The sequence below is a fragment of the Scomber scombrus genome, chromosome 3 (genome assembly GCF_963691925.1).
Source record: "Scomber scombrus chromosome 3, fScoSco1.1, whole genome shotgun sequence".
Taxonomy (NCBI): Eukaryota; Metazoa; Chordata; class Actinopteri; order Scombriformes; family Scombridae; genus Scomber; species Scomber scombrus.
In genome coordinates this window covers 18039007-18152190 of record NC_084972.1, presented here as the reverse complement: position 1 = coordinate 18152190, position 113184 = coordinate 18039007, and the positions used below count along the sequence as shown (strand labels likewise).

Genomic DNA, 113184 nt, shown 5'->3' with positions numbered 1-113184 from the left:
ACTCACATTACCTTTGTGTCCTTTTGGAGCACCTTTAACTGTGCAGGTCATATTGACTGCACAGCAGATCACAGGGAGAGACATATTTAGATTAAGCTCTGTCTCCCGGCAGAAATATTAGAGTTTAAGATGGATTGTCACCTGTTTGTTGGGCATTAATCAAGCATCAAGTGATATCATTTGCTCTGACAATGTTTTGTAGTGCAAAATGAACTAGTGACAACTCTTCTCACCTTCTCTTTCAGAGGCAAATTATGCCAGCAGCACCAGAGTCGCTTCCCCTGGTGACTTGCCAGCTCATTGGTCAGACTACTCTGCCCTCCTCTAGCTTCCCTGTCTACCCTGGCAGATCCATGCTGCTGGATGCTCCTCACAGAGCCACACCCGCACCATGAGCGCCAACGGGCCCGCCCCAGACCCGGCCCCCGTGGCCCCAGAAGCCCCTCCTGCCTCAGTCCCTGCCCCTGCTCCGGCACCAGCTCCAGCTCCTGCGGCACCACCCGCTCCTCCTGCCCAGCCTGCCCCAACGTCCTCTACCATCCCGGTAGGTGCGTTGGCACAGAAGAAGCGGCAGCAATATGCCAAAAGCAAGAAACAGGGCAGTAACGCCAACAGCAGGCCACCGAGGGCTCTGTTCTGCCTCAACCTCAACAACCCAATACGCAGGGCCTGCATCAGCCTGGTGGAGTGGAAGTATCCTTTATAGTGACTACATGTGCGGTTTGGTGCATGTCTGAGTTTTGAGATAAACTTGTGTGTATTTCTTTGTTGAATCTTAGCTGTAATAATTATTAGAGACTGCCACATCAAATGATTTCATATACTGTTTTTTTAAAGTAACCAGACTCAGTCCACATAAAAGTGATGTAGACAGTTCCCGTCTGTTTTTATTCCACCTCTTTTTCCTGCGTTAAATCTGTTAGTCAGTTGATTTGTAGCTGTATTATATGTGGGCTATAGCATGATGTAAAAAAAGAAAAAAGAAAAGTAAAACCATATGTTGCTGTTGTAATGCTGGGAAGAAAAAATATTCATTTGAGTGAAGTGCAGTCAAAATACTTTCATGTGAGTCTCAGTTGGAAAACATTGTCAAATTGAGTTGTGGATTTCTTCCACTGAACACAAAATGATATCAGTGATGCTGATGTCCTGAATCCTAAAATACTGGTTGGGGTATGTAGAGTGACGCAACACTGGCACAATACTGGCTGTGTGACAGTCTGGTGGGTTTGTCGCTTAAGCAGATGCAGCCATTACAAAAGCCATTAGATGATATAAAAAATAATTAATGAATGAATCACAACAATACATTTCATAATTCACTTTTGTGTGTTTTTCTGTAAAACAAGTCACTGTGGGTTTACTATCAGTTTATAAGGAGTCCCAGCTGGTGCATGTTTGTTTCAAACAGTTGCAATTATAATTTGATGATTAATTATACAAATTAACTGAATTTACAACTTTTGTTTCAATTTCTGCCTTACAATATTTGAATAATGCTATAAACTATCTTTTAATTTCTGTAACTGTGATGTTAATATACGTGAGATAGATGGTTGTTTTCATGAAACAACCCAGTGAGTGTTTTCCTGTTGAAAAGACATTTAAATTGGCTATGGTCACCAGTGAAAAGATTACTTTCAAAAAATGAAAGTCCAACTTTTTGAAGAAACTGTTCCGATACACATTATATTTCACTGGGATTTGCAATATTGGCTTTTAACTGAGAAATTTGGGTTTTTTAGCCAGGCTCCAAAATGATGATAGCCTATTATTTACACATTTTAGAGGATTAAAAATGTTACTGTTATAAATCCTGCTGAAAATTAGTTGTGGGTTTCCACTCCGGGTGTCAAACCCTGCTTTCCCAGACCATAGATGGCTGCACTAAACACTCAACCAAAGCTCAGCTATTTGTTTATGCACAAACAAATAATTAAAAAAATATTTGTACAAAATAGACATTCATAAAAACCCACTATTTATGATTTTCCAAATACTGTTTTCGGATTTGGTTTCACCCATACTATATAGTTCCATATTTCTGAGATTTTATAAGAAACAGTGCATTTGTTGAAATTACGTCTTTGTGTAGACCAGTGCAATATGACTTTGGAGAAGAACCTTCACACTAATAAATATTGTCTCTCTTTCAAGCTACAACTGAACAAATTAACGAATTTGTGTTTTGTGACACGTTGGTATTGTAACTGGATTTTAGTTGGTTGAAAAGATGTTAAAAAGAATACTTATCACCCAGTTTTCAACTAGAAATCAATGTCAATCAGTTGAAGTCCTGGTTCATGCTTACAGGGAATTTCTAGTCTTGAAATTGTTAACAGTTCAATATTCAACTATTTTCAGTATAACTTAAAATATGTTATTTAATCTTTGAGATAGCATTAGTTTCTTAGTTTTCGGAGTTAAACCTGTGGATAAAATCCTGGAAATCTAAGAAAATCTGGATTGAGGAAATAATCACTTTCATAAGAAGAGCTCAGTTCTGTAAATAAAGAATGACATCAAACTAATGTAACTATTACAGAAGATTTGGCAAGCCATTTTTAATATTATTATTTCCTCATGCTTTGTTATGCCATTAAATCCTCTGCATTTTCCTTAACTTCTCCTTTCAGGCCATTTGATATCTTTATATTAATTGCTATTTTTGCCAACTGTATGGCCTTAGCTGTCTATGTCCCCTTCCCTGAAGATGATTCCAACTCCATAAACCATGACCTGGTGAGTAGTCTTGTATATGTAATTATAATCCATTTATACACTGTATACCTGTTGTATCAATGCTGGTTACTTGGACTTATACACAGTAGTTGCAATCTAAGATGGGCTTTTATTTCTGGTTTGAACTAATGAATGGGGAATGGATAAATTCATTGTTAAGACTGTGAAAGTGCTCTCTCTGTGCATTATACATAATGTTACTCCATAATCTTGTTTTGGTTGATAAAGTTTGATTGTATCACCTTTTTCAGATGTAGATATAGTCATAGGTGTCTCAGTGGTTACACAATGCATGCAGGCTCTGTCTTCAGTATATTGCTTTATCATGCAGATTTGAGGTATCTGCTGTGCCCACACAGAGGAACAGGTTGACAACTATCCTCATTGGTGCTTTATCATGCCATAGTTTTTCTGTACAGAGGTTTTATACTGCTTTCTATTTTTAGAATTTCTCGTCACTGCACCACTCCGTGCACCTTGTGCATTTATGTCTGTGTGATGAATTATGGGTGATGTAGTGTTGTAAGCATTGTTCCACAGCTGAGGATGAGTGCACTCTCTCCACAGCCAGACAAACACGCAAGAGTGTGGTCCTTACATGAGCAGAATTTAACTGAAGTGTTCAATGATTCATGAGCAGCTTATATAGTGCGTCTGCAGACATTTGAATGTTCTTGAAAGCTTTGTCTGAGAGCAGGAACATGTTAGACAAAGTTTACCAGTTTGCTTTAAAAGAACAGAGGGAATGTTCTTCTGTCTGTTATGCAGCTGAAGCCGCTGTGCAAGGGAAGCTACAGCTTTGGTCTACTTTAAAGAAGTAAGGTGTACTGCTTCCCTGTTTGACCTCCTGGAGGGTGACCTCAGGGTGTTTGTTTACACAGCAGTGTTGCATCAGAGGAAAGTGGGCCATCTGAGACATTACAGTGTTTCATACAGTATTACCTACAGTATGTTGTCAGGTTTAGTTTGGGAGTGAAGTTAGAAAGACGTGGGTTGTCCTAACAGTCTCAGTGTAGGTGACACTACAGTGGATTTAACTTGGTGACGGCTGGAAGGACATGTTCACATGTGCATATGAAATATAGAATGGGAATTTGGCAACAATGATGCTGTTTTGACTCTGAAACAAAAAAGGGAATTTAGGAGCATCCTGATTGAGTTGATATAAAATATTTGACTCTGTTTTTGGTTCAGTGTAAAGTTTTTTATGTGACAAGGTCTTGTGAACTACTAAATGTTTGTTGTACTACAGAGCATAGATGTGAGCTTTATATGAGTGTTCAGAGTAGCTTTTTGCAGCTGAATGGCAGCTCCATAGTATTTTAGATGACTTGAGCTAAACAGCTCTCAGTGATAGACGCTGCTCACTAATGTGTGGCCAGCTTCAGACTTATAATGGACTCTACATACAGGTTTGACAAGTGCTTATTTATTTTCCGTAACTTTTTGCTTAGTCTCTGAACCTCAGGTCTTTTTTTTTTTTTTTTAACAGATTTGCATCCCAAACATAATGGAGCCAAACTGCCTGTGTTAATACATTCAGAGCGTTGTGAGAATTTACGTTCATATGTTTAGTTTCACCTTCTCATTCGTTCAGATTACATCCAAGGGTGTCTTGGCAGAGAGGAAGGTCTGGGAGCATTTTAATATTGACTCTAGTAATGCCCAAATGGCATCAAACTCAATAAATTGCTTGTGAGGGAGGAAGCTACATTCCAGTGCACACTTGATAATAGTCTACATCTCATCACAGCCTTCATAATACAAACCAAAGAGCTGTAGGTGTAAGTGTAATGTGATGGATAGTTTCACAGGCTTTAAAAATGCCTTCATAGTGTCTGTTGTCTGAACTTGTCGGGAATGTCAGATTAAATGTATGTATGCACCCAGTAAGAACTAATAAGAAAAGCCTCATTTTTGGGATTTTTTCCAAGACTGAACAGCATCATTAATGCGACTTTCTTGCCTCTTAAGCAAAATAGCTAAAGATCTCTTCAAAACATTTTTTAAGACACATGATGGCTTTGAGTAATAATTTTTTGTGTGATATGTGTTTTCTTTGTGTTTTTTTTTTACAAATTATATCATTCATCTAGGTATACATTTTTACAGGCATCTCCTTGTTCTCCCTCATTGAAAAATCTATAATCTATGAATATGCAATTATTTTTCTTGGCAAAACTTTAATCGTTGGATACAATATGAGTTCTCCAGTGAAAAGTCCATTCTCAGTGTGTACTAGAGACTTCAAGTTTTCACATCACACTTATAAGTTGCATATTGGACCAGGGTGGAAGGAGCTATTTTGGGCGCCCCTGGTTCCAGATGTAAAAATCCCATTCATTTTTCACATAGACAACTTCACGTGACTCACAGTTTGACTCACAGTTTGACTCACAGTTTGACTCACTTCTACGGCTTGGATTGGCATGAAGCTCTCCCGGTTTAATCATCACAAAAACATAAACAACTGTGTTAAAAAAATCTGGTTCGGTGATAAAAAAAAACAAAGGCTGTGTGCTGTGGCAAGAAACAGCCAATCGTGGAGTTAAAAATTTGGTCACGTGTGTCACTAATGGCAGGCGAAAGCTAAAGATTATAGTGTTGAGAAAACTGGCTTTACAATGTGCAGTGTGAATTTGTTCATTTGTGCCTATGACTGGCTTCTTCTCCACAGCAACAGCTCAGGGGTTTTGAAGTATTATTAGCTGTCTGCTATATCAAAATCCCTGTCAAAACATGATTCACAGAAGCAAAGTTGAAATCGTTGAACTTGGTGGATTTTACATTATCCAGGAAAGTCCTGTGTTTCTATTTTCATACTGAGGATATTGTTTAAAGTAAAACCAGAAATGGGACTACAGAGAACACTTGTGGAAGCAGCATCCCCTCTAACTTTGCAACTGTGTTTGCACCTAAACTGTTTATGTCACAAATTATGACCGTTCGTCCATGTGTTACACTGATTTTTAAGGAGAGAACATAGAAAAACATTGCTCCTTCAGCAGATGAATGTGAAAACACCCTTCTAGTGTAAAACTGCACATACTGTACATCATTTTGCTCAGTGAAGCTCAAACATTCAAGTAAAGTAAAAAGCAAAATATATTTTTGAGTGGAGGTGGACTTAAACCAGTGATGAGAGAGACATGCTGATGATTAGATATAAAATATAATTTATATAGTGACCTTTCAGTAATCTGTAAAGTCAGGACAAAGCCTAAGTTCCCTAAAATGTATAACTGCCTCCTATTAAATGGAGTCTTCTTTTATCGCACTATAAATGCGGTTATGTCTGTTGCTACAGTAAGCTTTACATTGCTTGCACAGGACTTCAGGTTTAATTCTGCGGTGTCAACATTAAAGCAGATACCAGGGAAAATAATGCAATCTTTCCCTTTTCAGCAGAGGTTGAACAATAGAATATTTTGTAGGGCAGGTGTGCCAGCTTGGCCCTAGTTGTTCTACCTCATGCTGTAGTCACAGGAGGAGCGCTAGAGAGAGAAATGCTGAGCTAGTTTTGCTATAGCGGCCAGCAGGTAAGGCTGCAGTGAGGATTGCCATTTCACACTGCTCTGCTCTGCAGCCTCACAGGTGGACTGAGGACTGCTATGAAACCTGAGGTGGAGTGCTGAGTGGCCTGATGTGTAAAGCAAGGATCAAATTATACTGCAAGGCTGCTAAACCATGTAGGTTTTTACTCATTGATACATTCAAATGTGGTATAAATTTCAACACACAGCAATTTAGCATATCATCAATTAACTTACACATATATTGTGGAAGGGAAATAGCTGGATGAAATTTGACCTTGATTACTCAAAATGTTAAAGGCAGAATGAAGAGGATTTTCCTAAAAAAACTAAAACAATATACAGACTCAAACAAAAATAATCCCTCTCATTTTTGATCCACTAGAAGTGTATGGCAGTGACTGTATCTGCAGAGACCCTGCCATCCACTTCTATTTTTTGTTATTTGGCTGCATTCAAGATGTTTCTGGGCGTCAAACTTTGGGCAGTGGGTGTGTTGCCCACAGCCAGTAACAGGGTGTGAGGGTGGTACTCTAAACAAATGTGGTGACATAGCGCTGCACTGCAGCTTAGCGCTTCTGGTGTCGTTGAGCTGGGGAGGAGGGGCCAACTTTAAATGTTGTGTTTACTAACTGCAGCCGACAAATCCTACTCATTCTGCCTTTAACTCCTGAAAGGTAAAAATCTGTTCATTTACGTGTACTACTGTGTTTACACAGTGCCTGCAGAGCTGCTGGGAGTTAGAACAGTGCAATGCTGCAAAGTCATAAAGGCCTTAATAGGATGAGTTTGCTAGTGAGGCTTGGTTAAATGCAGCAGCTCATTATAAATAGAAAGCAATTTCCTCCTCAGGCAGAACACAGGGCAAAAGATCATGGTCCTGCTACCACCAGGAGGCACAAGTGAGTAACAGGCTGTAATGGTTCCACACATGTATACATGGAAGTGTGCAATGAGACAACAAACCCCGTCAGGAACTCATTTCTTCAATCCTCTTTTGCTTGGCCCTCTCCTTTATTGCTCTCTTTGTTTAGTCATTTCACTGTAATAGTAAGAAGTGAACACACTACCCATCCTGCATGTGACTGTGTCTCCTCTGCACCCACCTTGTCCAGGGGACAGACAAATAGTCTGCAACCCTCCTGCCTTTGCTTTAAGGTCATTTCTGACTTATCTATCTGAGACTCAACACCCCAGGCAGCTCCTGCTGAAGGTAGCTGGGCAAAACAATGACCTTTTCATGGTGAATATGATTCATACAGCTCATCCTTCATAAGGCAACATGTAGCGAATCGCGTCTGGTATCATGTAGTGTTTGCCCGTATCACTGTTATTGCATAACTCTGGAGCCGCAGAGCTTTTTATTTTATTGGGGACAAAAGGACACAAACATGTAAAGACTGAAATATCTGCAAACAAAACCAATATAGAAGTCATTTGGATGCCAGCAAAAAGAAGCAAACTCGCAGTTTGACTCACAGTCAAACTCAGGGTTTTACTTTTGGAGACTGTTACAATTGAGGATGTTAGTATTTTTAAAAAAATCTAATTTTCTTGAATTTAATGTCGACACACTAAGAAAAAATATGCATAAAGAGGGGAAAGGGGTGTGAGATGACAACTGTCCTCCTTGTTTAACATTAACCAAGATTAAATAAGCAAAGCTTGCCTACAGTAATGACAGTCACATGCGCGTCATCTCCCAGTAATGTAATGTAATGTTACTGTGTTTAAAACTATTACACGCAAGCAGACAGCACAGATCATTTGGAAACATCCTTATCAAGATAACAGACTTTGTAGAAATATGTTTACTTTTAATTTAATCAAGTTACATTTTGCAAATATTTTGTTCTGACTATTAATCAAGTCAGTCCTATTAATCAATCAAAGTTCTACATGGACGTTATCTTGACTAAGATAACTCACAAAAAGGACAAACTATTACCCTCAAAAGTCATGTGCCATATATTTGTCTTGCCATAACAACCGTCATAGTGCACTGTGAAAGTTATTCTTGCGTAAACGACACATTTAAAAATCATAATGTATAAAATTGGGCTTATTTTTGATCACATATTACTGTTTCTCAACTTTACTGGCCATATAGTTCATCATCAACACCAACTGCAGGACAACAGACGGTAGACGTTCCTGCCACAGGTTCAAATACTCAGCAGATTAACTAATCACACAGATCAATCATCAGTGTCACCTAAAGCTTACGTTGACAGTCCATTCAGACATGCACAATTTAACTCGATTTAAGACTTCAGTTAACCCGCTGCACAACAGCATGCAACAGCACAAGATGCATTTGCATGCAACCCTGTTCTTGGCGTGAAATGCGCATACTGTGTACCACAAAATGAGCAACAGCAAACAAAGGAGAAGTCACTTCTGATGTAAATACATACCAACAACCATCGTAGTGCCATACTTGTGACTTGCGGCGAATGCCTGTTGACTGATCACAGTTACCAAGTGCCTCAGTGTGACAACCAGCCACTGAGAGGCATCCACCAGATTGCTTTGGTTCTTGTCATGGATAATCAGACATGATACAGTGAAGTTTTTTCTGTTTTGGGAGCTTACATCTGGTAATATTTTTAATGCCTCACCAGGAACAAAGTAAGAAAATAAATCCTCCATCTTGCTTCAGCCTATTTTAAGGATGCAGGTGCCATCATCTTTCAAACATAAGCTTTTAACTTGAGGAATCTGTAAATGAACATACTCCACTACATAGTAATTTTTACTAGAACCATTCTGTCTAGGTTTGCGGTCTGCTTGGTAGTAGTTTTCCCTTTGGCGATGAGTTATTAACAATCCACGGTAGTATGCAGCTCAAGGAAGCTTGTTGATGTGCATGTACATGAACAATGTAAAACAAAAATATATGATCAAACAACTATTAGGTTTTTATGAATTATTTACAGACAAAGCTTTAAGGATAAAAAGCAGAACAAGGCAGCGCTTATATAATTCTAGTGTAGGAGATAGAAACGAAGTAGGTTTTCAGTCTCATTGGTGTTTTTCTCTTTGATCGGGGGAAGAATTCCACAGCAGTGAAGCGTGGTAAAAAAAAACAAAAAAACACTCTTGCTTATGTCTCTTTAGAATAATGGGACAGCCTTAAAGTGGGTTAAATGAACTGTGTCAGCTTTACAGTTACTCATAGACAAACCAAGACCATTAAAACAGTAAAACACAAATTATGTGTATCATCAACTGTACTGCCTCACTGTCAATTTACTAAACCAAACCTGACTGGATGATTTAAAAATTTTGGGCCAAAATGCACAATTAACATTCTCATAATCATCCTTACTTTCTTTTTCTGTAACTGTTCTGTTATTCTTATTCTGTTCTGTGTACGTAGGTTGAGTTGATAACATATATTTTCATATGAGGAGTGCTGCTGAGGTTCTTGTGTCAGTGTTTTGGCTGTGCACTGCATTATAGAAGAGTGTACATAAGAATGTGTACATGCGTGTGACGGATGAAGCGGTTGGCTGCATGTGTGTAATGGCTGGCATGAGCAGCAAATGTCTGGACTGTGGGCTCCAATAGAGATAATGGTAGAAGTATGTGTTTAGTCACTTAATTTAACTGCTCATTTGTGGCTCACAATAGCACTGTTCCTGCTTGTTATCTTGTGTGTGTGTGTGTGTGTGTGTGTGTGTGTGTGTGTGTGTGTGTGTGTGTGTGTGTGTGAGAGAGAGAGAGGGAAAGCAAGAGCAAGCGAGAAAAAGAGAGTCAGAGCTGTGCTGGTTTTGTGTGTATACTGTGTGAAAGTGCAGCCATGATAATGTACAACAGCAGAGCATGTGCATACTGTAGAGTGTGAGTCAAACAGGCCTTCTTAAAGGGGAACAATCTTTTTTTCCACTAGGTTCAGTATGTTACATGTATGATTTCTTATGTATAATATGCGAGAAAAACACGACAGTGTGACAGCAAAATATTTAATAATTCCCATGCTTCCCTGTTGTATAATTTTGTTATGCTTCCCTGTTTTGTTTTATTGATACCCTCAATATATCTGCAATTTGGCGTCAGTGTAAACAAGAAATAATTCTCATGTCTTGTAACATTACTTTTTAAATGAATGGTACACCTATGATGAAAATCTTCCTGCAGGTCCATGAACAGACACGTGTGCTCTCCATTGTCTGATGTTTTATTGCCTTTGGTTTTTACAGATTGGTTAGGTTATATCATGTCATGAAAACATATACTGGAACCATTACCTGTCTTTCTTAGTTGTCTACTCAGTAGCGTATGCTTAACATTCTTAACATTTGGGTCAGACCCTAAATAATCCAAGTAATGGCAAACCGCTGATGAGTGAGAGCACTTGTCAACTATGTCATCACCTTAACTTGAACGTGCACTTGTTGTTTGACGTCTCCTCACTCTCTGAATTGGCCATCACACTCTTTCATTATGACTTCCTGTTCTCATCTATTCTAGTTTGGATTGTTTATCCTGGAAGGGTGTGAACTTCTTTTTCAAATACACACACACACACACGCACACTCACACGCACACACACACACACAAACACACACACACACACACACACACACACACACACACACACACACACACACACACACACACACACACACACACACACACACACACACACCATTCACTGCTTTAAGAAGATTAAAACCAAGCAGTTTATTTGGATTTTATAAGGTTCCACCAATTCCGCAGTGTATGGACTTCATTTTATTTTCTTTCTGAGGAAAAGTTTTACTGTACTTGTCTCTCTCTGCTTGTGTTTCCAGTCTTGCTGCACTTTTGACGATCACATGAAGGCAAAACATTAAAAACATTTTACTTGACTGCCTTTACCAAATACTGCTTAATGACAGTAATGGATAACAATAATTGGTAAATAATCCTTAGATCAACATCTATGATGGATATACATATCTATGTGTGTGTTTGCATATCTGGGCTTGTGTGTGTGAGGGAGACTGAACTCGACAGAGGGAGAGAGATGAATTTAACATGCGAGCCGTGATAACTTAAGTTGACACCAAATCACAAACAGAGACAGAGCGGTGGAGAGAGAAAGACACCTGAAAATGTTAGTTTCCTTGATAGTTCGTGCCAATATTGCAGTCATTTCATATCAGTACAGACGTGTTGTGCATGGATTCAGTAAGGTAATACTTTTTTGTCCAAATATTTGACTGACTGAGCCAAAAACTACAAAAGAGAATTTTCAATAAAACTACAGCACAAAGCTGATTGGTTGACATACCGGTTGGAGCCAAAGTCTGGCTTTTGGGATTTTACTTTAATTTCCTGATATCAGCTGCTGTGTGCCATATGTACTTCCTTGCATGGACACACAAATGCAGGCTGGAATGTGTGTTCTTATTGTAACTGATCACTAAAAGTCAGCGGTACATTTAAAAAATAATGTAACAAGAAGAAACGTACATACTCACCGTGATTGAGCGGTCTACTCAGGAAAAAACATAGTAGGAAGAGGAGAGGGGATCATACGTTTTTTCATTGGTAATGTGTACGTGTCGACATTTTGAAAGAGCGAGGTTCTGTGGGCTTGGCTGAAATGAAAATACACAAGATTGCTTTATTCCATGTGTTGCAGTGTTAAGGTAGCAGATTCAGCATTTGCCTCTTTCTCAGTTAGATGCATACTGTATGACTTTTGCCAAACTCTCTGCTCCCACTGCGGCAGTGCTTCGCAAACTGACAAAATGACTACATCTCAATTCAATGACATTGCTGTTCAACTGTGTGTCAATCATGTAATTTTAGGGCAGAAGCAAGTAATACATCCCCAACCTTATGCAACAAATATTCAATGTGATGTTGTTTTTTTTCTTCATTTTGAAGTGTGGGGGTATACTAAAGATGACCTGCACTTGTAGAGTTTTCCTTGGCAGATTGACATCCACATCCTTACACAACTCCTGCCCGCCCCCACAGTTCCTCACACACACACACACACACACACACTTGTATGTATACAGTTTATGTGTACACATGAAAAACATGGGCGATAAAGAGTATTACATAAGAGCAGATGTTCAGTGCATTATGTTGTATTTTGTAGAGTAGTTGATGGATTCCATTTATGGAGTAGAGAAACATTTTGTCACTTCTATTATTGTTTTATATAAATCTCATTTGAAAAATAATATCAATTTAAAGAGAATGAATGAAGAGAGAGGAATTTCTGCTAAAACATTCTACTCCTGCCTGAGAAATAACAGGTCATGATACAAAGGTACGTAAGATCAAGGATCAACTGGTGTTGTAAAAGGTCTTAATAGTGTAAACAATGTACAAGATAAACACAAACACCATGCTTAACACCCCCCCCCCCCCCCCCCCCCCCCCCCCGGCTTGGCGGGATGGCACTGACTGATCTGTACAGACAGGGGAAGGAAAGAGAGTTAGCGAGCGATGGAAGGGAGCATGGGGGAGGGAGATTTAGCAGGAGAGTGATGTCGGAAGTCCTATAGAATATATGTCTGCTCGTTGTATGCACAATCAGATCCAGAAAGACATCACAACGTTTCTGTGGCGCTCAGGAGATATCTGCTCTCAAACTGTCCCACAGCCTGATAACTGCAGAGCACATTGATTGGTTTAGATTCATGCATTGGCTGCTGTGTTTTGAGATTATATACATTCAGTGTGTGTGTACTGTCTACTGTGCTACATATGGCGTGCTTTGACATTGGTATTATTGCTTGCAGTTTGTTGTGTTTGCTCTTCTTGTAAGCGTTCTGGTCACACACAGACATCAAACATGCATGATGTCACTCTGACTCATGTGGGTGCAGGCTCGCTGCCACACGCTCAGATGTGGCTTTTCATGCACGCATATGTAGTGACACTCAGGTGGTCATGTAATCAAAAATACATGAAATAACTAGCACAATGTTGTTGTTGAGAACGTATAAACACACAGTACTGTATATACTGTTTACATTATGGCATCTAGCAGTTGATTTTAGCAATCCTAAACAGCTTTTTCCTCAAAACTGGAGGAGAAATTTTATATTTAAATTTTATATCATTTCAAAGGTTAATCTTTTAATGGGGTTTATGTCTGAATGTTGTCTCTGAAAACAGGTTAGCATGTTACCTAGCAACATTTAAGGCATGCAGTGATCAACAGGAGAAATTTTTTTTCCCAATATACAGTGCTCCCATCCTAATAAATGTTGACAATTAAAATGCAGTAAATAAATAAATACCCACATGCAAACTTCAAGTTCAGTGTGGTGAAAAGGAGCTGGTGTGGTCGGTCACATGAACAATGACTAGATGTTCCTGGTCATTTTTCACTGTCTGATATTTTATGGACTAAATCAGCCATTATGAAACTGATTTTGTGGTGTAACTGTTTGACATCACAGATGAGGTAATGGGATATGATTGGTTTTGCAGTTATGGAAGCAATAGTAAATATTTAAGCATAGTGTCATGGTGAATTGTTTTTATAGATCATGGAGGGGCTGTGACCAGTTCTGATACTGTGATCTTTCTTTAGCATCAATGTCAGTCAGCTGTCTTTATTTAGACAATAAATGATAATGTATGAACAATGGTGCTCTGATTGAAAGACAAGTTGTTTCATTGTCTTTTTATGTGTCCATTTTCACTCTTAATAAGTATGCACTCAATTAAATTAGCTGTTTTCTATGTGTAATTTGGGGTAAGAGGCACTGCATCGCTTGAGTGCTGCATTTAGGCCCGTCTGAATAGTTAATAGGTTTATATTACCACTGTTCACCTTAAGGTTCAGTGGTAACCAAATCTGTTCTGTATGCAAAACCTACACAAATTTGGTTGCAATAGCAATTAGCTCATAACTCTCCAGAGTTATGTAGAAGCATGCACGGTTCAGCCAGTTTGCATCCTTTGTGATATGGTCAACTAAGCTCTGTCAGTGTGTGAGTCGTGCAAGTAGACATGAACACTCACCCTGGGGCACAGGAGAGTCTGTTCGGCTGTGGGGGTTGAGGAGAAATATATATGCAATGTGGTATCTCCTGCATGAGATTATTATGTAGCTATTGTTAGTGTGCATTTAAGGATAAAAACATGTGCATATGTGTGAGTGTTTGTGCCTGATACTGTATATCATATACAGATATAGACCACAGAAAATTGCAACAAATGAAGTGAAAACATTAACTGCTGATAATATGCATATACTGTAGGAGAAAAGGGAACAAACTACAGTAAGTCTCTTTACAGCACAAATAAACTAAGATGAGTCAGAGATATTTATGGTCATCCCCAAAGGCCTCTTTCCTTTCCTCACTCTCTCTCCCTCTCTCCCTCTTTCTATTTCTGCTCACAGTCCGACGTGCTGATGAATGAATAAATTGCTGGTTAATTGAGAGGAAATGGTTATCATTTGCTATTATATTTAACATGCTTTCATGAACCAGGAAGTGGCAATTTGCATACATTTACTGTAGCCTACAAAAGCTAAAACAGTTCATCAACTTATTACATGCCAGTTTCAGTGTCTTTTCAATTATTGCTCAATTACATCTGTAAACCACACATGAAGAAGGAAATATTATGTTCTGTTTCTTAAATTTATACAGAACATTCATTCATATCTTTACATTTAATTTACTGGTCTTATTTAGGCATAAAAAAATGGAATAATTAGTGTTTACTGTTGGCACTTTTGGTCTGTGAATGCCTCTAAAATTGTTCGCTTGTCCCTTTGTCACTTTCCTTGCATTCTTGTATGAATCGCTCTATTCTCTGTGCTCCCTGCGGCCTGAGAGCGCTCTGTCATAGAGGCAGCAGCCGTAAGCTTAACTCAACCTTTACTTCAGTAACAAAGAGGCCCATGTCTCTTATTCTGGGCTAAGTGCTTCTCACAATCTGCAGTAAACTGTTGGGAAAACGAGCCCCGCAGCCCACAGTGCTCTTGCATTTATGGTGTCCGCAGAGAACATGGAGCAGGGGATTAAGGACTACCTCAGGCGGAAGAGGTTATTATGTGTACAATATGCATATAACAATATGTGTGAGTGTGTGGTGTTCAGTATTTATCTGCATTTTGGTTTATAAGAGTGCAGTGGTCTTCTAATGTTTAAAGTTAAATGCCTGTCGGCTTCTGGCTGTGAAAGAGACATTTCCACTGACTTGTAGTTGTACTGACTGGCAGATATTACAGTATGAATACCAGCCCATCTGCAGAGATTACCTGCCTAATGCATAAAGGATGAACAGGGACTCTCTCTGGTTTCATATCTCCAGGGAGGTCCCACTACTGTCCTAAACAGCTGAGTCACCCTGTGGTGTGCCCACCTCCAGGATCTCATACATCTCACTGCGCTAACATGCACATACCACCTTTATCTACCTATGTGTGCCTCTGTTGTCAGCTTCTCTCCCAGTCGACCTCAACCTGATGGCTTAATGTTCCTGTGTCCTCTCCTGTGTCTTTGAAACAACCTGAGAAAGACGCAGTGCTGAGTTGCATCACAGGTTCTGGTCTCCTCATACCCTCTAAAGACAGCCATTTTATTAAAAAGTGTGTTTGTCCCTTTTTTAACCTCTGCTGTACTCAGATGCTCTCATACTTTGCTGAAGGAGAGATCTCCGATTGGCTGTGCAGCTCTAGTGAATCAAAGTTTTCACCATTTTGTTATTTTCTCCTTATCTTTGCCTTTCGCCTCTTTGCATTCTCTTTGCATTTTCTGCATTTCCTTCATCCAGAATCAAAAGAAAATGAAGTGGGCAAAGCCAACCATTTTCATATCATATTCTTATATTGCAAGCATAGAAAAACACATAAATTTGATTATTTTCTTAGTGTTGGTGTGTTGGTTTTGGATTCAGACTACTGACTAGTTATTTCCTCTAGCATGATGCATGATTCAAGACACATGTCTGTGATCAGCTGGCTCCCCACTGCACTGTCTGTGGTGTGTTCAAGTGTAAATGTTAGTGTAAAAGAAGACATCAGCTGGCTTTTGTTGACTACAGTCCTTTGAGGCTGGTTTGGTATGTCAGTGTTGTACACTTATAATACATTTTTTTATAACAATGGATCATATCACTTACTTATACTTGAATGCGAAAGGTGTTGCACATAGTGATGAACACTCAAATAGCAGACAGAAAAAGATAGCAACTAGCTGGTGAACATAGTGGAGCATTTAGTAGCCAAGAACAGGTGAACACAACAGGTGAACACAAACATGACTTCAAATGAATGCTAATGTTGCTCCACATCTGCTGGATGTCTAAAAAGGCTGATTGCTAACTCTGTTGCTGTATCATCTTTAGAGATAATAATGTTGTGTTAACATCCTCTTTCCCCAGGCGATCAAAAATGTGTTAATGCGTGTTGAAAACATAAAGACAAACAGCCTCTGGTCTCACTACTGAATACAGTACTAAATAAAAACCATGCTTTTCTTACTGTCTTACCTCAATTAAAAACTTAAAATAACCCTGTGCACCTATAGTCAAGGTTTCTCATAGCATCATGGTTGTCATAGTGTGAACATAGGCTGCGAAGGTTTGGAAAGTGTGAGAACCAAAGCAGCTCAGAATGAGGTCAGGACAAGGTGAGACTTTGCTGCTCAGGTTGAACAAAATTGTTAAACAGCTTAGAGGGAGAAAGGATACAAGAATAAGTGTTTTGATTTTCTGCATTGATTGGGCTAATGACCTGTTTGTCCACCTAACATATTGTATTTGGTAGTTTTAGTATTGATTTGTTTTTGATTTAGTTATGTACTTCCACAAAGTTGGGAGACTCCCATTTCTCCCCCTCCCTCTTAAATACCTGCATCTTTCAAACCCCAAAACCTTCAGTTTGTAATTAAAGTTTTGTATTAAAAATTGAAGTCTGAAGTCCAAGCTAAGATGACATCATCTGGGTTTGTTTTTCAACAGCTCCTCCTGAGTAGTTCTCCTGGTGACAAGTGAGATTAACATAATGTGAAAAATGATCGGAGTGACCCTTTAAGCTCGTATTGTTTCTATGACAATCCATCATATGCAAATTCCTGAATGCTTTGTGCTCTTTTCTCTGTGTGTCTGCAGGAAACAGTTGAGTATGCCTTCCTCATCATTTTCACAATTGAGACCTTTCTGAAGATTATCGCTTATGGTTTGGTGATGCACCAGAATGCGTACGTGAGAAACGGTTGGAACATGCTGGATTTCGTCATTGTCGTCATAGGGTGAGTCCTGAAGTTCACAGTTGATTTTTACTGTCATTGATTTACTTTAATGTAACATACAGTACTGTATAAAGGCCATTAGTTCAAAGTGCTGCTTTAGCGGGCGCCCCATCAGCTGATTCAAACAATGTCTCTGCAGACCACGTCATGAGGTTTTGTTATTTAGTTTGGTGTTAGGATTTGCACTTTGATCTCTGACAGCTGCAGTTTACAGTGTTTCTGAGAGAGACAGTCAGTGTTAAAGTTGCTTAAGCCTCTGCTCTGAGCGGCCAAGTGCTAATAGAGACCCTCATACACCCACAGTATATGACCCAGAAAAGACAGAGAGAATAAATCAGAGCTTTACCACCACTTGAGTGAGTCACCATCTCTCGATACTTCATCTCTTCTCCAACACTCCCTCTCATCTTTCTCTCTCCTCTCCTCTCCTCTCACTTACTGTCTTTCGCTCTCACTCTCCCATCCTGCTCTGCTTTGTCTCTGCAGCTCTTTCTTATTATTTCTCCCTTCCGTTTTGATCTCTCAGATGGTTGTACTTTATGCTTTACACTTACCCACCTCACTCTGCCCTCATTCCTATCTCCAGCACACTCTCCTCTGGTGATCTTCATCCTTATCGCCAGTTCTCCTTCCTCTCTCTCTCTCTCTTCTGCCTATCTCTCCTCTAATACGCACAGTCCAGTAGGTAGCTGGGTCAGATCTCTGTCTGTATGCAGCACGCAGGGTTGATCTGCCATGCAGTCAAATGCAAAGACGGCTGCTCCTGCTATGAAGAGTGATTGCTGTTGCTAAATCACTGAAATGACACTCTAAAATAATACAGCCAATGATGTGAAAATATAGCCCTGTCTATATGGCTCTGAATAAATTAACTTCAGGTCAAGGTTCAGTCCACTTTACGACACGTGTCAATATTCCTTAGTATCTTTTATTTATAGTACAAAACAGGTCATAAGATTATAACAGATGTTAGAAAACGGTTTGAGGCACTCAAAGATTCGGTCATGCTCTTCATAGATGTTTTCCATCTATGTGTTGAAATGCAGGAAAAATAGCCAAAGAATTTACTGTATAGGCTGTATAAGTAGTTTACCAACAAAGAAAAAGGTAACAGTAAGGTCACCTAAAAGAACATATATTCAATTAATCAGGAAAAATAAGGACATTAACATTTTGAGAATTGTTTTAAGTGGATGTGACTATTAATGAGATGTGAAGCTTTTTTTTTAACCTAAAGGACAACAGCAGCCTGTTTGAAAGTTAGCTCTTGAACTTAATATAATGTATTCTTAAAGCTGCCCTTATCAATATTGTCATATTAACAAATGATTACATGACTATATGTATGTAAAATTGGTAATTTATAGTAATGAGCGCTATCACCTGAATATGCAGTTCCCCTTAGTTTTATCGATTGTTTTTAGCATCTTTCAGTTCATTGTTTAGCTGTCTGGCTTGCAACTTTACTATTTTAGTTAAACTCATCAGCCTGGTTTGCAGCCGCAGTGAACAACTGTTTCAAGTGAAAAAGCTCTAAATACCCACTGTCCACTAACCAAACAGCAAACAGACACAGTTAGCAACAAGCTGGTGAACATAGTGGAGCACTTAGCAGCTACAGAGCCAGATATTTCCCTCAGGAGTTGGTGAGGATCCAATCACAGCCCCAAATAGAATGAATATTGGCATTTGTTTGCTGACCAGAAACACAAATCCAAATAAATGTTAATGTTGTCCTGTGTCTGTTGCTAACAGGCTGACCATGACAACCTTGTAAGGTGATAATATACCCAAAGAAATCCATTAAAACAACTTAAACATTTATGCTAAGCATTTTAACATATTCTATACAGTTTTTTAAATATTTGGATGTATTTCCTAATGTTCCAGACAGCAAGTGGTTTTCATTCATTACCATAAAGTATAAATATACGTTAGCTGACTCATGAACTTTGCTTGTCGTACAGTTGATGTTGACTGTGATTGACGGATTACACAACTCAAACATGTTTAGAATCTGCAAATTGATTTTCACGCGGTGTGGAAATGAATGGAAAACAATCAATGCCTAGAACAGGAGTTAACGTCTTTCTAAAAGAAAGTGGCATGGTTTGTAAAATGTGATTGATAGTAAGAGGGCTAAAACATTGGTGTGTTTCCCCAAAAAGTGAGGAGAATCTTTGGGCTAATTTGGCTTCACCGGTAAGGAATCTGAAGTAACACATTCATGAAAATGCTTCTCTGCAGGTAGGTTCAGTAAAAAGTTGTCAGTGTGTGAAGGGTGGTTTTCTTCTGAACATGACTGGATGAGTAATAAAACACCAGTAGAAGGCGGTCAGTCTTACAGCTGTGACTCAGTAAAACTTAGGCCTCAGCAGACTGTGTTTATAGGCCCTCAGAACTCCTTCCAGCCCCTATCGGCAGCTCCATTCACTGCTTGTAGTCCACAACTTTGATGTGATGTGTCAATGATTTTCCCCTCTCGGCTAGGTGAGGAATGTCTGACTGTAATGAAGTGTCCTCTTTCATGGGCAGAGATTTGTTCATTTTGTGACTACAGCAGGAGAATTTTCTTTTCTTTACTGCTGTATACAGATGTGCTGTTCTATAATGTAATTGTTCTGCACTCACATCTTAATATTGAAAGAGTGTGTAGCTCTGTATCAGCAGGTGATAATCTACCTTTATTAAAGTACTCAAAACATTTTAAGCAGTTAAACTATTAATGTTAAACCTGCCAGTTAAATGTTTAGTAGACAGGTTTGTTAACATAAATTTTGTGTAGTATATTGTATGTGCAGTGCTCATATTAATCCAACTGTATCCAGGTGATATCAGTATGGCTTGTGGGCAGCTGTAAAATAAACTGAAGACACTTACGACATTATAGTTGAACAACAGTAAAGTGAAACGAGGATGTAAGAACTGTTGAAATGCAAAGAAAAAGTCCAAGAAATTTAAGTTTCAGTAAAAAATACTTATTTACTAAAGGTTTGCGTGTGTAAAAACGTGTGCAAACTTGACATCACCCGCAAAAAATTTGCAAGCTGATCTACTAACGCAGTGCACTGAGGTTTGCGTCTTTCAACTGTGCAAGATAGTACAGGCTGTCCATTTAGTACGTTTGCCATAATGAATATGTAATATGGGGCGTCTCAACCCCAGTGTGCAAAATACAGGGAGGAGAAAATGCAAATATGTTATTTAGCACGCGCATTGTGATTTACCAAACCTGAAGGTATTTTTTCGAACGCTAACTGCGTCTATAAATAAGATAATTAAGAACTGATTATAATATAATCAAATCAGAGATCATTTGTGGGGCAGCACATTAAAAGTCTGTGTGTCTAACAAGAAAAGGAGAAAAAGTAGAATAGAATGATTCTTACCATAGTTCTTGTGAAAACTGCACATCCAGATTATATTGTCCTAAAAAACATCTAAGGTGTTGAAATATCAGTAATATTAGGTCAATATACTCTAGTCTGTGTTTTACATGCAAACCAAAACTCATACTCATGTTTTGCTTCATGGATTAATGGAAACTATACCCTGTTAGGACCATGACATACTTTATTTGTTTTTACTGACAGACTCTTTAGTGTTGTCTTGGAGGTTTTGACCAAAGATGATAAGGTGGAGGAAGTCGAAGGACTTGAAAACCACCCGTCAATGCACGGCCACGGGGGTGGTAAGCCAGGTGGATTTGATGTTAAAGCCCTTCGAGCCTTCCGTGTGCTGCGACCCCTGCGGCTGGTCTCAGGAGTACCCAGTAAGTAACGAACAGCCACATCATGTTACCCAGTGTGACCCAATCCTTCACATTTTCCACATTCTGGCATGTTTTCTGTTATTTTGCATAATGTCCTCCTTTCCTCCCAGTAAATTGTAGTGTGAAGGGTTACACATGATGTGGCCAGATGGTGTAAGCACAGTACCATGGACCCTGAGGACTGTTTTCTGAAAACATGTATTCAACATCAACATCAGTGCCCTGGAGACAAGAACTCTGGGTGTAATAACAAACTAGGAGTAAACACTTCTGACACATTTTTGAACTATATGTGTTTTTCATACACATTTATGTATTGAAACTGGTATCAAATTTATATTACATTACATGGACAAAAGTATTGGGACACCTACCGGAGCTTTTATGACATCCCATTTTAAATCCGTAGGCATTAATATGGAATTGGTTCCCCCTTTGCAGCTATAACAGCATCCACTCCTCTGGGAAGATTTTCCACAGGATTTGTGTCTATGGGAATTTTTGCACGTTCATCCAGAAGAGCAATGGTGAGTTCAGGCACTGATGTTGGACGAGAAAGCCTGGTTCGCAATCCCTATTCTAGTTCATCCCAAAGGTTTTCAGTGGGGTTGAGGTCAGGACCCTGTGCGGGCCAGTCAGGTTCTTCCACACCAAACTCACCCAACTATGTCTTAATGGACCTTGCTTTGTGCACTGGGGCACAGTCATTCTGTGACAGAAATGGACCCTTCCCAAACTGTTCCCACAAAGTTGGAAGCATAGAATTATCCAAAATATCCTGGTATGCTGAAGCATTAGGCCCCTTAGTTCCCTTCACTGGAACTAAGTTCCTAAACACTTCCACTTTTCAATGATACCACTTACAGTTGACTGTGGAATATCTAGCAGGGAATACATTTTGGGAACCAACTTATTGCAAAGGTGGCATCCTATGACCATGCTTGAATTCACGGAGCTCTTCGGAACAACCCATTCTTTCTGAAATGTTTGTAAATGGAGACTGCATGGCTAGGTGCTTCATTTGAATTCAATTATTAAGAGGTGTATCCCAATACTTTTGTCCATATAGTATATTTTCATTCATGTTGTTGATCATTATATCATAATAATATCAACCAAAATGTGTTACGTGTGTATGTATATATATATATATATATATATATATATATATGATTTACATTTTTTCAGTAATTATGGCTAAGGAAACAGGGAGAATTAGGAAGTGTTTGTGCACTAGGCTTCTAATAATATGTTCATTTTCCTCCTTTTTTAGGTTTACAGGTGGTGTTGAACTCCATCATTAAAGCCATGGTCCCTCTCCTTCACATTGCCCTACTGGTCTTGTTTGTCATTATCATCTATGCCATTATCGGCCTGGAGCTTTTCATCGGTAAAATGCACGCAACCTGCTTTATGCCTGGTTCAGGTATGCCCTCTTGTTTGCTTGTTTTAAACATAAAATCTATTTAACTTTCTTGTCTATGCATCATGTAATTAAAACCCTATGACAAACAGTTATTTTATCTTGAAAAAAACCTGACCTTAAACCTATTAAAACTATTTGGCAGCTATCTACTTGCTTTTCAACTTGATGCATAAGGTGAAACCAGCCTTATGCCTTATTTTAAATTGACCTAATAGTGTGTGTCATGAAAATTCTCTGTCTCAATCATTCATTTAAAGTCCAACTGAAATGAAATTGCCTTTTTTTTGGCTACTACACATACATATCTGCTTTGTAAATCACTTGTCCTGTGTTCTCCTTTGAGAAAAAAAAATCAGAAACCAAACAGGAAAAATGTACTTTTAAAATTATTTTATTTTAATGATTACATAATTTTTCATAAACACATCATGTGGCATATTTTCACTATCTATCCATGTTTATGTCATCACTGACAAAAAGGAGCATTTCTGATATTTGTTCTTCATTCTTATAATACAAAACTATTAATGATACATTTAAAAAAGTTTGTGGATATTATGTTTGACTGCAAAGAGTGATGATTACATGTAATTTCAGTTGGACTTTAAGACTCCACAGGCTTATTTTACCTGCAGAGCTTTCATAAAGGTTTATTGCCAACAGACAAATCCTCTTCTACAAACAACAGTTTGAGCGGAAGTTTAAAGTGAACTGCTATGTGTGTTTTAAAAAGCAGTTATATTTTACAGAGATACTGTACCACTTATTTCTAAAATCTCTATGTGACACTAGCAGATGTCTCTTTCTGTAGATGCGATAGCAGAGGAGGAACCAGCTCCATGTGCGATCTCAGGGCACGGGCGCCAATGCCCCATCAATGGCACCGAGTGCAGAGAAGGCTGGCAAGGTCCCAACGGTGGCATCACCAACTTTGACAACTTCCTATTTGCCATGCTGACAGTGTTTCAGTGTATCACCATGGAGGGCTGGACAGACGTGCTGTACTGGGTAAGTCCCTTGATGTTCCCTCCCAGTTTAAAAACCTGTGACTATCATATGCCTTCAGCTTAAATGTCTTCTCAGATCAGACGCACAACAATAATGTGACTGACATTCTGATGAAGAAGCTGCTGATAATGTCCTGAGGCAACTCTTATCACTCTGATGTGATTGATTGACTAAATGATTGAATGTATTCAACAACACATCTAACAATATGATGTTGTCCTGGCGTTGTCAGTATTCCTACAAGATCTCTATTTTTCCTTGTCTGAAGAAAAAGCTACTGGTATCTAACTTTTGCTCTGTTCTTTTCTGATAATTTCTTATTTTAACAGCTTATTTCACACTTTTCTATCTCATCATTCCTTCTTTGTTCCCCCTCTTCTCCTTCCTCTGTGCCGATGCTTGCTCCTCCAGATGAACGATGCTATGGGCTTAGAGCTTCCATGGGTATACTTTGTCAGTCTTGTGATCTTCGGCTCCTTTTTCGTTCTTAACCTGGTGTTGGGTGTGTTGAGCGGGTAAGCACCTTTAACTCTTTGTAGACAGAGACCCTCCGCTTGATTGCAGGCTGGACGGGCTCTGTTAATGAATGTGTTTCAGTCTCTTAATTGGTACTTTTGACTCCTGCAGGTCAATGACGCCATTGGATGGGAAACACCGTGGATTTATTTTGTTAGCCTGATCATACTCGGGTCCTTTTTCGTGCTAAACCTTGTGTTAGGTGTGCTTAGTGGGTAAGAGGCTACTTGTGCTGTGGTTTTGGTCTGCAGTGTGCAAAGCATGTATGATGTGGGTTGGTGTGCACCAGGGCATTGCTTGCTGTGTTTAGGAAACAGTATTATCTTATACATAAGGTGTGCACTGTGCTGCAGATAGGTGTGATATGAGAGATCCTTTATATAACACATATTGGGATAATAAACCAGCAGCTACTCTGTCGTAAGACCTCGAGATAAATGTATATTCTCTCTTAAGCGTTCTTCTCTGACCTCTGTTTGCGTCAAACCATCACGTCCTTTCCACGGCAACTGCAAAGTGAGCGTTTCCTTCTTCCCCCAGCCCACCCCATCCCCAACTCACCCAACCTCCTGAGAGAGAAATTAATCTTATTCCTCGCCCTTCACTCCCTCTGCGCTCCTAAGCTCTCTCAAACCCCAGTTTGCTTTCCCAGTTTTGTAGAGTGGGGGTGGGGTATTACAGTAGAATTAACTCTGGATGGTTGACCAGCCAGCAAAGCCTGATTTTAAAAAAAAGAAAAAAAAAGCCAACAAGGTTAATATAATCATCAATTCAGACCCTTTTGCAATCCTGTCGGCTAATTTAGATTGGAATAATTTATTATCTGCATCAACTTTTTAAATGCTTTATTTTTGTGTCACGTACAGTTTTGATACCACACAATGAGACACTTCTCATACGTTCTCTTTAATCATTATCACAGCTTAGTTACATAATTTTTCAGTTAATATTTACGTCCTCTCTTCTGAACCTTTATATATTATAGTTTCTGCATTCGCTGTTTTATACAATCTATGAATTTAGATCCTGTGTAAATGTGGCAGGTCTCTCGAAACCATCTGTCTACCTAAATTGCTTTTTCTGTATGATTAAGATGCTCGCCCAAAGGATATGCTACTGTACTGTAGGGCTCTAAATATAGTGCTGTGTTGTCTTTCAAAGGTGTACATCTCCCTCCAGTGGCTAGGGTTCAGAAAAACACACAAGACATTAGAACGTTGTGATTGAAGTATGTGAATACTGTAAGAACAAGGAGAACATGCAGAAATATCTTTGTTCACTATGAAACTGTAAGAGGTGATTTATTATACCAGGGAGTACTTGTTTATTTATTTTTTGTGTGAAAAATGTGTTTGTAATTGGCTATGAAAGTAAGTTCCTGCTTATGTGTGTGTGTTTTTGGTAATTTATGTGCTCCTGTGTATTTGTTGTGTTTGTGTTTGTGTACGTGTGCTTCTAAAAACCCAGAGAGTTCTCCAAGGAGAGAGAGAAGGCTAAAGCTCGTGGAGATTTCCAGAAGTTGCGTGAGAAGCAGCAGCTGGAGGAGGATCTGAAGGGTTATCTGGACTGGATCACTCAGGCAGAAGACATCGACCCCGACAACGAGGATGAGGCCGATGAGGAGAGCAAACGCAACCGTAAGCACCTTCTCCCAGTTGTCCCACTTCCTCCTTTACAGTGCTGCGCTGCCATAACAAGTGTCCTTCAATACAGAAAACTGATCAAAACTGTTTGTGCCACATTTAGGAAATTACTGGAGCAGAAGTAGGATTGTGTGGTATTGTTATGCCTATTATTTTAATATAATCAGGAAATAAACAAGTTTATATTCCAGAGGGCAATTATGTGTCATAGGGGGAGTTTCTGAAAACAGGTAAAAATAGTTGCCTGAAACTAAAAGATCATTTTCACATTTAGAAAATCCCACAACACTGTTAAAATCAAAGTACTTTAGGTGCTTTTGCCTACAGACAAAGACACATCTAGTGCTGGTACAGATGGGAATATAGTAATCAAGAAAATAGTCTATATTGTAAAACATCACATTTAGCCCCATTATTTTTTAATGAACTCTTGGAAAATAGTCCACCATAGAAGAGAAACCTTAAAACAAGTCTTAACCTTCAGATTGTACTTTGGAGTTGCAGGGACCAGCCAACATGTCCTCACAACACAGAAAGGGCTGGTTGTTCTCTTAAAGATAGAAAGATATGCACCCACATGCACATACAGGCACACATATTGACCACAAAATGGTCTTTCCCTAGATGTGTTCAATATCATCGTATGAAAGGTGTTAGAAGCTGAGAGTACAGCCTGTTTTTATCTTTGCTCTCAATGTATGTCACTGATGAAAGTGGAGCACACTGTGACTACCACTGGAGTTTATCTGAGAAGGAAAAAATGAAAAAAAAAAACATTACTTGAGCAGTGGAAAAATTCTTAATCCAAATCCTCTTCATATAAGTAGCACACATGATGCACAACAGAGAAACTGCAACTGCTTCACCTTATACAGCACATGTAGCAGAGGATGTCTATTCTCTGCACTCTGTCTGTTTCCCTCAACTTAAAGATGAGCTCCTCCTGACGACTCCTGCCATCATTATTTAATGTACACTGTTCATTTACTGTTGTCTCCACCTCATGCCTTTTCCCTCTGTTCTACTTAGAGTAATACTTTGAATGTCGCGTGTAAAGTAAGCATTTACAGTAAAGGTTCTCTGTTAAAGCTGTTCTGTGTTAAGATGAGGCAGGTCCATACAGCTTTTCTTCAACATCCATCCTGGCTTTTGGTGTCTGTCGACGATACATGAGCCCCTACTAACATGTTAACATGTAAATGCTTTAATTTGCACTGTAACATGTTGGTACTGGGCCTACCAGCGCTTCCTGTGACTAACCGCTCTCCGTGTTGTTTTTCTGCCCTCCTCAGTGTCTGCAGCCCCTGTGGCTCCTACTGGTCTTGTCATTTTGTTGGATATTGATATTTTGAATACTGTTGTTGTCCTGTGGTGCTTGTCTGCTCTGACCCATTTTGATAGCAGCCCATTCTCGCCCCCCATGTCCCTCTGCTGTGCCGTTGTGTCTAAATGCATGGGCTTGCATGCATTACACATGAAGGGGTGACTTTGGCTGACCTTACTGAGAAGAAGAAAGGAAGGTTTGGGTGGTTCAGCCAGTCGTCCGACACTCATGGTAAATCCTGTGGTTTCCCTCCAGTGTTTTCTACCTCTTTTGTGTGTGAGTGTGTATATGAGTGTGTGTGACTATTTGATGCTCCAATCAATCTTATACAGAAAGATGAGCAGTTTTCACTCAATAATAAAAACGTTTAAAATATTTTTACAAAGACAAGTTATCTATTAGCCTATCTGTTGTTTTTAATCCGATGGTGCTGCCTTGCTTTCCATCTTGTAAGCAAATTGCAGGATGACCACTGTTCCACCCGACTTAAGCGTTTGTAAGGTGCTGGAAGCATCAATTAATGCTTCTAGCACCTTACAAAGACTGCATACATGCGATGATGAAGGTTAGTCATCAATCATTGCTTTGTTCTTCTCAAATATAATACATTGTTTGGCACTGGAAACAAGGAAGTGAATGTTAAAGATGAGCAACAGTAACCTAAACATTTTAGTTGGAGCATCCCGAATGACAGCCGAGTGAGTCTATGTGTGTGTTCTGTGTAGCATAATGTAATGCCTCATCATTCTGTGCATTACTATTGTGTTAACCCTTGTGTCCGAGCATCACAGCCTTTTTCAGTTTTTGTTTACTCCTCTCCTTCTAAATGAAAGAGTCTTATCATCTTCCCATTAAAGGAGTCTGGAAGTAAATAGGAATACAGCTGTGTTGATAGCAACCACGCCCCGTTTCCTTCCCACGTTCCATCTCAAAAGCAGAGGCTCAGTATGAATGTAGGAAACAGGGCTAAACCCAGATCACTACTCCAGCAGTCAGCACTATTTTCGGAGCTGAGAGCTGTCCGACCACTCACGAATCAAAGCTAAAACGTCTACGTAAGCTAAGCAGTGTACGCTCTCGACACACTGCCTTATACGAGTTAAGGCACTGAGATGTTTCACACAGTTAATCATCATCTGTCTGCGCAGTCTTCCAAAGTGCTGGCAGTACTTTGAGTATAGCATCTCAGAGACAGCTTTAAGAGCTCTGTCCTCCTCGCCCTGCTCCCTTCTCTCTTCTGCCCCTCATTGTCTGCATCAGTCAGCCCTCGTAGAGCAGCTGTCCGCTCGCCTGTCCCATGTCAGCTCCCTTTCAGCACTTGGTAAATGATACTGATGATGACAGTGATGCACACCCACAGCGCTTAGCTCATTTCTTTCTATGAGTTAGTTTTAAAGTTGCAACAATTTTGGAGATTTAAGAATATATCTAATAAATTATATAATATAATAATTTTGATTTTTCTGTTTTTAAATAACTATCAAGAAATTATGATGCACTTGGATATAGTTTTTAAATTGTAAACTTTGTTTTTTTTCTCTTGCACTGCACTGTGTCTGTTTGAATAATCTTGGTGAACTGTAGCCACTGTGAAGTGCATATGATTATTAGATTTTTATTCATTTCTTTTTTGGTAAATGTCTGCTTTATTTACTGCTGCAGCGAGCGTTCCAGCCAGCGAAACAGAATCTGTGAACACAGAGAATCAAAACGGGGAGGATGAAAAGACCCCATGCTGCGGACCTCTGTGGTGAGAATGTGCAGCACTTTGCACAACACACATTTCCAGAAACAGGACTGCTATTACATTAAATTATAGTATAGCTGTGACTCTTGCTCACACCACAGGCACTTGGCACAAACAGTCATCTACATTTCATCCTCAGGTGCTCCAACCTTTACATTTTGAGGTGGTTTTCTGCTAAATCAAAACAACTCAACATGTTGATATTGTCTTCCTTTCTCGACATGCTATTGATTTTTACATCAGGATACTTTTGTCTTGTGACCAGTTAATAATCTTCATCTTGCACCCCTAAAAAACATCTGTCATAACCTGCATTTGCAATTTTTTTTCTTTCTTTCAGTCAAAAAATTTCAAAGTCCAAGTTCAGGTGAGTATATCTGTGTGTCTTTGTCTCTGCATGATGCATAAAGTTGTTACTATGAGGTTGGGCTTGCATTTGACTTTTTTATGTGCTTGGCTTTCATTTTACTGTATTTTTAATGAGACTTTACTAGGGATGATAAATCAAAAACTTTTATAAAGTCAGCATATACCACGTGGTATTTTTAGAGAATAGCAGCTTATGCAGTGTTTTCAGCTCATTTACTGTACAGTATGACTTGCAAAAAATCTATTGATGCAGAGTCACCTCACTCCACTGCATTTATATTATTAAATTAAATTAACTGTAGTGATTTATTTAAAATAAAAACACAGAGATGATGTATTTATCTCTTTGCTTAACAATATATTTGGCAGTCTATATCAGTTTATTTGTGCAATACTTAATTAGTGTTATTCTTAATACTGGCGTTGCATTCTTCTTCTGCAGTCGGCGCTGGCGCCGCTGGAACAGGTTTTGCCGCAGGAAGTGCCGGTTGGCTGTTAAATCGGTGCCTTTCTATTGGCTGGTCATCATCTTGGTGTTCTTAAACACCCTCACCATATCATCAGAGCACTATGACCAGCCTCTGTGGCTGACAGAAGTGCAGGGTATGAAACTCGGCAATACACAAGATGTGTATAATAAAATGTGAATCCATTTTTGTTTTTAATGGATTTGTGGATTATGGAAAGTGTTAGGTCCGCATTTATTTGGATGAAAATATATCTCTAATACGACTGTCTGTTGTCTCTACTAGATTTATACCAGATTTAGATACACATTAAATAAAATACAATTTTAATATTAATGAACATTTTCCACTATTAGACATATTAAATGTGCAATTTTGGAGCCTTGGATATCTTATGTGTCACTGTATCTCTTATCTCAGTCTACATTTATTTATTATTTATTATTATTCTGTTTTTAATATTCAGTCTCTTTTTTCTGGCTTTCAGATGTGGCCAACAAGGTGCTGCTAGCCCTGTTCACATGTGAAATGTTGGTGAAGATGTACAGTCTTGGGCTACAGGCCTATTTTGTTTCACTGTTCAACCGCTTTGACTGCTTTGTGGTGTGTGGAGGAATCACTGAAACCATTCTCGTTGAGCTGGAAATTATGTCTCCCCTCGGTATCTCTGTGTTTCGCTGTGTCCGCCTGCTGAGAATCTTCAAGGTCACACGGTAAGATGGCACCATGCTGTTTTTGAGAGTGTGTGTGTATGTGTGGGTGTGTGTGTGTATTGTTTTCAATGAATCATCTGTATTTCTTGCCCTATCTTGCTCCACCTTTCTTTCCAGTCACTGGCAGTCTCTGAGTAACTTGGTGGCATCTCTGCTCAACTCTATGAAGTCCATTGCTTCCCTGCTGCTTCTGCTCTTCCTCTTCATCATCATCTTCTCCCTGCTGGGCATGCAAGTGTTTGGCGGAAAGTTCAACTTTGATGAGACCCAGACCAAGAGGAGTACCTTCGACAACTTCCCCCAAGCCCTACTCACTGTGTTTCAGGTATTTAAAGCCTGATCCACCATTCAGATCAGTGAACTGAACTCTATTACTGAACTCTCACTATAGAGGGTAAGAACGTGACACAACTGTAGTGACAAACACAGACTTAGTTGCCTTTTTTTTATTGCCTTTCAGTTGTTCTCAGTATGACTGTAGTCCTCATGACAGGATTTCCTGACAAATACTTAAGTTGACTTCCCAATGTCAAATGAGGTAAAACATACAGTAAATATGTTAGGACACTCAAATTGCCATATTGTCCTATACATGGAAAGATCTATTTTTATTATTTTTTTAGGCATTAATTTGTTTTCTTCCCTGTATCACAACTCTGCCCGCTCACAGAAACTGTAGCTGGTTTGTTTGGTTGTAGCATGTGAAAAAGTGTTATCAGTGTTTTTGACATACTACTGTTGATGAGCCCCCTACTAAATAAATATTATCACTCCTCCAGATTTTGACGGGAGAAGACTGGAATGCTGTTATGTATGATGGGATCATGGCGTACGGAGGTCCTTCTTCCACTGGGATGATTGTGTGCTTTTACTTTATCATCCTCTTCATCTGCGGAAACTGTATCCTCTCTCACTGATACTGACGCACCTTTAGCTTCTACAGTAACAAATTCTGGGCTTCTTCCTGTTACTGTGCGAACATGTGGTATTGGTTTATCACTGCATTATTATTACTGGTGTAAATTACATTGCCAATTTAAACTTAATAAGCCCGGTTTCCTTCAAAGTTTTTAATGAGAAAGTTGTCCTTTACTGAACACTTTGCTCAGATATCCTCCTGAATGTCTTCTTGGCTATCGCCGTGGACAACTTGGCAGATGCAGAGTCTCTCAACACAGATGAGGGAGACAAAAAAGGGTGACAGCTTTGCCGTTTACTTTTTGTCAAATATTACTATTTCAAATGTTAATTTACATTCTTGAAAGGTAGCAACAGTGTTCTGTCATTCATGAAAATATCTGTTCATTACAGGGACAAGAAGGATGATGACAAAGATGAAAAGGTATTCTTTATCTCTTTCGAACACTGAGCTTCAAATCATAAAGTAACTAACAGTTTGAGGAGTTCTGACACACACTGCATACTCTCTTTTCTTTTTTTTTCTTTTTAAGGAAGAAGAGGAGGACATTGAGGAAACGGCAGCAGAGGAGGAAGACCCCGAAGTTCCATCAGGGCCTCGACCAGTCATTTCTGATCTGGTAAAGAAGGAGAAGATCACTCCTATCCCAGAAGGAAGTGCCTTCTTCATCTTCAGCACCACAAACCCGTAAGAAGCAGTTGTATACAGACTATATACACACATGGATACATACACACAGATTGTGTTGATATCACACTGAGGTCCTGTACTATGCTTTGTTTCCTTTCTGCTCCAGGTTTCGTGTGTTTTGCCACAAACTCATCAATCACCACATATTCACCAATCTCATCCTGGTGTTCATCATGCTCAGCTCTGTCTCACTCGCTGCTGAGGATCCAATCCGAAACTTCTCAGCTCGCAATATTGTAAGTCTACTAAAGAAATGATTTTACTGCTTCCAGCAAAGATTTGTGTGCAACGTGACATTATTAATTAACCACTTTTCTGATTGTAATGTTAGTTTAGCATTTTGAGATTCTGTAGTGTTTTAATTCTTTATTTTTGGTCCTTTAAGTGCCTGACCGCACTGGTGGTTTTACATGTTTTAGCCCATTTACTAAAACTTGCATACTGTACTTTGCATTACTACTGACCTTTTTACAAATCATACACCACAATGATTTTACATGGATTTCTAACCTTAAATGCAGTATTTCTTATACATGTACAGTACCAGTCAAAAGTTACACTTTCTGTGTCTAAACTGTTGACTGGTACTGTAAGTAATTCAGAACAATGGCAACATGAAATCTATTTAGGACAACATCGATTGAAAAAGTTATTTAGTTCACATCATTTTCAGCAAAGCAACAAAAATGTGATCATAGATTTTAAAAGGATGTCACCAGAAAAATAACATTTTTACTGAGTTTTGTCTGCTAATTTATCTTTCTGTCAGAGTACCTTTTCCTTTTACAACATCTACATCATCTATCCTGTCTTAAACTGTAAAACATACATTACCAGAATTACCACTGCAAAGGCAGTTCCTGTCAGGACAATGGGACAAATGCTTTAAAATATGGGCTGTCTATATTTAAACTGGACATCTGGTCACCCTGCCTCTGCTGGTCTGTTCCAGCATTCATGATTTAGGGATTTGGGAGTCAACAGCAACCTTTTAAATCCAAGAAACAGCCATTCACATTATCCTTTTGACAGTAATGTTTGCCTCCTGGAACTGCTTTTCCAAAAACAACGCAATGCTTTTTAGCAGGTGACTCACTCATCTTAGATGTCAGTGTGCCCTTGAATGCACCATAAAGGAATGTTTTTTTTAAAGTAGTGCCGCCATCAACTCGTTGAGGATAACATAACATTTACATGAAGTTAAGGCAATCAATGTATTATAGTGATGCATTACCAACTGTATGTTAAAGTTATAATCCTTAAGACTTGGTGATTCTATACAGATTTAAAGCAAGCACTCATTGTGCTGCAACTTCATCAAAAATACAACAGAAGGGCAGCTGGTGTCTGTTAACAGTGCAGCCAAACAAACTGACCTTGTTTTAATAAACATTCAAAAAAATGGCCTTTTACCTTCATACCATGGCTAGAGGGAAATGCTGGGTTTGCATTAGCAGTAACTTAATACAACAACAGGACAGTGTAAAGACAATGAAGAGTAGTGAGGCTGATGTTAATGAGATAAAATATTGTTTATCTGTATGTTATTAGGCAGTTTGAATAATGTGCAGGGATGGTGAACTCCACCACAAACAATGAAAGTGCCTTCTGTTCTTTACAGGGACAATGAAAATTACTATGTAGAAAAGTAATGTAAATGTAAAAACATTGAACAACTACAAATGATTTCATAAAAAATCAAAGGTTATAACTCTATGCTGGTGTCAGTTTTCTGCATGTTGTACTTGAATTTATTTCTTGGTACACTTAGGTTGGCAATAATGTAAAGAACATGCAATTTATATTTCTTGAGCTAAAACAGCAAAAACACTGGTACAGTCCTGTAAGTAAACCCTCAGCCAACTCATCTGTTTGTCTCAACATCAGTTCCTTCTAATGATTTTAACTGCACCATCACAACTAGGATTACTGTGATTAATTTAGGAATATGTTTGGTATAAGAAAAGGAGTACTGAAACCGCCCTTTGTCATATTAACAAGTTACTGGATACTTTTGCAATAATTTAAACACTACTGTGATGTTTACTCCCACAAAGTCTTTCCAGAAAATGCTTCAAATGTTAGTTTTTTTTTCATTTATTTTGTTTTCATATGATGTATGAAGCTGCACAATGAACTGTCTTTGTTAAACATGTACGTTGCTTTTTGCAGATACTTGGTTACTTTGACTATGCTTTCACGGCTATCTTTACTGTTGAGATCGTGTTGAAGGTAAATGTCCTGTGTCCCCTGTCCGTGCTGTGACTAACCATACCCCAATAACACTCCAAACGTCTCGTTGCCTTCCAGGTCCTAGGCTATGCAGATTATGTCTTCACTAGTATGTTTACATTTGAGATCGTGTTGAAGGTAACCCCTTAAATGACAACGAGAGCCTTGCTGCATTTCTCCTTGTGTGTCACCTGCCACTCAGTACAACCTGGCTTGTTTGTTTCCTTTCTCTTATTTACTTTTTTCTTCATGGCACCTCTTTTAAAAAAAGAAAGCACAAAAACAAAACAAATATTGGAGTTTTTAGTTGCTATTTTGCACACACAAACACAAGATTTGTTCAAATTACACTAATCAAAGAACTCATGTTGGGGGAAGGAAACATCACATCAACATTACATTATACTCACATGGGGGTCACTTCATTCGGGCAGTCATCGCTGAAATGATTTTGATGATGCAGATATGTAAAAACATGATGCAACTCTTTGTGCAATGCAACAAATTTTAATGGGCTTTTCAGACATCGTTAAAGCATTGGCTGAAGTTGAGTTTCAGTTTCAGGGAAGTGTTTCTAAGACGTAAAGTCAACTCCAGTCAAAGCTAACTCCATGCCGCTCCTACTGACTGCTCTTCAGATTACCCATAAAAGAGGGGGCAAAACCAACCATGTTCCTGCCGAGCATGGTTCAGTCTGCTTTCCCTGACTGAGTGCATAGAAATGTGGAGTTGTCTCTGCAGCCAATTGGGCTAAAATCTGCTAAATCCACTGCTGTTTGACTGAAATTTCTCGAATGCTCTTTGTTAGCATGCTCCTCCCTCTGCAGGACTCCACATTTACTTACACTCAGAAAATTAATCCTTTACTTTTATTATTTGAAGAAGAGTTATTTTGGCTGGTTTTTCTTCTCTGCCTGCTGAACTCTGAAGTTTTAATAGGGAGCTGCTTCCCCTTATTCTGAACTATTAAAGAACATAATGGAATGTGCTTTAAGATGACGGTCCACATGAATGTGACAGTAAGGCCATTTCTTCTTTCCAATCACTATAACTAGAGCTATTGTAGGTAGTAAATATCCCCGGCATCATGGCAACAAAATGCATGTTTTATTGCCTCATCCCATAGTCGATTGTGAAATGAATGACTTACTACTACATTCATGTAGTTAAGGGCCGTGGGGGTGGCAACGTTAGATTTAGCCTCCTGTTTCACCGCTCTGAGCTCGCCACCCCAAATCAGAGTGCTCTACAAGAGTGTGAAGAAGTGTGTGCGTTTGACTGAGAGTTGGTAAATGCTGTATATGTGAGCGTGTTTATTTCTGATGTATCATGTTTGCACAGTATGTATGTCTGTGTCTTCTGAGGTATGGTGTGTAAGTGTGACATTATTTGTGTGTCTGGTGTGGATGAAATGGGTTTTTCATTTTATTTTCTTTCTTTCCTGCACTAACTTCTTCTGTCCTCTCCTCAGATGACGACATACGGAGCTTTTCTCCATAAAGGAGCCTTCTGTAGGAATTACTTCAACCTCCTGGACTTGTTAGTGGTGGGGGTTTCCCTTGTCTCGTTTGGCATTCAGTGAGTACAAACATAGACACATTGGCCCCCGATTTTTGTACAAACAGCAAAGATGCAGCACAATTTAAGTTAAATGACTCTCCGCATATTTGTTTTCCTCGTTTAGGTCCTCGGCCATCTCAGTGGTTAAGATTCTTAGGGTCCTTCGTGTTCTTCGACCCTTGAGAGCCATCAACAGAGCTAAAGGGCTGAAGGTGCATTGTCCTGCAGTGTGTCCACACTTATAACCACACTGAGACTCTTCTGTTCAGTATGAATCGAAAATATTTTTGATCTCTTTGTCTTACAGCATGTGGTGCAGTGTGTGTTTGTGGCCATCAGAACAATCGGTAACATCATGATTGTCACCACTCTGCTCCAGTTCATGTTCGCCTGTATAGGAGTGCAGCTATTTAAGGTCAACAGCATTGTACTCATGAAGCCGTATTTAGATATTTAGTTAAACGCTTAATTGTGAATCAGTAGAATTAAATTAATTTGTTTTCATCCACAGGGAAAATTCTATCGCTGCACAGATGAAGCAAAGTCCAGCCCAGAAGAGTGCAAGTTAGTTTTAAACTGTCTTGTATGTGTGCTGCAAATAACTTGCATTTACCATCCTAGTTTGTGTCTTAACCTTCATGATTTCATTTTCTTAAAGGGGCACGTTCATCCTGTATAAGGATGGCGATGTGAACCAGCCAACCATCCACAGACGACTGTGGCACAACAGTGAATTCAACTTCGACAACGTCCTGATGGCCATGATGGCTCTGTTCACTGTGTCTACTTTTGAAGGCTGGCCTTCGTAAGATTCACACTTTTTACGACATGTATCAAAGTTTTGAATTTTTTGGATTTTTATTGATAAGTCAAATCTTAACATTTATCAACAGCATAAGAATTTGAAATAACATTTTCTCTGTGAAGCTCATTTCATGCACAAGATGCAGCTCAAAGAGTACAACGAAAGAAATTAACAAGTGACACAGATGGTAACTGTTGCCATGCTCTCTCTGTCGTTGTCTCTTCTCAGGTTGCTATACAAGGCCATCGACTCCAACAGGGAGAACCTCGGTCCCATTTACAACTACCGTGTGGAGATTTCCATCTTCTTCATCATCTACATCATCATCATTGCTTTCTTTATGATGAACATCTTTGTAGGTTTTGTGATCGTCACATTTCAGGAACAAGGAGAGAAGGAGTACAAAAACTGTGAGCTCGACAAGAACCAGGTCAGAGTCAGCAAGTATACGAAATGTGCAGTGTGTGTGTGTGTGTGTGTGTTTGTGTGTGTGTGTGTGTGTGTGTGTGTGTGTTTGTATGTGTGTGTGTTACAGTATATTGATAAAAGTATGGCACAGAGATGAGAAATGAGGATCAAATGATACAATAAAGAGATCTTTAAGCACTGCAAAATGCTTATTAAATCCAATACTACTACTAAATGCAATATTTTTTGATCCACACTTGCACAGAAACTTTGTAAGTTACGTTAAATGTCACAGCAGAAACATTTTGATGAAGTTTTAGGCATTTTCTGAAATCTGTCACAATTTAAACGTGTGTACAGAGCAAAAAAAGAGATTTCATTAATAGCTTTGCTGTGTAGAAACATGGCAGTGTTTTATTGTGCACAGTTTCATACAAATCTTCTATGATGGACGAAGATGATCTGATTATTCTGAATGGCTATTACCTATTATTTATGTCATTTTTAAGATCTAAGCTCATAACATTTGTCTGTGTTGGATTCAAATATCAGTATCAAGCATTAAAACCAAGTCTATGTGTTTCCGTGCAGCGTCAGTGTGTAGAGTACGCTCTAAAGGCGCGTCCGCTGAGGAGATACATCCCCAAGAACCCTTACCAGTACAAGTTCTGGTATGTGGTGAACTCCACTGGGTTTGAGTACATCATGTTTGTGCTCATCATGCTTAACACACTCTGCCTGGCTGTACAGGTAAGATGTCAAGTTATTACACCCCTAAAACCAACCAGCTCTGTGAAAACGATGTGTCAGTAGAGAAAGAAAATGGTTCAGTAAACCCACAGAATAATTTGAAGAATGCTGTAATCACAAAAACTATACACACAGATACAAAATTAGACTTTTAAAAATTATTACTTTCTCATTTTAAACAATTTCGTGTGAATATCTTGTTTATTTTTCCATCTTCCTAGCTAACATCTTTGTTATGTGGTAATTATTTACATAATAAAATATAAATAATAGCAGCTCACTTTTCCTTAACTGTTCTTGTCTGTTCTGCAGCACTACGGCCAGTCGGCGCTCTTTAACTATGTAATGGACATTCTCAATATGGTCTTCACTGCTGTCTTCACCGTGGAAATGGTTCTCAAACTCATCGCTTTCAAACCCAGGGTGAGCCGTCCCACACATGTCTTCACACACAGCTACTTCCAACAGACCACAAACACACATTGACTCAAACAGGACATAAATGCCTTCACTGAAAACACACACACACACACTTTTACTTAAGTCACTTTTGGGGTATTTACATAGATTTACCCATACCTTAACCTTACCCACTGACCCAAAAATCAGCATTTCACAAATTGGGGACACAGCTTTTGTCCCCAAATGGACAAACCATCCCCAATCAACTGGTCTGAGGTCCGGTGTGTGTCCCTGAAAGTGACTTAAGTCATACTCACACACACACAGACAAAGATGTCCAAGTTAAACATATATTTACTGAATCATAGTTTTATTTCTAAATCTTTATGAACGGAACAACACGTGTTAATGTGATAATATTGATGAGTCGATGAATACTTTATTTATTTTTCCCTCAATGCGACTTGCCGGCGAACAGCTCTTTGTTCAGAAGAAGGACAGGATTCTAGTAAGAGAGAGTGTGGGGTGCAGTGCTGAAATTTTGCTATAACAACCCTCACTGTTTGTCAAGTTTTTGGCAGCAGTGTTTTTGCATGTAATATTAGAATTAACATCAATAGATCTAGAACTCTGCAGCTCAGCAATCTGTATAAATAAGGCACTTTAATCAGCTCAAGTAGCCAGCAAGAGTTCCTGTGCGTTTTAAATTAGTAGCATAAGCGGATATAAATTTGAGTGTGAGAGTAAAAACTTGTTTTTGCTGCAACTTGCCCAACACTCGCTCAACCTTGTTTAGGGCTATTTTGGAGATGCCTGGAACGTGTTCGACGCCCTGGTTGTGATTGGAAGCATAGTAGACATTGTTCTGAGTGAGATAGATGTAAGTAAGCTCAGCTTTAACTGACCCTGCCACTCTCTGACCTCTCTCTCTTCCAGCCATTGGCTCACACTGCAGGCTTATAGAGCAAGACTTCGATTTCTGACCTTTTATCTGATTCTCTTAACACTGTCTCTTTTTTCTCTCTTTTTTTCCTCCCTCATCCTACCTTTTCATTAAATCCTTTGACTCATTCCTTGTCGTCCTCTCATTTTCACTCTTCCTTCATCTGTCTGACTCTGTTTCCTCCTCCACCTCTCTCCTTCATTCCCATCTTCACTCTTACATGTCATGTTGTGCATTAACAACAGCACTATTTCGCTGATGCTTGGAACACATTTGATGCCTTAATTGTTGTCGGTAGCGTCGTCGATATTGCTATCACTGAAGTTAATGTAAGTACTACTTTTTTCTGACTCCACAGTTGAATTGAAGCCTTACAGGAAAGCCATATGGCCATCTAGTGTAGTAACGTTTTTGGCATGCGGACCCATGAAATTAAACTATCTGTGACCCGTCTTGACAAGAGTTGGGAGCAGGTCAACTGGGGAGTGATTTTTCCTTTTCTGATTTTTTATTTTGAAGGATTTTATAAGCCTTAAGATGTGAATGTATGTAATAAGTTACAAAAAAAGCAGAAAAAAATCCAAAAAACATAGCAATTATCATCAACTTTAGTTTGTTCAGTTGTAACTTCCACTTTAAAATGGTATCTGCTAAACTAAGAGCCCAATGAGTGTGCTAAAACTCTACATTACATCTTTATTTTCAGTTTTTTTAAGTGCCATCAGCTTAATCTGTAAAGCTTCAGTTTGACTTCAATCAATGTCCTCTTTTTATTACTGCTACATCTAATAGTCTGTGTTATTGGAATATTGCTGTTTTTCCATGTCCTGAAGTCAATGTGTTTATGTTATGACAAAATTTGTGAAAAACATGCCGCCTCTCAGATGTCTTTGTGAACTGAGGCCTGTATTTGGTTCAGAGCAGGATGATTTATCATGTGGTTGTCTAATTCTTACTTTTGTTCATTTTGTTTCCATAGAAACTTGTAGAGGCAAGTATGGCAATGAATGAAACTGTTGTTTGTGTGTGACCTGTTGTTCATAACAACTTTATCTTCGGGACCCCTTTATAGTGCGAATGGATTATAGAAGTAAATTATTAATCCGATGCTTTATTAACTTGGGCAAAAATATATGTTTATTTGTAATTTCGCAGTACAGTAATAGAGATTCATCAAATTAGATTTAATTTAAATTGAAAGCTCAATTTAATCAATCAAAGTCACAGTGGAAATTCATGTCAAAGCTCAATAAAATAGTGGATGACTTGTTCTCCATTGTACTACTAATGGCAACATACTCTTCTCTTTATGGCCTGGCTCTGCACAAAAACACTAAAACAAAGACTAAATGTCCATTTTGTTGTGTTGCACTTTGAATTTAACTGGTGCAAAAATGTTTTTGTTGTCTAAGACACAAACAAACACCAGGAATGCTGAGAGACCCAGTTTCAAGTTTTTTAGGAGTGGTTATGCTAATGGTGGTGCTTGTAATAGGTGCAGTTTAACAAAGACTCACGTCCTCTTCTGAGTGCTCCTGTGTTTTGAGCTGCAGTGCTGTTTTTCTGGAGTTATATTTCATGTTTTCTGTGTCTTCTCAGTTTCAAAATATGTGTCTGCATGAGTGTATAAACAAGCACTAACTTTGTTTAAAACGTACAATGGTGTGTGTGGGTAATTAATTGTCATGCATGTGTGTTTTCTTACGCGTGTACAGTATGTACTTTAGGGCGGGCTGTATGTATGAGCGTGTGTGTACTTTACATATGTGTGTTTGGAATGTTGGGACATGATGTTGATGTCACAAGGGCTTTCATAGTGGTTCTTGTGAGGTAACTTTCATCTATAACCTCCACTTATTTCTGGTTTGCATTGCATGCAGTTGTTGCTCTTTGTGTGTCTGAATCATTCTCGTTACATTTAATCATAGCTGGTCTATGATGGCTTTGCTTTTTAAAATTATTGTTTGTTGCTACCTGCTTGCCTTTATCCATTCCAGTCATGAGTCTCATTTTTGTTAAGTTTCTCGCTTGACCACTGTGACCTCTTCAAATGCATGCTGGGAAGTGTCAGCCATTCACCTCATTACCTAACATCCTTTCCATGTCCCGCCTCTCACAGATGGCGCTCGGCCACCCGCTCCATTCCCCTCCGGTCAGTTTTTTCCATAGAGCCTTGTGGAGCTTGCCTTTTTCTCTCTTGCCATACCCCTTTATCTTTACCTCCAGACAGAATGGCCCTGGAGCTCAGAGCTGCTCGGAAATGTCCATCCTACACAACATTAAGGTCAACATCTGTATAGAATCTGTGAAGCTCAATTAGCTCGAGGAAATCTTGATGAGATTTGTTTTAAAATCATTTACTTACCTTAAATTTGTGTAGGCCACTGCGGCCTCACATACGGCTGATATAAGGCATTAATATTATGGAAAACAGATCAGGTCACAAAGTAACTTGTAAGGAAATCAAAGCTTTTTCTACCATAGAATTAAACATAGATTATGCTTCAGTTATCCTCCACAAATGAAATAAAAAAGTCTGTTCTGTCACTGTGCAGTTCTCAGGTAAGATTCTGTGGACTAAAAAATTCCAAAGTGGAACAGAAGACACTAAATTAGTCCTGATTTATGTACATTAACACTGATGGTGGTTTACTGCAGCTGAGTTTGAGGTTCTTTGATGATCTTGTGTTTGTGTCTCTGTGAGTGATTGTCTCTGTGTTTTGTTCTGTCTTCCTGTAGTGAGCTCTTAAAGCTCAGAATGGAGCTCATGTGTAGCGCAGGTGTGTAGACTCCAGTCAGGTGCATGAACATTTGTACAGCAACTCTCTCCCTCTTTACGCCTCTTTACTCCCTCTCTGCCTTTCCTCTTTTTCCCAGTTCAATATGACTCAATCTGTCTAATTTCACTTTCTGTCTCAGTTTGGGTCTCTATCTCTGTTCTCCTCCCTCTCTCTCCCTCTCTACCATTCAATCACCTCTTTCTGCACCAGACTGTGAGGGCGCCCTGCTATGGCAGTTTTATTGCGGGGCACTACTGACATGCATGAGTTGCTGCATTGCTCTGAGTTCACCAGTTGCTCCTCATCATCCAAATGTCTTGCGTGTGCGTGCAGTGCTTCCCAGCAAAGTGGCAATGCTGAACGCATGCTCCATCAATGCTGTGGCCAGGATTACCTAAAGAACCTCCTCAAGCTAATTCTACATTTTATCATTTCTGCCCATTCTGCACCTCATACAGACGGATTGTGAAGTATTGTGCTGAGGGATTTGAATGAAGCCATATCTGTCTGGAATATGTCTTTGTTTTCTGTGCTGAGTTCTGCTTTCTGATATTATTCTAGACCTTTTCAGTGTTGAGTAATCTCATTATCATTATACAGGTTGAGTCTAACCACCAATATGATAGATGTTTCTACTTTCATGTTGCACCTGGACTCTCTCTGTGTGTTCAAATGCTCGCTAAATACTGCTAATACCCTGTTATGTACTGTTAATGACATGAATTGCAACTGTGTATGGATGTGGACCTGAGTGAGCGACTGTACAGTTTAGATATGTGCACTCTTATTTTGGTCAGCAAGCATTTTCATTACAAGCCACTTTAAAAACTTTGTTTTAAAAATACTTTATTTACTGGTAATTCATTACAGGCCAGAAGAGGATGAGATTGCAGCCTTTTATGGACGCCATTAATTATGTATTATGCCCACAATGTATGATTTTTTTTTACCAGTCAGGTCATATGTTAATGTGTATTTACTTGAATCTATATGAGACACAGGACAAATAAATCTGTACTTTTGAGTTGAGGCTCTGTTAGAATAGCAGACTTTAATGCTTTTGTCATGACATGAATTCAGAACATCTGTTAAGTCAGTCAGTTAGCCTCTCATTAACATTGTCTGAAGCTCGCCAAGCATCTTAGCCATAAAATCCATTTAAGCCCATCAGTTATGACCATTACACCGGGGAGTGATAAAGTTGTCTGCCAGTCTTACATGTTAGTCAGTATTTAAGTAACTTCATGTTGTTTTGTCAGTCTGACATGTAAATGTTAAGTCCGACATAGGAATGTTAAGCTGTAAACTCGTTTTGTGGCAGTCTTTTAACGTGTTAAGATAATGTTTTATGTGTCTCGTTACATTAAGTGTACATAGACAGTGTTACATGTACAGTAGGGTGTCAATGAATGTTTGTCTCTGTCATAGTGAAACAATAAGACAGTTTTGTCCTGTCAGTTTTACACTGTACGTCAGAAGAGTAGTGTCATCATTCTGTCTACGTCTTGACTGACGTGTTTCAGCATTGTGTGATAAACACTTTTTAAAGAAAATGTGATGTTTACGTGTTTGGCCCAATGTGTGTGTGATATGGGCGGGCTCTGTACAAGTCATTAATACAGGTCTTTGATTTTAAAGCCAACGGAGACTCCTCAGGTGGATGAGCAGGGGGTAAGATGCTCCAACCCCCTCCCTCCTGTCAGGGCCATGCCATGTTAACATTTGCATTTCTTTGTTTGGTATTTTTTCTTCATTACCTTCTATGATCTATTGCTTATTTCATGTTCTCATGGTAAGGGTTCCTTTTATTTTCATTTCTGTCTTCTGTTTTGTTTGTTCATTTGCATATATCCTCAGAAAATTTTGCTTTACATTTTCCTAAATGTTTGGAGTCCTATCTAAGGCAAGGGTGTCACTCAAACGTGACACTGTGTGTCCTGTTACAGTAGGTGGGAGTGGTTTTGGGCTGCTCCTCACGTTTGTACTGTTGACACCGGTACATGGTCTCTGCCACCATTCTTGCGTGTGGTAGTGACTCATGGATGACCCCTGGGATCAGGTCACCCAGCTCTGACCTGTAAACCTCCTGACCGACCCTTTTGGGTTGGTCCCACTGTGACTCCGCATGCAGTGACTCTGGACTGAGGGTGCCATGCTTGTGCAGATGTGTCCTGTCAAGTATGGCAAGGTTTTCTCCAGCATGCTTGCCTCCTTGCTTCCCCCCCTTGTAGGTCTGTACAGTGACAGGGCTCCTGACAGTGCTTTGGACGCAGACAAACAGAAACATATCAGTTGCAGGCAGCAACACTGCATGACAGACTGTTCAATCTTCATCAATCATTTTAGACATTATTTTAATCCAAAGTACAAATCTAGAGCTATATAAATTATATGCTGGACAAAATAGTTGGACTTCTATCAGATGCTACCATCAAATCTCTTTTCAAATTCAAAGCTATGTTTTCTCAAAAGACTTTAGTGGTTTTCTGTGATATAAAGATGCAGTGTTGCTTTCTCAGCCCATATGTATCTGGTACTGAGTTCAGACCTCATCATCCTGCGAAGCACAGCCAGGGGCTCTCTGTCCACTACACTAACTGTTGCTGTGCCTTCTTTTGACTCTGCACTGTTTCTTCACAGAACACTGAGGACAGCGCTCGCATCTCCATCACCTTCTTTCGTCTTTTTCGAGTCATGCGGCTGGTCAAGCTCCTAAGCAGAGGGGAAGGCATTCGCACATTGCTTTGGACTTTCATTAAATCCTTCCAGGTAAGATCTCTTAAAGTTATTCAATCAGTGACTGAGCGACGTATCAAAGTCTGTCATATTAATCTTTTTCTATTTTCTTGCCCCTCTTACAGGCTCTGCCGTATGTTGCTCTTTTGATAGCCATGCTGTTCTTCATCTACGCTGTCATTGGCATGCAGGTGGGTAACTTAACTTGACTGAAATTATTATTCTTCTCAGTCTTTACCACGTTGATACAGTTGCAGTTGTATTTAAATGGGCAATCTTTCCGCTTCAGGTGTTTGGAAAGGTTGCGATGGTGGATGGCACTCACATAAACCGAAACAACAACTTCCAGACCTTCCCTCAGGCTGTGCTGCTTCTCTTTAGGTCAGTAAGATATTATAGTCAGAGGTTATATGGAAACTGAAGCAGTGTGTTTTTTTAAAATTTTCTGGGCATATATAGTTGAGTAATTGGTTTGTGGTGATCCTTCCTATCTGTTCCCCAGATGTGCCACTGGAGAGGCGTGGCAAGAGATCATGTTGGCCTGTGTGTCTGGTAAACTATGTGACCCAGAGTCCGACTACAGCCCTGGCGAGGAGATGACGTGTGGCAGTGGATTTGCAATAATTTACTTCATTACCTTCTACATGCTCTGCGCCTTCCTGGTACACACACTATTTAAACCATATTACCATATTATCAGTTATTTACTTTATTGTGCTAATTATTATCTTTTGCACTTTTCTATTTGTCCCATCATTAGCACATGAAAGGCACCATTTCTACCTTTGAAAAGCTGACGTTTGTAACCTTTAAAACACATATTGCGCAATGTTTAGTCTTTGCAAATGCCAAACTGAGGCCAATATTTACACTTTTGTTTGTTGTTTAAATTTACTTTTACCCACATGACTGTAGTTGAAAAAAATGTGCTTAAAATATGTCTAATGATGACTGTTCTTGATGTCATTCACAATTACACAGTTCTTCAAATCTGAAGAAATTCTGGACATGAAAAGAAACTGCGACACTAAGATAATTTATGCAAGATGGTTTCTTTGTTCTCCAGATTATCAATTTGTTTGTTGCCGTCATCATGGACAACTTTGACTATTTGACACGTGATTGGTCCATTCTTGGTCCACACCACCTCGATGAATTCAAGAGAATTTGGTCAGAATACGACCCAGAGGCCAAGTATGTGCTTTGCTATCTATCTGAACATATTTCACATGCATGTTTCTGCAGAGTCGTTTGTTTTTGTCGGTTAATATCTTACAGGTATTTTTTTTCTCTCATATAGGGGCAGAATTAAGCATTTGGATGTTGTAACTCTTCTTCGTCGTATCCAGCCTCCTCTTGGGTTCGGCAAACTGTGCCCTCACAGAGTGGCCTGCAAGGTCTGCTGTCCTTTTTCTATTGTCTCATTTTCATAATTTTTACATACATACATACATACATGCATATAATTTACATTTAAATTTCATTTAGCAGGCCTGTTGTATATTTTTAAAGGTCTGTATCTGCTCTCTTCTTTCAGAGGCTGGTAGCCATGAACATGCCTCTGAACAGTGACGGCACAGTCATGTTTAACGCCACTCTGTTTGCACTGGTGCGAACAGCCCTGAAGATAAAAACCGAAGGTACAAACTGAATACTGCACCACTGTTAAAATACAGACAATACTAAAACATACTATACCTCAGTCTAATGGTCTCTCTTACTTGTAATTACAAGCTTTCTTGATTTAAAATGGTTGTGAGTGCTCGTTTCTAAGGGACATTTGTTTCCCTGTGGTGCAGGTAATCTGGAGCAGGCCAATGAAGAGCTGCGGGCTGTCATTAAGAAAATCTGGAAGAGAACCAGCATGAAGCTGCTGGATCAAGTGGTGCCCCCTGCTGGTGGTTAGTGGAACCTGCCTTTGTCTGTCAATGAAATCATATACACCTCCTGTTATAATTTGAAACACAAACTAAGATAAAGCAGCCTTCACAGAATCGCACATACACACCATATGCTGCCCACATGCTATTTGCATAAAATTACAGGAAGCTCAAAAACTGGTCATTCAGTGTCTTTAAATAAAAACACACAGGCAGACAGATTCTCACACACAAGCAAAGCTGTATCGTGCTGTTTCTGCTCTGCTCATGTTCTCCTGGTTGTCCCCTCAGCAGTGTGTCTCTTATCCATGTGTGTTTGATCCACACTCTTCCCACTTGCCCTGGATGCTGATGGAGGCGACTGACTGTCTGCTGGGCTTTGGGCTTGCATGGCCTTTTAGACCATTGTGCAAGTGCATGCTTTGTCTTTCTCACTAATCTCTCTTTCTCTCTTTAACTGTCTGTCTCTTGCTGTCTGCTTGTCTTTCTCTGTTGTCTTAATCTCTGTCCTCTTCTCACTGCTTGAGCTTCCACAGCTTACTCTCCTCACATTTTAATATCTCTGTATCCAAAACTCTGAAGCACTTCAGAATATTCTGAAGCAGTTCTGTTTTAGGGTGGTGGCATGGAACTAGTGTTGCCTCTGTCTCCGATCTCTCTCCCCAGCGTGCTTGTTCAAAGTGACTCAGACCCCTGCTTCAGAATTATTCTCACGCATTGTTGCACACACTCTTCCAAAAAATACAAAAACAAAACATTCAGCAAAAATACATGCAAGAGCACACCCATACGCAGTTTCAAGTACAGTTTTCACTGACTAGCACATGTTATGACAAAAAAAACCATACATGAACATAAACGGATAAACTAAATACTGACACATATACTACATTTATTACATGCATAGTTCTGCTTGCTTGCATGTGCTAAAGTAGTAGAGTAGATGCTTCCCTAGACATTAAAGAAACAATGTGGTTCTGCCACAACAGAAAACATTTGAGCAAATTTTTAAAGTGTCTCAAAGGGAAATGAATGGAATATGCTTAAAGTTAATATTACGTAAGTATGAAAATGCACAGATTGAAGATTAGCAGCATTGTTTTAATCATCCTGTTCATTCTAAAGTCCATTTGACTTTAATTCTGCTGATTCTTACCTCTTCATTGGCAGCCCAACATTTAGAAAGAAACAGAGATTACAGGCGTTAATTAACTTGTTGCTATGAAAAAAACTCACATTAAAACTGTAGGTGTTGGAAATACTATAAATTAATTTATCCTATTTAATGAGACGTATTATATAGAGGATCCCTCTTGGATTGTTAACAGCTCTTCAGATACATAAATACACAAACACAAAATAAAGACATTGTAGCATATATTTGATGTTTTTGTTCTTTTGAAATACAGCAAAGGGTCTCAGGTGGTCCAGATTGAGGTACAGTATATACACCATCAAGAAGGATGTATATAATTTGGATTTAAATAATTTGGTTGATTGGGGTTGAAGAGTGCCTCACTTGTCTGCAGTCCTGAGCTGATGGAACCACAGTTTTATGGAGAATGAATGAAGGAGGAGAAGAGTCTCTCTCTCTCTCTCTCCCCCCATGGTGCTGTGTGTAGTGACCTGCTGACACAGGAAGCATTTGTGTGGTCTGTTCACTCAGATGATGAGGTAACCGTGGGGAAGTTCTATGCCACCTTCCTGATACAGGACTACTTTAGGAAATTCAAGAAACGTAAAGAGGAAGGCCTGGTGGGTGCACATCCCTCCCAGAACAACACAGCTATTGCTCTACAGGTGAGTGTCACAGTGTTGGAGTGTGACTCCAACTGTATGTGAGTGTGTGTGTGTGTGTGTGTGTGTGTGTGTGTGTGTGTGTGTGTGTGTGTGTGTGTGTGTGTGTGTGTGTGTGTTTGTGTGTTATATGTGAGATAAACAAGAAAGATTGTTGAAAATTGTGTGAAAACATGAATTTACCAGCATTGTAATGTTGTTAAGTCCAGTCCGTAAAATGTGTCTTTGTGCATTTCATTAAAATATCATTAAGTGCGCTAATGTTATGGTTTATGATCCAGCAGGATGTTCATGATCTTGGTGTACAGTATGAATCTGTTACTGTTATTTGTGTTTTTGTTTTCACAGACATTGATGTTAAGCGTGTGTCATTGTCTCCAGTCATAATTTCATGTGTTCTTTGTGCATCACAATTCATTCATTGACTCATGAAATTCCCATGCAAAGCTTGTTGCCATTTCTGTTACCTTATAATACGATATATGGCTTCAGTCTATCACCATATATCATTGTCAGACAGTAAACATGGCCAGCTTTTAGTTTATTCAAAATAAAATCGTTGTGTATATTTTTCTACTTTGGTTAAGTACATCTACAAAGGAAAGGAAAGGAAGGAAAGTGATTTCTTTTACTGCACTCACTGAAGCGTATGTGAGAGAAAGCACAGCTGGATTCTACACAAGACACTTCAACTAAATAAAACTCACAGCAGGTTGCATTCAGGAGAGCACATTTGTCTGTCTGTGTGTTCTCATCTCTCACAGTCTGTCAGTACTGTAAATGTCAGGTGTTGCATACTCCAGCACAGGTGTGTGTATGCTCAGTATGTGTGGTTGTGACTGTATGATGTCAGATAACGTTATGTGAGTTGTAAGATAAAGGTCCCAGCCGTAGCACTTAGAATTTTTATTGTCATGGTTACAGGCTGGTCTTCGCACGCTGCATGATATTGGGCCCGAAATTCGCCGAGCGATATCATGTGATCTGCAAGATGACGAACTAGTAGACTTTATACCAGAGGAAGACGAAGAAATTTATAGGGTAACTGATTTAATTTTACCTGACAGGGGAAATGTTTGTGGAAAAAAATTTCTTGTACTTTTTTGTACATTTTATTTATGTTTGCTTCTTATATGTTTTTCCTCCATCTCAATTTCAACAAACTACAAAGAGTGCATCCATTTGCCCACATATGTCATATGCCATGAAACCAGCTTCTGAACTTATATTTTGCTCATATAATTTCTGAAAAGAAAATCAGCTCCCAGACTTAACATCAATAGTACATTTGTTTTGCACTGTAAACTATGAAAGCCCTGGTGGTTTTACTTTGAGCATTCCTTCACAGCGTAATGGCGGACTCTTTGGTAACCATCTCATGAACGGTGGTCATCGACGATCCAACGGCCATCAGACCAACGCTACTCAGCGGCCTCTACAGGTGCAGCCGCCACCTCACTATGCTCACATGGAGCAGCCGGTGGGACGCCTGTCTCGAGCCAATGCAATGTCCCACCCCAACCACCATCATCACCACCACCATCACCACCACCGCCACCACAACTCCGGCTACGGCAAGTCTCCTAAATCCACCAATATCAACCTCAACAATGCCAACATGTCCAGTCTGCCCAACGGAGGACACCATCGCTACTATGAACATGCACCTCCCAATGGCTACCCAGGTCTTCGCAGCTCCTACTATGACTACGACAAACCCCGGACCCCACAGGGTCAAAGGTACCAACACACTGATCATCAGTCTTTGCTCTGCTGCAGAAACATCTGTCAGCTAAAATATCTGTTGAAATGTACAATCCCACCTAACCCTCCATTCTGCTGCCATTGGTGTACTCTGTGTCTCTGAGCCCAGTGTCTTTTTGTTCCCATAACTTGTCAAATGTTGAAAGCACTGACTAAACATGTCAAATTATATCACATCAAGATATTTTCATAATATCCACAACGGATTTTTGTTGCAGATTTTTTTAACTGACATTTAAATCAAAACTTATCTTTCTTAAGGTATTAGTTTGCATATGTTGTGACTGAACAGTCAGAGAGAAATTGTTTGTAGAACAGGCAGATATATCAGTTTCTTAGGGATGTAATGAGAGATTCATGTTAAAGATAATTTAATAAATGACCAGGATCAAAAATTGAATGTACGCAATATAGGAGAATAAACTTTTTTCATTTTTTAAGTGCAAACAAAACCATGAAATGTTACCTCTTACCTCATATATTATTCACATATTGTGAAATAAGTGCATTCACATTCTTGCTTAAAGTTAGATAAGAAGATAAATATCACTCTCATATCTGATCGCTTAATATGAAACTAGAGCAAAGACTAGAAGCAGGGGGGAAACAGGTTGCCTGGCTCTGTCTAAAGGTAATAAAATCTACCTACCAGCACCTCTTAAGCTCACTAATGAAAATATTATATCTCATATCTTTAATCCATACTAACACATAGCGTAAAACATCACATTGTAGTTTTATGGAGGCTTATGAGCGGACTATTTCTTGGCTAGGCGCAGTGACTAACCCTGGATTTCCACCGGGTCTGTCAGCTGTCACCTTACAGCTGCGCCACAGTTTAGCTCCGTCCTCTGCCCAGCGTCAACTCACACCGGGAGCGTTACAGCGGTGCCTTGCGAGCCAGCAGTATTCCCGCGAGATCACGCGATAATCGCGAGACTGCGAGATCCCGCGAACTGGGTGTCAACAACAAGAAACAACTGGTTTCTTTGCTTCTCGGACGTGAAACGAGACCCTTTGATCGATTGACTGCTGACCTGGGGCCACCGGTTATGACGTATTGTGGATGTGAGGTTGTGATCTGCGCATTGTGTTTTATTTTGAAAGGGGACGGAAGTTTTATTATGCCGATTCTGTGTCTGACTTCCTGTCTGGTGCAATCTGCTCTGTTGAGCTTGTCGCGAGTTAGAAACGTGTCCGTGAAAAATAGAAATGCTGCGGATTGATAGCGCTGCGGCACGGAGAGCCGCTGCTGGGACGTTGCTGAGACGCTCCCTGTGGAAATACTATCATTGATTATAGTGTTACCTATCAGCTCCGGTGACCGCGGCGCAGCTGTAACGTGCCGCTGACGGACCCAGTGGAAATTGGGCTTAATGCTACCCACTGTCTCTGTTGGTTCCCTGGCTAACTTGTAGTGACACCAATGCTGTGTCTGTAATCACTCCATTTACTATTTAGTGCACTTGATATACTGTCTGCCATTTTATTTGAGTGTTTGAATTGAGTGTATAAATGTATCCACTCTAAAGTGCCTTCAAAAAGTCCCTAAAAAAAAAAAAAAAAAAGAACAAAAGTAGCATCCAATGCATGTACACTGTTTTCCGACAATGGATAGTACTAACTGTCCAAAATCTCAATTTACTGTTCACTATTGATTAAACTATTGCATGTCTATTCAGTGAATAAGTGAATTGTAATGTTGGACACAGAACAAGACTTTGGACGGAGCCAGTCTTGGTGGCCCCCCTACTTTAGGCATTATGCTAGGCTAAGCGGTCTCCTGGCTGTAGCTTCATATTTAACATGCAGATATTAGAAAGTGAATAAAGATATCTCCTAAATTGTTTAACTATTCTCACATCATTTTTAGTGTAAATGGTTTGGTGGTGGTAAATGTTGTTCATTCAAGTATAATAATTTTAGTTATAATATATAACAGTAAGTGTAAGAGTTTAGATATGGATTATGGATTTTCCCTTCAAGTGCAAGACTGAAACATTAGTAAATTTAAAAAAAAAAAACAACAACTACCTACTGAATTTTGTCTTGCTCCCTCTCCTGAGAGGTTGTCTGAGTCCTTTTACACAGCTATCTCAGGTTGAAATTAAAACAAAAAAACACTGGTATTAGTTTCTTTGCCCTTTCTGTAACAAGAAGACATTATCTGTTGCATAAGTATTTTTCCCCCACAGGCAGGACCCAGCTTCTTATCAAACCTCCCTGTTTCACAAGCCTTTATTGTAAATCCTTCACTCCATAATGGATCACAAGCATACTCTCATTCTGACAGTTAATTTCAAGTGACCAATAGTCCACTTATCTCCTGATTTCCCATGCTCTGTTTAGTCAGCCGCTCCAGTATTGGGCCTGTTTTTCTTTACTACCCAATAAGTTTGGGGGACAATTTCATTGCTGCCACTTTACAAAAGAGAAATTATTTTTTGTTCGTTTCTTATCTTAAGAAAAGAAAATGAAATTGTCAACCAACACTGGAGTGGACGTCCACCATCATGCTGTCTCTTCCTCATACATATATATGAGAATGCTGTATATGCTTCATATACTGTATGATATATATGTCAGGCTTTCTCCGCCCTTTTCTCTCTGTTCTCTCCCTCTCCCTTTCTCCTTCCTAACCAAAATGCTTTCTCTCAACCATCCCTCTGCTTTCTTGGACAGAAGGCGCTACTATGAGACCTATGTTAGGTATGTTGTTATCTAGGTTTGGCTCCAGCAGTAACAAAAAGGAGAAGATTTTATTTTTCTGTTTATTTATTGCATTTTGACTTGGTTTTGAATTGGTGAATGGTTGCATCCTTGCTAAGTCAGTGTTACATGCAATATGCTGGCCACACACCTCTCTGTTTATCGTCCACCTCTGTTATGGTGCAGTTGTGTCAATGCTGTAAGATTAAAAGGAGAAATAACAAGAATGTGAGTGGCCAGCATATCACTGAGAGCAGCCCTGCTTTATGCATGTGTCAAAGTGCTTGCTTTGAAGAAGGACACAGATGCTCAAAAACAGGGAAGTGTAGGAGAATGTTTTTTTTTTATGTGTTTTGTTTTACCAGTCTCACACTGAATTTACTCCATGATTCCTAACCAGAGATCGTTTTAATTAATTTAACTAAGGAAGTCAAGGTAGATGCGATGTTTAGATGAGTGATGCTTTTAAGCCCGAAACTTCTGCCTGTTGTCTTTTGGTTTGGCTGTGTTGACTTGGTTACCTATATGGGTGGTCAATTGCATTGCTGCCCCCTGGAGGCTAGCGTCTGCATGGCAGTGCATGGCTCTATTACAGTAATCCCAATGAACTGCAGCAGTGTGCACACTCTGACCCCTGTGCCCCAACGTTTCATCAGGTCCCACGGAGGGGATGGACGCCACGCCACCATCCGCAGGGAAGAGGAATTTGATGAAGACCGCCTTTCTGGGGAGTATTACAGCGGAGAGGAATTTTATGAAGATGACAGTATGCTGTCAGGGGACAGGTATTACTCTTTTGGATTGCCTTTCTGAGCTTTACTCAGCAATATTATGTGTTATTGTACACTGTCCTGTTAACTATTATATTTCTTGTGGCTTTTGCAAGAAACCTTAAGTCCTATATTTGCTACTCTGTGCTGACAGGTATCAGAACAGTGAAACAGAGTATGAGACTCCCAAAGGTTACCATCACCCTGACAGTTACTACGACGACGATGAGCAGCCACTCTACCGCGACTCAAGGAGGTCACCAAAGAGACGGTTGCTTCCTGCCACACCTCAAGGTATATCCTGTCTTGACCTGCTGCATGAATTACATGTTTTCTGTGAATGTTCTTTATGTCCACATAACATTTAATATTGTTTGCTTATTGTACATCATTAACGGCTTAAAGGCTCTTAAGTGATACCGTCAAGGCAGCCTTGAAAACGTACATTCCCAAAACACCTCTTGTCACGAGCTATGGGATCCTACAAGTAAACAATTTTCTGCCACAATTAGAGAACTTTTGGTCATTTGACATTAAAGAGATTTCTGTCCTGATGTGGGTGGGGCTTAGTTGGAAAAGGTGATGCAACATCCATACTTCTATACAGCGGTCAGTAGTTTTAGATTCTTAATAAATTATGACTTAAGATGATTTTTAAACTTTTGATTGCTGCTTATTTAGTCATAAATGTATACAGTTATACAGATATACCAATCCAACTTTTCAAGGGCTTTACATCAGTCATTTATCCTTTGAAGGCAATTAAAAATGGACTAGCTCTAGGCTAGCTAAAAGCCATCTGTGAATGGTGTTACATATGCAACCCTGGAAATAAATATCACAAATCTGTTTTTTTAAATGCACACATACCAACACATTTATGATTTTACTTTATTTCACTTTATGATTTGCCCAATCACCTGGTTTTATATTGAGGGTTTACGGTGTTAAAATGTTGCATGCTGTCAAAGTTTGCTGCATGAGGTCACTCACTGGTCCATACCTGGCTCGTTCAGGTCACAGGAGGCCATCCTTCAACTTTGAGTGTCTGCGCAGACAAAGTAGCCAGGATGAGCTTCCACATCAGCGTACTGCTCTACCACTGCACCTTATGCAGCACCAGGTAACACAGGCACAAACTGATCATATTTCCTATAAATAACTCATGTGAGAGAGTGGTAGTTGTCGTGTAGATGTAGTGATGGTAGGGTAGCACAGTTGGCTGTACTACACAAAGTTTGTATTCATTAATTTATCTCTCCTGACCCGTCAGGTTATGGCTGTAGCAGGCCTGGACTCCAGCAGAGCCCACCGCCTCTCCCCGACCCGTTCCACCCGCTCCTGGGTCACTCCCCCTGCCACCCCAGCCAGTAAAGACCAGTCACCATACTACACCCCTCTCATCCGTGTGGACCACCCACACAGGGATAGTGTCGCTAGCAGCCAAGTGTCTGTGCGCAAGAGCTCCTGGTATACAGATGACCCCGAGTACTCCCAGAGGACGTACTCACCGGTCCACCTGCAGGTGCCACCTGAATACCATAACCAGTACCACCAGAAGAGAGGAAGCGCCACCAGCTTAGTGGAAGCGGTGAGTTTGAGTGTTGGTGAAGACGTAGGGAGGGGAGTTGTGTCCCTGACCAGATAATTTAATCTCACAGACTTTGGTCAAAACGAAATGTGACAAGCAAGATAAGCAAAACAAGATTCTGAAAATTTACAATAAAATGTTTTCCCTCACATTCTGTTGAGCAGGTTTTGATATCAGAAGGGCTTGGGAGATATGCCAAGGATCCCAAGTTCGTCGCTGCCACAAAGCACGAGATAGCAGATGCATGTGAGATGACAATAGATGAGATGGAGAGCGCAGCCAGCCACCTGCTGAACGGAGGGATTTCTCCGAGTGTCAACGGGGTCAACGTGTTCCCCCTTCTGACTCCAAGAGACTATGAACTGCAGGACACCGCAGCCAGCTACAGTGATGAGGAGCCGGAGACAGAATCCAGAGTTCCATATGAGGAGGACCTGGCAGACGAGATGATCTGCATCACGACTTTATAGCAGTGGCTGGAGAAATCTGCAAATTAGAACCTTGTCAGACTACAATCAGCGAAAATAAAAAAATAAAAAAATAAATGCATCTGTTGGCTCTGACCAAAAGAAGTGCCTTTTACATTGAAGAGAAAAGGCATATATAAGAGAGACACATTAGTCCCGTTCATTTAATTGTTCTCCACCTGCCAGCAAAGGAGGTCACAGCACAGAGCCAGCTACCATCCCTGCTGAGCACAGAGGGACTGACAGCACCCGCCTGTCAAAGGCCTATACCTGGAGGTGATATAAAGGTTCAGCCTGCAGCCAATCAGAGACAAGGACATTGATGCCAGTGAGAGAGATGGACCAATTGGCAAGGGTGTGAGATAATTCTTTAGGGCGGGTCTCTAAGGGTGATGACAATCAGATGTACGATGTCATTACCTCTGTCACTTTATTAAGGTTTGGCATATCATGCAAGTTTTCAATGCAAGCATAGAAAGGCATATCTCCTCCCGTAGTCGTTAGTATAACTTGATCCCTTTGTTGTTAGAACAGATCGTGTGATGATTGCTACAGCTGAGTCAAAAAGTGAAGAGCACCAGTAGAGTCAAACCAGATTATGCAGGAACTAATTGTCCTACTTATAGCATCATTCAACTTGAGATATGTACGTTTGAAGCGACAAAAGCATTTGTGATAAATGCACTAGCAGGCAGGTTATTTAAAATTTTAGAATAGCCTGATTAATATTTCATAGTTGATATGCTGTAAATTGTATTATATAACAAAAGAAACTTTGTAAAGAGATACTCTATATTTTGTAATTATGTATGATTTAAAAGATCAGCAATATGGACCCTTGTTACTCCTGTTATGCTATAAAAGCAGACTAGCATTGTTTTATTAGGTACAATATTCAGATATTTATTTGCCTTTTATGTTTTTGCTAATATGCACCCTTTATTTTGTCTATGAAAACAGCATTTTTAAGAGGTTCTGCTTGTGTGACAACACTACTGCACAAGATATGCAAATGGTTTGATTTATTAGCATAGGAGTACACACGTGTTACTTCATCAAACCAACACCAGTTGCATAAGGTTAAGCCCCCTTTACAGGAGCATTTTTAGAAGGCAAGCCTCAAGGATCCAGTGCTGAAATTTTATACAGATGTGACTACCGCATTTGTTTGCATATTTTGTGCAGGGCATGTACAAGGATTTAAAATGCATAGTGCATTAACAATGCTGCTTTTTTAGTTAGTTTCAAAGTCAAACCTAGGTTTTGTCAGCCCCTACTGAAATGCCTTTTTGCTGCTGAAAGAACGAAAACGGATAGATGGTAATAACAGGGATAAATTAATATTACTCATAGCTTGTGCTGGGATTTTCCATGACATGTTCTTTGTTGATCATGCCGTGATTCCATTAAACCTTTGTACTAAATCTTCGCAATCACATCTTAGCCTTCATGTAGTAGTGTGTGAGGGCTTGGAGCCTGTGGTGGCAGGAGATACGTGCACACATCCAAAGGTCAGCTAACAGTCTGAGGTGTGTTCTGTGTGGAGGGTGTCCTGGTGTCAGGATGCTGGAGAGAGGCTAAGCAATACTAAACCCCCGCCCCTTTCTCTCTCAGCCTGCCTGGTTCCTGTATACAGTATACCTCGTTAGGCAACGATGACAACATATCATTGTCTCAACGTATCTGTTTGTCACAGTGTCCCACAGTGGAGTTTTTGAAAGAGATTAAACAGGGTTGAACCTGGATTTTGGGTTTTTCCCGTAAGAAATAAAGTAATGAAACTAGAAAGGAGACCTAACGCTGGATGCATAAAAAGGAGCAACTGAAGCCCATAAGTTGGAACAAAATCTCTCTTTTTTTAATCTTTTTGATCCATCACGATAAGGATACTGGACTACTTACACTAAAGTGGGCTTTTTCAGGCATTACCATGGAGAGTTTGAATTAGCACCAAGGGTATTTTAGGGTTAATGTGATCTGTTGTTCATGCGTGTTTGATTTGTAGGCGAGTGCGTCCTGTACTCTAATTCAACCGAATACTGTCATGACAATGTAGGTTTTCCATTTTGTGTGTGCACATTGAAAGGGCTCTTTGAATTGTTTGTGAGTTTCAAAAAAAATGTGTTGTAGTCCTTTTGTTGATGACCGTCATATAAAAGGACCAATGCACATAACAGGCACATTGTACTATTCGTAGCAATTACAGTACTGATGAACTGAAGATATGCATTTTTTTGTAAACACTTTTAAAAGTTGTGTGATACTAAAGATAAAAATAACTTACTTTTACCTCATGTCAGGGATTCCTGAAAAAAAGAAAATAAGGATTTGGTTCAGTCTATACCAATGGTATTTAAATATTAGCACATAGCTGTTTGTCTTTGCACAAGTAACTGTATAGTGCTTTTGTTTCTCCTTTTTCTAAACAGATTTGTGTATTAAGGTGAGACAATTTTGTACTTTTTGTGACTGTGTGTATGGTTTAGTGGAATCTATATTTGTCATTTACACCTCACCTTACAATGCTGGGAATGAAAGAGTATTAAAAAATATTTTCAAGGTGCACTGTTCCTCTGTTCGCGGGTAGGGAAAAAAATAAAATGGTAAAGTACCAGTTTACAGAGAAACACATTGATTTGAACGTTTCTATTAGTTTTTCTTCATATTGTTCTAATTATAATTACTATTACAACTATTAATGTTCTGAAAGCTGTATTAAAATAGAAGATAATGTAAAATATGTACAAAAGTATGGAAAGACCCATGGTAATGTTCTCTACTTGAAAGTCTTGATATTTGCTCCTTAATGTTTTTATTCAGTAAACATAATTTCTCTTGGTAGCAAATGCTTTACTATAACCCTCTAGGTTTTGTATCAATACATTTTTTTGTATTTTTCATTTTATTTTGGCCTTGACTTTATTTGAATCGATACTGATATTTTATTTTCTATTGATCATCATTGAATAAACTTATGCTGAATTACTGTTCTCATTTATTTGTATTTTACACTTTTTAGAGAGCAAACACTGGACACTGTCTTCACCAATAATCAAGCGTTCATACAGTTATAGAGAACCTCATATACATTATATACACGTCACAGTTTAATAAAAAACATTCAAACACTAGTCGCTAGGGAGCAGGATATGTAAACTGAGATATAAACATCAGTAAAAAGATTATTAATGGATGGTTGTAGGCCTGTACATTTCAGGCAGCAGACACTTGGTTGGTTGTAGTCTCCATGGTGGTGGCGTTCTCAGAGGCCTCGTCCTCCTCCCACGGCTCCTTCCCACACAGCAGGAAGGGCACTGCGTATTTACGGAACTACACAAAATAAGACAGAAAATATAAGACTGATTATGTTTCAGTATGGATACCGTGGAAGCCAACTCTAATGAAAATGTAAAATGTATGAAAAGTCCAAATACTAATCAAACACTATTCAGTAGTTAGATACAAGGTTCATTATTGTGCAGAGAAACATGAATTTTATGTAAAATGAATTATAAACTTTTATCATTATACTTTGCAATATATTACAATAGACAATAAAAATATAAATAAACATATTACAGTTCTTCAGAGAATCCAACTACTTTTCATAATACAGTAATGTATGCATGGTCTTGTTTTTGAAATATATAATAATATATGTATACTTTATATCTCAAAAAGAAGTTTATATATTTTATCATTTATAGATATTTTTAAAATGCCTTCATTTTACATAATTTATGTTAATTAAGAGCTGCAACAATTGTTCGATTAATGAACCAAAAATTAACCCCCGACTGTATTAATAATCAATTAATCAAATTCAGGTTCTCAAATGTGAATATATCCTTGTTTCTTAAGTCTTCTATGACAGCAAACTGAATTTGTTTGGGTAAATGAATGTTGGACTTTTTTAACCATTTTCTAATATTGAATTGACCAAACTGCAAGAAAATAATCAATAGATTGATCAATAATATATAAGGTTTGTCAGTTGCAGCCATAAATGTTGTGTTTTAAAATTATAGATAAATGAATAAATAAGTAAATAAACATAAACAAATAAAAAGTAATTTAATGTAATCAAAACATGTAATCACAACAGAGTCACCAGTTACATTGTCAATATTATCTGTCCCTAAAATAAGACACTGTAGTGTCTTTAGTACCACCAGATGGTGCTGATCTGCTGATTTAATTTATGGTTTTACAGTACCTGTTTGTTGAGGTAGATGTAGATCAAGGGATTGTACACAGTGCTGCTCTTGGCCAAGTAAACAGGCACTGTGCCTACCAGCGGGTGAATCTCCACATCAGGGTCGTAGACCACCAGCATGGCCAGGCCGGCATAAGGCAACCAGCTGATCAGAAATGTCAGGACCATAAGAACGACCATAAATGCCACCTTCGTCTCTCCTTTAGCTACTGCACCACCTTCCACACTGGCCATATTTGATACCTGTAACGCAGAATGTCATTGGAAATAGATTTTTGTCAGATGAATTTCTTATTGCCCAGTAGCCTAAAACACTGGTTCCTAAATTGGGTATCTGGAGGGTTACAAGGCAAATCTTTCTCAAGACAACAGGATTGGAAAGTGTAAAAAAACATGTAACAAAACATTTTAAAATATTTTTTATGATAAATTATGATATATGATATGATACGATATGATATGATATGACATATCACTTTTTGCATGAAGTTGGTCATATGACTTATATCCAACAAGTGAAGAGGGTTTGCAAGTTGGCATTGCTTTATTTTAAGGGGTCACAAGCCAAAAAGGTTAGAAACCAGTGACCATATTGTTGCAAAGTCCCTGATTTTTTTATTTTTTTCACAGGGGACATCGTCACAGGTTCTTCCTCTTAATCTCTCCCCTCATCTCCTGTCTGTCTCTACTGTTGACCATTAAAGGGAGATTGACTTAATTAAATAACATATGTGATACATGCATGGTATTGATTGATTCCTTGATATGTTTATGTCTTTGTTTTTGTAGGATGATTGGCTGCTGATTAGTGGACTCAACTTATTTTCTTTGTATTTTGCTGAGTTATGTTTTAATTTAAATTGGCCCTGGGGTGCAAAACAAAACAAGATTTTTGGAAAACAAGAACATTTAAGAAAAAACAACAGTGTGTTTGGTGAAGTGCTTTTTTCCCCCATTTGTTTATTTTTTTAAATCGAGGCACCTGTCACATCTGTTTTATTTATATTATCTGGATTTTATGCTTTTGTATAGGTGTGCAAATAAAAAATAAAAAGATAAAATCTAAGAGTCTTCTGTAATTTTTCCCAATATTGAACAGAAAATATGAAAAAGCACAAATCTGAAAACTAACAGATGAACCTGTGTTATCTAAACAGAAATGCACTGTTGCATTTTATGATGAAGCCAAAGGTTTAAAAGCTCACCTGATGTAATGTCCACATTAGTTTTGTGTAGGATGCCAAGATAATGGCAAAAGGAACAGCAAAGCATACTGCAAAATAAGCCAGAATGTAGGAGACATTATGAGGGTCTCGGTTGTGCCAGTCAGGTGCACAGGAAGTCCCGACCCCCTCCAGCTCATACCTGCCCCAGCCAAAGAGGGGCGGTAAGTTCCATGTAAGGGACCACAGCCAGGACAGGGCAATACCGCCAACCGCATGCTGCTTTTGGAAAGTTATCTGCCCTATGGGCTTACATACAACAAACATCCTCTCCACTGCAATCACAGCAACTGTGCACAGAGATGTGATACCTGCGGACAAATCAGGGAAGGCAAAGTCACATGGGAGAAACAGCAGGGTTTCTGCATATTGATAAAAATCTATTTTGTTCCTCTTTTCACTCACCAAACAAAGACACTGCAAAGCCCTCCATCACACAGCCTGTTCTTCCCAGGGAGAAATACCCCTGAGCATTGTTGACCACAGACAGCACCCCTCCGGTCATCGCTGTGCCCAGGTCAGCCACAGCCATGTTAACCAGAGCATAGTTGAGCGGCTTCCTCAGCTGCTTGTACATGAGGGACACAATAATCACTGTAGCGTTGAGTATGATGGCCGGGCCGGTGAAAATGGCCATAATGATGGCGAGAATGATGAAGCCAGTGCGTGACAGAGGGGGATCCCTCTGCGGGCCCATGTAGGAGGAAGCATTTGGGAAAAAATCTGAGTGTTGCATCGATGGAAAGAAAGTGGTCAGTCAGACTCTTCTTGTCTTGTGTGGAGATGTTCAATATCTCACCACTCGAGTGTGACAGATGAGATTAGATGCCTTGAGTCTAAATAAGTCCTGCAGATCTGGATTTAACAAAGTGTAATTCCACCAAATGATGATGATCCTTGAGCCCTCACCTTTTACTTGATTGTAAAGGCACTTACGTAGGATGACTCCACAGCACTCCTCACCAGGATCAGTCTGCCAAGCAAGTCCAAAAAACAACAACTATACCGTCCTCACAGAGGGATAAACAGACTGCTGGTTTAGCTTTGTTAAGGAATGCTTAGTGTGTTGCAACATACAAAATACAGTAAGGATTGATGAGGGATGATTATCTCTCTCTGGTTCTCTCACTTTTTATGCCTTGGTTTTCCTCTCTCTTGCTCTCCTCACACAAACCAGGAGTAAAAAAATGATTCGTCATTTCTGGCAATATAACAATAGGCATAAAAGGGTAAATAAGTGTTGACATAATTGTGTGATTGTGTAGTTTATGGTAATATTTGTTGTCACTCATTTGCACTGTTTCTTTAGTGTCTTTAGTTTCCCAGTCCGGAGCCTTGCTGCTGCAGGTGAGACAAAGATGATTGACTGAATCATAAAAAAAGTGTCACAGTAACCAGAGGAAAGAGATCAACGCAGCACATCTACAAAAGTATGTAAAAAAAATGTTTTATTAATTACATAAACTGGACAAAAAAACAGGCAACCTGAGCTAGTGGATGCTGTATGTGTTGTTGTTTTTTGTTGTAGTTTCTTTGTGACTTGAGGCTTCAAACTGAATTGCCCTGCGGGGATAAATAAAGTTGTTTGATTGATTGATTAATTCAAATCATTTAATCCCATATTCTGGTATTGCCCTATTCTGGACCACAATATGCACCAAATATGACTAAAAGAATGTAATGAGACTGGAGCATCATGGGTGTTTTTAAATGTACAAAAATGGAAAATAACTGTAAGTTGAATTATTAATTCCACTAACCAATAACAGTACATGTTTGATTGGGGGAGCTCTGACAAACTGATTTAATCAATTGAAATAACATAAATATTTGAATGTAATTTAGTGGGTGCTTTTCCTCACTGTTACTGAAGGATTAAACTACAATTATTTATGTTTATCTTTAGGATTATAGAGAATGTTAGGGATACAGTGAAATTACAAAAACAATAACTGTAAAAAGGAATTTAGATATATTTGTAAGTTATGTGTTTTTTCTCACACCAGATCTAATATGGAAAAGAAAAACTTGTACTTACAGAATTTATTTGTCTGTCACATTTTAACGATGCCATGATTATTTGCATTTGTGGATGTATCAGTGCATGTGGGTTTAGTTCTTGGAAATACACAAGTAAAGAAAACAGTACTTGAGTAAGTGTACATCAACATCCCTTATCTGCATTCATCATGCAGTTTGGGAGCAAAACAGGGATTTAAATGAGGGAATCAAGCCCAGTATACAACTTGTACAGGTGAAAATAGATCATTCGACTTAACAACATTAAAGTCACCAGATGAAACATTTGCTTAATAACAGTGTAATCAACTGTAATAGATGTGAAATCAGTACTTCTGATCGTCTTTGCCAAATAATGAACATTAAATGAGCTTCACTAAGTTTGTATTGGTATTTGTTGTGAGGTGTTTTCATTTTTTGTCCATCTCCTGCAGTTTTTTTTATTTGAAGAATTTCATTTTATGCACTGCATTTAAATGGAAAGATTGCTAATTGTAGACTGTTTTCCTTTTTTTCTATTTATATGTCATGAGTGTTTTCTGTAAGTTGGCTAAGGACATACTGTCCCTGCAGCAATATCCCTTTTAACCCCACTGATATTCCCAAAATGGTGAAGTACCTGGTTAAGCTTTTATTTAAGTGTTCTATGTAATGTCCTGTCTGGACTCAAGAGGATCACTGCGATGTCCTATAATAAGTCTCTTATCAAACACAGCACTGGATTACACACTATACAGTACTTACCACCTGAGCTCAGAAAAACAATATGGTTGTGTAAAGGTTACTGTGATCAGGACATGTGATGATGTTTGAAGATAAGGGTGAAGTCGGGATGACAGAACACTTTTACATTGAGTCTTGACAGCAGTGATGTGGACATATAAAGGATTTGAAGCTTCACAGACACTTCCACAGATACTGGTACACTGAGTTATAAAGTCTTCTATATATAGGAGTGGATGAGGGAAATGTTGACTATTGTTGGTGGTCCGAAGTGAATTATCCTCGGGTTTTGAGGGCATGAGGTGAGGTTAAGCCTCGTGACTTAACAAGAGAGCTGTACAACAGGTGTCCGATGTTTCACCTTCTAAGAGGTTTATGTCCAATCAAGTCAAGACAGGGATTACAACTGTTTGGGTTGAGAGTTCAAACGGGAGCGACCGCAGTCTGATTCCAATTATAAAGCTTTATATCTGGTACAACGCATTTAATTATGACCACTAGAAATGAAAAATCACTTGGAATAGTGGAAACCAAAGCCTATATACATTTACCACTGTCAGCCTACCAATTATCTGCTTAGTTTGCTTTTCATATTAAACTTAACATGAAAAATATGAAATATATACACAAATAGCAGCAATCCAAGCTCAATGTATAGTTACTGGCCTTTTTCCAGGAGCTTTCAGCAGTTTTTCTGAACTACTTTTGGTTCAAATCTCCAGAAAAAAATGGCAAGTGGATCTTGAGGACTGATGCTGAAACCACAAACCAAATTCAGCACCATGGAGAGCACTTTTAGATTGACTTAACACTAGAAACATCTGTGTTTGGTGAGACTTGATACAGGATTCAGTGTGTCTATAAAATGTATATCAGGTGACAATATGAACAGTTATTTTCAAGTCAACAGTATATTTTGTACATTTTTCCCTTGAAACATTTCACCAACTTTTGAAGCCACACGAATCCACTTAACTGCACTATAAAGGAATATTTTACATTTTTAAAACAAAACACTATAATCATACAGCAAGATAATGAGAATTAAACCATTTTAATCAGATGAATTTCACTGCATTTTAGGAAAATGGGCCTAACTTCAATCAGATGGAGGTATGTTTTGTATCCTCGTGCACAGATGCAGAGGCTGGGACAGTTTTGCAGGATTTAAGCCTCCGGTAACCCCACAGGCTGCTTACATTAAACGAATCTAACTAGAGGACTTTCTCCAGCATCATGACAGAGAAGTGCTTTTATTTGCCGTCGATAGTTAATTAAAGCATTCGGGGAGTCGGTGTAGTGAGCGGGGCCGGTCAGACAAGAGACTGGATGATATTGTCCGTCATCAGACAGGCTCCTTATCGGCACGTCCCAGACAGTACAGGCTCCTCACAACTTTGATGTACGATGCAATTACTAAACTAATAAAAGCCTCAAGACGAAACACGGTTCCTGTAGTGGTGGTAGTGATGGTGGTGAGGAGGGGGGGTTTGAGGTTGGTGAGGGGTGGCGCATCAACCAGGCTGCTGCGATGACATCATTATCGCTTCCTAATCAGCATTTAGAAAAACGATGGCAGCATCCTCAGGTCTTCATTTTATAGCGAGCACTGATGAACACGGCGCACTGAGAACTTCGTAATTTATGAGGAGTTGCTCTCGCACCAAACCTCAGCTGCTGAAACAACCTCTGAAGTGGAAAAGTTGCTGTGACGTCATTGATTAATTTGGTCAATGAATAGACTTCAACCGCCAAACTTTCACAAACACATGCGCAAAGTTTACAGGAGATATTACCACAGGATGTTGCTCTAGTGCGTAGTTATTGACACGTATCTCTCTTTGTTTCGCTTATTTGGTATTATTCATTATCCGAAGTCATTATGGAAAGTGTCCAAATCTCCCCAAACTCAAACGACTCCCTTGATAAACTGCATTATTTTTCTCTTTTGTATTGTGCTGCTGGCGGTGCGGAAGCCTTCATCAAATGTCTGCAGACTCATTATCGCCCGCAGAGCCATTTTATGTCAGGAATCTCCCCTTAAACGCATTTTCTATGTCTTCGTATGCGCTGCAGATGTAATTATGTTCTACACTACATGATCACTTTGCAGTTACTGTATAGTAAAAACACGCTTTCACATCTTGGATATGTGTGTGTGGAGCGAAGAGACAATGCAGCACACCAAGCAGTGTACAGTAGGCTATAACGCAGCGTCAGCGTTAAATGCAACAACTTTAGAACAGTTCGGTGCTGTTTTCAGTGACTACCAGTAAGAGGTACATCGCAAAGGGAAACCTACATTCACTATTTTGCAGATGAAGCTCTGTAAACCACCGCCCAGGAATCATATTTAGCAGAATTCCCCTCTTCAAGCTCTCAGTCTCCGCTGCGAAGAAGCAGGCGAGTCGTTTCCTGAAACAAAAGGTCTGTGCTTGTCTCCACCTTTTTCAGAGGGAGGCAGAAGGAGCAGAGGATGGAGAGACAGGCTGGAGGGTGATGCTCGTTCTGTCTGCACATCTTTTTTATTTATTTCTGTTGCTCTCTCTCTCTCTCTCTCTCTCTCTCTCTCTCTCTCTCTTCCTCTCTTCCTCTCTTTCTCTCTGTGCGGAGGGAGTCTGTACAATCAAATACAGTAGGGTACGTGTTGGCAGTAGCGCAGCAGGAGAAGGTGCACCGGTGTCCAGAAGTAGGTTTACTCGCTGTTTGGACTGGATTTACTGTACATCTCTCTCAGAGTTGAAGATGCAGGGCAACTGGAGGATCTTGTTCTCGCACATGTGTTGCAGCAGCTTCCTTCTGCTCTGGATCATCGTCGGCTTGGATGTGGTGGAGGTGGCGGGGTCCCAGCAAGGGATCCCTCTGTCAGTGTGAGTGAGAGGCAGCACCGGAACTTTGTTTCACAGGGAATTAATTAAAATGCTAATCTTTTTTAGCTCTTAAATTCACTTATGGTGCATTGGACAGGTTAAGTTTGTGAATTTTGTAGGACATGTTCTGAACATGAAGTTGATTCTTGTTTTTCTTGGTTCTGTGTGAGTTTAACAGAACCACAGACGTCTCCATGTGCTCATTCCATCACACAGGCCGCATTCATTGTGGATAAACTGATGAGAGAAAGAAACCCACAAGTACTGATGTGATTTTAGGAAGAAAAAAAAAAGAGGTGGAGAAATTCATACATGAAGGCATATAGTTTTGTTCCTTGGTAATAATAAATACATGTTATATACGAAATAATAAGTGTTACAGCTTTCACTATATGGTCCTAAAACCAGACATTGTTGCATTTTATGGACTTGAGGGGTAGAACTTTTCTTGGTGGTGCAATCTCAATTTTTTATTTTCTAAAAAACGAATTTGCAGTAAATTAAATGGATTAAGAGCTTGTTCAGTAGTTTTACCTATTTTTATGATAACTGTAAATTATAACAGTTCTAATCTCAATCCTGCATCCAGGTGTAATCTGATCATTCCCAAATTTCTATTCTATACAACAGCAGAGTGAAAATGAAGAACATTTTTCTTTTGAGTCTTTTGCAGTAAATTTGGAGACTTGATGAAATGCAAAACCTTTTACTTGAGGAATCCATTTTTGCAGGATGTTGTTGCCTGGCTAAACTTCCAACAATTTACACACAAAACGATGAAAAATAAAAATATAAAATGTAAATGTAGATTTCAAAGTGAAGCTGCCCTTGATTATATTAACTCTGTGTAGGAACTAATTTCCAGGTCTAAATGAACTTGACACCCTGGATGAAATATGAAACAACACATTGTTCTAAAAGGTCTTATATTAAGGTTTCATTTAGTTTTAAAGCATCCTAATAACATAACATCCTAATCCATAAGATTTTGTAAACTAATAGAAAACAGAAAATCAGCCGAGATTAAATTATTCCATTTTGAGAAATCTTTCAGAAACGGTTTGACTGTTCTTACTGTACTGTAGCAAATACATCTAAGCTTTTTAATACAAAGTTGTAGATGAGAAAAAATTCAGTGGCACCGTTTTTATATTTATTTATTTTTAAACATGCTTGTATATGTAATTTTCATGACTTTCTGAATCCTTAAATCAGGCCCCAGTCTTGAAACAGTAGCCAAGTTTCCTGTAGGACAGTTACATCCACCTTAGTGTTTAGGTAAAGTATTTCGCTGCCACCTTCACCACAAGTCATTTACAATTCAATAGAAGAAGGTGAAATAACTACAGCATAGATCATAAAAATTACAACAGTCATCTGTCAGGAAAATGAAGGTCAGGGCCACCAGGCCATGACAATACATGACTGATCATGTAAGGAGAGAAAGCAGAAAAGATGACAGCTAAGGAGAGATAAAGCAGCTGTGGTGAGGAGAAGACAGGGAGTGTTCAGTGAAGGGAAGCTGATGTGAGATAACAGATTTGAACTTACATCAGACTGCTGCTGAGCTAGAATTTCTTATAAATGGTTTCAAGTATGCAACACCATATTTCATTTTGAACAATAACCTACATGTTTTTATTTTATTTCATTCAATCTCTCATCTTTATATAATGTATTTTCACACTCATTTTTATATACACTTTTCCATAATATTTGGGAGCTTGTTGACTAAATTTTCTTTCTTTGTCCCGTTTGTGCCCTAGCGTAAAACTCTGGGCATCAGCCTTTGGTGGAGAAATTAAATCCATATCTGCGAAATATTCTGGATCCCAGCTACTGCAAAAGGTATTCTTCTCATTTCGCAGTGTTGCATGAGCACAAATGTCTCTTCCCTCTCCTGTCATGGCCATGTAGTTACACACATTGGACACGGTAATGCTGTATTCCCTCTCTAATGGTTGCAGAGACATTTTGGTCTCTCGGCTGAATGCTGATGCATTATTTTAGAGGAGACTCAGGTGTGTTTGGCAGAGAGAGAGAGAGAGAGAGAGAGAGAGAGAGAGAGAGAGAGAGAGAGAGAGAGAGAGAGAGAGAGAGAGAGAGAGAAAGAGAGAGAGAGTTAGTGTGTGTGTATGTGTGTTTGTTCTTGATACGGCTCATTAACCACGGCTGATTCCTCTCTCATCTCATCTCTCCAGTTAACTCTCTGGAGTCAAGAGCTTCAACCTCTTGATATGAACGCAACAAGGAGACAAATTGAATAAAAGTGTGTTTGGGGTTGATGGTGGGTGAGGGGGGCTGATATGATAAACAAGTGGAACCAACAGAGAAAAAGCAATGATCCAGTGCAATAGATTTAACTTTCTGACCACTTGATGGCAGAGGTGGGCTCTGATTTCACAGGCCTCAAGTTCTAAAAGGCTGGTGGAAGTGGACTCAGGTGGATGATTGGTGAACTGTCCGTTTCACTAAAGTGAGACCAGAGCAGAGAGTGTGAAGTAAACAGCTGGAGGTGGAGCTCCTTTGTGTGATCACTGAATAACTGCACTGCGGTGTGAAGTGTGTGCGTACAGAGTTACAGTACATATAGTACAGTACACACTCTGCAAGATGCTGATGTGCCTTAAGAAATGATTATATTTCAGAGAATTTATATATGTGTGTGTGTGTGTGTGTGTATATATATATATATATATATATATACATACAGAGAGAGAGATAGAGAGCAAGCATAAAATACTTTTACACTCTGCATTCATAATCTACTATGTTTTAAAAGGCACTTACTGAATAAAACCCCCCCTTTATAAGTAAGGAAATAAACAGTATGCTTTACAAAAATGAGAGAAAAAAGGGAAGACACAATAGATGAGTGGCAACAAAAACATGGATACAACCTGCTCAAACCACAAAATACAAACTATAACGTCCCTTCTCTGGAAAAAACCATGTATATGTTTGTTAAATGAGTGAAATACTTAAACCCAAGATGGCATGCTTGTATATGGATACACCATTACATTAAATGGAAATGTGCAAGATGATTTTTGCATGATTTTAAACATATTTCCTTTAAATTCAAGCTAATATACTGTATTTGGTTTAGTTTGACAATTTTCTCTCCACTAAAATTGAAAATAAAGTTAATTCTGTTTGTCACACAACGTTTGATGAGAAGGTCTGTATGGAGACATATAAAGAGACTTAAATGTCTCAGCTCTCTTTTCTGTCTACTCAGCAGTAAGAACTCTTTTTAATTGTCAGGTTGACCAATGTTTGCCTAAATTGTGGGTTTATAGAGCACACAAAGATGCCATAAAAAGAAAAACTGTTTAAACAAATGAGTTTTTGTTTACTACTTTTTGCTTATGTTGGACAATGGTGCATTACAGGGATGTGGAGCTGTTGTATTGAGCTGTATTGTATTTAAAGGTGTTCTTAAAAAATGTTCATGTCATTTAAAGTTATACTATGCAGGATTTTCCTTAAAAAAACAAAAACTAAACAAAAATAATCCCTCTCAATCATGACCTATGACCCAATAGAAGTGTGTGGCGGTATTTATCTACAGAGACTCTGTCCTCTGCCTGCATTCTCTTATTATTTTTGCTGTGTTCAGGATGTTTCTGTGCATCAGCCTTTGGACAGTGGGTATATAGCCGTAAGTATAGTGTAAGGTCAGGATTCTATAAAAATGTGGTGACCAGTTTACATCACTGTCTCTGACTCTCTCTTCTGCTCTCTGTCTGTGTGTCATGGAAGTATTAAGAGAAAAGGTGTGTAAGGGTGGGTTTATGTGACCCAGGGAAGGGCTGAGCTGCAAACACACACACACACACACACACACACACAGAGCAGAGCAGACAAGCCACAGTGGACAGGGTGGAGTGTACGCTTCAGCTGAATTCAGACCAAATCCAGCAATGTGGCATCTTCCGTCAGGTGTATTTAGTTGTGCCTTATAACTTAACCACTGTGAAACAATCAGAAAATGTTTTATTTCTCAGATTTCTGTTCTAACTATGGCTGCTCAGCTTGCTTGACCACCACAACTGTAAAAGCAAAATAATTAGTGACACATTGCAAAATGATGCGTTTCAATACAAGAACGCCACAAACTATGACCACAAAACTACTAGTATAAAAACTGAATCCACATATCTCAGACAAGAAAGTTTCATTCACAGAGAGTAAGTGTTTTATTTATTACAGGAATGCATTATAATGTAAACTGACATATTTTTTTGCTCTCTCATTGCACAGTATTTAAGTATAAAAGGTATGCCAGTCATGGCCAGTTCTCGGCCTTAACACTCTGTCTCTTCTCTGACTCTTTATTTTCCTCCTGTAAGTTAAGTTACAACATCAATTCCTATCAAACGTATTAATCCTCTTCATTTGACCCTATCCTCGCTATTTTAGGAGCTGTGGGCTATCACAGTGCCGCGTCCAGGGACCAACTCCAGTTCTCAGGGCAGTACCTCGGTCAAGGGCAGTAGCAGGATTAATCCTAAAAGCTCGCCTGCATGTCCTGGAGTGTGGGAGGAGGGTGGAACAACCAGAGGAAGTCCACGCAAATATGGGGAGAGCGTTCAGACTGCATTCAGAAAGCGACTCATGGGGCCAAACCTTGGAACTCCTTGCCCTGAGGTGACAGTTCTTTAATATAAGAAGCCGAAGCACTATGTTTTAGTTCCTCCCTTTTGTTACTAAATATGAATTTCATCTTTGTACAGAATATTTTTTTTAATATGCCCTGCAGACTTGTTCATTTTGTGCGTGTATGTAAGCACTTTGCTTGTGTCCTGTTCATCGAGGTATGTCTGTAGAGAGTTGTGCCGATCCAGTCAGCACAAAGCAGTGAGCTGTGAGGGAGCTGATGGGTCGTTAGGGGCTGGTCGTTAAGGCTGATCATTAGATGCTTTTATGGTAAATTACTTGATATCACTAAGATTTCAGCAAAAAGGGGAAACACTGGAGCTCCTCAGGCTCCTTCTGCTTTGGTCATTACTCTAATCAATAATCATGATCAGTGCTTTTGACGGATGGGGCATAACCTCCACTTGATGACTGGAGGAGTGAGAGGGAGGAGGATGTGGGGAGGGGGACTTGGGACTTGGGGTGCTGAGGCAAGGAGGACAGGCGTGAAATGAACTGTTCTGCTCCACTGCGAGCCCACACTCTTCCTTTCAGAAGGTAATTTGTCGCCTCATGTACTGGAGTGTGTGTTTTTGTGCGCTTCCTGTCCACACAATGTGTAATGTGTTAGAATGTGCGCTACAGACCTATTGTGGCTCATGTTTATTTTTAGATAAGGTTATTGGAGGTGTGTGATGTGGCTGACTGGACAGCGTGAGAGGATCAGGGTTTTGTTTTTATTTGGCATGTGTGTGTGTGTGTGTGTGTGTGTGTGTGTGTGTGTGTGTGTGTGTGTGTGTGTGTGTGTGTGTGTGTGTATGCCAGGCAGGTGTGGGATTATGTAATATTATATTCCTCCGAGCTGTGGCGGGCTTTGTTCTGTATCACTGGAGGTCCTGTGCGTCCAGCAGAATCAGCATTATGTGAGGTGTAGTTCATTACCCAGAGTCGCCCAAGCTTGACACGTTATTATCTTTCTCCTGTGCTTTGACTCCATTTCAATTACCCTCTTACCATGCATAGCCTTCAGATCCAGCCCCGCCCCCCTCCTCCCCCTTGGCCACCCAACTTGGCCATCTTCAGCCAATCAGAGAGAAAGAAGCAGCATGTGCAGCCAATGACTGAGACCAGATAAAGACTATCAATCATGCTGTGTTGCAGCATGGATTTTATCAGCCGTTCATCTGAGACTGGCTTCATGCAGCTTGTCATCCAACATGTGAAGGTTTATAAGCTGTGTTTAACAATTCCCCACCTCTCTGAAGGGGGATGCAGTGAAACAACAATCCTCTAAAATTCTGAACAACAGAAACACAGAAAAATATGATTACCTAAATGTTCTTATTCTTCTTATGAGTGTTAGTAGACATTTAAAGCATTTCATGGGTTTAGTGGCTTTTCCTGCAGCCAGTGTTTTAAGATTTACAGTTGCCCCTTTCTGTCAATGCCACAATTTTGTTTCTGGTTGTTTTCAGAAATATAAAGAGCTTGAAAAATCAGTCAGAGTGGAGGAAATTGATGGTCTGAAACTGGTCAAAAACGTGGCCGTAAAGATGGAGGAAATGTTCCGGAGAAAAGCAGAGGCCACCAGGGTAGGTACAATTTTATTATTTTATTTTTTGGGGGGTACAAGTTGAGCAGATTAGCCAATTGGAAAAACAGACTATTGTTCCAAATTTCTACCTTATAATGTTGCTGTAAAAGGCTGATCTGGAATATAGTCTTACATGTATTAGTCTGCAGGCCTGAGTTGTTAGCTGGGATCCACACACAGCAGTAGCATGTCTGCGCCCTCAGCACAGAGGAGCTTGTAACCATTTTAATGCTGCACCTCCTGTAGGGACTGCTGGGAAATGATAAGGTTTTATCTCATCCCGCCTGATCCCATGTGTGCCCCCCAACTCATGATAATTCTGCCTGTAAATTACACTCTTAAGAGGGTGCTTAATTTAATAAACCTGATTTAATTCCTTGAGATACATCAACACATTTAAGTGCTTTTCGAAAAATATGTAAGAACCACAAATTTGACTGTTATAAAAAAAAAAAAAAACAGGTTCTTAATTAGACCTATAGATGCTTGGCCCAGTATCCTAAACTGACGACGTCATCACTTTGTCCAAATTGAAAAGGGAGTTTATAAAAGCAGTGACCTCAATATGAAGGTGGAGTGTTAAGCCAGATATTTCAGAAAAATTTAAATTAGACATAAAAAGAGGCTATTCTCCGTTTAAATCAGATAATACTACTTTTATTTTTCGCCCTCCCTCCCCCTTTTTTTCTTTTTTAAATTGTCCAACTGCTGACTGCATTAGGTCTTATCATGAGGTCAGTTGAATTTGGCCGCTGCTGCTCCAAAGTCTCAGTTGTGTTTATATAGCAGTTATATTGACACGTGTGACAGATGTTAATTACCTGCTTGGCTCCAAAAGCGAGAGTGACTGTAACGTTTTAGGCATTTCCCCGGAAACACAGAGCCAAGCACATTTCCAGAATCGAGTTATTATAGAGGCTATATCGTTGCTCCAACCTGCCTCCATCAATCATTTCACAGCTGCACTGCGCAGTATAGTGGCCTACATTTTATGCATATTTCTGCCCTCAAAAAATACTACAATGATTACCAAGGAGGGACAGACAACATTTTTTAGCAACAGCTTAGTACAACAAGCTGGACATCCCGCCGATTTCATTCAGAGATGAATCTAAAATCCCGGCTTTTGTGCCCCATCATGTCCCTGGATGGGAAGACATTTGTTGGGATGTGAAAATAACAGAGCGGCAAAGAAATGTGCAAACAGCAAGTTTGAAAAATACAGAGTGTAGAAAAACTTGTGGTGATATAGGCCTACTCTGTGGAAACCATTTGTGGAAGTCTTTAGAAGTGTATTGTCCAATGAAGAATGTGCATATAGTCTACTGTATTTTAAGTCTTTCTACAGGCCTATACGGAAAGGATTTATATAGACAAGCATATTACGATGTGTGTAATAGTAATATACACTTACCAAAAATACATATTTTAATTACTTAATAATGTTTTTCCTCCTTCCAGCGTCTGGTGGAGGCAGCAGAAGAAGCGCACCATCAGCATGAAGATAATCCCGACCTGCAGGTGAGGTTTGTCCCGGTCTAAAGAAAATAATAGAAAATTAAAGAGAAGAAAAGAAAAGAAGAGAAGAGAATAGAAGAGAAAAACATAACTATTAAGGAATGCGGTGCATCATTGTGTTAGAGCAGGATGAATCGTTTTAAATTGGCGGTGGGGAGGAGCGGCAGCAAGGTGAAAGAAGGGTAATAGACCCTAAAAGTCTTTAATTGCGTTGGCATCGTCCTTCACACTAATGTCCTGTCAGCACTTTGATACATAATGCTTCTTTGATAAGCAATGCCACACACACTGAAGGCTGCGGCTGCATGCTGTCATAACTCAAACTGACTGTTTTTAAGCGCAGGAATCATAGTTCAAAGGCAGCTCTGCAGCGGCGCCTTAAGGTTTCACACTATTGAAGAAGATCAGGCCTGAAGCAACTAGGTGATTAAGATCTATTGTGTCCTGAACATTTCCCAGAGGTGGATGTACTATCGGAGTCAGTCTTTGGACTGAGGAAGGCCTGCATTGCTTCTCATTTTAATTTTATTTAACAGGACGTGCTCTGGCTGTGTTCAGGACATTATTTAGCGGCTCTCATTGCGGATTTCCAGGGCACACTGAGCTTCCACAGTCTCTGCAGAGGGAATGCAGTATTTCTGTCGTTTATTAGCGCTCTCTCTCTCTCTCTCTCTCTCTCTCTCTCTCTCTCTCTCTCTCTCTCTCTCTCTCTCTCTCTGTCTCTGTCCAGTGGACAAAGATAAATGTAACCCCCCCCTTTTGCGCACCGCATTGTTTCACTTACATGCCTTTTGATTGGAAACCCACTCGAGCAACAAAACATTGAAATAACGGCAGCACTTTACAGTTAATAGAAGCATTTACATCATATGAAAAGATTTCGGTCACCTTGTTCCTCTGCTGATCAGGTAGATTTGTACCTTTTAACCCTTTAAAAAAACAACACTAACTTTAACTTAATAAGTAAGAAAATACAGCCTATATTTTTTTTTTTCATCATGACATTTGAAAATATTTTCTATACCTTCACAATTAATTTGTTCTTTGTCACTGACTCTGGGCCACTTTGTGACAATCAACAATTTATTATACATTTAAGGTAAAATAAAATCATACCTTCTAAAGCATATTATTGCTTACAAACTTTATTGAAGGATTTCTGCATTTCTTATTTTCAATGCATATTTTACTAAATTATATTTTATTTTTATTAATATCACTTCAGACAAGTTGTTATCCCTCACACTCAAACCTTTAATTCTTAAACCAAAACGTATAAATATCGACTGCACAAATATTAAATACACCATTTCTGATTTAATTCTTTATAATAATTTTAGTCACAAATAATTTACTGAAATATTTTAATAGTATTCCCTGTAAAGAATAGTTTTATGACCTTTGCATTGGCTTTTTTTTTTTACCTAAGACTTTATACTTTAGATTTCATGTCCTACATAATCAGACAAATACAACTGTCACAAACTACTATTTGTCTATGTCTATTGCATTTTAAAAGAGGCATTATAATCATTATTAATAATAATCAAAATTATTGTATGCTGTTCATAGATACAAGCTGTTCTGACTTTTTTATTCAAGCAATTGACACTATCGGTGTATAGTGCAGGCCTATCACACAGACATCTCATCTTAAAGGCCATAAAAAATAATAGGGAAAATTCAATATCCACCTGCGGTAATGGTGTGACGTCATGATATTACTCCTTGTGGCATCATTTAGCCAAGCTCGCCTCCTCTGACACCACACATTTTTCATGCACCATTTCACGGACCACAATGAGATAAGCTGGCTGCTGTTATCTCCGCTGCTTCATGTCAGGACAGCCGGGTGCTCTGCATTGACCCCAGTGTATTCACCAGTTCAAGGGTGTGCAGATCAGGTTTGATGGAGCAACAGAAACATGGCTCCTACTTGAAAATTGTGTTCAGTGTTGCTTTAGATGAGGTTTGGTCGAGATTAGTTTTTTTACAGAATTTTGCTTTTAACGTGAGACATTTGCACCAGCTTAGAAACAGCCTTCAAGAGATTTTGAAGGTCAGGAAAATGAGTTGCTCATGAGATTATTATTTTAGAAATATGAAATTAAAATAATAATGCAGGTTAAATCTTCTTTTAAACTTTCCCTAATCAATATTTCTGCCAAAATCTTGTCAGGATCAGCTGTTACACCGAGAGGCTAAATTTCAGCTTTTATGACTGTCTCTTGAAAATCTTTGAAGCATAGATACAAAGTTTATTGTGGCGTTTAGAAATCATTATTTACTGGCAGAGGAAACATTTTTAAATCCAGATTTTATTTTTGAATGCCTGCTGCTGTCATGTTGTGAACATCATGACAATTACACATTTACAAAAGCAGTAGGTATACTAACTCAGTAAAATAAGTACTGTAAATTATTTGCATACAAAATATATTTTCTGATAACCTGAATGCTCTTGTTGATCATTTTTTAACAAAATGTTTTAAACTACAATATGCTCTAACAATGTGATTGTAACAAAAGGAAAGGACAAGTCTTCCATGAAGCCATTAGTTATGGAAACAGCTGAGTCAGAGCCTGTTAAGTTTCGATTAGACTTAGAAGACGATGTAAGTCACTTCGTAGATTTTGTCGTAACATACAAGGAATAAAGCTTAGTGAAACCCACCATCTCCGCTCATACAGTAAGGCCCAGCAGCGTGTAATGGAGGGCAGATCTCTGCAGTGAGGCCTACATAACTGCAGTGGTGTAAGAGTCAGTGGGGCGTCTCGGAGAGCTGCAGTGTCCCATGGCCTGCTCTACAGTAATAACCCTGGTGGTTAACGTGCCTCTCTACAGCACTCTCAGTTCTGCTGAGGGTGCACGTTTTTCTCCCCTGCTGCTCCCCTTCCGCAGCTCTCCCCCAGCACCCCCTCCACCCCGCCACAGCTCGTCAGAGAGTTGCTCAGGCGTGGTATGAGCTGTCAGGGGCTGCTTGATGGTGATGCCGGCGCGGCCTCCCCCGAGTGTGATGCTGTAGAGTCCATCACCAATCTCTCTCTCTCTCTCTCTCTCTCTCTCTCTCTCTCTCTCTCTCTCTCTCTCTCTCTCTCTCTCTCTCTCTCTCTCTCTCTCTCTCTCTCTCTCTCTCTCTCTCTCCTCTTTCCTCCCTCCATCTCTTTCTCTCTCAGTGCAGACAATAAGGACCAGAGGCCACAGAGAGGCCGCTCAGACAGGATGAGGCAGTCCTTCATTTGCAGCAGCAGGCAGTGAAGGACAGGACAGGCAAACTGTTGGGTTTCAGTTTAGGGAGACTTTTCGCTGGCAGTCATGAGCTCATCTTTGGGTCCTTCTTAGGAGTCAGAGACAAGTTGCTACAGTTCACACACCTGAAAACTTTAAAACCTGCACAAACTAAACTGAATACCACAAAATGTCTGCACACACTCGTACTCATTATTAATTAAGAGTGACTGTAGGTTATAGCAGGTAGATTGAGCCCCGCCTCCCTCAGTATCAAAGTGTCCTTGAACAAAGCCTCGTCTAAATGAATCTTGTGTAAAATCTGTAATGAAATATTTCTACATTGCGAGAAGTTATGCTATTATATATATATTTTAGCCATTTCCATCCTATTTAACTTTATTATTTTCTCTATTTTTATCGTGACTCTCATCCCGTATAAATATCAGACACTGGTTAAAAATGTTCATCACCGTTTCCAATAACCCAAGGTGACATTTTTTCAAATGTCTTTTTATTACTTATTATATTTATGAAGGTGGAACCAGGATTTAATAAATAATCCTTGGTTTGATAGTGGTCCAAGAGCAGAACCTTCATAAGGAAAATCTGACAAGCCCCTTAATGAATGTTTACATTTTTTTCAATCTTATACCTGTATACTCATATACAGGTGAACACTGAAAGAGTTTTTGGTTGTTGTAATTGTTCCTGGGTTTCTGTAATGGATTTCTGTACAACTTGTATGGAGAGGAGGAATAATTACAGTTTATATATGAATAATGTTATTATACTTTGGCTTTTGAGCCAAATGAATAATGCAAATTACTTCTGCCCTCTATCTAACATTTGTCGTACTTTCAATGTACGTAACATTTGCCATATTCACTCCTTTCTTCAGTACGAGTACTTTAACGCGGTGCTGATCAATGAAGTGGACGATGAGGGCAATAACGTGGAGCTGGGAGGAGAGTTCCTAATGGAGCCAAATGACCATTTCAACAACCTGTCAGTCAACCTCAGCCTCAGTGTGGTGCAGGTGCCCACCAACATGTACAACAAAGGTGAGAACTCGGCCTGCACACAGCTAGAGGGTGCAGGATTATGTGAGTGTTATTTACCTACTGCAAGCTGATGAACGGGGAGGAGAGAGGGAGGGAGAGGAGTAAGTGGTGAAAGTGAGAAATGGTTGTTGAAACTGAATCAGTGTCATAGGCTGGGAGAAGTGGAATTAGGGGATCAATAGCAATCCTTACATTAAGAGAAAGGAACTGCAGACCTCTCAAAGACTCCAGAAAGAGAGCAGAGATTAGGGGGATGGGAACGATTTCTCTCGTATGCTAGCAGTTCAGTCGCTGCTTGTTTCATAACAGAGTGTGTTACCTCTCCCTGTGGCTGCTTTTGTGTGGCTGTAATGGACTCTCCATAACTCTCTGTTCATGGCACAAAGGGAGGCTGCTACCGGCTCGTCTAGCAGGAGGATGGGATGGGATGATTTAGTCACAGGCATTGTATCTCCTTCAAGGGGGTCAATAAGGGACAAAGGTCAAACATGCACTCAGTAGTGGAAAGCAGGATGATTACCATTACCACCGTATAATTAACTTGTCTTTTTTTCTTCCTTCTTGCTGTCTCTGTCCACATCCTTCACCTTTCCTTAGACCCTGACATAGTGAACGGCGTATACTGGTCTGAGGCCCTGAATAAAGTATTTGTAGATAATTTTGATAGAGATCCAACACTCATTTGGCAGTACTTTGGGAGCGCAAAAGGTTTCTTCAGGCAGTACCCTGGTAAGTGTTGTAACTTTGCTGGTCTATCTTCCTATTTCCATATCTGTCCGTTACTCACTGTGTGTGTGTGTGTGTGTGTGTGTGTGTGTGTGTGTGTGTGTGTGTGTGTGTGTGTGTGTGTGTGTGTGTGTGTGTGTGTGTGTGTGTGTGTGTGTGTGTGTGTGGCAAAGAAATGGTTGTCTCAAGGGAGCCGTCAGCCGTCACTGCAGGAAAAATAAAAAAATCAAATCATAACGAATGATATAGAATTACTAAAAGGGTAATTTGGCTAATGTTGTAATTTTACAGACCATCAGAGAGGATGCATATATACAGACTGTAATTAATCAGCATTTGCTGGTGTGGGTCTACAGCCACGCTGAGAATGAGTCCACAGCTGCTGGATCCAACCAAAGTTATCAGACCGTTAGGATGATGTGAAACAGTCGGCTCACTGCAGTGCTGGAGAGAAGCCCTGAAGATGAGATACAACGGATTTTTACTGTAAAACTGATATGGGTTCTGTATGTTTAGTGTATTAGAAGAAATTCATAAAAGAGACATAGATCAGACACTTTATGTAGTTTTTATGTTTTCACTCCATTTTAGTCATACATTTCCTGGCAGTTAACAGTAAGACTGAATATTATTATATAGGATGACATTACTTTTTTCCATTTTCTTCATGTAATCAACAAATCAAATCACAAAACAATAACACAGTCTCGGAACCCATCGGCCATCGTCTGATGACAATTTTGCCTCCGGAGTAAATGCCAGATAATGGTTATCCAGGCCAAGACTTTCTCTTCCATGTCATTGTTTACAGTCTGATTATCAACTTGAGACGAGATAATGGAGTTGAAGTTGGAGTTGAGAGATGACATCTACCATCAGATTGTTTCACAAGTAGCCAGTTTACACTCAGTTAACAATTTTAAACCAAACAAGAGTTGATACTTTTTATAGGTGTTTTAGGTCCAGGTGACATTTCACCTCTTTTTCTCCCCACACAGACTGTATTCAAACCAAATCATGTTCCTGTAGAAATCATGGATTTATAAAGAGAAATGGATACAGGAACGCTGCTGGGCTTTATTTATATGTAGCCCATATGACATAGCAGCCAAACCGTGTAATTATGTTATGTGATGCCTTTGGGCCCAAAAATTATTTTTCCCATAGCCCATTCAAATCGTGAATGAGATATCTGTAAATCAGCAGAAATTTTTTTGGCGTCATAATCCTTGAAAAAACCAATTGAATCCGATTCTGATAGAGAAAGGAGTAATTTCCTTTCACAGAATCTGATTAATTCGGTCCCATCACATTTGAAAAGTCTAGAGGAGCTGCATGATTGAATGATTTTATCCCCATTCAAGTTAGCCCTAAGTCAGCTGTCTCAGCCGGCAGAAGTCTCTAGTGAGCATGCTCCATGGGTGCCTTCATCTCATAGAGAGACTGTAGCCAGTCCTCTTTATACATCCGAGGTAGAAATTGACAGAATGGAAACAGCAACCAGAACGCATCTGATCCCAAAAGGCTGGTGATAGATTGGATGTGCTGGAGGGATGACGTATGCTAAACTTAACCTTAACCTTAACCTTAACCTAACCCTAACATTAAACTGAACCCTGGCCGCACTCCCAAGAGTTCGATCCTTCCAATCTGTCTGTTGCACTCAGCCCCAAGCTCATTCATACCTGAAGACGTCAATCTTTAAAAATCACAAATACGTATATACTTTACTTTTTAAAAAGGTTAAATAATTTCACAACACAGCTGGGTGCTGTATTTTTTCTGAAATGTTATATAAGCAGGACTAAATAGTTTTTGTTGGCGACTATCTTCAGCTGCTGATTTATACAAATTTTGGTACTCTAGTGAGTATTTCTGGCAGCAGGACTGTGAATGTGGGACCGACTCAAGATAAACTACAGCGGCTGTGTTCCCAGTAATGGAGGAACATGTCACCCAGTGCAAAAATGTTGCTCATTCATGAGATTTTAATAGTTTTTGGCCAACGGCGGAGGTCTGTGGCACAGAGGAATAACCTCTCCAATATACAGTAGTACTGGTGCCTATCCTTTATACATTAAACAGTTTGGCATATTGTCCACTGCTGATGGCTCCCCTGAGAGATGAAGAGACTTAACTGTGCCTTGATTACGGCAGATCTACATCATTGTCACATTTCAGATATCCTGTGTCAGTGTGCTCGTGTTTGTCTGCTGTCACACACCAGTAAATGTTGATATACGTTCTGATCTTTTCCACAGGAGTGAAGTGGCATCCTGATGAACATGGGGTTATCGGCTTTGACTGTAGAAACAGAAAGTGGTGAGTGTTTACATACCTGACAAACTGTTATTTTGTTTGTAAAGAGGGCGTTTCTTTTTATATTCCTCCCTCAATACTGCAACACCCAAGGATTCAAAGAATGTAATTTAACACCACAGGTACATCCAGGCAGCGACTTCACCTAAGGATGTCATTATCTTAGTTGATGTAAGTGGAAGTATGAAGGGACTGAGGCTGACCATCGCCAGACAGACTGTCTCTTCCATATTAGACACACTTGGAGATGACGACTTCTTCAACATCATTGCAGTAAGTGTCAGTTCAACCAAAATGTCACCTTTTTATACAGTTTATACAAATTTGTTTCTCATCTCATTATTTTTTAACATGTGATTCTCTCCGTCTACCTGTAATCTTAGCCATTTGCTACCTGAAACCTTAATTCAATAATTTGTACTAAAGACATTTCTGTTATGTATTTTAGATAACTCTTTAAGTCAAACTTGCATTAAAAACAAAGAGTACTTATTTAATGTTCTTTTATCGAAGTGTTTTTTGTATTTCTGCAGTATAATCAGGAGATTCACTATGTGGAGCCCTGTTTGAATGGCACGCTGGTCCGGGCAGACAGAGCCAATAAAGACGTAAGTCCTGATCAAACTGACATGTAATGAATATATGTGGATTGTATCAGGTTTAATTTGTGTGATTAATGTTTAAAACTGTTCTTTTTTTCTCCCCTCTCCGTTATCACCTTGTCAGCATTTCCGTGAACATCTGGACAAACTGTTTGCCAAAGGGATCGGGCTGCTGGGGGACGCTCTGGATGAGGCGTTCACGATCCTGAATGATGTAAGTTCCACTACAGTAAACCTCTTTACATCCACCTGCTCTGTATCTGTGATTGTCTGTCAGTTTAATGGGGATACTGTTCACACATAAATCTTCACAGTCTATATTCCACTGAAATATTGTATCACAAAGCAAATGAACTCATTTCTTATTCACTGGTTACTGATAATGTGACGGTGCTGTTGAGTATTCATAAGTTTTCACCAAATTAATTTATTGATTCATTTGGCAGGAAGTATTGAATTTGTGCATGTGCCCAGCTTTTATAAATGCACTTTGTTGTCATTTAATTCGAGGGCTCCACTTGACCAGAACATTAGGAAAACTTTCATTTTACAAGCCACATTTGTTTTCACTGACAGAGTGTTCAAGTGCGACACTCTACATGTTCTCAGCTAATCATAAAAAGCAGCACACTCCAGTCAAATACATTTGAGTGCTTGGGAGGTGTGTCGCCTGTCGAAACGCTCCAGCGCTATCCTCGTTCCGCCCTCCAAACACAGACACATCTATTCAGACGCGTGATTAATGGCTCTAATTAATGTCAATGATTAATAACGTGGCTGATTGGAACACAAAGCAGATAAGACCAGGTGCCACGCTGCACTCCTTTTATCTCCCTGTTTTCAGGCGAGCTTTGGCTGCGCCGCTCAAGCTGAGGGAGCGCAGCTTTTACCTCTGCATTTGTCAGATTAATTAAAGCTCTGCAGTGAATATGGTAATATGGTAGCCAGTAGCCCAACGCTGAAATTCATTGTTGCTGTCCAGGAAAAGACTGCAGCCTATCATAACCCTAATCAAGAAGAAACTCACCTCATGTGAAGAGCGTTGCACTGTTTTTACATCCAGACCTGGTCAGCTGAGTAAAATTGGAGCTGTGATCTGACAATGTACAGTGTGAAGAATAATATGAAAGAAACATAAAACAGCAAGCATATAATGAAATATTTTTACTATTGCAAAATATGTAATCCAACCCTTTTTTCCCCTTCTTTTAAAAAAAAATGTCTTTGGAAACAAGAACATTAATTTGTCTCTCAAGTAACTAGGCCTTGAAATTGATTAGATTTTATCAGCATCAATTACTTAATGATCCTGTTATTGATCATGTCTTTTCTCATTAACATTTATATTTACAAATAATTATTTACTTAAAAATCTGAAGCAACACAAATCCCCAGAGGCCAAGAGTGCTGAGTATCTTAAATATAAACCTTAAACACTCCACTATATTCTCTCACATCCTCCCTCTGAAACACTTATGATAGAAACTGGTCTGGACTATTTCATTATGAACAAAAACTAATATTTGCGTTGCATTTGATTGTTTTTGTTTTGTTTTTTTTACATTAAATTGTGTAATTATCTTACGTCAGACTGACTTTAGATTTTCCTGCTGAATACGTAGATTATACAGTAGTTACAGTAAAAACCTTTTCAAAGTTGACCTCAGGTACAGATCTGTCTAAAGTTAATGTCATATAATTTGCATTATTTTCACTATTGTAACTTTAATATTTGAATTTAGTGTTTAATCCTCTACCTTTTTTCTGCCTGCTGTGCAGAGCCGTCTCTGTCTGTGGCGACCGTGAGGACTTTAAGGCACAGCAAACAGAGTTGCCTCAGACACAAATCAGACCCAAACTGCTACTTTTGTTTGAGGCCACATACACATGATGCACTATGCATGATGATGGTGCATTATGTTAACATTAACAAACTTCCATAGTGCAATCCATAGTGGGAATAATAATAGCATTTTTGATTTGATCTGGTTGTCTGGTAACTTTGTAACCCTTTATAGTTTGGTAAATGATTAGTGTTTTGAGCTAAAACCTGAACTTTACTATACTGTACTGTACTGTAAGAGGCTCTAAAGGCTTTTAAAATTATGATTCAACTACTGAGGCTTGCTTTGGCTGTTATAAAATTCACCCAGAATAAGGACAATTTACTGAGAGGATAGGACACACTAACATTGTTTATACCCTTGTGGTAATATGACATTTCTATTTTTATCATATTTGTGCACAATTGTATGTGTCTGTGAGGTTTAAGGCCCCCTGGTGCTCGGCCTGTGGGGCTGAAGAGCAGTCATGCTCAGCAGTACTGTCACTACACTCTCCTCTTTCTCTCCACATTCACTCTGTTACAGGTCAATAAGCTGCTTAATTACTGCGATGCATCTTCTGCATCAGAATTAAGAGTACTACACAAGTTCATTTACAAAGCCGTTTTCTGTATTTTATTGACTGATGGCTTTATCATCAACAACATATACAGAGATTGTTGGCTCTGTTCGTCTACTGTGTAAATAACACCACATATATAATTTGTGTTTTTTGTATATATTTTCATTTGCAGTTTAATCGGACGGGTCACGGCAGTGTGTGCAGCCAGGCCATAATGCTTGTGACGGATGGGGCAACTGAAATGTATGATAACGTTTTTGAGAGGCACAATTGGCCAGAAAGAAAGGTGTGTCTTTCCCTCTCTCCTTTCTGCTCCACCTGGTATCTAATTCTGAACATTACACATGTCTATTTTATGAATTTTCTGCTTGCATTGCACTTTTCCTCCATCTAGGATAGATGTACCTGTTAATATATATGACAGCTGGAACTCCTGTCTTGACGTTTTGGGGAATTGGTTTCCTACTTCATTACCACTAATAACTTTGTAATGTAAAATTCACATCAATATGATGGTTTTCAGTGTGTTGACATGTTACACAGCAATATTTCCCCCATGGGAAATAAAACATGGGAAATTAAGCACTTTCAAGGGGCAGCGCATGTACAAGCAGTTCAGTCTAAAAGGCTCTGGTTCCCCATTGCTGTGCTCTCCCTACACTTCTTCCTGGACTCAACATTGGTTTAAAATCTTTTGTTAGGCTCCCTTTGTAAGACCTAAATGCAATTGAAATGAAATGGACTGCTGTGCCATTCAGAAAGCAATAAAAACAACAGCTCAGGGGCTTTTGTTCAGTCCTATCAAGCATATGTGTGTGGGCAGTGTTTGGCAGGGTGCAGGGCAGTGTTTGGCTGGGCACCCCATCCCCCCTTCATACACCCTCAGGGCCGCTATATGGCAGCCATTCAGTGTTTTCTATATGCTTTATGCTTAGCAAAGCATCTGGAGCCAATGAGCCATGCAGATTTGGCAAAGAGTCACACAGCGTTCTTTAAAAGGACAGTGGAACATGCCCTCATGCCCAACCCCCAACAATAGAAAATTAATTGAATTTAACTGCATATACTGCTATCTAAAAAAGACAATGGTAAAAAACAGACAAACAAAGGTTGGAAAAAAAGGTAAAGAATAACACGAGGAAGTAAACAAGAAGAAACAGCTAAGCGGGAAGTGTTTCCTCATGAGGATGCAAAAACATGCAGCTACGTCTTGTTCCAAAGCCAGATAGAATCAGGACAGGAAGATGAAGTACTAAGGAGACACATCACTTTCCATGTTTTTTTAATCCTTCCATCTTTGAAACTGTTGACATCTATGTGTCCTCTGCACAGGTGCGCATATTCCCTTACCTGATTGGACGAGAGTCTGCGTTTGCTGATAACCTCAAATGGATGGCTTGTGCCAACAAAGGTTTGGGACTTTTTGATAAACACTTTCCGAGACACCTCCGTATCAGAGTGTTGAACGGGCCTGATGTGGTGTTTCTGTGCTCCATTATGAGAAGTAGAGGATGTGTGGGTAGCAGTGTGGTTTGGCTGCGTTATGTGTGTTTGTGTGTGTGTTCATGCATGTGTGTGTGTGTGTGTGTGCAGGCTCAGATTCTTTCTGCCAAGAGGTAATGAAGTGGCACTTGGGGGGGTCAGAGGTCAATCCGCTCTAATCCTTCTTCCTGTCAGAGTGTCTCCCTCTCGGCTGCTCGCTACTGATGGCTCCCACACGTCAATGCTCCGGATGAGTGCAATCTTGAAGGGAAAGTCGCAGTCAGGAAAACAGATCATGGAGGGATTTTGGAGGGACAAGCCCCATACCTCCATCCCCATGCAGACCCCCACTGAGAAATAACCTTACTTGTCTTATATGAGACATTGTCAGGAACAGCAGGAGCTGAAACCAAGTCAAATGACTCCTGTGTCGCTCTAGACTGAACCACTGGAGACCTGTTTCCAGAGTGGTTGTAGTACAGTACAGTAATGTCAAGGACATCAGTAGTCATTGAAAGTAAGCAGTTACTACCAGAGGCTATTTCAGCACTGGTTTGAGGTATTTCCATTTTATTCCAAGTTATACTTCTAGTGCACCACATATCTGAGGGAAATATTGTTATTTTACTTGACAACTAAAATTATTAGTTATGTTGCAGATAAATATTTCATTAAAACTATTTTTGATACTTATCTAGATTTTGCTGATAATGCTTCAGTACTTTAATTTAGATTTTGAAAGCAAACCACACTAGCTGGTGAACATAGTTTAGCATTTGCATTTAGGAGCCAGATATTTCCCTCAGAAATTGGTGGAGACCAAAACGCTAAAAGGAAATATAAATATCAGCATTCGCTAGATGGGCAGAAACACATCTCCAAATGAATACTGTTAGTGTGGCTCTATCTATGTCTTGAAAATGCAGATTTAATCTGTAGAGTCCAAGCATGCAGTTGACGCATGCTTTAATAAAACTCCACTGTCGATGTGCTTCGTTTCAACCTTTACTGAACACTTTCTTCTTTACATACAACATGAATACATCCTACACAAGCATGATAAGTATAGTAAGCATGGCAAGAATAATGGCAAACAGTCAGTGTGTTCTAAATGCTCCATAGCTTCAGTTAAAGTATCTAACATGCACATACAGCATGTTATACATTTTAAGATCATCTTTGGTTCTTATTAAAAAATAAAACTATGGAACTGCTTATTTTCCATAGGGATTTAAATACAGCAAGATCTAAAATATTTTCAAATATGTTTCTAAAATAGCTCTACCAAATGCTAATGTTGCTCTGTATCTGCTGGATGTGTAACAATGTGAAATAATAAAATAGGTCAATGTTTAATGCCCTCAAGTGGCCAAAAAATAAATTAATGCAGGTTTCAGATGGCCCAAAAACATGCAGGTCTTCATAATGTGATCATAGTATGTTATTCCTCCACACTTTTTTTTAATCATTTTGAGTTCATGTGTGTGTTTCATTGCAGGTTATTTCAGTCAGATTTCCACTTTAGCAGATGTTCAGGAGAATGTAATGAGGTATCTTCACGTCATGAGCCGCCCAAAAGTCATCGACCACGAGCACGACACGGTGTGGACTGAAGCTTATGTGGACAGTGCTGTAAGTGTATTACAGGGCTCTACTTATTAGTTTGAAGAAGTGTGACAATCTGCTGTGAGTCTTTAAGTTATTAGTCCATATATGTGTTTTTGTGTGTGTGATTGCATCCTTACGTGTACCTGTTGTGTGCATCAGTGCAATAACATTTTCTCCAGAGAAGGGACAAAATAATAGGAACATATTACAGTATAATATAGCCCAGTATTTGGCCTATAATGTCCACTGCATGAAATTATTATATATATTATTTTGTAGATCCATGCACAGTGACTGTGCACATGTGTGTATCTGCTCTCTTGTCATTACTCTTCACGCTGCTGGAATGATTTCTCATTATGAGCTTCATTAATCTGCATGGATTACCCCCAATGTACATCTGTGTCTGCAGTCAGTGCAGAATGTGCAGAGTTTCAATCTTTCTGCCTCTTCTTTCCAAACAGCTTTCCCAGGCGCATAAGGTAAACATCTACATGTGATCAGATCTCTTTGTGCTCTCAGGTTGACTTAAATTAAGACTAAAATGATTTATTTGTTGTTTCATAAAAGATTCAGCAAGATGCTGTTAAGAGTAGTATCAAAGAAAGGAGATCAAGGTAGAGTAATTGCAGTAGTACAGTAAAAGTGACTTAGAGAGGTTAAATGACTGATTATACTTTTCAACATTATGCTTTAATATTTCTTAGAAAGTCTTAAGTTCTTCTCTAATGGTACAGCAAAGAAGCATTTATTGTACTTCTTTTCAGTATGGAGACACACTCACACACACACAAACACACACACACGCACACACACGCACTTGCGCGCACGCACACACACACACACACACACACAGAAAGGTTGGGAGATTGTTCTCTGGAGTGTGTGCTCTTGTATCTCAGCCTCAGACACACCATTCATCATTCTGTGGATCATTGCATTTTATCTCCTAAAGCCCATAATAAAACTGACATTGGAGGGGAAACCAAGAAAGAGAAAGAGGGAGAGAGAGGAGGGGGGTAGTTAGGTGTTCGAAGGTTTACCTGTTTGTGTGTGTGTGTGTGTGGGAGTGTGTGTGTGTGTGTGTGTGTGTGTGTGTGTGTGTGTGTGTGTGTGTGTGTGTGTGTGTGTGTGTGTGTGTGTGTGTGTGTGTGCGCGCATGTGTGTGTAGTCTGAAGCAGTTTCCGCCAAATTGTGTGTTGAGATGAATGTAAGGACCCACCATTCTTCATTTTGTCAAGCTAGCTAGTACACACTGCGGTTCACAGCCTGTTTGCGTCATATGCATGCATGTGCATAAATGAACAACCCCCCCACCACACACACACACACACACACACACACACACACACACACAAACACACACACACACACACACACACACACAACATGGAGGCATGTAGGCACACTCAGCTGTGTGGACTCATGAGGTGAGGGAATAGCAAACCTAGTTTAATGGCACTTATGTGCTTAATTATGTCAGCCTTCATCCTACTGAACTTATCTCACCTTCTCTGAGCGCCACATGAGCCTCACATGGTTCAGCTTTGACAAAAAGAAAGCTGGACCTCATTTGGATGCTGCATTTGAACATTTTGTGCAAGGAATAAATGCTGTATTTCTGCTTCAAATCTGTCTTGTGTTTCTAGATCTTAGATATTTTCTAATATTTTTATGTGTTTGTCAATTTTGTAGCCAACAAACAAAATAAAGCCTTGTGAGGCTTTGTTTTAGTCAAGTCATGAAGCTGTTATAACTCATGCTCCACTATTTTTAATACAGACATTTTAATTTAATTTAGTCTGAATTAGGCCTCCTGCACTGGCTAAAAAAGGAATTCTATTTCTTAATCCAATAATTAACTTCCCCACAGCTGCTGATCACATTTAATGTTGTTGCATATTCCTAAAATGTTTCTTTTTACATAATCATTATTATGTAGCAGCTGGAGTAATTTATGGACAAACCATTTCATTGTTGGAATCTCAATTTGTCAAGGTGTGTGACTGTGTTGGTTATTGTATATGTTATATAAATAAACTGTTAAATCTGTAGGATGATAAAGCCTGTCACACACACACATGTCTGAGTTGTTCAGTAATTACAATGAATGAAGTGAAACAAAATGGCAATTTAGTCTGATTATCAGGCAAGCGCAGATTTCAGTTTGAATTATTTATTTATTTTTGCTTTTGACTGATGCTTATGAACCTGATCGGGAAACTTGTTGACAATCAGACAGAATAGCGGCATTCATCTATCAGAAATTCCTTTTCTCTTTTCAGTTGAAAGAAAAAGCAGGCCCAAGTCTGATGACGACAGTAGCCATGCCTGTCTTCAGCACAAAGAATGAAACGGTGAGTGAGTGAGTGAGTGAGTGAGTGAGTGAGTGAGTGAGTGAGTGAGTGACTGACTGACTGACTGACTGACTGACTGACTGACTGACTGACTGACTGACTGACTGACTGAATGTGAGACACAAAATGAGTATTCCTGCAGTCATCTGAAGTTGTGAATGTGTTTTGAATCTTCTCATGCAGAAGAACCAGGGTATTCTGTTGGGGGTTGCAGGAACAGACATCCCTCTGCAGGAGTTGATGAAGCTCATCCCTAAACATATGGTACAATCAGCTGTCTTCTGCTTTTTCAGAAATTCAATGAATATGTTGATATGCATAACAAAAGGGTTTTGAAACGTCTATGTGTCTCATTTTGTTTCTCTAGTTAGGGATTCATGGGTACGCCTTTGCCATCACAAACAACGGCTACATCCTGATACATCCGGACCTCAGGCCTTTGGTAATGTGATTTCTTAACATCACTTTTACACTTTTTACAGTCTTGCAACATTCCCTGACTTTACCCTGTTTTTCCCTTTTGTTTTGTCCATGTATGCATAACTGAAATGATGAAGTGAAAGACTCCTTTGACGAAGGCACACGGAAACATATGTGTTATGTGGTTAGGAGGCTAAATGGGCTCGTATAGTCTGTAATCCCCACCTTTTCCTTTGATGTATGCATGCAGGGATAAAGGCCACTCATAGGGCTGGCTGGCCTGAGATTTCCCAGAGGTAACTTAACACTCACTGGCAGAGACCACAGCCGCTCGCCCTGGGACCGACTGGTTCCTCAGGAGCTATGGCTGTGCTAGTGGATCTGTGCGTGCCAGTGTCAGTGCTACTCCTCTCTGTGCAACTGTGTGTATGTTGGTCTGTGCTGGTTTCTTGTGAGTGTCTCTTTGTGGCTAAAACTGTGCTGTGGTTGTAGTCATTGATCGTTTCTTGTGTACTGGACGACATTACGTAGCAGCATCTGTCATGTACAGTTTAATGCACTGATGTAGACTTATTTGAGCGTGGATTTCCTATCAATCATATTAATCATTTTTAATTTACCTGACAGTGTTAATTTCACAGATGATTTGTTAAATAATTAACCAGCAAAACTGCTGTATCAGGACTTCATAAAACAAGAGTGCACAGACAAGTTTTCTTTTAACAGTGAATCACAAAAGACACATTAAAGTGACGTATTTCTAAATAGATTTATGTTTTCCATGTTTATCTCATCTCTATTTGACAATATTGTGTCACGCATAGATTTCACAGCTGGGTCAGGCTACATTTATTAAATCAGTTTGGTTAAAGTTTTAGTCAAAATGAAAACTCATTATACAAAAGGATCATTAAATTGTGTATACTGTGTTTCTCTGCGCAGTATCAGCAGGGTCAGAAGAGGAGAAAACCAAACTACAGCAGTGTGGATCTCTCTGAGGTGGAATGGGAGGACAAAGATGATATTGTACGTGTTAAAAAAAATTAAAAATGACTATTATAGCAACAAAATCTTGCAAAAAAAAAAGTCTTCATTGTGTGCAAAATTTTACCCTAGGTGTACTTTACATGCAACATTGTGTGACTGCAACTTAATGCCTTGATTTCATATTGTTACCAGAACAATGGTTCTATATTATTTTAAATGAATGCTAATATTAATGAAAGCTCTGTTTTCAGTATCACATTTAAATGACAACCACAGACAGGTCGTTGGATCAATGACCCAGCCTCGACCTCTCGGCTCTACGTGCCTCTTTGTTCGCTTTATCTTTCAGCTCCGTAATGCTATGGTGAACAGGCGGACAGGGACTTTCTCTATGGAGGTGAAGAAGACAGTGGATAGAGGGGTGAGGTTGCTGATAAAGATGTTTAGTGTCTCCCTATCGGATGAGGGTTGTTCTCGCTATCATTTCTAGACTAAAGGAATAAATCTCATCTGCCCTTTTTGTTTGGTCTTTTAGAGGCGAGTGTTGAAGATGCACAATGACTATTACTACACTGACATCAAAGGAACTCCATTCAGGTGAATGTTATTACACTCCTAAATGACTTCCTATTGGTTTATGTCTCAGTTCAAGTGAAACGTTGATTCTGTCCTGTGTTTTTCTCTCCAGCGTTGGAGTGGCTCTCTCCAGAGGCCACGGCAAATACTTCTTCAGAGGAAATGTGTCAGTCGAAGCAGGTATATCGTTCCAAATGTACTGTATTACCAAAAGTCTGAATACAATTAGATGTATGACAATCTGACCTGCATGTTTGGAAGAGCTCTTATTGTATCAGTCTATCACGGCTGGCATTGCTGAAGCGTTACTGACATGTGTTTTTCAGGGCTTCGTGATCTGGAACAGCCAGATGTCGCCCTGGCAGATGAATGGTAACGCTGGGGTTATGGAAGTGGGCATTCATGCGTTATATAGGTTATCCCTCTGTGTTCATCAGGGATGTTGAGGCCTGTGATGTAACAGTGTGTCTCTGTTTGGACCGTAGGACGTACTGCAACACAGAGGAGCAGCACGAGCATCGTCACCTGACCCAGATTCAAGCCATCAAGCTCTTCATGACAGGCCGCAGACCGCACCTCAAATGTAAGAGACATCTGAGTCAGACTCAAATATATTAGACTACATGATGACTGTAATATCTGTGCAGCAATTTGATCAAATTCAATTTTTTTCAAAAAGCATTAACAAAAGAAATTGATTACTATAAATGACTTGGATGTTTTTAGGTGATCACATCTTTGATTAAAACTACTGTTGTACATTCTGCAGGTGACAGAGAGCTGATCCAGGAGGTGTTATTTGATGCAGTGGTCACTGCTCCACTGGAGACCTACTGGAATGGACTTGCCCTCAATAAGTCAGAGTAAGCTGTTTTTAGAATCACTTTCTAGGAGTTTTTTAAGTGTGCAGTTGCATGTTTAGTGTTAGAAAGCTGTTTAATAAAATAGTCTCTTACTTTGTATGTCATCTGTAATTATAGGTAACACTTTCCTTTGAGTAAATAACACGCTATAGAGGTAATTATAAGTAGATATACCGGTTATTGCTTATTAATGTAAGCACTATAACTCCTTTGGGCACCCATAGGCGTAGGCTGGTATATGAACAGATGATTAATGAGAAAACAGTAAAACACAGTTCTAATAATAGAATATTTTATATGATTATATTATCTCATTTCTGTATATGAAAAGTTATAATTGTTGACAAACATTATAATGTATTTGAAACTTATTTATTTATTAACTGTACTTAAATACTAAATAAGGGAACTTAAATGTTGTTATTCAGTTATAAATATTAGTAAATCATTTAAAAAGGTTCAGTCTGCATTTGTAAACGTTAATAATTCAAACATGAGAAGAAGAAACACCAGACAATATTTTTCACGACCTTGCATTTTATAATGTGTTTGTGTTTATAGCTTATGACCCATCTACAGGCCAAATTGCTGGTGAATGATCACGAAGTATAAAGTATGCCTTATGAGAAAATGATACCTGCATTATGAAAATACACACTCAAACCATGTCCCTTTACCTTGAGGGATTTGTTACATCCTGTGTTTTAAAACAATACTCACATGATGACACTATACGTACTTTGAAACTGTTTTTGTTTGCTCTGCTGTAATTGTTTCTCCCCTCTAAACTGGCTGTTAATAGGTATCTTTAATATGAGATTTCAATGATGTGGGATTAAATGGACAGTATACTTGTTGACTTTTAAAGTCTTCAAAAGTTACAGTCTGTTTGGTTTGACATCCCCTGTTTTATTTGTGAGGGACAGTAATACAAAGGGGAGTGTTGCACTAAAAAGACTATGGAACTATGGAAGATACACGATTTATTTTTTTAAATCAGACAGCTGAAGCCTTGTGGTCATGTTAAGAAGGATTTTTTTCCACAGCCAGTATGAAGAATCACAGCGACCAGAAACAGTTTGAATGTTCTGCACATATGAGGGCTATCCTAAGATATACTTGATTTAATACTTATAATGTCCTGGTGTACATACCGTGTATATGATCTGCCTTAAAATGCATGCTTGAAGTAATGTCTTCGAATACAGTAGCATATTTCATCTACAAAACTGTCAACGCTGCCCAAATGAATAATATCATAAATAAATAAAAAGCAAGCAAGTCTTAAAAGATGTAACATCATACAGTCTCTTTTCAATCCTTTAATATGATATATTAATGCTTCCTGACACTAGATCAACTGCGTCAAGAAATTTCCGCTCAAGACATTTAACACCGTTCAGTTTAATCAACAGCAGATCTCAGTTTTGTCAGAAAAACTAACCACCTGCATGAATACAATTATACATTTCCTACATCATATATTTAAAAGAAAAAAACCTAAATTATATGTGGCAATGTGTAATCCTGTGTAATCATCAGCATCCACATAAGATGTACAGATGTGTTTATGTGCCACTGCTCTGCATTATACAAACAGGAACTCAGACAAAGGAGTGGAGATCACCTTTCTGGGAACACGCACAGGCCTGTCAAGAACCAAACTGTTTGTAGCTCCTGATCAGCTCTCCAATAAGTGAGTGCTGCTGCTCAACATTTCTCTAATCGTTACTTAAAGCGTGAGGCGAGGCCGTACTTGTGCTTGATGAATCTAATCCTTCGCTCCCCACTTTCTTCATTCTACGTGCTTCCTCAGAGATTTCCTGACAGCGGAGGACAAGGAGGGTGTGTTTAATGCTGATCACTTTCCTCTGTGGTACAAGAGAGCGGCAGAGCAGGTCCCCGGCACATTTGTCTACTCAATCCCCTTCAGCACAGGTATGCAGAACAAAACTAGAGATAGCAGCACAAAAGAAAAGCTTCATTCATTTATCTGTGTATTGCTGCTAAATTATCTACATCTTGCATTATACAAGTCCATCTCACTAGGGGCCTACTTGTCTTTCTCCAGAGCAGAATTATGTGAAGCACCTCAATTCATCTGGTCACCTTACCAATTCAGCAACTTAGCATCTAAATCAGTCTTTTTCTATACCCCTCTGTCTGTTATGGATTATGGGTTTGAATGGTTTTCACTGATATGATGTGCAGCACAGCTCGCCTCCCTCTCGGCTGTCTGCAGTTAACGTGGCCCACATTCTGTCTGCTATCCAGAGGGATGATGGAGAATTCAGCTTCACTCTCACGACATTTACCACATTTCCTCTGTTAATGATGACTGTATCCACTCAGGCTTTGCCATCATTCCCTGAAATGTCCCGTCACAGCGCTCATTTCAGAGTTATTAGAGTGATCTGGATGTAGAGAAAGCTCTGACTGGACTTCATTACTGTCAAGTAATGTGCTAGTACTGCAGTTCCCTTTGAGTTGGCCAGTTGAGGCAGCTAAATAAAGGGCGCCATCTAGTGAGCATAAAATGTACTGTTCCTCACATGCATGATAATGACAAATGGGTTAGTTTATTCTCTCCTCTTCCTCTCTAGCATTAGAAAATAAGAGTGTGGTTTTGGCCAGCACAGCAATTCAGCTCCTTGATGACAGAAAATCTCCAATTGTTGCAGGTACCAGCTTGTACACTCTCTTTCATAACATTTTCATCACTTTGTTAATCCTTAATTTTAAATATATTGTGCTGTTTCTTATGTTCCTGACCCTCTGCTCAGCTGTGGGGATCCAGATGAAGCTCGAGTTCTTTCAGAGGAAGTTCTGGACTGCATGCAGACAGGTAGCATGACACCAAGTACTGCAACATGTTTCAAAAATAGCTTCCTCATGAGGTACTAAATGAAACTACTCTTGTTTTATGATCAGTGTACAGCTCTTGATGGAAAATGTAGTATTAGCTGCGATAACGAGGTAAGAGCAACCACATAATTCTGGCTAATTCTGGGGTTACTTTGTTGGTTTTGGTAATATAATCTGTTTATTCATCCTTCTGACAGGACATTAACTGTTATCTCATTGACAACAATGGCTTCATTCTTGTCACAGAGGAGCAATCTCAGGTACTGTGTTCAGAGCAATACTGAACCAAGCTTTTTTTGCAGTCTGCACATAAGAATGTATATAAGCTTAACTGTGTGTAAACCTGATAACAGAAGTGGTCATAAAAGCTAGATTTACACATAAATGTTTACATTACAAACACTGTACATCAGACACTGCTTGCACCTAGCTCTGTAAAATGACTGTGTGACAACAAACATGGACTGATTTCTACAAAATGGCTGCCTACAACTCAACAGATTAATGCATCCTGTGGTTTTCAACAAATGTAAAAATGTCCAAATTATGGAGGACATCACATCAAATAATATTGCTTTTCTATTGCAAGGGAGTTCAGTTTGAATGCTTCTTACATCACATTACAGACCCTCTGTCTTGTAGACTTCAGACTTAATTTTGCAAAGTTCCTGCCACAAATTTGTTTCACTGGAGATATTGTAATTTTTTGAAAGTTTGTGGAGTTTTGTTCATCTTTTTCTCTCTTCATGCCATTTGAACAACCTTTAATTACAACTTAGTGAGTCATTGTTTATGGAACAGTTCCATTATTTTGTCCACCCACTGTGTGTCTGTGTGCTTTGACAAAACTTCTCTATCAGACAGGGCTCTTCTTTGGAGAGGTGGAGGGTGCTGTTATGAACAAACTTCTCCAAATGGGGTCCTTCAAAAGGTCTGAGACACAACATAACATCTCTCTGATTCAGTGAGCCGGTCCCTGTTGTTGTTCAATACTGAATGTAACCTCTGCTTGTTTGTGTGGCAGGATCACGCTGTATGACTACCAGGCCCTTTGCAAAGACTATGCTGGGAGCAGCGACAGCGCACGCACTTTATCTGATGTAAGTATGTAAGTGAGAACATTGGCTGATAGAAATTAAAAGTGATCATTTTATCATCTGTGGTACAGTACATTTACATTTGACCTGTCAGAGCTAAAATCAACAGTGCAAAGATATATTATGAATATCTATCTGTCAGTATAGAGTTACACAAAATGAACTGTGACATTTACAAGATATAAAAACTAAAACACTATTCATCATTTAGTTTTAACACAGATATTTTGACATTATATGCTTTTCTCTCTTTCAGCCGTTCACTGTTGTTAAGTGGCTCCTGACTGAACTTGTCATGTAAGAATAATACAGAATCATTAAGTGTGGGCTAATAAATTACATGATATGATGTATACAATGGTGGTGATCTATACATTTCAAAACACAACATGTCAGTTAATAACAGGTTGCATTACTTTATGGTTCCTTAACACTTTTTTGTAGTCATTGTTCTTATAAGAGTTATTACTATTAATTGCTCTTTAAATATTTATACCCTTTTATTAATACATAAGTTAATTGTTAACTAATGTTTGTCCTTGTGCTACATAATGTTATTTAATATATTTCATAACTGTCCTCTGCAACAATAGTTTTAATATATATTCATATATAATGATATTCATATTTATATTTGTTTTTTTCTCTTCAGATTTCTGCTAGAATTTAACCTGTACAGCTGGTGGAACATTGATCTTTCTGTTAAAGGTAACAATAGTTGATGATAGACAATCATTATAGGCATGGAAGTGTGTTCTGTGTTTATTTGTGGTTTTCTGTTGTTCAGTTACACTTACTTTGTTACACATTTAGCTCAAAGATCTCGGGGCAAAACTACGATGGTGCCGTGTGACACAGAGTACCCTGCCTTTGTTTCTGAACGCACCATCAAAGAAACAACAGGCAACATTGACTGTGAGGGTTGTGTCAGGTATAAAATGAATACTCAATGATTCATCAATTAATTAACCCTTTTGCAGATGATATCTATCTCCATTAAATACTAGATGTTCAGCCTGCCACTATTCATATTAAAACATTATAATTCAAGTCTCTTCTCTGTTTGGACTGCAGATCTTTTGTCATACAGCAAATTCCCAGCAGCAACCTCTTCATGGTTGTAGTGGACAACAAGTGTGACTGCAGCATTTCTCCAGTCGTAACCATGGATCCCATCGAAATCATGTATATCCTTTCTTTATCAAACTCAATATGTTTTATATGTGGAAATCCTTTCTGAAAGCATTTTTCATTTCAGCACAGCACAGTATGGATTTCTTACAGTATGAATTAAGAATTTTGAGAGTAATGCGTCACGAGTTGCACTCACTTAAGTTTTCAGTTTCACATCAGGTTAAATCTGCCCTTGACACCTGTGTACACAACGAGTCACTAAAGTGTGACAGACTGAAGTTTCAGAAGGACAGGAAGAAGCCTGAATCATGTCACCCTTTCCACCCTGAGGTACGACAGTGTGTGTGTTTGTCTGCATCTGTAGTTACACATTGAACACTGCTGACACTACAGCACAAAAACAAAGTTTGCTCATAAATCAAGCTGTTTAAAGATATAACATTAACGTAAAAGAGTAACAGAATCACGAGTGTCAATTTATTAAAGGTATCTGTTTTGATTCAAATAGTGCAATTGCTACTTAATAAGGCCAAATGTGTTTCATCTACTGTATGTCAAAAATAACACTTTAAATACTGTAATGTCAATCTGTAAGACGCATATCAATCATGAATTAAGTTGAATATCCAATTGCAGACATTGCATTACTTGATCATTAAGGAATAATTAGGGCCCGAGCACTGACCAGTCAGTGAGGGACCTATTGCTTTTGCCAAGATTCTTATTAGGGCCCGAGCACTGACAAGTCAGTGAGGGACCTATTGCTTTGGCCAGGATTCTTATTAGGGCCCGAGCACTGACAAGCCAGTGAGGGACCTATTGCTTTTGCCAAGATTCTTATTATTATTATTAAGCACGCTCTTATGCCGCATAATGAATCGCATTTTTGGTGGCCTGAACATACATGAAAACTCATGAAATTCTGCACACACGTCGCAGCTGGTGAAAATGTATTTAATTCAACCCAAATTCAACCCTTTTCCCACTTAGGATGTACTGACAAACTCTAAAACTCACCAAATTGGACACACTCGTCAAGACTCACGAATATTATTTTTTGGTATAACCGCAACCTTTTAAGTGCCAAAATGACTCTACAGCACCCCCTAGAACATTAAAAGTTGAAGCCCCGCCTTCTACATGCACGTACATGAACGAAATTTAGGATTCATATGTATCATGACCAGACGCACAAAAAAGCCTCTTGGTCCCATACCCTAAGTCCAACAGGAGGTCGGCCATGTTGGATCACAGGTGCATTTTTTCGGCCATTTTCCCCATTTCCAGGCCTCGTACTGTAACGCTCTCCTCCTACAGTTTTGACTACAGAGACTTCATATTCGAACTGTATCATTCTCAGACCTTGATGATGTAAACTTGATGACAGATTTTACCTACGTTATACCAGGTGGGCGTGGCAATCGTTTGTTTGTATAAACAAACAACTCCTTATAACTCCTCCATACATTGTCGGATGTTTATACATGCAGTGCGTGAATTGTCACACCTGGTGAAGCCGTTTAATTTACCACATCATTGGGCGTGGGTGTGGTAAGGGGTCTCAATAGCGCCCCCTAACAGCAGGTCATGTGACCAAAAACTTTGTCTGATCTTTGTGAAACTTACAGGACTCATAGCACTCATGGGTAAACCCCCAAATTAATTTTTTCAAAATTTTCGCTCTAACAGGAAGTCGGTTATTGTGCATTTCCTGCGTCAATTTTCCGATTTTCCCACTGTGTTTAGAGGACTTTCCCGTCTTCACAGAATCACCAAACTGCCCACATAGGTTCACACTCAGGAGCACTTTAATTTGAGACCATAACTGCCCCTGGGCGTGGCACAACACCTCAATAGCGCCCCCTAATGCCTTTATCCATTTTGTACATTTTCACAAACTCCTACACTCACCAAATTGTACACATATGTCAACAGTCACACATATTGACTACTGACAAAGTTTGGGATTTTTAAGTGAGAAGATGACTCCACAGCACCCCCTGGAAGATCAAAGTTTAAGCCCCGTCTTCCACATTGACATAGAGAAATGAACTCGACAAGGCCTATGTATCATGTCCAGACGCACTAAAAAGCCTCATGGACCCATACCAAGTCCAACAGGAAGTCGGCCATCCAGGCAAAAATGTTCAATCTGGATGATTTTTATTATTATTATAGTTTTAGGCCTTTTTGACAGCCTAAACATGCCCCAAAACTCACCAAAACTTGCAATCATGTCCGATCCGGCCCAAATTTGCTATTTTAAATATCGCGGAAATGGCCGACGCAAAAATGGATTAATAGCGCCCCCTAGAAAATTTAAAAAATCAAGCCCCTCGACTCAGATTGACGTAGACAAACAAAATTCGGGAAACACATGTATTGTGTAAAGACGCACTAAAAAGCCTCTTGGACCCATAGCCTAACTCCAACAGGAAGTCGGCCATCCAGGCAAAAATGCTCAATCTTGATGATTTTTTGGCCCTTCACCCACATTCCTTTTATGCTGAAAAGTCACCCAGACTCATTTGTGGTCTTAGTTTGCCATCTAGTGGAGACATTAACCCCATCACACAATGTTCACTTAAAGGCACAGGAGCAAAGACATCTACATGCCAGTTTTGACAGCCCTGCCACTGCCGCACGCACCGACGTGCACGTACGGCGCGCGTTACAGTTGGGGGGAAAGCTGGGGGGTGCGTGGGCCCTTCGACACTGCTTGCAGTTTTAATTAATATTATTATTATTTCATACAAATATTAAATACATTGTGCTGTAAAAAGAGGAAATTCAGCAAGGAAATATCCCTAACCCTAACCCAAAGCAAACCGACTTTGCACCAAACTGCTTCACAAAGACAGACAGTGTCTATGCACATCCAAGCATCAAAGGATCAAAATTAAGATTTACAAAATTTAAACACAAGTGTAACACTCTAAGAAATCAGATAGCAGGTAAAACACTTTAACCCTCCTGTTGTCCTTGAGTCAAGGGAGGGAGAAGGAAGGAAAGGAGGAAGGAAGGAAGGAAGGAAGGAAGGAAGGAAGGAAGGAAGGAAGGAAGGAAAGAAGGAAGGAAGGAAGGAAGGAAGGAAGGAAGGAAGGAAGGGAGGAAGAAGGAAGGAAAGGAGGGAGGAAGGGAGGAAATGAGGATGGGAGGGAGGAAGGAAGGAGGAAGGAAAGGAAGGAAGGGAGAAAGAAGGAAGGAGGGAAGGGAGGAAGAAGGAAGGAAAGGAGGGAGGGGGGAGGAAGGAAGGAAGGAAGGAAGAAGGAAGGAAAGGAGTGAGGGAGGGAGGAAGGAAGGAAGGAAGAAAGGAAAGGAGGGAAGGGAGGAAGGAGGGAGGGAGGAAAGAAGGAAGGCGGGAGGGAGAAAGGGAGGGAGAAAGGAAAAGAGGAAGGGAGGAAGGAAGGAAGGAAAGAAGGACAGAGGAAAGAAGGAACGTAATGGGGAGGAAAGAAAGAGAGAAGGAGGGAGGGAGGAAAGGAGGAAGGAAGGAAGGAAATATGGAAGGAGGGAAGGAAAGAAGGAGGGAGGGAGGGAGGAAGGAAGGAAGGACAGAAGGAAGGAAGAAAGGGGGTTGGAGGTAGGAAAGAAGGGAGGAAAGAGAGGAAGGAAAGAAGGAGAGAAGGAGGGAGGAAGGACAGACGAAAGGAAGGGAGGAAAGAAGGAACAGTCAAAACAGACGGGGTCAATTTGACCCGGGAGAACGACAAAAAGGTTAGGAGTAACAAATGACCTCCTCCGAGCTGCACCTAGCCCTAGGTTAGGGTTAGGGTTAGGGCTAGGTTTGGGGTTAGGGTTAGGGCTATGGTTAGGGCTAGGGCTAGGGTTGGGGTTAGGGCTAGGGTTAGGGTTAGGGCTAGGGTTAGGGCTAGGGTTAGGGTTGGGTTAAGGTTGGGGTTAGGGCTAGGGTTAGGGCTGTTAGGGCTAGGGTTAGGGCTAGGGTTAGCGTTAGGGTTAGGGCTGTTAGGGTTAGGGCTAGGGTTAGGGCTAGGGTTAGGGATAGGGTTAGGGTTTAGGGTTAGGGCTAGGGTTAGGGTTAGGGTTTAGGGTTTAGGGTTAGGGTTAGGGCTAGGGCTAGGGTTAGGGTCACTCTTAACCTTCGTGTCGTCCTCCTGGGTCAAATTGACCCCGTCTGTTTTGACTGTTCCTTCATTCCTCCCTTCCTTCCTTTCCTTCCGTCTGTCCTTCCTCCCTCCCTCCTTCTCTCATTTTTACTTCCTATCTCTTTCCTCCTCTTTCTTTCCTTCCTCTCTCTTTCCTCCCTTCCTTCTTTCCTTCCTCCATCCCCCTTTCTTCCTTCCTTCTTCCGTCCTTCTTTCCTTCCCTCCTTCCTTCCTTCCTTCCTTTCCCTCCTGCCTACTTCCTTCTCTCTTTCGTTCCTCCCCCCTACCTTCCTCCTTTCCTTCTTTCCTCTGTCCTTCTTTCCTTCCTTCCTCCCTTCCTCTTTTCCTTTCTCCCTCCTTTCTTCCTTCCTTATTACCTCCGTCCTTCCTCCCTTCCTTATTTTCCTTCCTCCCTTCCTTCCTCCCTCCTTTCCTTCCTTCCTTCCCTCCATCCTTCCTCCCTTACTTATTTTCTTTCCTCCCTTCCTTCCTCCCTCCTATCCTTCCTTCCTTCCCTCCTCCCTTCCTCCATCCCTCCTTTACTTCCTTCTTCCTCCCTACTTCTTTTCCTTCCTCCCTTCCTCCCTCCGTGCTTTCCTTCCTTCCCTCTTTCCTTCCTCCCTCCTTCCTCCCTTCCTTAGTTGAGGGACCTATTCCTTCCTTGAGGGACCCCCCATACCCTAAGTCCAACACGAAGTCGGCCATCCAGGCAAAAATGTTCAATCTGGATGATTTTTATTATTATTATAGTTTTAGGCCTTTTTGACAGCCTAAACATGCCCCAAAACTCACAAAAACTTGCAATCATGTCCGATCCGGCCCAAATTTGCTATTTTAAATATCGCGGAAATGGCCGACGCAAAAATGGATTAATAGCGCCCCCTAGAAAATTTAAAAAATCAAGCCCCTCGACTCAGATTGACGTAGACAAACAAAATTCGGGAAACACATGTATCGTGTAAAGACGCACTAAAAAGCCTCTTGGACCCATAGCCTAAGTCCAACAGGAAGACAGCCATCCAGGCAAACATGCTCAATCTTGATGATTTTTTGGCCCTTCACCTACATTCCTTTGTGCTGAGAAGTCACCCAGACTCATTTGTGGTCTTAGTTTGCCATCTAGTGGAGACATTAACCGCTGCACACAATGTTCACTTAAAGGTACAGGAGCAAAGACATCTATCTGCCAGTTTTGACCGCCCTGCGACTGCCGCACGCACCGACGTGCATGTACGACGTCACAGTTGGGGGGAAACCGGGGGGGTGCGAGGGCCCTTCGACACTGCTTGCAGTTTTAATTCTGTTTTATAACGGCTTGGGTCGTATTTTTGCACTGTTGTCCATTATTCCCATTGATAATAATAATAATAACACTGTATTCACCAACATAACTGCAGAAAGGAGGAGGAATACATTTAACAGGGCAAAAATATATACATACTGTATATTTCAGATGATGAGGTTTTAAACAAATCCCCAGCTCAGGCAAATGTATCTAGAAAATAAAATAAAGGTGAAGGTAAACAAATTAACAATTTTATTTATTGCAAACATCCATCACAGTTAACAGACTGACTGATCCAACTTTAACCCACTGGACTTACCATCGTTATCCTGTGCAATTAGATGTTATCATATAATATTGCAGCCTTAAGTCTTACCTTGAATCCAAGTGGTTTTAATAATCTGGTTTAATTATTGTCTAATCATTTTCTCTCTTTTGCCCTGATAGGCTTCATTGTTACCATGTCACTCTGTTCCCAGATCTCAGTAGTCACTTTGATAAATACTGTGTTGATGTAAATTATAGAAATGATGGACAACGCTACAAAATATGACCCAAGTTGTTATAAAACACAATTGTCCTATAGTATAGACAAATAGTGTATAGTTTCCAGTTTCAGTGAAGAACATGACATGATTTGAGTTTTCACATCTACCTTTCACTGCCAGGTACACCCAGTAGTATAGCAGAGAGAATGTCCATCCTGCTAATGTTTGATATTATACCCCAATACAGCTCCATGTATCATAACTGAATGTGTCTTTTGCAGGAAAATGCAATGGAGTGTGGTTCAGCAACACGCCTCTCTGGTCCTCTTACAGCAACACTGCTGCCTCTGATAGCAGTGACCATCAGCAGGTGACCAGAGACTTGGCACAAAGTCTAGCATCCAGAAGAAGAGTCAGATAGGACTGCTCACAAACAAGATGCTTATAAACACATAGAGAACATGGCCAACCAGAAATGAATTTGCTCACACCTCTGCAACAGGCAGCACTCTACTGAGAAAATCTTTATCTGTAGCACTGAGAGTCACATCCATTAATGCTGAAAACATAAACGATGTGGTGCAGCAAAAGAAAATGAAAATAATGGGAGCGTTTGGTGACTTTGCCCAGAGCATTGCTGATCATGCCACTGAAAGTTTATCATATTGTCCTGAATGTGTGTGTTAAGTAAGAGAAAGAAATATGTAGGAGTACTGAGTATAAAACAAGTCCTTTTTTGCAAATAATAAGACATCAAATGTTTGTTTCTTTGTTGTGGAGTGGAAAATGAGGGCTAATGTGAAAGTCAGCAGAATGTAAAATGCACTTTTGTCAAGTGTGAAAAGAATACAGAGTGGTCTATTATTTTGGCAGTAAATTGCTAAGAAAGAAAAAAGCAACAGTGTTGTCATAGTTTTTTGTTTCAAATATTTTATTTTTATTTTTGGTTTTGGTTTCAATAATAGTATGGATATTGTAAAATACCAAACAGATAAGGGATAATTTTAACTTTATTCTTAAAGCTTTATTCTGACAGATTCTCTTTGTTTTTAAAGCAGAGGACATTTCAGACAAGCTGCAGATGCATGATGAAGATTTTACAGTGTGTTCAAAGAATGTGACATTGATATATCCATTAAAATCCATACTTTGTCAAGGTGACCACATAGTCTTAACCACATGTTTAAAGAAATGCTGAAAAATAAAAACAAAGAAATATTTTCCTTCATTTACCCAGTGGTGTTATTTTTTCAAGTGTGTGTGTGTGTGTGTGTGTGTGTGTGTGTGTGTGTGTGTGTGTGTGTGTGTGTGTGTGTGTGTGTGTGTGTCTGTGTCTGTGTGCGTGCGTGCGTGCGTGTGTGTGTGTGTGTGGTGGGGGGTCTCTATCTTTTTGAGGATGTTTCAGCTTGAAGACATTTTGAGGACAAAAAGCATCCTCAAGGCATTAAGAAATACAAGTCTCCACTTTGTCTCAAAAAATTGAAAATTACTGCATACATGTATCTCTTTGACTAGTAGATACATGATTTGTCCCTGACGAGTGACATACAGTTGCAGTATGTACACAATGAAAGTTGTAAATGCATATATGTTTCACACAAAGTCACAGATGTCTGACAGAAAAAACATCTGGTCACAAAAAGTATGTATTTAACACATTAGCAAACAAAGCAAAACATATTACAAACAGGAGTAAAGTGAAATGTTGCGTTAGTTATATGTGAGCATATACAAAAAGATTTTACACCCAGATCAAAAAAAAAAGAAAAGATGGAACCTATGCTCTGCTTTCCATTTCATAAACCACAACTTAAAAATCTGATCTTGTTGAACTTTGCTTTAATTATGTAACTCAGTAGATCGGTAGTAGATTTGTAGTAGATTTCAGAGGTCTAACATGAATCCAGATGATACCCTAAACTCACAGTTTACATTTCTAACAGGCTGTCTGCTTTCTTGTTGTCTGTGCAATATGAAAAAATATTTTTCAATGAGCCTTCACGGTGCTGTACCCCATTTCATTCAGGGCTAGGGCAGTTGGCTCCTCAGAGATTTCCCAGTACACATGCTTTAAGTCAGACTGAAAATAGAGAAACAGACTGTAGCATCTATAACTGTATGTAGAAAATAGATTCAATATAGTTCCTCATGTAAGGCTTTACTTACATTCTTATTTTGTGGTTCTCGGGTTTTCAGTTCCTCAAGACCTGTAAGTAAGAAAGAAACTCGTACTTCGTACTCGTACTACTCGTTTGGCATTATATTGCACTGTCTGTATGAATTAATACGTTTTTTCTAAAGACCAGACCAAAAATAATTTGACGTTACTTGATGATCGTCATGATTTTGTGTAATTAAGCTTTCAATGTCACAAAAACAAGCTGTTAAGCAAACAATTCTCCACCGTCTACTTTCATACAGTTTTTTTCACACAAATATAAAACTGAGTTAGTTGTTTTAGGCCGGGAAAACAAGATTATTTCTATCCCAGTGCATTCTCCCACACGTGGTCAGCTTTCAGTTTTAGACGCAGGTCTTGACTTGTTTAGTTTACACAAGCAGTAGCTTCTTTTAGTCGCTGTGAGTGTGATGTGAAATTTGTTAAACTAAAAGAGAAATAAGAAAATAAAAAGCTGCAACAGATATTTTTTGAAAACTGCAAATGGCTTTTAAGAGCCAAGCAAGATGTGTGTAAAGGTGTGTATGTTGCCCAGCTTCACTGACACCTCTCACTGTTAGATGTGCCGATACACTCATGTCAATGCCATCTTCCACCAACCTCCTTCTTATGTGCTGTATTTTCTGGTATTGTTGATTTAATGAAATTTAATGCTGCTCAAATTATAGGAGAGTTCTTTCAAAAAAAAGAACCTTTTTTTTTTTTTTTTTAACTCAAACTGTATTCCTTCACAAGCATTTCTGACTGAAGTAGCTTTTTTTTGGTGCTTATATCTTTTGATCTCAAGCTGAGTAAAAGATGCAATGGTTGTGGGAATGCAATTCCAGAGCTTACACACATTAAAAAAATCACAAATTGTTAAAACATTTTTGGACAGGGAGAAATTTAGGTTTATATTATGAAATTCTGCATTAGAGTATTAAACAGTATGTCCATACATGAATATGAAAATTGGTTCAGGCTTCATCAGACAAACAAATCAAAACTTCTCACCAGTTCTTCTTTGGTTCCACACAAGTCCTGAAACCAGCAAGACGACACCGACAGTTACTCCACAACCAGCTACAATAGCTACAACCCTCCACATCCCTGTTTCTGTTATGAAACAAGAACCATGCTGTCAGTTTCACTTCTCACAACATAAACAAAAAAAGGAGGATGCAGTGTTTAACTGCATACAACAGTATTCCTACCACTAAAACCATATCACATCACATGCATAAAATGGCAATTGATTACTTTGCTAGTGAAAAAAAGGTTACTGAGTAAATTAGGTTGTAAACTAATGAAACAGTGAATTCGAGTTGAGGACCTGTTGACATCATAAATATTTAAAATGTTAAACTTCACGCTGCAATTATTTTCAACTGCAGCAATGTACAGTATGTCTCTACTGAAGCTAAGAGAATAACCAATTCATAACCAATTTCAATTTTAAAATGAATATTCAAAATCCAAGATTTCTAAAGTAACTGGATTTGCAATCACAGTTCAGCCTAACTTCTTGCAAAATGTGTCATATTTCCTCAATATAATTATTACTAGATAATAATACAGACATAGTGTTAATATCACTATGTGCAGTACATGTAAAGTATTACAAATACTCACTTGATGTTTTCATTGAGGTTTCAGGTAAAGCACTATTTCAAAGCTTACTAACACTTGAACCTAGTAGGTAAACAGCCACAAAGTTTATAAAATAATCCGCAGCAATGCATGTAAGTATTTTTGATGCACTAATAAAAAGTGTACCTGTTTTTTCAGCATCAGATCCTTGAGTTATATCAGTCACATCATTATCTGCAACTTCAAGGAACAAACATATCAACATTAAAAATGCATTTTCTTTCTGTTGTATTAGGGATACAAATATTACATGTGACATCAATATGTTGTGTAACAACTTCAATTTACTCAAACAATGTGGGCTTGTATCTTCCACACAGTGAGAAGACTACCTACCACGAGTACCATGACACTTGTAATCAAGAAATAATTCCATTGCATACATTTAACAGTAAATCCATGTAAACACAAAGAATATGTTTAAAAAAAAACTAATGCCACTTGACCCTAATTGGGAGTGCGGCAGTGTTTGTGATGATAACGTATCAAGTAAAAGAGCATGACAGTATAGTTACTCACTTTGTATGGTGATGGAGGTTGTATTACTGCGTGGAGACCAAGAATTCTTCTCTCCAAGCTTTACATTGTAATAACATTGCAATTCAACCTTAGCAGGTGATCTCTGATGTGCCATCTGCAGCAGTTCAGTCCCTGTCAGTGTCTGCAGACAAGAGAGGACTCTGATAGTTCCTCCACTTAAAGTGTAGAAATAACACTGAGTCACAGACACTGATGGTGGAGTCTGACAGTTCAGTGTGACTGAGTCTGTCTCTGTGATCACTGCTGGATTCACTGTCAGTTTAGGTGGAAGATGGGCTGAAAATATGAAGGTTAACATGTATGTTATATTAAGTATATAATTGTTAAATTTATTTTACATTTCTAGTAAGGTATTTAGATTTACTACAAAAAATTATAGAGGAAATATACTGTTTAAAATGAGTAAATACCCTCATATTAATAAGGTACTATTATAAACTTCCTACATAGGGACAACAGCACAGCTGGACATGAAAGATAATAGTTCACAGACTGACCTTGTACTTGGATCTCATGAAAACTATCTGTTGGAAAAACAAAATGTTAACAGGGTAAATAAATGCAATAATAACTCATTAAGAACTTCTGTCAGAGGTAAGAATGCTGTTATATTAACATATTAATACATATTAATATACATACAAAATGTATTAATTTCATGTTTGGGTAACACTTTAGATTACAGCGTGCATAGTACAGTCTAATTATTCCTAATTTAAATTGTAATTGTTTATGCTGTTGGTGTGTCAAGTAAAGAGCATGACAGTATAGTAACTCACTTTGTATGGTGACGGAGGATGTATTACTGTGCAGAGACCAAGAAGTTTTCTCTCCATTCATTGCTTTGTAATAACATTGCAATCCAACCGTAGCAGGTGAACTCTGATGAGCCATCTTCAGCAGTTCAGTCCCTGTCAGTGTCTGCAGACAAGAGAGGACTCTGATAGTTCCTCCACTTAAAGTGTAGAAATAACACTGAGTCACAGACACTGATGGTGGAGTCTGACAGTTCAGTGTGACTGAGTCTGTCTCTGTGATCACTGCTGGATTCACTGTCAGTTTAGGTGGAAGATGGACTGAAAATATAAAGGTAAATATAGATGTTATATAAAGTACATCATTGTTGAATTAATTTGACATTCCATGAGGTATTGTGATTTAATATAGAAAATGTATAGAGCACATACTGTGTAAAATGCATTAATATTCATATATTAATAAGGTACTATTATAAACCTCCTACACAGTGACAACAACACAGCTGGACATGAAATATAATAATTCACAGACTGACCTTGTGCTTGGATCGCATGAAAACTTTCTGTTGGAAAAACAAAATGTTAACAAGATAAATAAATCACTGTGATCACTGGTGGATGTTTAGGTGGAAGAAGTGCTGAAAAATAAACACATTTCAATTTAATTAAATAACTGCATTTTTCAACTGTCACATTCACAGGTTGTCATTTGTGTTTCAAATGTTTGTGAACCTCAAGAAGGCTGGTCTCACACAGTGAGAATGGACTCCTGGCAGTGATGTGCAGCAGAGGAAAGCAAAGAGCAACTTTTAGCTGAGAACATGATGTATAATGAATGATAACAACCAACCCTTAAGTACATTTGGTTTCATTTCTGTATTCATCTATCTTTTAAACAAATCCTTTGAATTAAACTATGAAATATGTTGTTGCTTCATGTACTACAGAACGACATCGAACTGTTTTCTGATCTGACGCCTCCGATGTCCAAACATTGGTTTAGGGCGACATTGTGGTTTGAATTAAAACCATTACATCATTTCAGTTAATGTTCATCATCACAGTTACAATAATAACCAAGTGGGATGATGGTCATAGTTTAAAAATATCAATGTTGACTCAGAGTTGGAAACAGGAACTGAACAGTAGTCCCTTTGTTAAAGTTGTTGTTGTTGACCATCCATCCAGACCTCCTCCTCCATATGTGGATTTTATCACTCAGTAATAAGATTACCATAACGCTGCCAGAGACAAGTGGAGCTCATGTTCAGAGTGTGTGGAACTCACTGGGGTTCAGGTAAGGCCTGCATGCTAGCAGCTGATACAGCTATGAGGTTCAGTGGTAATTAAATCTCCTCAACAACAAATAATTATACAATAACCTACGACATACAAAGTGACACTTGTAGAAAATAAATACTACAATTGCATATATTTAATAGAAAATCCATATATACATAAAAAAAATAAAGATTAAAAAAACAAAACAAACTAATGCCACTTGACTGCAATGTTGAATGCTGCAGTGTTTGTGCTGATGATGTATCAAGTAAAGAGCATGACAGTATAGTTACCCACTTTGTATACACTTGTTATAAAGAAATACTTCCATTGCATATACTTAATATTAAATTCTTGGTAACACATGATAAAGAAACTAATGCCACTTGACCCCAAAGTGTATCACTTCATCAGGTTTAATATCAGGTGATGGTAATAATATTCAATCACTTTGTATGGTGATGAAGGTCTCCACTGAGTGGAGATGGAGCATTTGTCTCTCCAAGCATTGCTTTGTAATAACATTTCATTTTAATCTCAGCAGGTAATCTCTGATGTGCCATCTTCAGCAGTTCAGTCCCTGTCAGTGTCTGCAGACAAGGTTGGACTCTGGTAGTTCCTCCACTTAAAGTGTAGAAATAACACTGAGTCACAGACACTGATGGTGGAGTCTGACAGTTCAGTGTGACTGAGTCTGTCTCTGTGATCACTGCTGGATTCACTGTCAGTTTAGGTGGAAGAAGAGCTGAAAATATAAAGGTAAACATGTATGTTATATTAAGTACATAATTGTTAAATTCATTTGACATTCCTTATAAGGTGATTTAATATAGAAAATGTATAGAGCACATATACTTTGTAAAATGTGTTAATATTCACATATTAATAAGGTACTATTATAAACTGAAACTAAACAGACTGACCTTGTGCTTGGATCTCATGAAAACTATCTGTTGGAGAAAAAACAATGTTAAAAAAGTTTAATAAATGCAATAATAACTCATTAAGAACTTCAAGATATAGATGGATTAAAAACACTTAATGTGTATTTCTGTCAGAGGTAGAAATGCTGGTATATTAACATATAAGTACATATTAATATTAGGGCTGTCAATCGATTTAAAATATTTAATCATGATTAATCGCATGATTGTCCATATTCTAAATGTACTTTAAAGGCACATTTTTCAAGTTTTCAATACTCCTATTAACATGGGAGTGAACACATATGCTTGCTTTATGCAAATGTATGTTTATTATTTATTAAATAATCCAGAACAATGAAATACTGCATGCTCTAGAACTCTGCTGTCAGTTATGATATCAGTTAGGAACTAGTTACATTAACTCACCACACACACACACACACACACACACACACACACACACACACACACACACACACACACACACACACACACATGAACACAAACACACACACACACACACACACACACACATACACACACACGCACACACACACACACACACACACACACACACACACACACATACACACACACGCGCACACACACACACACACACACACACACACACACATACACACACACACACACACACACACACACACACACACACACACACAGAGAGACACACACTCCAAAGTGTATCTGACAGATAATACTTCATAAGACTCTTTTCTTTATCCATTTCTGCTTGATATCCAAAACTTTAGTGCTGCATTGCTTCCTTATTTCCAAACTACAGGACAGGGTCAAACACAAATTGCGCGTGTTAAGAACAAAACAAAAAAACGCTGTTAAAATGAATTTTGAGAGGCCTAATTTATATACATAGAGGATGTACTGTATAAGTTTCACTTTACGTTACGGCCCACATCTTCCAGACTAATTATTCCTAATTTACATTGTAATTGTTTGTGCTGATGGTGTATCAGTACAGTAGCTACAGACTGATGTAGGTACAAGAGAAAATGGTGTGAAGTTAACAATTAAAGGGGAACATTTTGGTAACTTAAAAATAATTCATACTGTAGGTATTTTTTTAACTGACAGATATCTATTCTAATACCACAAAGCATGTATTCACTTGTTCTCTTGTTGTCACTGTAATTAAAGAGTTAACCAGTATTTGTAAGTGTGAACCTGCATCAGTTTGTACATTAATGCTGAAAGAATCAATAGAAAGTTTAACTTACGCATGAGGATGACAAACAACAGGAGTCCTGCCATGATGAAGCTGAAGACTAAGACTGACCAGGACTCCTCTAAGACTACACTTGTGTCTATTGTGGGACTGCAGTGACTTTCACATACTTAAGTGTCATTTAGCAGAACTCGCGCTCAGAAAAACTACAGCGAGCATCAGAGGTTAATCACACTATCAGGCCACGGAAATACATGTATCCTTCTAACCAGATATGGGCAGAACTACTGATATGCAGTGTCTCACTTTCACCTTTCAGTGTTTGGTGCATGTGTGTGTTTGTAGGTGTGTGTTCTTGTTATAGAGGCAATACTGTATACTAGGAAATCATCTCAATATGCAGTTGTGACTGTTTTATGTTTTTATTATTTGAAGCATTGCTACACATGATGTGACACATGATACATGTTATCTTCTGACCTAACTTAAGTTTCTATCCATTCAGTAAAATAAAAAAAATAAAAAAGGCATTACACTATTCTAAAAAAAAAAGAATAAACA

The 113184-nt window shown here is 39.2% G+C and overlaps 3 protein-coding genes across 3 annotated transcripts; 2 read left to right on the top strand and 1 right to left on the bottom strand.

The window, feature by feature from the left end:
- Positions 1–391: 391 nt before the first annotated feature.
- Positions 392–55694, top strand: cacna1da (calcium channel, voltage-dependent, L type, alpha 1D subunit, a). Its single transcript, XM_062415480.1, has 49 exons — positions 392–693; positions 2637–2742; positions 17364–17503; positions 21097–21275; positions 22549–22701; positions 23513–23709; positions 24121–24224; positions 25693–25862; positions 27349–27423; positions 28855–28942; positions 29280–29306; positions 29751–29911; positions 30263–30488; positions 30606–30813; positions 31268–31388; positions 31598–31685; positions 31800–31830; positions 31940–32094; positions 32204–32333; positions 34270–34329; positions 34408–34467; positions 35801–35907; positions 36014–36101; positions 36197–36304; positions 36401–36453; positions 36548–36694; positions 36923–37124; positions 37694–37852; positions 38165–38275; positions 39443–39526; positions 40177–40188; positions 43616–43648; positions 44618–44746; positions 44839–44904; positions 45003–45094; positions 45216–45375; positions 45780–45907; positions 46014–46110; positions 46251–46353; positions 46513–46614; positions 48260–48393; positions 49315–49431; positions 49739–50130; positions 52837–52863; positions 53520–53648; positions 53788–53927; positions 54650–54756; positions 54907–55224; positions 55389–55694. The coding sequence occupies exons 1-49, from the start codon at positions 392–394 to the stop codon at positions 55692–55694; spliced, it is 6432 nt and encodes a 2143-aa protein (XP_062271464.1).
- A 3210-nt stretch (positions 55695–58904) lies between these two features.
- Positions 58905–61866, bottom strand: LOC133977692 (parapinopsin-like). The gene is made up of 4 exons (XM_062415942.1): positions 61536–61866; positions 61113–61441; positions 59908–60150; positions 58905–59021 (listed from the first exon to the last, which is right to left on the bottom strand). The coding sequence occupies exons 1-4, from the start codon at positions 61864–61866 to the stop codon at positions 58905–58907; spliced, it is 1020 nt and encodes a 339-aa protein (XP_062271926.1).
- Positions 61867–66668: 4802 nt separating this feature from the next.
- Positions 66669–104483, top strand: cacna2d3 (calcium channel, voltage dependent, alpha2/delta subunit 3). Its single transcript, XM_062415544.1, has 39 exons — positions 66669–66742; positions 68509–68590; positions 71168–71395; positions 72859–72975; positions 74439–74498; positions 78626–78788; positions 79386–79517; positions 81776–81836; positions 81956–82106; positions 82367–82441; positions 82560–82649; positions 85014–85127; positions 86174–86252; positions 87822–87955; positions 88396–88413; positions 90217–90288; positions 90472–90552; positions 90656–90730; positions 91651–91734; positions 92045–92116; positions 92231–92292; positions 92384–92451; positions 92598–92643; positions 92757–92854; positions 93041–93134; positions 94735–94830; positions 94951–95072; positions 95738–95815; positions 95918–95979; positions 96066–96110; positions 96197–96259; positions 96860–96930; positions 97024–97099; positions 97353–97393; positions 97749–97804; positions 97910–98027; positions 98171–98283; positions 98478–98560; positions 104391–104483. The coding sequence occupies exons 3-39, from the start codon at positions 71363–71365 to the stop codon at positions 104481–104483; spliced, it is 3096 nt and encodes a 1031-aa protein (XP_062271528.1). The 5' UTR covers positions 66669–66742; positions 68509–68590; positions 71168–71362.
- The last annotated feature ends 8701 nt before the right edge of the window (positions 104484–113184 follow it).

Bases quoted from the DNA above. Each gene is read 5' to 3' on its own strand.
- LOC133977692 (XM_062415942.1), bottom strand. From the start codon at position 61,866: ATGCAACACTCAGATTTTTTCCCAAATGCTTCCTCCTACATGGGCCCG. The intron at 60,151-61,112 runs GTGAGCTTTTAA...TCTGCGTTACAG, and splicing joins TAATGTGGACATTACATCAG to GTATCAAATATGGCCAGTGT. The intron at 59,022-59,907 runs GTACTGTAAAAC...TATTTTGTGTAG, and splicing joins ACATCTACCTCAACAAACAG to TTCCGTAAATACGCAGTGCC.
- cacna1da (XM_062415480.1), top strand. From the start codon at position 392: ATGAGCGCCAACGGGCCCGCCCCAGACCCGGCCCCCGTGGCCCCAGAA. The intron at 32,095-32,203 runs GTAAGAAGCAGT...TTTCTGCTCCAG, and splicing joins ATCTTCAGCACCACAAACCC to GTTTCGTGTGTTTTGCCACA. The intron at 46,111-46,250 runs GTCTGCTGTCCT...CTCTTCTTTCAG, and splicing joins CTCACAGAGTGGCCTGCAAG to AGGCTGGTAGCCATGAACAT.
- cacna2d3 (XM_062415544.1), top strand. From the start codon at position 71,363: ATGGGGCCAAACCTTGGAACTCCTTGCCCTGAG. The intron at 79,518-81,775 runs GTAAGTGTTGTA...TCTTTTCCACAG, and splicing joins TTTCTTCAGGCAGTACCCTG to GAGTGAAGTGGCATCCTGAT. The intron at 90,289-90,471 runs GTGAGTGAGTGA...CTTCTCATGCAG, and splicing joins TCAGCACAAAGAATGAAACG to AAGAACCAGGGTATTCTGTT.